General features: G+C 53.7%; 4 protein-coding genes, 1 long non-coding RNA gene and 1 other non-coding gene across 8 annotated transcripts in view; 4 read left to right on the plus strand and 2 right to left on the minus strand.

The window, feature by feature from the left end:
* Positions 1-2494: 2494 nt before the first annotated feature.
* Positions 2495-65451, plus strand: PDPK1 (3-phosphoinositide dependent protein kinase 1). Its single transcript, XM_043916005.1, has 14 exons — positions 2495-2655; positions 28297-28560; positions 31587-31629; positions 31872-32009; positions 36608-36752; positions 37484-37581; positions 46670-46745; positions 50171-50239; positions 50469-50565; positions 51466-51639; positions 53131-53348; positions 58520-58577; positions 59414-59566; positions 59974-65451. The coding sequence occupies exons 1-14, from the start codon at positions 2632-2634 to the stop codon at positions 60088-60090; spliced, it is 1674 nt and encodes a 557-aa protein (XP_043771940.1). The 5' UTR covers positions 2495-2631; the 3' UTR covers positions 60091-65451.
* A 324-nt stretch (positions 65452-65775) lies between these two features.
* KCTD5 (potassium channel tetramerization domain containing 5) lies at positions 65776-86175 on the plus strand. Its single transcript, XM_043916006.1, has 6 exons — positions 65776-66076; positions 75313-75421; positions 75947-76038; positions 77576-77671; positions 79713-79838; positions 84633-86175. Exons 1-6 carry the CDS (start codon positions 65825-65827, stop codon positions 84660-84662), a joined length of 705 nt encoding a protein of 234 aa, XP_043771941.1. The 5' UTR covers positions 65776-65824; the 3' UTR covers positions 84663-86175.
* Positions 86176-89102: 2927 nt separating this feature from the next.
* PRSS27 (serine protease 27) lies at positions 89103-97039 on the minus strand. The gene is made up of 7 exons (XM_043915572.1): positions 96917-97039; positions 95935-96085; positions 92599-92625; positions 91957-92119; positions 90640-90911; positions 89911-90080; positions 89103-89482 (listed from the first exon to the last, which is right to left on the minus strand). Exons 2-7 carry the CDS (start codon positions 96068-96070, stop codon positions 89186-89188), a joined length of 1065 nt encoding a protein of 354 aa, XP_043771507.1. The 5' UTR covers positions 96071-96085; positions 96917-97039; the 3' UTR covers positions 89103-89185.
* A 13520-nt stretch (positions 97040-110559) lies between these two features.
* Positions 110560-110632, plus strand: TRNAG-CCC. The gene has a single exon. It is a non-coding gene; the product is annotated as a tRNA-Gly (tRNA).
* A 2929-nt stretch (positions 110633-113561) lies between these two features.
* Positions 113562-127417, minus strand: LOC122702082. Of its 3 annotated transcripts, none has more exons than XR_006343180.1 (4): positions 127010-127417; positions 122485-122596; positions 120496-120580; positions 113562-114273 (listed from the first exon to the last, which is right to left on the minus strand). It is a non-coding gene; the product is annotated as an uncharacterized LOC122702082 (long non-coding RNA). The 3 variants fall into 3 exon arrangements; XR_006343178.1 differs by having other exon boundaries at positions 113562-115171; XR_006343179.1 differs by having other exon boundaries at positions 120485-120580.
* An 8950-nt stretch (positions 127418-136367) lies between these two features.
* The window catches only part of PRSS22 (serine protease 22), a 4708-nt gene continuing 2862 nt past the window's right edge, over positions 136368-138213 (plus strand). The window contains exons 1-4 of the mRNA XM_043916033.1: positions 136368-136535; positions 137113-137139; positions 137579-137750; positions 138212-138213. The exon at positions 138212-138213 is cut by the window's right edge and continues 276 nt beyond it. Coding sequence (XP_043771968.1) covers positions 136454-136535; positions 137113-137139; positions 137579-137750; positions 138212-138213 — 283 coding nt within the window. The 5' untranslated portion in view covers positions 136368-136453. The remainder of the gene's footprint in view (positions 136536-137112; positions 137140-137578; positions 137751-138211) is intronic.

Here is a 138213-nt window from a genome sequence, read left to right on the forward strand (position 1 = left end):
TTGGCAAAGTAATGTCTCTGCTTTTTAATATGCTGTCCAGGATGGTCATAGTTTTTCTTCCAAGGAGCAAGCGTCTTTTAATTTCATGGCTGCAGTCACCATCTGCAGTGATTTTGGAGCTCCCCAAAATAAAGTCTGACACTGTTTCCATTGTTTCCCCATTTATTTGCCATGAAGTGATGGGACCAGATGCTTCATGTTTAAGATGGTAATAAACATTGAGTCTCTCCAGGTTGTTCTGAGAAGATAAAATGGTTAGAATTCTTTGAGGACAAGGTATTAATAGTTTATGAAGATTGAAGTATGTATAAAATAAGGGTTGTTGAGGCAGCTGAGTCCAGTGACTGAGAGCAGGGTGTCGGTGTAGGTCGGGCTCATTCTGAGTCCTGTGCTCTGTAACCTATTAACTCTATGACCAAGAGTAACCAAGTTACTGAAGCCTTGGCTTCTTGTGTAAAGAATGATCATAGTACCTGTTGTTTATGGGGCAAAATCCGATACACTGCTCTGAATATACAGTAGGTGTTATTGATGTACAATATTGTTGGATGTGGCTTGGTATGGGAGTAAGGGCAGTGTCTACCTTGGACTTGCCTTTGTGTCCCCTGAGGGTTACAGTACCTGGAGTGGGGTAGCAAAGAGCAATTTACAGCAAAAGTTCTGGGAAGGATACTGGTGTTTTGACCCTCATTTCCATCTGCTAAGAATTTATCTTAAGGAAGGAAGGAAGTGTTTGTCCAGGTTGACCTACAGGGCCTTGTTCATGACATAAAAGTCTGGGAACCACTTCAGTATCAGGTGGGAGCTTGATCAATATCATAGATTTGGGGCTTACCAGGTGGATCAGTGGTAAAGAATCCGCCTGCAATACTGGAGACACTGGAGATGTGTGTTCGATCGCTGAGTTGGGAAGATCCCCTGGAGGAGGAAATGACAACCCACTCCAGTATTCTTGCCTTGAGAATCCCATGGACAGAGGACCTTGCGGGTTATAGTCCACGGGGTTACAAAGAGTTGGTCATTACTGACCGGCTGAGCATGGAGGCATAGACTATAGTCTTCCTCTAGTGGAATCATCTTTAGCCCTTACAGTTGAGGAAGACAGATATCCTGAGAGCTGGACAGGATACAGGAGGGTACATTGTTAAGTGAAAAAAGTGAGTGTCAGAACAGCAGGAGCCTTCTGAGGGATGGAGGTTACATTTGCCTTTTTACTGGTTATTTATTATTTAATGTTTGGCCGTGCCACGCAGCTTATGGGATCTTAGTTCTCTGACCTGGAATCGAACCCCAGGCTCGTGGTAGAGAAAGCTTTTAACCACTAGACCACCAGGGAAGTCCCTCCCTATTGGTATTTTAAGGTTTGTAAATAGAGGATTGGATGCCTGGACAAATAGAAGTCATATAGTCTAATTGTCAAAGCACATTCTCTGGCAGGTGAGTGTCAAGATCCTGGGTCTGGTGATACAGAACTCCTCTGGCATGTGAGTATCAAGATCTGGGTCTGGTGATACAGAACTCAGGGAAAGCTACAGAGTTATGCTATGCCTCAGCTTCCTCATCTGAGGAAGGCAACAGTAGCTGGATGCTTGTTCTAAGTAAATGAGATTAGACATGAACAGTCCTTACTGAGAGTAAGCACTGCTGCTCAATGATTAATTCTGGCCAGTGAGATTAGGGATTCACTTATCTTACTGTTACTTCTCTTTATTGTCTAAATAGTTTTTTTTTTTTAAGTGAAGATATATTTCTTCTGGAAACAGAAAAAAAGATATTTTAAAATATGCAAACCTTCAGGTAACAGAGTGATTCTAATTTTGTTTGAAATAACATCTTAGAACAACAACGTGAATGTACTTAACGCCACTGAACTCTAAACTGGTTAAGGTCTTAAATTTTACCATAGTTAGAACAATAATACCACCGTCATCATCAACAATAACAACTACAAAAAAGTTTATAAGCAGAGGAGGAAGTCCTGAAGGAGCCCCTGGGACTCTCAGCAGGGATGAGATGCGATGGTTTTCTGCCTTAATAGCTGTGGCTTTAGAGCCTCGTTTTGCTTCCGTGAACACTTCTCAATTTTGCAACTAGTGAAGTTGCTTCTTTCGGTGTTTACTCAGAGCCCCGCTTCCGAGTCCGCGCCGTGCGGCTGGAGCCCAGCCGCCGCGCCTGGGGCGTGACCTTGGCCGCCGCGTCCCTGCCCGGGCGAGCCTCAGTTTCCCGGTCCCGGAGCGAGGATGACAGCTCGCCGGGTACCGCGCGCAGCCCCGCCCCGCGGGCCGCGGATTGGCTCTCGTGGGGTCGCCCTCCCGCTCCGGGGCGGGGCCGGGCCGCTCCCGCCTGCCAGGCCCCAACCCGGAAATGCGGCTCGGGGGCGCCGGCCGGGCTGGCCCGGACCGTGGCGGAGCGACGGCGAGAGAGACCAATGGGCGCAGGCGGCTGCGGCGGCCCGGCGGAAGTCCCGCCCGGCGTCGCGCGGGGGCGGGGCGGCGCCGGGGGCGGCGGGCCGCGGGGCGGGCGCAGGATGAGGGCGGCCATTGCTGGGGCTCCGCCGCGGGGAGGAGGACGCTGAGGAGGCGCCGAGCCGCGCAGCGCTGCGGGGGAGGCGCCCGTGCCGACGCGGGGCCCATGGCCAGGACCACCAGCCAGCTGGTGAGTGCGCGGCTGCTGCCCGGGCGCGCCGGCCCGTCACCCCGCTGAGCGTGGCGGTCTCCCGGGCCCGGCAAGGCGGGGCGGTCCCGGGGGCCCGGCGGCGCCTCCTCACCTGCGGTGAGCGGCCGGGCCGGGGACCGCGGGTGCCGTCGGGGCGTCGCTCGGCCGCCCCGCGAACCCCGGCCTCGGCTGAGGCGGGCGCTGGCCCGGCGCGGGCACTGACAGGCGCGCGCAGGGCGGGGGAGGCCGGGGAGGTGTCACCGGCCCGCCGCGGTGGAAGTGCTTGGAAAGTTTGTTTTCGGCGCGGCGCGGCCTGTAGCCGAGCCTCCGGCGTTACCTTTCGGACTGTCTGCGGAGAAACAGCTCTAGGCCTTCACCTGGGACCGGTCCCTGTGCTTCCGCTCGCCGCCGAAGTGAGATGTGCGAGTTCTTGCCCGGAGCACCTGATGCTCGGGCCCCTCCGAATTCCCGGTTGGGATGAAGTCCGATGCACTCGGGTGCGCTCCTTTCCCGGCCCCGCGGGGCGGCGTGTGGGTGCTTTGCGTGCCTTGGGGCTCTGCTCCGGCACCGGAGTGATGGGATACTTCGGGGAGGCCAGGCTTGAACCGACCGCCGCGGGCTGGTGAGCGTGACCGGGCGGAGAGATTTTAGGGGGAAGGAAACGAAAAAGCGCTTGTTGGGTTAAATGTGTTGGTGAATGTATCGCTAGTGTTTCTATGTTTTCTGTGGGTTGCTTAAAGTACTCCAGTCTATGTTTGCCCTCTCTTAAGTTCGGGAGTTTTGGGAAGACGGTTTAAGGATTTATACCTTGTATGCAATTGTGAAGTGGGTGCTGGATGAAGGTCTAGACTGCTTACAAAATCGGGTTCGAAAGGCGAATCCCTCCAATAGAGGAAGACCCAAGAAATTGACTCAACCCCTTGTTTTTCTTATTTTTTGCAGTAGTGGCTGTTAATATTTTTGATTGGTCATGGACCCTTTAAAAACTCAGGGCTTCTCTGAATTTTGTAATTAACTTCGGGAGGTTCTTGAACCTTCTGCCGGTGGTCCGTGGACTCGAGAATTCTGCTTTGTAGAGATCGGTGATAATCTGAAGTGGGAGAGGAGGAAGACCTGGGCAGGTGAGACAAACGGTGAAAGGCGAGGGGATGTTTTTGGCTTTTGCGACACGTATGGCCGTGCCCTGGGGGGCCTGGAATACGCGCAAAAAACACAAACTAGGATGCTTGGCGGCCCTCAGTGGCGGCTGGGGCTGACAGATTGTGGAAGTTTGTGAGACGAACTTTCACACAGAGATGCTGTGGCAATGCAAGGTGTGCGCTCTGTCGGCCTCCAGGGGAAGAGGAAAAGAGCATATCATGTCATGGTCTTGGTAGTTCCACATGACCGACACTTGACATCTGGAGGTTTCTGTGCAGAAGGCAGCTTTTTTGTACAAAAACGCTGAAATCCAGTGAGAAGAAATGAGTTCCAAAAGTAAGAATGGACGTTCCCATTAGGAAGTGAGAGGAGCTAGGCTTTCGTGTTTTCGTCAGCTAGATTTTCCCCACATGTCTGGAAGAACATGCCGTGTTTCCCATCAGTAATGGCAGAGATGCCCCCAATAGTGGGTTTTTTGTCTGAGGACAGATGGATTTGCTCTGTTCAAGTGAGTTTGAACCTGGATTTTTATGGTGGCACTTTATGAGAAGCCCCTGATCTGATTATTTTCCCCTTTCTTTACATATCTTAAACCAGCGGAGCAGCAGAATGAGTGGGGAGGTCTGGAAACGGTCCAGCCCGGTTTGATACTAAGTGGTCCGGAAGCTGGGGGAACCGGGTGTCCAGCTCTTACTTTAAGGCGGGCCCTTTGCCAGATAGTCGTCCGCGTGCTGCTGGGCTTCCACAGTGTTCCGAGGTCAGCATTGCTCCCGTTTTACAGGTGCGAAAGCTTCGGTTTCCACAGTGTGGAGAGGTTGAGTACCCATCCCATGGAATGCAGTTTGAGCCCACGTCTGACTGATGGCAGAGGCCTGGGTGCCACCCTGCCTGCCCTCCTGGGAGTGGTGCCCTGAGGGAGGGTCGCAGCCTGCTGCCTGCGGAAGTCCTCAGTGCCCCTGCCTAGGGCATCTTTCTGGGGGCCGTGCGTGTCCTCAGACTGCCACGCACGAGGCGGGAGGGACGTCCTCTCATAGACCAACAGAACACTTAGTTATTTCTCAGGACAGATGGCTGAACTCTGTGACCCCTGGAGCCCGTTTCAGCCTCATGCTGTCAGAAAGCCGCTGTTTGGAAAGAGGCTCTGGTCCCTCCTTATTTGAGGGCTGGTTTTCTGAATGGTGAGCTTGGGAATCCTCCCTTGGTGAGAAACTGCAGTGATGTTGTTAAAGGTGAAACTGCCTGCTGGGGAGAGTGGTCCCCTGCACACGTCAGGGTGGCTTTTGCAGGGTGGCTGTGTGCGTGGGAGGGCGGTGGGGAAGGCTGACAGCTTGGGAAGAAGTGGGCTCCGATTCTCACACGCCCTTGTGCATAGCTTCTCCTCGTGTGGCGTGTGCAGAGCGGTGCACTCCCACCCCGCAGCGCTTACCGAGTCGAGTCCAGAGTTGGCAGGTGGGGGCCCCGTACTCACGTACTCATGAAGGGTGGACATGTAGGTTTGCCCTCCTCCTCTGACGTGTGTTTGATAAGGACTGCAGCGGCAGCTTGGAGCAGTACGGGCACTGAAGAGAGGCCTTGGGCTGCTCCTCAAGGCAGGATCCGGCCTCTGGGCTACCTGTAGCAGTGGTGTGGGGAGGAGGAAGAGGCAGCTCTTGGATGGGCCCTCTTTTCAGCCTGTGCTCTCCCCCACTGACCCAACTAATGGTGGGTTTGGGTGCATGGAGGGCAAGTGTGTTACAAATTGGGAACTGGTGCAGAAGGGAGGGGGCGAACAAGGTCGGTGCCTTCCCGGTGGTGGTGTGAGGCGAGCCTCCACGGGCCCTACACTTTGCCCCTTCTTGAGGAGGAGCTTCTGTGGATGTGGACTTTGATGGGGTCCCACGTGATGCTTCACTTCTGTGACTACAGAGTGAGGAGCCACTGCTGAGGAGCGCTTGATGCAGAAATGACTCCCTCAGCAGGTGTGGGGGTTGGGGCCGGCGTGTGCGTGCCCTTGTGATGACAGCTGGCCGTAGGGTGCGGAGCACAGTTGTTTTGATGGCAGGTTCAAAGGGCAGATCACCAGGGAGGAAGTGCTGGTGTGGAAACTGTAGATTGGGACATGTATCGTTAAGGCCTTTTCAGTAATGCATTCTTCTCTAACTGCGTTGCATTCTTGTTCCCTGTGATACCAGACCCTTTAGAAAATTGTTTGAATATTGAGAAGCAGTTGTGTATCCAGTCTATATACCTGTCGACAGGCAGGGTGCATTTTTCTCAAGAGCAGTGGGGAACGTCTTCTGGTGACGATGGCTTAAAAAGAGAGAGGTCTGTTGGGTTCATGATGGTTTGTGGGGTCTGTTTTCTGTGCTTGGCGCTGGTTGTGTTTATACAGTTGCACAAAGTCTGGTCCTATTCTCTTGGTCTAGGAAACTTTAATAATTTAAACTGACATTTTTACTCCAAGAAATCCCAAGTTGTTTTGAATGTGTTGAGAGAGAGTTCACTGTAAAGGATTTACAATTGTGGGCTTCAGATCCCTTACCAGAGCAGCTGGTTCAGGTGTCTGTCTACATAGTTGGATTACACGTGGCCTCCCAGAAGCGAGGACTGACCGCACTGCAAGCTCTGTGTGTGAAGAGGTGGCGCAGACCTGACCTTTGCAGCCGGTTCCTGGGGGCACAGCCATGTGGAGTGTGGCCGAGGGCCTGATGAAGGGGGCGCAGAGCTCCTGGCGGCCCAGTGACCTCCTCTGTCCTGCAGATGGGCTTGTGTGCCCACTGTGCCAGCCACTTGCCGCCTTCAGAATATTTAAAGGTGTGGTTTGAAGGTATGTCTGGAGGTCCGTGTCTTCTGCCTGTTTGTGGAGCTGGTGGCAGGTCTGCCCACGCTGAGAGGGCTGATGAGAGGCTGTGTGTGTGTGTGTATCTCTCGGCAGTATTTCAGTCAGAATTCATCCGGCTAAAAGCTTATTTAACAATGAATTCATTGTTGAAGTCTCATTCTTCAACCTGTTCTTTTTTGGAATTAATTTTAGCGCAGCAGGAGTTGTATCTCAAAGTGACAGCCGAATATTGGATGCTGTCAAGAAAGGTGGGTAAGATTCGCCCGGAGGCTTGGAGCCTCATTGAGGTTCTCCTTAAGTGCCATGGAAAGCTGTGGGGAGAGGGCTTGGAGTTAACTTTTCTGTCCCCCCCACCCGCCGGATGCTGAGAGGCTGGGAGGGCCAGGCTGCAGGGGACCCGGAAAACTACCATGTGCAGGGGGAGACCTTGTCTGAGCGCCTGTGCCTGAGCGCGGAGGTCACGCCGGTGGACGCCCTCCTGCGGTGCTGTGCTGCCACGCCGCGTTCTCGTCCTGTTCTCTCGCCTGGTGGTGCTGGAAACGCGGACACACTCTCTCCTTCGTTTTCCCTTTCCTGGTGAGGAGGTGCGGGGCTGCTGGGGTGGTCCCCGAATTCTGATGCTCCTGTGCCTTCCCTCGCCTCTCCCGGCTCATCACTTAGCTCTCCTCCATGCCGGTCCCTCAGACGCCCCCGCTGTGTGGCTCTCTCTCTGGCCTGCCCAGCCCAGGACAGGTTCAGGATCTCCGACCGCCAGGCTCTTGTCTCCAGGCCCTTCCTCTTGGCCTGAAGAGACCCCCTCAGGAGAAACACCCCCTCCCCGCCCCGGCTCTGAAGCCTTTTCTAGCCAGTCAGCTTCCTTGTGCCCCTTCCTGCCCTCCGTCTGCATCAGCTTTGACTACCTGTGCAGTGTTCTGGTTCTCTGGAACGGGTGTGTATAGCCCTTGTTAAACGTGTCTCCCTGAACTTGGAGTCTCTAGATGGTTTCTGTTACTCTTTCTCACACTTTTCTCTTCATGGTTTTCATCCCTGTCATGGTTGTCACAAGCCTGTCTGTCTGACCTTTGCTGTTTATTGACAAAGACATCTCTGAATCCTGCATGTATGTTCTGACTCCCTGTGTTCAGAGCTGAGTGTGTTTGAGGGGCGGAGGGTCTCACCGTAGGCTGTTTGTTGCTTAACATGAAAGCTTTCCAAACTAGAAGTCAGATGGTTAGAAGCATAGTCCCACGTTCCATTTCTTCATTGTTTAAGGTAATGTAATTCAGAAAGGGAATATATTTATGTATTATACTTCGTTCTTTATACATACTGTACCACCTACCTGAGCCTTGGAAAGGTTGTATTTCAAAGCCATTGGTTCTGTTTTATCCCACAGCCCCGCCTGAGAAGTTTTCTGATCAAATGTTGGGTGAAATCTGGGTGAGTGAGGAGTCAGGGTCAAGCGTGCAGTGCTCTGGGCTGAGGCTCGCCACATTGGCACTGCTGCCCTGCTCTGGACCACTGTCCTCACGGTCAGACCCTGAGTGTCTAGCCTGGAGAAGTGCCAGCGTTGGCGAGGTGGGCCCTGACTGCAGGTCAGGGTGTCCCTAGCGGATTCTGGGACCAGACGCCAAACTGCTTTCCCCTTGTGCTGGAAGCAGCCAGCCTGCGCTGCGGTGCCTTTGGCACCTCTCTGCCGCTTCGGGGCAGGTTGGAGGGGGCGTTTCCCAGCCCTGGGCTCTGCTCTGTTCCCAGGGGTGCCCTGGCCCAAGAGGAACACGTGCTCCGTGGGTGCATGCGGCCCTGGGTGTGGGTGGCTCCACCCTCCTGAGACAGCTGTGTGCTGGTGGTCCTGAGGGACGCAGGCACTCCGTGTCCAAGCAGCCCGCTGCCTTGGGGTTTCCTGCTGGGCACCTGTGCGCGGCCGTGCGGTGAGTGAGTGAGTGAGTGAGCCGGCAGCCTGGGAGGAGGGTGGCGGTGGCCTGGCACTTGAGACCCCAGCGTGTGCCTGCTCTCGCTGCGTGCAGAGCGTCTCCTTTGGGAAGTAATGGGAACAGCCTAGTCTCTGGGAAAACTGCCCGGATACTGGCTCTGCTCAGGCACGTTCTCAGGAAGGTCTGATCCTTAGTGGCTGGGGCCGGGGGAAGCAGGTAAGTTACAAGCTCAGCAGCTGGATCATTGCTGTTTCCAGGGTCTTGTCATTAGTGACCTTGAGCCCTTAGCTGTTCCGTTTTCCTCTCAGAGTGGCCTGTGACTTAACCTGGACTGGAGGCTGTTCCTTCATTGCAGGGTCTCAGGCGCTCAGCCTGCGTTGCCTTCTTTTCCCATGTTAACCCATTTTTTCTCCTTGCAGCTTGGCATTTTTCTTTCAGGGTTTTTTCAGAATTACAGTCTACTGATTGTATGTACATAGCTGGTTATTATCAGATGTACAGTTTTAAAAATTGAATCTAAGTATAGATTTTATTTGTGAACCTATTTATTCTCATTCCTAAAAAAACAGAACTCATGTCATCTAAATGCGTTTTTCTTTTTTTCTTTTTTTTTTTTAATAAGATCTTAGAAAACTCTCGCCTGGAAGTGGCTGGCCCTGAGCTTTATGTCTCTGGGGTGGAAGTGGGTGGGGAGGGCTGGTCGTGGGTTAGAAGAGGTGTCAACAGAACAGGTCTCCGTGCTCATGCCCTGAAGGAATCCTCGGGGAAGAGGCCGCGTCTGCAGCTCATTGGGTGGGGGGCAGCTCACCGCTCTCTGAGCCCCACCAGCCATGGCCCTGCTTCAGGGAAGGAGGGAAGTGGCCAGCAGCACCACCATTGCAGGTGGTGCCCAAGGGGAGGGCAGTGCCCTGCCAGGAGGGGGTGGCCGGCCCTTGTGGGGCTGCTGCCGTGAGAAACCCAGAAGAACCGGGCCCCAGGGTGCACGGGGTGTGCTGAGCCGGGGCCGGTCCTGCCCGGCAGATGTCGGACAGGCGCGAGGGCTGGCTGAGGGCGGAGCCGTCCGAGGAGGGGGCGCCCCTTTGTTGCCGGGAAGACAGGTGGGCTGTGCCTGCTGTGCGTCCAGTCCTGGATGTCTTTCCGACAGTGCATGCTGAAGAAGGTGGTGGTATTTGGAAATTTATACTGCGCTTATTCAGAGTCAGGGTTTTTCCCTTCCTGTCAAGTGTATTATTTTCTTTGAGTAGCCATATATTTCTCAAATTAGTGTTCAGCATTGACTCTGAGTCAAGTTTTTTTTGGCTACACCCTGCAGCATACAGGATTTTAGTTCCCCAAACAGGGATCATACCTGCGCCCCCTGCAGTGGAAACGCAGAGTCCCCACTATTGGACCACCAGGGAAGTCCCCTGAATCAAGTTTTTAATGACACAGATGTTTTCAGATCCTTTCAGTTTGCTTGACCAACCTACACAGCATATTAAAAAGCAGAAACATTACTTTGTCAACAAAGGTCCGTCTAGTCAAAACTATGGTTTTTCCAGTAGTCATATATAGATGTGAGAGTTGGACTATAAAGAAAGCTGAGTGCCGAAGAATTGATGATTTTGAACTGTGGTGTTCGAGAAGACTCTTGAGAGTCCCTTGGACTGCAAGGAGATCCAACCAGTCCATCCTTAAAGAAATCAGTCCGAATATTTATTGGAAGGACTGATGTTGACGCTGAAACTCCAATAGTTTGGGCACCTGATGCGAAGAGCTGACTCATTTGAAAAGACCCTGATGCTGGGAAAGATTGAGGGCAGGAGGAGAAGGGGACGACAGAGGATGAGATGGTTGGATGGCGTCACCGACTCAATGGACATGAGTTTGAGTAAACTCCAGGAGTTGGTGATGGACAGGGAGGCCTGGCGTGCTGCGGTCTATGGGGCTGCAAAGAGTCAGACACAACTGAGCAATTGAACTGAACTGATCAAAATAACCTTCAAAACAAACTTACTTTTAAAATAAACTTGATTTTTGGAATAAGTTTAGGTGTATAGAAAAGTTGCAAACACAATGTGGAGTTCCTGTAATACCCATCATCCCACTTTCCCGGATGTTAGCATGTACACAGCCCGGCCACATCTGTCAAAACTGAGCTCTAACCCTGCCAACACACTGTGACTATGCGGCAGACCTGCTGGGCTTTCCTCAGTTTCCCCCACCGTCCTCTTTCTGTCCCAGGACCCCACCCAGGGTACCACATTGCGTCTGGCTGTCACGTCTCCAGGGTCCTCTCTGCTCTATGATGGCCTCTCAGTCTTGTCTTATTTGTCATGCACCTGATGCTTTTGAAGAGGACCGCTCAGGTATTTCATGGACTGTCTTGCAATTTGAATTTGTGTGATATCTTTTGGTGATGAAACTGGGGTTCTGAGCTAAGGAAGAATTCCAAGGACGTCAGGTACGCCTGGTATGACCTGTCACGTGTCACTGGCAAGGTGATAAGTGGTTCTGAGTGATTGGAGTCAGGCCTGTGGCCCTGCTCTGCTCTGCGGTCCTTGCTGATGGTGTGTCCCAGGATGACCACAGTATTTCACTTGGGGAGGGACATTCCTGCTCACCCAGTCAGATCTTCTGGTTTCCAGATGAAGACAGTTGGGACTTGGAGGGCTTCTGACATGTATCGGGTTAGGACTGGCAGGGGGTCCGGGTGCTTTGCCTGCTCTGGCCTCTTTCTGTGGGCTGGGCACTCCCAGGACTCTGCCAGGACAGAGCTGTTTCCGGGTGCTGAGTGAACCCAAACCCACTGACAGAAACGGTTCCTCCTGGGGGAGGCCCGTGTCCTGCGGGAGTGTCTGAAGGTTGCCGTGTGTGATCTAATTAGTGCTCTGGTCCTGTGTGCTCAGTCTCTCTGTGCCTTCTTTGCAGATAAGAAGCTAGTCCTGTATTACCTGGGCTTCATGAAAGTAGGTGGTCAGCTGCGATATGTTCTTCTTTGGCTCTTTTCTTGCCCATGAAGCTAGAGTGTTATTATTGTCTGAAGATCTTGAGTCAAGATTGACTTGTGGGCTGTTAACTCTGAGACTCTTAGATTGAACCAAGAACAGAGCTTGGAGTTTCTTCAGCAGATCTCTGAAGATAGGTATTTTCAGGAAAATCATGAGTTGGTTTTGTTTTCTCACCCATCTATGGATTTCCCCTCCAACCTCTTCTCTACATGACCACAGCGAAAACAAGACTGTTACAAAGGTAAGAATTGGTAGAAGGAATGATGAGGAAAGCACTTTGAAGAAAATGAGGGAGCCGGCTCCTGGCCGCCCGCAGGGAGGCCTGAGGGTATTGCAGGCCGTCCCCAGGACTCCGGGGGGCTGGACGCTGTCTAGGTGTTGGAAGTGGGCTAAGAGAAGGTGGGACAGAGACTGGCCGGCTTGCCTGCCCTTCCTTCCTTCCTCCTCCTGTCTTTGTTTCTGGTAACTGAACTCTCAGTTGGTGATCAGTGGAGGTGTGGATGAATGTCATGCTAGACAGAGTCGGTCTTTCTCTGCATGCTGATGCTGTGAAGCTTTGCTGTGGGAGTTGGCTGTTCACAGTGGGACAAAGTCTCTCTGTCTCAGTTGGTCATTATTGTTCCCAATAAGACGCTCTTTATTCAGAATTTGTAGATAAAGGCCCTGGAAAGGAAAGCAACTGTTAGAGGAGCCTTTTCAGGTATCAGGAGAGGCAGTCTCAGTTAGAAACAAGCTGAGTGAGTTGACACTGCTGGAAGGGCGTTCCTGCCGGATGATGTTTATATATATGGCCAGTGGCATTCTGGGGGTTGGTTGGGTTTTATTTTCTATTTCAAAGAGAGAGAAGCTTTAGAGGATTAAAAAACAAGTCTGAACACATTAATCTGGCTTTTTTTTTTTCAACAGGATAATCTGTTAGGGCTCTTAGAACAGTTACCAGTGTCAGTGTGGTTGTCTGTTTATAACGGAGGATAAACAGTACCAGGGCCTTTTGGGGATGTCCCCACAGCCCCTCTGCTGCTCTCAAGGACCCCGCACCTTGCCGAGGGAGGCGCACGAGCCGTGGGCCGGCGTGGACAGTGCAGTCCCCACTGAGGTTGAAGGACACAGGAGAGGGCAGAGCTCGTGGGCCAGGTCAGCCAGGGGAAGGTGGCGGGGCTGCCGGAGCGGTCAGAGGCGTGGGCAGTGCCTAGGGTCCCAGCCCAGCAGAGGGGAAGGGGGCTGAAGGAGGGGGCTTGGGAGGGCTGGGACCCTGGAGGACAGTCTCATCTCACTGACAGTGCCCCTGTGCTCTAGATTTCATTTTAGCGTTTGATCTTTTACTCTTGGAGGCCGAGCGAGGTTTCCTCTAAGGAACTGGGTTGGGAGCTAGAAAGCAGGAAAGAGGAGCCCCAGGCCTGGCTCTTCTGGGCAGGAGGGGAGACAGCTCTGTGCTGCTGGCCTCACCATGTATATCACTTAACTTTCAAGATGCTCTGCTTTGGACCAAGTTAGGTATCACTTAGTTTCCCAAACTAGATTGTGGAAAAACGTTAGCTGAATGGGTTTAATTCCCAAGAGAAGATTCATTTGTAAGTGGTATAAGTGTGACTTGAGTTTAGAAGCTCAGTTTTGCTGCTTAGTTGTCAAGTTTAATATATCATATTATTTTAACAAAACAGAAGGCAAGAGCTTGTTGATATTATTGTTTATTGATTACTAATAGATTTTAGTGAGTAAAGCTTTTATACACATTCTTTCTAGATTTCATTCACGTCATTTGGCTGTGAGACAGAATCTTAAGTACCTGGATGGGCTTCCCTGGTGGCTCAGATGGTAAAGAATCTGCCTGCAATGCAGGAGACCTGAGTTTGATCCCGGGGTTGAGAAGATCCCCTGGAGAAGGGAATGGCTATCCACTCCAGTATTCTTGCCTGGAGAACTTCCTGCGCAGAGGAACCTGGCGGGCTGAAGTCCATGGGGTCACAAAGAGTCGGACACTACTAACACACACACAGTTACCTTTGAAGTGCTGCCGTTTTTCTGATACAGCTCTGGGATGACAGACTTCGAAAAGCAAAAGTAGGATTTCCATGCTGGGCCCCCACGGGTGGTTAATGATTTCTTCCTCACATAAAAGGTATCTAAAAGATACCAACATTCATCCGCACATTAGCAAATGCTTTTATACATCACGTGTCTTTTCTGAATGAATGAACTGATGGACCTGGAAGGAAGTTCAGGCAGTCTGTGGGCCCCATGTGGTATCACCTGTGTCTGTTGACCTCGTGGCCCCTGTGGTTGGTGTGCCATTGACAGGGTCCCTTGGAGGTCCCCACTACCTCGAGTCCCTGCATCTGCTGACCCTCCTTGGGTGGATTCCATCCCTTGCAACTGTCCAGGTTTATAGTTACAGGGAACTGACTGGAAGATCTGTCTTTCCTTCACTCAGAGGTCATCACTGTTTCCTTTCTGTATTTTTGTTTACTTATTTTAGGCAGCTCCGTGTCTTTATCACTGGGTGCAGGCTTTCTCTAGTTGTGGAGAGCAGGCTACTGTCTAGTTGTGGTGCTCAGACTTCTTGTTGCAGTGGCTTCTCTTGTTGTGGAGCCCGGGCCCTAGGTACGGGGGCTTCCGTAGTTGCAGGTGCCGGGCTCTAGAGCACCGGCTTGGCAGTTGTGGCACATGGGCTTAGGTGCCCTGCGGCGTGTGGGATCTCCCCAGACCAGGGATCAAACCGGTGTCTCCTGCATTGCAAGGCGGATTCTTAACCACTGGACCACCAGGGAAGCCCCTCCTTCATGTATTTTTTTAAAAATCAATTGGGACTCTTACTGTATATCTGAGACAGTTTTGTCTCCTATTTTCATTGAGTGTTTTGCATGAACTGCTTGCAGTGGCTGTGTGATGCTCCCCTCTGTCGGTGAACCGTGAGCAGCCATTGTTCTTTTGGTGGACATTTACATAGGCTGTTTCCAGCTGTTTGGAGTAATTTCTTAATAAATGCTTTCATAGTATAAATCTTAGTATGAATTTGTTGCAGCTAAATTCAGTGTGACAGAAGTTGTCAGAAGGACTTGAGCCCAAGGCGAGTTGTGGAGTGGTCACTGACTGCTTCCCGGATGGCCCTGCGTGCTTGTTCCCGGCTCACACTGAGCATCAGCTCCCCCCGTCACCGCCCCCCAGCTGGGCAGGGCCGAGGCAGTGTGCATCTGGCTTCACTGCTGGGCTTGGGACCCAGACGAGGGCCTGGTCTGTGCCTTAGTCTCTCAGTCTGTAAAGAGGGGTGCCCGTGGTCCTCATGCCCAGAAGTTGTTTTGAGAACTGTGATGCCATGTGTGAAATGCTCAGAGGTGTGTGTTATTAAACAGTAAGTGCTTAATAAAAGTTATTAGAAGTAGAGAAGAATGGCAGTTCATTAATTTCCCTTTAAGTAATGTTATTTAAAGTTGTGTTTATAATGGGCGCATATAGAGAATTTGAAACAAACTGGCCCGTGCCTCCACCCTCCTGTAAACACAGCGTTTTGTTGAGCTCTTAGAAGCCCCCTAAGTGGTCCTGCTGATTATAATCTCCCTTCACCTGCCCAGAAGTCACCCGCATCCTGATGCTCACCTTAATCAAGTTCATGGCTTGTAAAGTGTACCTGTATGCAGTTTCAGAGTATGGCAGGGAAGTGGGAAGGGCAAAGAGATCCTGTATTTCAGTGTTTTGTGGTATATACAAAGTTAACGTTGGAGGTGCCCGTTTAGCACAATTCAGGGACAGCGTTTGCTGAGTCTTATGGTCTATTAGACTTTACTGGTGGCTCAGGTGGTAAAGCAGCCTGCCATGCAGGAGACCTGAGTTCAAATCCTGGGTTGGGAAGATCCCCTGGAGAAGGGAATGGCTGCCCACTCCAGTATTCTGGCCTGGAGAATCCATGGACAGAGGAGCCTGGTGGGCTGCAATCCATGGGTTGCTCTGTTAAGCCTGAGGACTGGACTTCATTCAGGCAGCTGGTAGCCATGACCTTGTGTTCCTTCTCCTGCCTCTGGCTGGGTGAGAAGGTCCAAGGGGCTGGAGAAGGGAGGAGGGGGATGGATTAAGTGGCCACCCTTGGAGATCACCCACACGCTTCCCCCTTGGCTCGCTTCCCCCTTGGCTCGTGTCCTGTCTCCACCCTGGACTGCAAGGAGATCAAACCAGCCTATCTTAATGGAAATCAGTCCTGAATATTCATTGGAAGGACTGATGTTGAAGCTGAAACTCCAATACTTTGGCCACCTGATGCGAAGAACTGACTCATTGGAAAAGACCCTGATGCTGGGAAAGATTGAAGGCGGGAGGAGAAGGGGGCGACAGGATGAGACGGTTAGATGGCATCACCGACTTGATGGACATGAGATTGAGTAGACTCCGGGAGTTGGTGATAGACAGGGGGGCCTGGCGTGCTACAGTCCATAGGGTCGCAGAGTTGGACACAACTGAGCGGCTGAACTGAACTGAACTCTCTCTACCCTGCACCATGGAACAGCAGAATGTCTTACTCAGGTGTTCATTGAGATCCAGTCAGCCATCCACCCGGAGTTCCTCGGGGTCGTTCCCTGCTGGTCAGGAGTGGTGGCATTTTGCTGTGTCACGCTGCACACGCTCATTGGTGACCGAGGTGTCCTGTGGGCCAGCTCCCAGTCTGCCTGTTCTTGGAGGCTCCCGTGGGTGGAGTGGGCGGCCGCCAGTGTTCTCGGCGCGCGCAGATGGGCACCCAGGCCCCGCAGTCCAGCCTCAGCAGTGGCCGTGTCTTGTCTGCCCTGTGGACACAAGACATGCCCTTCCCAGAGTGCCTTTGAGCTCCTGTCTGTCGTGGGCACCCAGCAGCCCTCAAGGAGCGGGTTAGTGTTCTTGACCTCTCTTTACAGAGCAGTGAACCGTGGCTCAGAGAGTGGGGCTCAGCCCTGGTTACCCCTGATCTCAGCGAGCTCGCCGGGGGTCCTCGGCTTGGCTCCTTCCCTCTGGCTCCTTGTGGTGGGGTCTGGGCGGGGCTGGGGGGTTGTGGTTGCTGTGTCCGCCTCTGCCAGGTTCTCTGCGCTGGGCCCAGCTTTGTGGGATTTCTTGAGCTGCGAGGAGGTTCTTACCAGAGTGTTCTTTGCCAGTGAGCACTCCTGACTGGAGAGCAGGGTCCCTTTGGGGCCGAGCTGCTTGGCTGGGGGGGGCAGTCCACCGCCACCCTCGTGCAGCACCGGGAGGGAGGTGCCCCTCTCTTCGGCGCGTTGGCTGTGCCTGGCAAGGCCTTCTGGAGTGTCGCCTCACGCGGCACCAGGGAGGCCTGTTGAGTTTGGGATCCTTTCTCTCGCTGACTGAAGCCTTAGACAGCAGGACGGTATCCTGACCATAGAAGGCCTGGCTGTGATCCTGATTCCGGAGCTCAGCCATCCTGTATCATCTTGTCTGCCTCGCAGTTAGAGCTGGGCCTCTTCATTCAGTACATTGTTAATTCAGGTTTACTCACAGAAAAGGGAATAGTATTTGGAAAGGGGATGAGCTTCATTTTGGTCTTGGAGGGTTTATTTTATGATCTGATGACCCTTGGTTGAGAAAACTGTGTGTCTTCTGTGTTCTTTAATCATAAAACTGCTAATAGCATGCTCCGTCTGAGTCGGCTTGAGTGCTTTGTGTAGATTAACTCATTAAATCCTCCTGCAAGCCTGGAAGTTCTGGTTCTCCTTATCCCTGCTATTAGGTGAAGAGTCTGAGCCGCAGAGAGGTGACCTAACACGTTCAAGGTCAGATGGCTAGTGAGGAGCGGAGCTGGGGTCTGGCCTGGCAGAGTGCAGCTTTGAACAGTTTGGAGGTAACTTTTCTTCTTGTACCTGTAACTTGTTTGTCTGAGGTAGTGACTATTAATACGTGAGAGGTTTGGGTGGTTTAGTTAGTCATGGTTAAGCGTCTGGGACAGTTTACTGTTGTGATATCATGGAGTTAGTTTCTTCCTCAGCAGGTCTGTAGGTAGAAATTTGGAACTCCTCGGAGCCAAGACACTTTGAAAGCATCTAGTTGCGATTGCTTCAGTATGGGGTGTGGGGTGTGTAAGCCCCTAGGTTTGAGTCCTTGGCTGCGGTGTGGAGTGACAGGCTCCCCCCTCAGGCTGAAAGACTGACTCTCATCACGCCAACCATGAGTCTAGCTTCAGACTTCCGAGCTTGTTCTTCATGTGAAATTCTTGCTTAATGTGCACTTTATCCTTTCTAAAGAGATAAAGATACAGAGATGAGAAAGAAAGATCCAAAGGGATCCGAGGAACTTCAGGCAACCCCGCTCCCCTGCGTCCCCTCCCCTGCCTCCTGGTGCTGACTCAGGTGCTGTTTGCTTTGCTCGTCTTGGTCCCCGGGGCTCAGGTAGGATTGGACACCTGGTCAGCGCTAAGTGAATATCTGTTAGGATGAACAGATAAGTCACTTTCCATTGTAAAGTTTTTTGTGTTTTTTTTTTTTAATAATTTTATTCGTTTTTGGCTGCGCTGGGTCTTCAGTGCCGCTGGGGCTTTTCTCTGGCTGCGGCGAGCGGGGCCTGCTCTCTTGTTGCGGAGCACGGGCTTCTCACTGCGGTGGGCGCTCTCGTTGCGGAGCGTGGCTCTAGCGCGTGCGCACTTCAGCAGGTGTGGCAAGCGGGTGCTGGAGCGCAGACTCAGTAGTTGTGGCACATGGGCTTAGCTGCTCTGCAGCGTGTGGGAGCTCCCCAGGTCAGGATCGACCCTGTGTCTCCTGCATTGGCCGGCGGATTCTTCACCACTGAGCCGCTAGGGAAGCCCCATTGTAAAGTGTGTTAAACTACGTTTCAAAATGGAGGAGGCGAAACCATGAGTCTCTCGTCCTGACACAACTTCTCTGCACGCTTGCCATGGTGCCTGCAGCTGGTGCGTGGTCGCCCGCTCCGCTTCCTCCTCTGCCCGGCGCAGTCCCGTCCTGCTGCCAGGTAATTAAGGTCTGGGGTATGCTTTAAAAACACATGGCTCTGTATTTTAAAAACCAGCTTCCGTTCACCCGGCGGTTGGTCTCCTAAGGATTAGGGAAGTCGTCGCCTGCAACTTGGGAAGAGGTGCCGTGTCTGGTGTAAGAGACTTGATGGAAGCTGGAAAAGAAACCTGTGGGTCATTGTTTTCCTTTCCTCCAAATTCACTTGCATTTTCATCTATTTGTCAATCAAATAGTTGTCACATTTAGCAGTTCTGAATGTGGGATACTGGGTTTGTTTTTCAGTGTTTGTTTGTTTATTTGACTTGCGGGGTGGGGGGGGCGGGTTTAGTTGCGGCGTGTGGGATCTAGTTCTCTGACCAGAGATGGAACCTGGGCCCCTGTACTGGAAGTGTGGAGGCTCAGCCCCTGGACCACCAGGGAAGTCCCTGGATTCTGGATATTTCGATGCTCATATTTTCCTAAACTCCCTTAGTGGTTGATAGTGTCATTAAATTAAACCTTGATGTGTTTTTGTGGATATGAAAATTAATTCATCTCAAATTAATTTTTCCTTTAGAGTTTCTACCTCTTAAGAGGAGACTGCTGAATTCAGTCCTCAAAGAAATTGAAAATCCTATGTTCTTATATACACATCGCTGTAAAAATAAGTGTACAGAAAACGCCCAGTTTATGGACAATGCTTTTCCAAGTTCGTTTGGAAGTCGGTTTTTTGAGACTTGGGCGTGTCTTCTGTTAGGGATGCTCATGTGCTGTCCTGGGCCTGCCCAGAAACGGTGGGCCCTCGGGTGCCACCTGCTAACTCGGTCACGTGACCCGGTGATGGTGCAGGACGCGGTGTGTGGTGGGCGGTGTGCCCGCGTCTCCAGAGACATCACAGGTGCTGGATGTTGGTGGCACCAGCTCTTCAGGCTAAGTTCAGTTGAGAACAGCCGTCCGTCCTTGTCCGCCGTGGAGCAGAGCCACAGGCTCCACTTAGTGCATTTCCAGAAGCCAAAGAGAGGAGCAGAGGGGTCCCGTCCTGTGTGGGTTAGAGGGTGCTGGTTCCGGGAAGTGGGGGAGCGGGGGTGGGGGTTGCAGCCCCTGGCAGGGGCTCCAGCGTTCGCTCAGTGGGAGGTGCTTCACTCAGGGTGCGCCGTGTGTGTCAGGAAGGCCTGCAGTCACGACTTGTGACGCTGCGCTGTCAGGACCCGGTGGAGAGCTGTGCTCTTGAGGACTTGTGACCAGGGCGGAGGAGGCTGGGGGACAGGGTGCTGGAGCTTTAAATTGCACCTGAGACTTACATTTCATAAGCTGTTGAGTAACCAGATGTATTTGTTTACCATAATTTTGGGTCACCAAGTGGGTGGCGGGCCGATGGGGCTGTGTTGGATGGGAGCGGCTCACCCGAGGCCCTGGGCGCCCTAGGCAGTGCTGTCTCTACCGGGCGCAGGGCCTGTGGGCTGGGAGGAGGTCCTCGTGAGCCTGACCCCCGCCCCGGGCCAGAGCTGGAGAGAGTCCTCCAGACCTCAGTGAGGACTCTCAGAGTTCCTTCTCCGTAGCTTAATTATCACCTCGAAATGTTACAAAATCAACCCTTTAGAGTAACAGTGGTAGTACAGATAAACATTTGGACTTTTCACACTGGGCGAGGGCTTTCTTCGTAGGCTTATTCATTTTACAGTTGATGCTTTTAAAATGCTTTAAAAGGTAACATTGCGATCATCATTTTACTGCCGAATTGAAACTGTTCATTGAAACATACCCATACCAGTGAGTTATGACTTCAGGGAGAGAAAGCAGGAGCCCTGAGCTGTCCCTGTGAACAGCGCTCCGTCAGCGCGGCCCTGAGAGGCAGTCTCGCGCTGAGGCATGTCGCTGGGGCGCTTTGTCTGAGGCAGGAAGGAGGTTGCAAAATTCCACGAAGGAGAAAGGCTGGCAGTGACAGGTCCCTGTGTCACCATGCCCGTGGTGCTGGCGCAGAGCGGGAGCTTCTGGGGCACGTCCACAGCGGCCGTGGTCTGGTGGCCGGCATCTGCTGCCCAGGGCTGATGTGTGACCCCACAGTGGGGTTCGCCCGGCATCAGACTCGGGTGCAGGAGGCGCTTGGACCCTACGGGAAACCCCATCTCAGGCTTCCCCCTTGAGGTTTGAGGTGCCCAGAGGGTGCCAGATGTGGCCAGAGGAGGGGGTTTCAGGGATCCTGAGGTCTTGCCTGGCATCCAGAGGTCCTGTCTGGAGGTGGCCCGTCCCGAGGGTCAAGCGGACAACTGTGAGTCTAGAGCCGCTCTGCCCCCGGGCCTTTGCATTCCCCAGTCCTCTCCCTGAAGTTTCCCCGCCTCCTCAGGTCTTTGTCAGAGGTCACCTTCCCAGTGGGGGTGCCTCTGGCCGTTACATTTGTACCCCTCCTGTCTTCCTTCCCTGCTGTATTTTCTCAGGGATTTATCACCATTTGGGACACTGGGTTTTACCTGGCTTTTGTTTTTTGGGGGTCAGCCTGCCTCCACTAGAACATGGGCCTCCTGAGGGCATGGGCTCAGTTCTTTGCTGTATCTCCAGTGCCTAGGGCAGTGCATGGTGCAGAGTAGGTGCTCAGTGAATGTTTGTTAATGAAGTAGATAAAACTGTTTAAAAAAATATCATTTATTCAACTGCTCCAGGTATTAGTTGTGGATCTTTGTTGCAGCATGCAGGATCTTTAGTTTTGGCATACCGATTCTTAGTTGCAGCATGTGGAATCTAGTTCCCTGACCCGGGATCGATCCCGGGCCCCCTGCATAGGGAGTACTCTGTCTTAGCCACTGGCTCACCAGGGAAGTCCCTGAAACTGTGTGGTCTTGAGGACACTGCATTTACCTTAAGTCCCTGAAGCGCCTGTGAAGTGCTAGTGGTGGCCCTGCTGTTTCTCATAAAGCCTGTGGGGGAGAAAAGCAGGTGTGTGTGTGTGTCTGTGTATTACATCATCTATTATTGCCATTTCAGAATGACTGGGTTTTCTTTCTGACTCATAAAGGCCGCTGAATCTGAATTTTGAGTCTCAAACATTAGAGGAAAGTGAAACTCTACCTGTGTGACGCGTGGTTAGTTACTTTTGCATCTTGCTTTGTGTGTGTGTCTCCCTGCAAGCCGTCACAGCACCCCTGAGCCACTGTCAGCCTCCTGGGACCTGCGTCAGCGCTCCCCCTCCTCCCTGCTCCCTCTAGCTTGCTCCCCCAGCCCCTCACTGCCACCCCCCGGCCCCCCAAATGCTTCCACCTGTGCCCAGCTGCCCGCACATTCTCCTCGATGAGTTCTGGGTGTGAACCCTGGTCTGTCACTCCGTCTCCCTTAGGATGTGGCTTCCTAGAGGTAAGGACCACGTCTGCTTGGGCCTGTGCTAGCAGTGGCCATGTTTGTTGAGTCTTTGGGTTAATAATGTGGTTCATCTACCTCCTTTAAGAAACAGTGATGAGCAGAACGAGTGCGTATATTTTTATGAAATAACAGGTGGTGTTGGAGAAGAGGGTGTCCTCATGGAAGTCACTGAGGCGCGGTCGGCCGGCTGCGATCGCCGTCTCCGAGCTCCGCCATGCTGGCGCGGGCCTGCTGTTCGGGGGTGAGGGCACAGAGGTTCGGGGGCGGTGGCAGGCTTCTGGTGTTTGAGGCCGGGACGGTGCTTCTGTCCGGGCGAGGCGGCTGGTGTGTGTACAGACCCGGCATCCTGTTCCCGCCCCGCAGCCTGGCCCCGGGGTCACCTTTCCGCCCGCCGGCAGCTCCAGCGCACACGGTTTCTCTGCTCCGACTCCAGTCAAGCCTTCTGCTTCAGTGCCCACCAGACTGAAGTGGGCGCAGCTTAGCTCTGGCTCCAGAACCTTCTGCAGCTGTCCAGAGCATGCCTACAGTTGCAGCCAGCTTCCAATGACAGAAGAGTTACTAGTTTATGTTAGTTTATGTGGTGTGTGTCCTTCAAGAGTGGCCTGTCAGCTCCTGCCTTCAAACCTCTCATTGAAGTTGTGCTATGGGGCTGGGAGCTTGCCAGAGTTCAGTGCTTGTGAGAATAAGCGTCAGCCTCAAGGGCCTTGATGTTTACTGGTGGGAAAACCCTGGGCTCCAGCCTTTGTCTCGTGACCAGCTTGTGGGGGATACAGTTGGCCGGAGCGTCTTCCAAGGCACTCACTGTGGACCGGTGTTGAGGAGGACCTGAGCGGATTTCTCCAGCACGACCATCTGCTCCTTTCCTTGTCGTTGCCCGGCCAGGGGCGCTCCGTGTCACAGGTCTGGAGGCAGGTCCAGCTCTATCGAGATGGCTTGATCTTCAGCACGCCTCGTGATTTCTGTGTGTCCACCAGAAGTGCTGCCGCCTGGAGGGAGGCTGCGTGTGGGGTCTGTGTCGCTGAGGTCAGGAGCAGACCTCTGTGTTCTGTGCTCTCCTTCAAGAACCTGTTCTGGAGAAACTGCTCTGATGGAGAGGAAGCACTCAGAAGCATGTCCGTGTCAGCTAGAGTCTCATTAGACACACCTGTCTTTGTCTTTGGAGGCTGCCTCCGTGGGCTGGACGCATGTTCATTTCGCATCCAGGAGGCTGCAGCTGAAGAGTGCGACCCTTGACAGGTGTTCCTGAAGCCGGCAGAAGCCGTGTTTACCGTGTGAGCCTCCCCGGGCTGCCTGACGCCAGGGCCGCCTGTCCTTGCTCTAGCTGGTTCGAGGGTGGTCATCCCGCCAGGTATTGTCCCCGTGCGTGCAGATGCCCGGGGCCCGCCACCGCACCCCGCCTCCAGCGCCTCACCTTGGGGCTGTCCCTCACCTGGGCTGAGACCCCACGTGCAACCCACATGGGCACCGTTGCTGGAATAGTCACTGGGTCCAGAAGCATGTCTGTAAAATTACCTTTTTCAGGTCCATGAATCTACTCATCACGTTTTGTTATCTAAAAACTTCATGTTTGAGATTTTACTCAGTAGTTCATGTGTCAGTTTTGAATCAAAAGCAGCATTTGCCACTGTCCAGTGCATTTCCCGTTGTCTCCTGGAGCCTTGCTTGGTGGGAGGTGGGCGCTGAGGTGAGGTCAGTAACTGGGCGGGACCCGTGGTGCTCCCCCTGCCCCCCTCCCGTTGGGCAGCAGTGACCCCGCTGGGGGTGTGAGCAGCCAGTCTGAAGCAGTGCCTGGGGTGGCGCTGCTGGAGTGCCGGCTCCTTCCTCCCCCATCTCGTGGAGTCCCTTTGGGTCCCACAGCCCTGCTGTGCCTCAGTCCTGGGCCTGGGAGTTTGCACTGGGGATGACCCGCGGGCACAGGGAGCGCTTACGCCTTTGCTGTGTCTGGGAAGCCTGTGAGGTGCTCGGTGCCCTACTGGGCACAGCCTGGGGTCATCAGGCCCCTGGCCTGGATGCTGAGCACAGCCCGGGCCTGTCTTGGTTCCTGATGGACCTCGGCATGGTGACTGTGACCTCCTCCCTACTTCCCACTGCCCTGGAGGACAGAAGGTTCCAGCTGATATCCAGGGGAAGCTACTGAATTTGATTACGCTTCTATTAGCTTCCCTGGTGGCTCAGGGGTAAAGAACCTGTCTGCAGTGCAGCAGACACAGGCAACATGGGTTCGATCCGTAGGTCAGGAAGATCCCCTGGAGGAGGGCATGGCAACCCACTCCAGTATACTTGCCTGGAGAATCCCGGGGACAGAGGAGCCTGGCGGACTATAGTCCATGGTGTCACAAAGGGTCACACACGACTGAGCAGCTAAACACTTCTGTTAAAGATTGTATGCTTTGTTTATAGGGACAAACCCTTAAGGTACTGGCTGAACCACAGAGCTGAGTCCAGCCCTCGGGACCTCTCCCGAGATGGAGGGTTTATGAGGTGCGTCAGGCACACTAGACTTCCTGTGAGCCTCAGTGTGTCCACGGAGACGGCAGTTTTCCAGAAGGAACCAGTCGCCTCGGGCTCCCATTCCAGCTAGAGAGCCCGCACTGCTGGTCACGTTTGTGCTGTCGGCCGCATTTAAAAAAGCAGGGTCTCTTAGATAGTCTTTACAAAGCTTGTTAGTCACAGTCTCCTAGTGTTTCATTGATTCTGTGCGTTGAGTTGATTCCTTCATATTTGTGTACCTTGCCTGAAGTGAAAATGAAGCCTGCCCGTCCCAGCTGGGGTGCAGCTCTGGAGCTGGCATGTGGTGTGTCTTCTGGGGTGACCTGCCTGAGCCAGCCTTCCCTGGCCTGGCCTGCCCCACCGGGGACGGCCCAGGCTCCTGCCTTCCTTGCCATCCGCTGCCTCACTTCTCCTCCTCTGTGCTCATCACGTTCGGGTCGCAGGAGGTTCCATCTAGATGTGTTTCTTACTTGCTTGGCTTTTGTGCATCTTAAGATGAGCGTCTGTCTCCATCAGCTTTTCTCTTGTGGTTGAGCTGTCGCACTCTGCACACTGTTGGTTACTGTGCCCGCCGGTCCAGCCTTTTTTGGTGCACTTCCTGTAGGACTCTGGCTTCTTTATAGTTCCCTGCATCTCTCTTCCCTGTATTAATGGAGAGAGAAAATTTTTACCTAGCGTTTCTGAACAAACACAGTTTGAGCAAACTCAGGGAGATGGTGGACAGGGAAGCCCACGTGCTTCATTTCAGGGGGTTGCAAAGAGTCAGACACGACTGAGTGACTGAAAAACAACAATATACATATAAGAAACAACTTTGGCCACACTTCTTTACGTGTTTAAATTAATAAAATTAAGTGTTCAGTTGTCTTCAGCTTGCTTTTGTGTTACCGTGTTGATGTACTTCTTACCACCTACCTGTGTGTGTTGTTGCAGTCTTGATTTTCCCCAGTTTCAGCTTATTCTTAGTGGCTGTACTTAGGTTTGCAGGGACACAGCGTGGCCAGTAACAACCCCTACAGGCCAGCTTCCCTGCCTTTTCCTCCTACACAGACAGCCTCCTTTTCAGACGTAGCAGAGGATCACAGCCCATGTTGACAGCCTTCTTCCTGTTCCAAGATGTGGAGCCAAGTGCTCTCCTGGGTCTTTTAAAGGGCAGGACTGTTAGGAACAAATCTGGGTGCTCTGAGTTCATTCCGTGTTGTTCCACAACAGTCTGGTGATGAGTAGGCCCATGATGTCACTGCTGGAATGCTTTAGGCTCAGACTGGAAAGGCTTTTCTTTTTAATGGTTGTGGGCACAACTTTTGTGTATTTCCGATTTAACTTCGACACTATCTAAAAATCCTTCCTTAATGGCCATCTAAATTTTAACTGTACGTCCGTCCACCTCTCGTGAGTGTTTTTGTGTATCCCACTGGTGAGAGTTCTGTCGTCACTTTGTTGACGGTCACCGTGTCGCTGTCCAGAACCATCTTAGTAGCAGCACGGGTTCATGGTCCCAGCCACCGCTGTACAGGTCGGCTTGTCCTGTGTGGGTTGGCATAGTCCTGCCAGCCTCTGGTGTCTCTGTGTTGTAAGCATACTTCATCGTCCTTCTTATCTAATAATTCATCCTCCCAGCCTCTCGCCATAGTTAAAAATGTGTGCCGCGGTCTCTGGGGCTCTCGCTTGCATTTGAGACACACATTTTCACAACTCTGAGCTACTTGAGTTTTTTTGGTGCCTATTCTTGTGTTAAAAAACAGTCTTGATGGTTTATGGATTCGAATGAGATCTTATATATAAATTTATGTAGTCATTTGTGATACAGCTATTTTTATAACAGCTTATTGAGATATTCATATACTGTATAATCCACCCATTTAAAATGTGTAATTCAGTGGTTTTAGTGTATTTATGAGGTTATATGTCTCCACTTTCCAATTCCAGGACATCCTCATCATTCCACAAAGAAACCCCTGACCATCAGCAGCCACTCTGTTCTCCCCTCCTGCCAGCCGCTGACAACCACCAATTTTCCTTTCTTTGTAGATCTGCCTCATCTGGACATTTCATACAGATGGAATCACACAATATGTGGCTTTTGTGTCAGGCCCTTTTCACATCCCATAGTGTTTGCATGTTCATCTGGTTTGTAGAGTATATCAGTACTTCCTTTTTATGGCTGAGTATTCAGTTTTTTTTATAGCTGCAGTGCATTTTGTTTATTCATTTATCTGTGGATTGTCCTTTCCAACCCTTTTAGTTATCTGTAATGCTGCTGTCAACATGCTTGTACAAGATTTGTGTGGACCTGTGTTTTCATTTCTAGGAGTGGGATTGCTCAGTTGTATGGTACCTGTTTCCTTTTGAGGAACTGTTGTAATGTTTTCTGATGTGGTTGCCCCGTTTGACATCCTACCAGCAGTGTGAGGGTTCCAACTTCTGTGTGTCTCCATCAACACTTGTTATCGCTTTGATCCTGGTATGTGTGAAATGGAATCTCACTGTGGCTTTGACTTGCATTTCTGTAGTAGCTAATGATGGTGAACCTCTTTTCAGGTACTTTTGGCCATTTGTATGGTTTTTTCCTTGGAGAAGTGTTTACTCAGATTTGTTGACAGTTTTTAAATTGTGTTTTGTTTCGTTTTTAATTGAATTGTTTGAGTTCTTTATATAGTCTGAATACAAGTCCGTTATCAGATAGATGATTTGTAAATATTTTCTCCCATTCTTTGGGTGGTTCTTTGCCTTTGAAGCACAGAAGTTTTAAATTTTGATCAAGTCCCTTTGATCTGTTTCTTCTTTTGTTCCTGTGCTTTTGGTTTCATATCTAAGAAACCATTGCCAAGATCATAAAGATTTACTCCTATATTTTCTTCTAAGAGTTTTCTAGTTTTATTTCTTGCGTGTAGATCTTTGATCCATTTGAGTTAAATTTTGATGTGGGAAAGGCAGCCACCTTTGTTTTTCTGCGTGTGGATATCCAGTACCATTGGCAGAAAAAGGCTTTTTCCTCTTGAAGGGTCTTGGCACCCTTGTCAAAGATTGGCCATAGACTTAGGAGTTTATTTCTAGACTGTTCCATTCCCCAGTGTGTGTATCATTATACAGTACCACACTGTCTTGATTACTATAGCTCTGTAATGAATAGCTCTGGAAATCAGGTAGTGTGAGTCCTCCAGTTTTGTTCTTTTTTTTTGAGATTGTTTGGCTATTCTGGATTCCTTGAATTGTCGTAAGAATTTTAGAATCATCTTGTCAGTTCTGCAAGGAAGCCGGCTTCTTTTAATAGGGATTGTAAATTTTAAAAACCTTGTTAGGTTTTTAAATTTATTTAAATAACTAAAAAAACATACATCTCTTTAATTGATTTGGAGGTAACTTGGGTGTGCAGTGAGCATTTTGGCTCTGAATCAGTTACTTTTTCAAGATGTTAAGCATTATTCCACTGCTGTTCTTTCTGAGCGGCTCATTCTTCTCCATCAGCTGTGCCTTGCATGCGCAGCAGCAGCTCTTGGACTCTTCTTTGCGTTCGGTCACGCTCCGTGTTCCGGGACTGCTAGGTGCCCGCCCTGTCCAGCTGTGGGACACAGTCTGAAGCTGCCCTTTCTGTCCAAGCCCTGGTGCCTTCTGTGCATCTCGCCTGGTATCATGTGTGGGTGGGTGAGCAGGGAGGGGTTCTGGGACGGGAGACCCTGAGGTCATAGGGTTTGGACCAGCTTGCTCTGTGACAGGCCACAGAAGGCGTTAAGGCTGGGCCCTGTGGTGGGAAGGCCAGCTGAGCAGGGCTGGGGGCGCCGGGGGCGTACGCGGTGCTGAGGGAGAGGGTGCGGGCGGGGGGTCTGTGGGCACGCAGACGGGACAGGGCGAGGTTTCAGCGGGACGAGACTTCTGAGTAGAGGGCCACAGCCTGGGCTGCACGTCCGAGCGCCGGACGGCCTGCCCTGTGCTTGGTGGGGGCTCAGCGACATCTAGACTTGAGTTCATACGTTCAGAAAAGTGAGCCGCCTTGAACCTTATCTCTTTTTTCCTGTGTCCCCCAGTATGACACGGTTCCCATTCAGTCCAGCGTGGTGTTATGCTCCTGCCCATCCCCATCAATGGTGAGGACCCAGACTGAGTCCAGCACGGCCCCTGGCGTTCCCAGCGGGGGGAGCAGGCAGGGCCCCGCCATGGACGGCACCGCGGCCCAGCCCCGGGCGAGCGCCAGCGCTCTGCAGCACACCGCGCAGCCCCCGCAGCCCCGGAAGAAACGGCCCGAGGACTTCAAGTTCGGGAAGATTCTCGGCGAAGGCTCGTTTTCAACAGTGAGTACACGCCGCTGCCGTTTGTCGGATGAGGGTGTTTTCCTTGGGAGCACTGGCCTTTCTCGGGATGCGGAGCTGGGCGCCGAGATGCTGTGGTGGCGCTCCACCCCAGAAGGGTGTCTCGGGCCCCTTGGGGACTCGTCTCCTGTAGTGAAGGTGACTTGGGGCTGGCTGCCACCAGGCAGATCAGATGGTTAAAATATCTAAGCTGTGATTTTTGTAGGTGAAAGCTTTAAAAGGCATTTCATGATCTTGTTTTTAATTTTCTAAAGAAATTTTATTCTTGTCAGGCATTGGCAACTGACATTTCATATCATTGTGTCCTATTGGCAAGACCCTGGGAGTTTTCCTTAGATTGAACCTCAGTATTGGTGTCAGTGTCCGTTCACAGTTGTTGGGAGACATTCAGTTCAGTTCAGTCACTCAGTCGTGTCCAACGCTTAGCGACCCCATGGACTGCAGCGCGCCAGGCCTCCCCGTCCATCACCAGCTCCCGGATTTACTCAAACTCATGTCCATCGAGCCGGTGATGCCATCCAACCATCTCATCCTCTGTCGTCCCCTTCTCCTCCCACCTTCAATCTTTCCCAGCATCAGGGTCTTTTCAGACGGGAAACATTGAACAACCTTTATTATTTCTGCTGTTTTTAAAATGTATGTAAAAAGTACACACTTGATGTTTGCTCGAGTTGCAACCCACGACCTGCTAGCTTCCAGATCTTTGTGTCCTCAGCTTCATGAACAGAAGCATTATCACAGTACTGTTGAGTCACACTTGCGGTACACTCTTTTTGTTTCCTGAGAGAGTTGACCTGTCTTGTCGTATTTTTCCTCTTCAAGCAAAGATATGAAGGTGCAAAGCTGCTGTTTGCTGAGGAGGAGGCCTTATTAGCTGTGGTGGGGCGGGAGGCTCGCTGCAGGCACAGGGAGGCCAGAACCGCGGTCCCCCGGCTGGCGTGGGGTCTTGTCTCCTGTGCCTTCAGGAGAGACAGGCTCCTGCCGCCCGCCCTGGTCTCCTGACGGCAGCAGAGATCCTGAATAATGAGACTTCCCTGCCTGGCCTTTCTGTGAAGAAACCTTGTATGAAATTTGTTTTCCTTTTCTCTTTTTCCATTTGTGAAATATTTCAAAATACAAAGAACATGACATACTACAGCTCACCCATGTTCCCAATATCATTTTAATTGTTAACCTTTGCTCCATTTACATTTTTAATTTAGATTTTTTTTATTGGCAGTATTTAAGTTATGGAAGAATTGGGTCCTCATGATAAAAACCTTCAACTTTGAGGATCAGCCCCAGTAGCTCTGGTACTCACAGGTTCTTTCAGAAAGAGAAAAACTGTTTTGGAAAGAACCTTGGGTGTTTTGCAGTTACTTGCATGAGTCCAGTAAAAGAAGCAGTGTTCTTTGCTTCTCTCAGCTGTCCCTCACAGGATGTTTATGTTGCCTGGAAAATGAGGACATGTTTGTGACGTCCCCCCAGTGTCCCTGGGTTTCCACCGTGGGTGAAAGTGCGTGCCATCTGTTCTGGATGCAGAGAAGCCCCAGCTGGTCTGGTCTTCCTGATGCCCAGGAAAGCCCGAGAGCCCGCAGGCTCTCTTCTGGCACTGCTGGGAGTCCTGCAGCCTGGGGTCTCCGATTCCATCTGCTCCCCACAGATTTCTCCCACCACTCTTGCAGCAGATCTCCAGGGCTGGAGTGGAGGAGAAGAGGCGGCTCCCAGGATGGATCCTGGGCGGGGCCCTCCCTGGGGTGGAGCTGGTGCTGGCGAGGGGAAGCCTGGTCCCCTGCCCACAGCTCCCCGAGGGTGCTCCTGCCGTCCGCTTGGGCTGCGTGGACGGACATAGGAAACCTGCATGGAATGTGTGGAGTTCACACGACAGAAGGATGACCAGTGTCTCCTTCAGATGGGGTTCCATTAAATGTTAGCACTCGAGCCACGCCCTTCCTCTTTTTCTCCTCACCTGGCCAGTGTGTGCTGCTGTCAGCCTGCGTCGGTCCATAACCTCGGGGAGGCCGGCCCTTCACCAGCCCCTCTCCTTACGCTCCAGCACCTGAAGGCAGTCCAGGGTTCCTCTTCCACAGAGATCCTTCCTGTCTTTCCACCTGAGCACACGTAATCCAGCCTTGCTCTTACTGAGTGCAGAGCCCAGGGTCACTTGGGATGAACTGGAGGGATTCTGTGATGGGATAGAACTCACGGCCCTGGAGTAGGCGGGTTTCCGTCTGCTCGTGGGTCCTCGGCCGTTCCCTGCAGCTGTCGCAGGAGAGGAGTTGGCATCGGATGCTGGTGGTGGGGGCCGCCCCCGCTCACTGCCGGGGCGCCATTGGGCACTGGAAGGTTGTTGCTCAGGTTGTGCCCAGGTGTGTGGGGGAAGGTCTCTTCTGTTGTGTGGGGCCCACCGGTGCTCTGTCCTCGGGGTTGGGGGTCAGTTGAGGGTCAGGCGGGGCTGTGCCAGGAGAGGGCACAGCCGGGGGGTGGTGCCGGCACGCTGGAGGTGGCCCTGCCTCCCTTTCCCGCGCCCTCCAGGCAGGTGTGGGATTTATAGCATCTGCGGGGGGCATCAAGTGAAATGGATGGTAACTGTTATTGGTAAAAGCCCAAATTCAGGGCAGCCTTTTGCAGTGAACATGTACCAGGGACATTTCCATAGAGTTATTTTTTGAAGGAATTCCCAATACCCACTTTGTGGAGGTATCTTGCTGCTGCCTCCCACAGTTTGTGATGGTTACGCCAGTGCTAAGGTGTTTGTGAATATATATTTCACCACATCAAGGAATATTGGCAGATGTTGAGGACCCTTCTAGAAACATGTGAGGAATATCTGTTCCTTTACCTGTGAGAACATGTTATCTTAGTCACTGACCGTGTCTGTCTGCACAGGGCCGAGAGTGTGTAAAGAGGAATTTCAGAGGGGGCGGGGTAGTCCTTGTGGTTGGTTGCAGGGTGACTCGTGAGACTCTGTGCCCTAGTTACATTGGTTGTTTTTTCTCTTCTTTTTCCCCCTTTTCTTTCCAAACCAGGTTGTCCTGGCCCGAGAACTGGCAACCTCAAGGGAATATGCTAGTAAGTAACTAACTCCAGCGAGCTAGGCTGCTCAGTGTCTAGGAAGCAGGAACAGCGCCCCGGCCCGCCCTCGCAGGGCTCTGCGCTGGTCTCGGGGGACAGGACACTATTGGTCTTAGAGATCACAAAGCTGGTGGGTGTGTTTTGTGAAACACTTTTAATTTGTTATCTGATACTTTATGTATTGTGTCTTTAGTGTTTTCTCACCATTTCCAATTGCAGTAACTTGCTTCTCTCTTAAGTTAAAATTCTAGAGAAACGCCACATTATCAAAGAGAACAAAGTCCCGTATGTAACCAGAGAGCGAGACGTGATGTCGCGGCTGGATCATCCCTTCTTTGTTAAACTTTACTTCACGTTTCAGGATGATGAAAAGCTGTGTATCCTTTGAACAGTCAAAGCCTCTGAAATGCCATGCCAGCAATCGCTTATTGTTTTGGAACCATGACTCTGGTTTTGTTTTCAGAAGTAGCCCCTTCCCTGGAAAGGAAAGGGTAGCAAGCATATTCTAGATACAGATGAATTCACATCACTTGCTTTGGGACCCCTGGGACTGCAGACTGTCACTGAAGTCGAACATTGCTTCAAGGGAGATCATCACAGCCACTTGTGAGGTTTTCTGTTGGTAAGCTTCATAGTTCAAGAACTGTTTCAATGCTGATGTTGCTAGACCTTTATTGAAAGGCATCTCCCCCCACTCCTTTTAACCAGTGTCCGTGCAGTATCTATCAGGTGTTGCATCCTGTGTGCAGAGCAGGGACGTGAGTGAGACGGGTCATGGGCATCCAGGGAGCCTGGGAGGTGGGCACCACTCTGCCCTCCCTGGCCTGGGGCTCTGGGGTTTGGTTGGAAGGGGCATCTTTCCCAGGCTCAGCTGCCAGGTGGGACATTCAGGGAGCGACCCCCAGAAACCCAGAACCTTTCTCCCTGCCTCTGGGGCTGTCCTCCCCGAGCCAGGTCCTCTCCAGCCCTCCGTCCTTCCCTCCCCGCCCCTCCATCCAGGGCTGTGCTCCCTGCTTCTCCAGCTGCTTCTCTGGCAGGGATGACACACCCTGCCGATTCTTCACTTTATTTCAGGGTGCCCCCTGAACCTGTTCCCTGATGTGTCCTCTAATCCCTGAGCACTGTCATTTTTCTTGCTCCTTTGCTTGGGGTTGGGGGCCCTGTCTATGCTGTCAGCTTGTCGAGCCGGCCCGTGCTCCCTGCTCCCAGCCCCTCTCCTGCAGCTGTTCTTCCAAACCTAGCCTTTCCTGGCCCCTGGCTGCCCGGAGACGCTGTCTGAGCCCCAGCAGCAGCTCGATGCGGGAGGTCACTCAGGTTTAAACCTTGTTCAGGCTTAAACCTCAGTCTGTGCATCTGCTCTCTTTCTTCTGCCCTTGGGTCGCCAGAGCCCCTTCTCCACCCTCCTCCCCACCTTGGGGTGGGCCTGCCCCAAACCCCCTCCCCTCCTGCCCTCCTCTCTCCACTCTCCACCTTCTGGGTTAAAACTTGTCTTGATCCTGTTTCCCCTTTCACACCACTTTCTGGCTCCTTCAGCCATCAGTTGAATGTTCTTTTGTTCATTGAGAAGGCCTTGTTGAGTGCCGGGGTGGGAACACGCTGGTGTGTCAGGTGAGGGCTCTGCCTTGGGGGGCTTGCATTTCCCTGCGGAGTTAGATCTACACGGATGATTCCTGGCTGTGTGTAGGAATCAGGCCAGTGGGAGTGTTGGAGCTGCGGTTTTGGTGGTCGGAGGAGAGGATGTCAGCCAGAGCCCTGGACAGAGCAGGGGCAGGTGTGGGTTGGTTGGGGGGGCACCGGGCCCAAGAGACTGGAGTCCCAGCAAGAGTTCTGGGTTTTCTTCTGAGTGTGGTGCGGAGCCCAGCAGGGTCTGGAGCAGCCGCCTCATTCTCTCGCCTGGGCTGCTGCTGGGAGGAGGCTCTTGGGAGGGGGCTGGGAGGCCGGGGCCTCGGAACCTATGCACGTTGCTCCCGCACCTGACACGCGTGCTGGTGCCTGCCGCTTGAGACCCTGAGGTCAGGTTGGTGTGTAGACTGGGGGGCTTGAGGGCTGGAGCGGACCCAGCAGGACAGAGCTCCAGAGAGTGGAGATGGCAGATCCCAGGGCCACGGCCAGCTGGTTCCGGTGAGGGTGCTGGCCACCCGGCCGGACAGTGCCAGGTAGGGCAGTACTTGGACGCAAGCCTGAATTGTGGATCAGCCCCCAGGGAGGTGTGAAGAGTGCAGTCTGGGTGGGGCGCGAGTCTCGAGAGGGGCGAGCAGGTCCAGCTGGTTTTCCTGGTGTGCTCTCAAGGGGACCGGTGAAGGGGTCCAGCGACCACGGCCTGCGGGGCGGGGAGTCCTGCGGGCTTGTTTGCGGTGTCACAGCGGGTGCACCTCCGCCTGGCCTTAGCATCACCCGCCCCGCCTGCGTGCTGCCCGGGGCCTCCTGAGGACGGCGGAGCACCCCTCAGCCTGCTCTGGGTCTCACCTCTGAGGCCGCCTTGACCCCTCACTCCTCATGCTCCTTTCTGAGCCTGGGGGGCTCTCCAGGCCAGTTTTCTGGAGTCCCAGGTCTGGGCTTCCAGCAGGGCCCTTGGAGAATGCGTCTTGTTGGCTGGGAGGCTCCGGCAGGTTGCGCACTGACGTCGTCTTCTCCCAAGGTCGCAAGCAGTGGGAGCAGGCCCTCAGAGACTGGATGAGGGAGCTTGCTGTCTGATTTCAGATGGGACTGGCCAGAGTAATGCAGGCAAAGGGGACTCTAGGTCTGTCCAGCAATATCTGTTGCTCTTGACCTTTTAAGACCCCTTTGAAAGCCTGTGGAGATTGCAAGGGCTCACTTACCTCTGACAGGAGCGAGACCTGGGGGACTTGTACCTTACTCAAAATCTTTTGTGGCGCACAGTGTGTTGAAAGAGAAAGCAAAGGAGACACTCTGCCTGAAGCAGAGCCCCAGCGTGCATGGCATCCTCCCTGTAGCCGTGATGTGCCTGCTGGGGTGAACGGTGCCTCCTGCAACTGCAGGGTATCCCCCCCGCCCCCGGGACAGACGCAGCAGGGCCTGGAGACACCCCTGCCACAGCCTGAGAGCAGGCAGGTCGGTCCTCGAGGGGACTCCTGGGTTCTGACAGCCTTTTTGCCTTCTGGAGGTTCAGCTTGACTGACTCAGTCCCTGCTCCCAGGAGAGGCTGAGCTCAGGGCAGCCCGCCCTCCCTCCCTGGGTGCGGGGCAGGGCTGGGCGCTAGAGCCAGACGGCCAGGGTGCCTTTCCTCCAGCAGGGGTGAAGTGGAGGGACTTCAGGACTGTTGCCGGACCAGCCTGCGTTTTTCCTCCGCCGCCCCCTGCCCGCGCTTGGTGTCCTCTTCCAGCTTGGGGACAGGAATGGTGCACTAGACCTCAGGAAGCTGCGCTCCAGGCTGTGTGACCTTGAGTCAGTTGCTTAACTTCTCTGGGCTGGGTTCGCCTGCAAAGTGCAGGCATTGGGCCCAGCAGGCTCTCCAGCTCTGCCACATGCCTGTGCTCCTCATCCCAGGAATTCCCCTGTTGCTGGTGAGGGAGCAGCCTTGTCTCCTGCCATGAGGCCTTCGCTGTGCTGGGGAGGAGGAGTGGAGCAGTGAGCTTTGAGAGTATTCCTGGGGAATGAGGAATGTGTGTGGGCAGAGAGAACACGGACTTGGAGCCGTGTTCCTCAGCATCTGTCGTGTTCAGAATCGTCGGTCACTAGCTCCCCGGCTGGGCAGAGAACTCAGAGTGTCCTTCACACAGGAAACAGGAACTCAGTGGGCAGATAAGGGGCAAAACCTGTGAAGCCGGAAGAGGCCCCGTGGCCGTGGCCGAGCCTCTCACGGGGGCCGCTGGTCTCTGGGAGACCGTGCTCCCGAGTGGGGGAGGCACTGTGGCCAGTCCGGGGCTGGTGGGACCTCCACTCAGAGTTGGCTGGGCTGGAGTCTGCAGGCCACTGGCGAGGCTGGCCGTGGGTGCTGGCCTTTGCCGAGGAGGGGTCGGAGCGAGGCGAGGAGGGAGGGGGCCCTGACCGAGGCCCTTTGCTTTCCCTGGAAGTAAGGTTGGTTTTCCGCTTCGGCTGCCTGTTGGACGTTGTTCTAGTTGGAAAGGCTTGGGTGGCCACGGAGGGGGCTCGGTCAGAAACAGCTTTGAGCAGCTTCGGTTGCTGGTCTCTTCCCTCCTGGCCTTGTCCTTCCTGCACCGCAGTGTCAGGCACCTTCCTCCGTGGGTGATGCAGGGCCTTGGTGAACAGAAACCAGATGGAACACCTTGACCACAGGCCACCCCCAGCCCCCCGGAGCCATTGCTCAGGGTGGGCGAGGCCTTGGGTCACCCTGCCCCTGGTGGCCTGTAGCTTCCATTAAGAGGTACCGTGTTACGTGCTTCCAGGAGGAAGCAGTTCTATGGGATCCGTCACTTGTTTCAGCCTTTAGTCCGCTTTGAAAAAGCGAGAAGAGAAGCAAAACAGCGCACTGCGGTGTCCGAGGGAAGGGAAGAGGACTGGGCTCCTCGAGTCCCCTGGGGGGCCAATAGAGTCCGAGTTAGCGAGACAGCGTTTTTCCCACGGAACTTCTCACTTCACACATGCCGGGAGCCTTCTTTTGAGGAACCTTTCCATGACTTGGCTCCGCACAGCCTGAGATGCGAGGCTGGCGCAGGCTGTGAGGGTGGAAGCTCTGCCCACATCTCCAGCGGCTCCCTTCACGGAGCCCACAGGGGTCTTCTGGGGATGGGCGTCTGGAAGGGGCACTTGGCCAAGAGGCCAGTGTTTCTGTGCTGTTGGTGAGAACCCCCGGGGGCCTGTCCTGGAGCCAGGCCAGGGGATCCCTCCAGACCCAGCTCCGCAGGTCTGTGGGGGACCTGGCTGGGGGCCGGGCAGCTATCTCTGGCCACAGGTACCTTCAGTTTTCATTAATTTAAAAAAATTGCTACTGGGGTGCTAAGATTAGTTTAAAAGAATGACTTTTTGCTGTCTTCCTTAACCATGCAATGTTTAGATTTTGGCCTTAGTTATGCCAAAAATGGAGAACTACTTAAATACATTCGGAAAATCGGTTCGTTCGATGAGACGTGCACCCGATTTTACACGGCCGAGATGGTGTCTGCCCTGGAGTACTTGCACGGCAAGGGTGTCATTCACAGGTACCGAGCCGGGCTGCCGGCTGCTCCCCGCGCCCGCGGCCGGCTCCGGGCTCTCTCCTCGGGGTGGGCCACCTCCCCGTGGGAACCCAGAAGCGGGCCCCTCTCCCTGACGCTGAGACCGCGGACCTGACATCCCAGGTGAAACTGGCCAGATGTCTCTTTCGCCAGGCTAGTGATTCTCTTAGCCGTCTTGGCTGCTGCTTTTACTTTGTCAGATTCTGTATGTACTTACTTCTGGTCTCATTTTCCAGTAGTCAAATTGAAAGTATTCATTTGAGCTTTTTTTTTCCCTTACAGATTTTTTTTTTTTTGGTGGTAGTGGTAGTAAAATACACATAACATAAAAATTTATCATTTAATCTCCCCCCTCCCCTCCCCGTTTTATTGAGAAGTAGTTGACATCCCAAGTTTAAGGTGTGCGTTGTGATGGTTTGATTCACATTTATTGTGTAAAGATACCACAGAAAGTTTAAAGGCTCTTTATAAACATGAGAGATTATACTTCGGTTAAAAGTTTATTAAAATGATGCAGTTATGAAATGATTGATTTGAATGTCCTCACTGGATGCAGTTGATATTGTTCAGTGCTAACTTTAGACTTGCATTCTTGGTCGTTAGTCTATAAAGATGATAGGTATTAACCAGTTCATTTTGTTTATAGCTACATTTGGAGTATGTAATGTTACTGTTTCAAATATTTCATCTCAAGTGTGAAAAATCTGCTTTCACAGGGACCTGAAACCAGAAAATATTTTGTTAAATGAAGACATGCACATCCAGATCACAGATTTTGGAACAGCGAAAGTATTATCCCCAGAGAGTAAACAAGGTGTGTGTTTCATTTCCTACAGACCCCGCTCCTGCTTCCGGTCAAAAACCTCTTAGAAACCGGTGGAGTGCCCTGTGCTCATCATAGTGACAGTTGTTTGTAGTACCTGTGTTATCGTAAAGGAGGTGCTTGCCTGTTCATCAGGGAAGCCCCTGCCTCCGGGCGGCTCTAGCAGAGGGCCTGGTTGGTGAAGGCCTGGTCTAGTGGGGGCCGGGAGGAGGCTTCCCCAGCACCCGTGGTTGGTCCTCCTGTCCTTGAGTGCTGCTGGGTCCCCAGGCGCTTTCTGCAGCTTGTCACAGGGCCTCAGACGCCTGCGGTGCCTCAGCCTCCCAGTCATCTTCCTGGGAGGTGCTGGGTGCTTCATTTGTTCTGGTCTCCCGTACAGGGGCGTGGGCTCAGTGCGTTCAGCTCCTGTTGGCACTGTGGGTTCTCCAGGGCAGGGGAAAACACATTCACGATGCCCACTGTCTGCCTGTCTCCTGTGTGCAAATGCCAGGGGTGGTGGCCCCAGCATGCCGATCACACATTCTGTAAGGTCACAGAGTGAGTGGGGGCTGGCTTTCCCTGCTGGTCCAGTGCGAGTTCATCACTGCAGATCCTCCTAACCACTGCCCCTCTCTGCTGTTTCCTAGCTGGGTTATGTGCCGTGACAGTCGCTGACAGCCTGCCTGGGGTAGAGGAGAGCCTGGATGTCTTAGCTAGCCAGGGGCATTTCGGCCAGGGTGGGGGGGTGCAGGTGTCTTTCAGCCCTGCAGGTGTGTGTTGACTGGAAATGATAAACTTCAAAGTATACAGAATGGCAGTTGAACTCTGAAAACTGTGTTCAGGTGTTGGGGTAGAGAGAGAGAACATAAAGTTCTGTGTAGTGAGGTTGCAGGAAGCTCAAGGCTCCTGTGTGAATTAATAAATGACCCTGAAAATGAACCTTGGGTGTGGGGCCAGGTGTGACGGTCAGAGCTCCCCTGACCTGAGAAGCTGCTGCAGGGACCCCCACGTAGGGCCTGTGCTTCTGCTGGGGCTCATGGGTACCTGAGACAAGGACCTTGGCGGGGTGGGGACAGACATCCTGGGGTGGATAGAGGGTTTGCTGGTGGAAGGAAGGTTCAGACAGAAGCCTCCACTTTGTTGCCGCTGCTCTTTTTATCTGTAGCTTCTTGGCATCTCTGTTTCTTCCCCTTGTGTCTGTTGAAGAAACCAGGTCGTTTGTCTTGCAGAGCTTCCCAGAGTTTGTTGATGGCACCTCTGTGGAGTCCTATAGCGTACTCCTTTCCCCTCTTTACTTCTTGAAAGTCGGGAGTTGGATGTGGCTGCTTGATGACATTCAGGCTCAGTCCTTTCACACCTGCGGCTGGTGTGCGTAGCATGTTCTTCATTTGGGAGCATGTAACATCCAGTCATCTCTCCCTCTGTGATGTCAGCAGCCCTTTATAGCTGCAATGGCCTAGATCTATCGGTTCATTAGAGAAGGCAGAGTGATCGTAGCCCAGTTCTTTCATTCTGGAGCTGGAATTCTTTCAAGAGAAACTTCTCCTTTGCCACTATTTGGTTAACCAGTGACATTGATTATAAAGGAAAAGCCGGATAAATGCCCGCTTCTTTCCCCTTTATTTACAGCTTTTGAAAAGTGTGAATTGGTTCACTGTCCTGATGACCAGTTCATCAAAAACATTATTACCCCACCTCACACCGTACACAGAAGTTAACTTGGATAGATCAGAGATCTGAATGTAGGAGCTAAAATGATTACACGCTTGGAAGAAGGCATTGGAATATCCATGACCTTGGGTGACGTAGTGGTTCCTTAGATACAGTACCAAAAGTATAAGCAGCAGAACAAGTTTTAAAACTTTGGTGCTTCAATACATTAAGAAAGTGAAAAAGACAATCCGTGGGGCTGAAGAGGAAAAAAATTTTCAGCTCCTGTATCTGATAAGGGACTTGTACTCAGAATATATGAAGAATTTGTAACAACAACAAAAAAATATTAATGGGTCTGAGTAGACATTTTCTCCAAAGATGATAAACAAATGGCTGATAAACACATGAAAAGATGCTCAATATCACTCATTACTAGAGAAATGCAAATGAAAACTACAATGACATATCACTTCACACCAGTCAGAATGACCTTCATCAAGAAGTCTACAAACAATAAATGCAGAAGAGGGTGTGGAGAAAAGGGAACGCTCTTGCACTGTTGGTGGGAATGTAAACTGAACAGCCACTATGAAAGATGGTATGGAGATTCCTTAAAAAACTAGGAATAAAACCACCATATGACCCAGCAATCCCACTCCTAGGCATATACCCTGAGGAGATCAAAATTGAAAAAGACACATGTACATCCCGTTGTTCATTGCAGCACTATTTAAAATAGCTAGAACATGGAAGCAACCTAGATGTCCATTGACAGATGAATGGATGAAGTTGTGGTACATACTACACAGTGGAATATTACTCAGCCATAAAAAGGAATGCCTTTGAGTCAGTTCTAATGAGGTGGATGAACCTAGAGCCTATTATGTAGAGTGAAGTAAGTCAGAGAAAGATAAATATTGTATTCAAACACATATATGTGGGATCTAGAAAAATGGTACTGAAGAACTTATTTACAGGGCAGCAGTGGAGAAACAGACATAGAGAATAGACTTATGGGCATGGGGAGAGGGGAGGAGAGGGTGATATGTATGGAGAGAATTAATATGGAAACTTACATTACTATATGTAAAATAGATAGCCAATGGGAATTTGCTGAATGACTCAGAAAACTCAAACAGGGGCTCTGTATCAACCTAGAGGGGTGGGATGGGGCGGGAGACGGGAGGGAGGTTCGGAAGGGAGGGGATATGTGTATACCTTTGGCTGATTCATGTCAGGGTTTGACAGAAGACAACAAAATTCTGTAAAGCAGTTATCTTTCAATTTAAAAAAAATTAAAAATAAAAGCATTTAGAAGGGAAAAGAAAAAAATACATAAAAGGAAAGAAATAAGAGCAGAAATCAGTGAAATTGGGAAAGAAAAAAAAAAAACCGTATAGAAATTTAACAGAGCCAAAGTCCAAAGGGAAAGAGGCTGAATGGTCTGGGGATGCCAAATGTGAGGACCATGGTCTGAGAGGGAAGAATGCCCCTCAGTGTTACCAGGTCTTTGTAGAAACACCCAGTCCCTTGGGGGTCTTTTTGACACGGACATTTTGCCTCAGTACAGAGTTGGGAGGCTGGCATTATTTTAACGGCATTTGAAATTTAAAAATGTTGGCATAATCTCATGTTGTGCCTGTCACTTTTCTATGCTTCCATTAGCTCTTTCTGTCATTCAGCACCCTTAAGACCTTCTCTCTTTCTCACCACCATTGGCTTTGCTGGCTCGCAGCAATATACAGTACACACCTATGGAGATTTTACTCAGGACGCAGTACCTGTAGGGCTGGACTTGGGCTTGATACAAGGTCTCCAGGAGAACCATCTCTGGAAGAGAGGGCTCCCTGTTCTTGCTTCAGTTTAATATGTTGAAATTTGCAAATTCCATGCATACGTGTAAGAATGTCAGTTACAATTTAGTCTATAGGAAATGACCATTTGATCAATAAATTTTTGCTTTTAATTTAAAAAAAAGTGGAGAAGGACAACCCATGGGGTTGAAGAGGAAAAAAAAAATTTCAGCTTCTGTATCCGATAAGGGACTTGTACCCACAATATATAAAGAACTCATAACCAAAAAAGAAAAAAAAAAGTTTTTTAATGGGTCTGAATAGATATTTTCTCCAAAGAAGAGAAACAAGGGGCTGATAAACAAATGAAAAGATGCTCAAGATCCTTAGGGAAATGCAACTCAAAACCACAGTGAGACACCACTCCACACCCACTAGGATAGCTGTGGTCGAAAAGACCATAAGAAGTGTTAGCAAGGTTGGGGAGAAATTGAAGCCCTCATATTCTGCAGATGGGGTTGTCAAATGATGCAGCCGCTTTGGAAAAGTCTGGCAGTTCCTTAAAAGGTTAAGCATAGTTATGTTGTGATCGACAGTTCAGCGTCTAGTTAATATGTCCAAGAGAACTGAAAAACATTTATATAAAAGGTTGTACACTGGTGCTCATAACAACTTTGTTTGTAATAACCAAGGAGTGGAAACAGCTCAGGTGTCCATCAGCTGACGGACGGATAGACAAAGTGTGGCTCTCTGTCCAGTGGAGTGTCCCTCAGCCTTGGAAGGGGTGCAGTTCTCAGACAGGCTGCAGCCTTGGTGTGCTTGAGTGACAGCCAGCGGGGGTCAGGGCGGGGCTTGTGTTGCGTGGACAGGTCGGTTTGGGAGTGCTGCTGTCTTAACAGTGTTGTCTTCTGACTGTGGAATGTCTTTCTGTGTATAGCTTCTGTAATTTCAAAAAAGTTTTGTAGTTTTGGGTATTATAATCTTTGTGCTTCTTTCGTTAAATTTATTCCTAAGAATTTTTAATTTTACTTTTGAGGTTATTGTAAATGCAGTTGTTTTCTTAATTTTCAGATTTTTTTATTGAGAGTGTTTAGGAATATGGTTGACCTTTTTGGTGTACTGATCTTACGTCCTGCGGCCTGGATGGATTTGTGTATTACTTGGGATAGTTTCTGAGCAACTTCCTGGGGACCTTTTATGTATAAGATGGTGTCATCTGTCATTAGAGATAGTTTGACTTCCTTTGCAGCCAGGATGCCTTTTGCTTCATGTTCTTTCCTGCTTTGACCCTCGCATTGACTAGCGAGAGCGGGCATCCTTGTCTTGTCACTGATTTTAGGGGGAGAGCGTTCAGTCTTTGATTGTTGATGTTCACCACTGAGTGTGATATTCCTTGTGGGTTTTTCATGGAGTCTTTCTCAGGTTGAGGATGTTCCCTTACTGTTCCTAGTTTGTTTTGTAATTCATCATGAATGAGTATTGAATTTTGTTAGATGCTTTTTCTGCATTTGGTCAAGTTGGTCATGTGGTTTTTGTTCTCTTCATTTCTTTACGGCTGTGCTGGGTCTTTGTTGCTATGCATGGGCTTTCTCTAGTTGTGGCAGGTGGGGGCTATTCTGCGTGGCGGTGTACGAGCTTCTCATTGCATTGGCTTCTCGTTGCAGAGCAGGGGCTCTAGGCATGCGGGCCTCAGTAGTTGGGGCACACGGGCTTGGTTGGTTGCCCCGCAACATGTGAGATTGTCCTGAACCGGGGGTTGAACCTGCATCTCCTGTATTGGCAGGTGGATTCTCAACCACTGGACCACCAAGGACGTCCTTGTCCTTTATTCTAATGATGTGATGTCATAAATTGATTGGCTTTTAACGTGCTGAACCACCCTTGCATTTGCAAGATAAATCCCACTTGGTCATGGTGCACACTCCTTTTTATGTGTTGCTGGATTCAGTTTGCTTGTCTTCTGACCTAGGGCTAATGAGCACATTTTATGGAGTGTTTGCTTTGCCTCACATGTGGGTTCATGGGTAAGACAGTGGCAGTCTGCACTTTTGGCTTTGGAGAGAGTGTGGGTGTCTTCGGACCTCAGCAGCATGTCTGGTCCCTCTACCCCCGCTGGCACCTCGGGGTCCGACTTGCAGACCTGTGGTGGCTAGAGTGGTTCCCACCCCAGGGTACTGGACAGGTGTTTTGAATCGCTTGGAAGGTGGAGATGAGAACCCAGCTCAAACCCTCCTCCTTTGGCCTGACCCTGTGGCCCTGGGGAAGTGGTTCTGGGCCTGGTCTCCAGGGCCTGGGGGAGTTTGCCCTCTGGCTGATCTCTGAACTTCCAGGGGAGGTAACTAGATTATCTCTGTGGTTTGCTCATGTGCTCTCGGGCTCTTACCTGAGTTGCAGATAGAAACCTGCTATTTGTGAAACTGGAGAGGAGAACAGTCCTTGTTTTCACTAACCTTTCAGTGAAATGGAGCGTTTTTTTCAGTTATGAAGGTGGGAGCAGACGTCTGTCAGTAGAAACCACAGATGTTTGCGTGTCCTGTCCCAGTCAGCACAGAGTCCTGGTCTGTTGTTTGTGCTCACCGCCGGATCTTGTTAGCGCATTAAAAAAAAAACACCAGACACTGGTACCTTATGCATTTATTACTTTAATATTTTGATACTTTCGTTATGTATATAGTCTTATATATTTTACTTTATATCTTCAGAACATCATTCTGAGGACAGGAGTTCTTTTCCATACTGTGGAGGAGTGATTCATCTCTAGACTAGTGAAAGAGCTCCTTTCCGGGGGGGTGACTCAGTACACCCCCAGGGTCTTGGAGTCCCTTTAAGAAGGTGGGGCTCCTGGGAAGAGGAAGCAGCAAGGGTGGCAGGAGACAAGCAGACGTAGGCCCAGAAAACTTAGCGCAGTGGCAGCAACAGCAGCACGGTCCGGTGCCATCGCGATTTGCTCTTTAAAGCCCTGCTGTGCAGTGGGGGTGTGTGTCCAGTCCACTTGTTTTGTGCAAAATGTAGCTATTGCAAAGCATCAATGCCTCTGCATACTTGTGAAAGCCTGAATTATTTAATTATGCGTAATGCTTATCTTTTCATATAAAGTGTATTTCTAGAGCTTTTTAATAGTCGCATTAAAAAAAATTAATCGTAGAAGAAATGCAGGATTATTATGAAGAGCAGCAACACTGCCCGGGTGAAGTATCTTGTGCAGGCCCAGCCCCCAAAGGGTTGTGTTTTTGTCCTGCTGTCCATGCTGACTTCATCCTGGAGGATCAGGTGCCAGAAGGGGAACTGCGCGGTCAGAGGGCAAACCTGCCTCTTCTCTGTGGCTTTTGATGTTTGTTGGAAAGTTGCTCCCCAAAGTCACGTCATTTCACATTCCCACCAGTAGCACTGCAAGGTCTTCCTCCTCACATCCTGGTCAGCACTGTGTATTTTCCTTCTCTCTCGTCATTGCTGGTTTGATGGGCTGTCGAGTGTTCACTAACATGTCTGATTCATTGTGAGGTTGAAGGGTTTCACTTGGCTTCGGCTCCTGCTGTGCTGTCTTCCTCTTGCAATCATCTCCGAGCTCTTGGTGTATCCTGGTCCTGGCGGCTGCAGGAGAGTCCCTGGCCTCGGGGACCAGTCACAGGTCACAGGGCCCTAAGAAGCTGGATCCCTCTGCGGGACTGAGCGCCCCTCGGCCCCAGGAGGGCGCTGGGAGGAGGTGTGGGGCCTCTGTTGTGGGCGTGTCTGGGGTGGGGGTGCTGTGGCTTGGGGGTGGGCCAGGAGGAAGAATCCCCAGCTCTCCTTTCTTCCCTGGGGAGGTGCTGGTGGTTCCAGGGCCTGGAGACCAAACCTGGGAACAAAGAGGGAGGAGGCAGCAGGGCGGCTTTGTCTCTGTTCTTTAGCCTCTGCCTTTGGAGGTCATTGGACGCAGGCAGGAGGTCTCCCCCATGGGAAGCCCTGCTGGGTGCCCACCCCAGGGATGGCAGGTGGGGAGCTGAGGGCCACTGTGGCCAGTGGGCAGCAGACCGTTGCATGCAGAAGTGGTGTGGCCATCGGCCCTGGGTGTTTTTGCCTTTCCATTCTGGTATTAGGTTATTTGTACCTGTGCGCGGTGAAGACTCCAGCTGTGGGCAGACATAGCACTGGTCTGGCAGATTTACCACAGGCAGCCGCACCCCATCAGGCTGTTTGAGGCGGGCCCGAGCTGAGGCACCCAGGACAGAGCCTTCAGCCTGTGCGGGGATGCAGCATGGCCCCCGGACTGAAGCTCTGGGTGGAGCAGGTGGTGGGCTTTGAGAAGGAGAGACGAGAAGGCGCTCCCTGCCGTCCTGCCTCCCCGGCTCTAGAGCAGCCCCGCGCCAGGCCGGCTGCCCCTGTGGCGTGCGGGGCCAGAGCTCGAGTCTGAGAGAGCATTGTTGCGGCCCTTGGGCCTGTGGGCTTGGAGAGGTCCTGGTGAGGGGCTGTCTGATGCCCCGGCAGCATGCTTAGGTGCACCCCTGGCTTCTGTCCCGTTGGTGACGGCAGCCGCTTCCCACCCCTCTGTCCAGGAGCCAGTTGTCCACAGCTGAGGCAGGGGGCCAGCAGGCGGGCCCCTCGCCCAGCGCCCGTTCCTGTCCTTGGCGTTGTCTTACTCCAGGTGAGCCTGCAGGGCCAGAGCCCTCTCAGTGGTTGGCATGTAATGTTGCGCCTGGCACACTTCCCAGGTCGGCTCAGGAAAAGGTGAACAGAGAGACCGGTAGTTTCTAGCCCAGGTTATTAAAGATGGTGAAGGAAAAGTCAGCTTGACCTCAGAGGGTCAGGCCAGATGAAAGGGCCTGGTGTGTCTGGAGCCTGTGGAGTTGAGCTGGGCGCTGTTGCCCTGTGGGGACCTGTTGGAGGGACCGGTGCCGTGGGTGTCCCTGGGGACCCACCAGTGGGGTGACAGTACTTGACGGTGGGGCGCTCACGGGAATCCCCAGCCCCGTGTCCTCTGGCTGTGGGCAAGGCCAAGAGCGGCTGTTCACACCCATCACGGGCATGCCTCCGGGGTAGGGGCAGGGGGCGCACGGACCGGCTGTGCCCACGGTGCAGCTCTGTCAGGGCTGCCAGCTGGGGAGGAGCCCCAGGATCTCCTAGGATGATGCGGCGTCTCGCCTCCTCACGGCCGTGATGGGTGGGTCCAGCACCAGACCCTGCAGGGCTGCAGTTGACCTCGGAGAGCCTTGCTCGCACAGTCTAGGACTAGAGGGGACAGAATGTTGGAAGGGGGATGGGCCGCCTGAGTCTTATTCCCCTTCTGGCCCCTCGGCTCCCTCAGCTGTTATTATGAGGAGGGCGTCTCCCTGCGGCGGGGTCCAGTCCTGGCCACACGCTGCGTGTGTGTAAGGCTGGTTTAGGCACCCCGGCTCCAGCAGTGAGCAGATGGGAGTGCACTGGGCAAGGGCCACTCTGGTGTGTGGGCGGGAGAAGGGTGGGTCGGAGGGCTGCCTGGAGTCAGGGCCACCTGGGAGCCTTGGGGCGGGGGTGGGCCCCAGAAGGGGATGTGGGGGTGGGGCCCCAACAAGTCCCACCCTCAGGAGGGTACAGGCGGATGGCTGGTGACCGCGGCGTCCTGAGAGGTGAACGCCGATGGCAGCATCCGCGGTGGAAGCGCTGTCTCAGCATGACCGTCTCCTCTCCCCTCTTCTCATCAGCCAGGGCCAACTCGTTTGTGGGAACAGCCCAGTATGTCTCTCCAGAGCTGCTCACAGAGAAATCGGCCTGTAAGAGGTAACCTGCTTTCCTCTGACCCATGCTTCTCTCTTCTCTAAAGTAGCTGATACTTCTTTCAGGTGAAATCAGTAGTTAAGAGAATGCCTTTCATGGCCTTTACCTAGCCGAGCCTCCTTTGGAAGAAGTTAGCATTTTGCCTTTTAACCAGTATCTTTCCTTTAATAACCTGCTTGTTAACTTTATTGTCACTGCTTATCCTTCCTGGGTGGTGGTTACTTTTATGCTCTGAGATTTGGTCTTGCTCCTGTAGGAACTCTTGACTGTGCAGTGGGGAACAGCGTGGCCAGCAGGTCTGTCTGTCGACCTGAGGCTTCCTGCCGTGGCCGGGAGCCCGGGGGCCTTGGTGCCGCCCTGCTCAGGCCAGCTGCTGAGTGCGCCACGCTCTGCAGAGTGCAGGTGGGCCCGGTCGGCCCTCCAGGAGCCGGGCCCGGCGGTGGCCACAGCTTGGAGGACCCGGACGGAGGCCTCAGTTGTGGAAATGAGAGGTGCGGGGGCTGGGATGCTGTTCCCAGAGGGAGGTCTGGAGCGTGGAGAGGGTTGGCGACAGACAGTGGAGGTAAAGCAGGTGGGCGCTGATGGCCTGGGGCTGGGGGCGTCTGGGAGGCTGTCTGGAGCAGGTGTGAGGCGGGTGAGGACGCAGAGGCGGCGGTAGGAGTGGGCCGTCAGGGTTCGGGGACAAGTTCTGTGGTGAGACCTTTTCGGCTCTTCCTGCCCTGGGCCAGGCCCTCGGCCCGCTGGCGCCATCGGAGCTGACCAGGGCCCAACGGCCAGTGTCTGCGCCTGTGGGCTGCACGGCCGCCTTCTGGCGCGGCGAGCCACTGCCAGAGGCAGCAGAGGTGAGGATGGTTCTGGGCACAGCAGCTGTTTCTGAGCCTGAAGGCTTTTCAGAAACTCTCAGGGAATGGATGGACCCACAGGGCACAGACATGATGGGCAGCAGGACGTTAGGAAAACTTGGCCGTCTTAGCAGTTGCTGGACTCTGTTGTTTGTTTTGTTTACTGAATCAGCAGACTTGGAGCTCTTCCTGTGGTCAGACGCTGTTGTGGGCCAGGGCTTCCCCGTGGGGCAGTTCCGCCCGCCAGGGGACTTCTGGTCTGGACAGTTCTGATGTCACACTTCACAGGGGGAGGCACTGGGTGGAGCCGGGGGTGCTGCCCAGCATCCCACAGTGTGAAGGCCCCAGCGAGGACGGCGGGTCCCGGGCTCTGCTGAGGAGCCCTCCTCCAGGCGCGCTCAGCCAGACTCTCCAGTGTGTCCCTGCTGGCCGGGAACTGGCTTTTCCTCTCGTTGGGGTCACTTTTAGAAAGAGGAAGCTCTCAACGCTGATAGAGGAAGGTCTCCAGGCTCTGCTGAGGGAGAGGAGGGCACAGGGTCGCTTGTCTGTGCGTTTAAACCTCTAGAAGGACACGCAGGGTGTGGACAACTGGCTGTCTGTGGGGCAAGGGCTACACCAGGACCGTGAAGGACATGCCAGTGGGTATCCTTTATGCTTTTGATTCTTAAAGGCATGTGATACTTAAAAATAGTTAAGAATTTTTTTTTCCTGATTGGAAAAATGATACCTTTTCATTATAAAGAATTCATAGAAAATACGAAGACTTAAAAAAAGCAATTAATAGGGAGTTCCCTGGTGGTCTAGTGGTTAGGATTCAGCACTTGCGCTGCTGTGGCCCGGTTTCAGTCCTTGGTTGGGGAACGAGATTCCTTAAGGCGAGCAGTCAAAACAAGAGCAAAGAAAACTCCCTCACCGTCCCCAGCCCACCTGCACTCACAGATTGGTGCGTCCGTCTCTCCAGCTCCTTTTTTCTCTGTGTTGCATATGTGTTTACGCAGTTTTTGTGCAGCTGGAATCACACTGAATGACCAGTTTTGAATCACACTCTCTGCGATTAGCTGATGGACGTCTCCCATGTCCCCCACAGTGCTGGCAGAAATCTCTGAAGAGCTGTGTGGTCTCCTCACCTATGACCTGGGTGTAGTTCATCCAGCTTCGCTGTGGTTCCTCCCTTGTTTCGTCAGGCTGCGCCTCCCAAGGCCGGGCGCCGCACTGCCCCCTGGTCTGCTTTGAATTTCAAGAATAGAGTGACTTGGTTTAACTGAGCATTTAAAAAAATCACTGGTGCATACTGCTTTCCAGAAATGTTCACTGGCTTCCCCTTTTAGTTTTCATCATATTAAAAAACATGAAATGGTAAGACGCTTGTGGAAGGTTAGCCCGTAGCTGGTTCTGCTAGCAGTCTTGCTCCCTGCAGATGACCCGGGACAGCTAGGGAGGCAGCCCCCTGACACGCAAACCCCCCCCCCCCACCCCCCGTTTCTGGACACCTTCACAGCACAAGGCCGATGCTTTTCTGTCGGCGTTTGCTTGTGTAGCTCCCTCTCTTAACTACACCAGACAGCAGAGAATGCCACGTGTTAAGAGCTAGTTATTGAGAATGCACGTTTGTTTTTAACATGCCTTCACCCCACCTGTGTGTTGTGACTCAGATTTCTGATTTGTGGCATTTTTAACTCATATCGAGTCCTTCATCTGCCTGCCGTGCTGGTGATACGGGTCCGAGGACAGAGCCTCCACTGAGGCCCCCAGCTCTGTAACCGGCCCGTTGTCTTGCCCACGACCTATGAGCTCGCCTTCGGAATGCCCGGTGTGGCCTCTTCAGGAGCTGCCTGTGTCCAGCACCCCACGAGCCTCATATGCTTAGGGCTTGCAGGGCGGCAGCTGGCCATGCAGGGCCAGTTGCCTCTTGGTGCTTTCCTAGAGCTGAGCTGGGAATAGAATGCAGAACTTGCAGAGGAAATAAAGTATGCAAAATAGTTCTCAGTGAGGACTGTGATGCCCTGAGGGGAGGGCGTGGGTGGGAGCGGGGCGGCCCCTCCAGGGTTCCTGCAGCTGGTTATGGAAGCTCAGAGCCCCAGGGTGGCTTTCCGAGTGTGTGGTTGAAATGCTCATGAGGGGCGGGCTGTGCACCTGAGTCCAGGCCAGGGAAGAGAAGTGCTCCGTACAGGCCTGACCCGAACAGTGTCTGTGTCCTTGGGGCGATGGTGACTGAGGAGGGACTCTGAGCCTGGCCCTGGAGGAGGGCTTTTCTGCCAGTGGCTACTGCCCTCAGGAGTGACCACTGCTCCCTGGTCAGGCCAGGCCAGGCCTGTGGGGGCGCTGGTTGCCCCCGAGGGAGGCACCTGGCCTGGCCCAGTGGCGCCTGTGGTGTGTGCCGGACCCTCTGGTCCCAGACCAGCAGGGAGGCCCCCTCAAGGGGAGCCCAGAGCAAGCGAGGTTCCCACCGCACACTGACCTGGTTTTAAAGGAGGGGAAGGGGTGAGATGCTGACTCGGGTGGTGTGAACAGACGGAGGGACGTGAGCTCTGCTCACTGCTGAAGTGTTACAAATGTCACTCTTCTGTGTTTTCTCTTCCCATAAAGTTCAGACCTTTGGGCACTTGGATGCATCATATACCAGCTTGTGGCAGGACTGCCTCCCTTCCGAGCCGGGTAAGAGACCCTGCCCGGCTCTGGCCAGCCCTTCACAGCAGCCTGATGGAGGGGAGAGGGCGGTCCTGGTGGGGGGGGGCGGGGCGCGTGTTGTGATGGCTCTTTAGTGACTGCGGTGGCTCTCTGCGGGAGAGGGAGCCGGCTGTGCCCGGAGGGGTGCAGCTCTGTCCTGGGATGGGCTGGGGTCTGTGTGCCCCGACCCAGAATGACGGCTTTTCTTGTTTTACAGAAATGAGTATCTTATATTTCAGAAGATCATTAAGTTGGAGTATGACTTCCCTGAAAAATTCTTTCCTAAGGCAAGAGATCTTGTGGAAAAACTTCTGGTAAATGTTTTGCATTTTCTTCTGGTGAGCTCATCCAGTAGCCACACCCTGAGTCCCTCTCATCTTGTGGTCAGAGGGGCTTTCCCTGGCGGCACCGTGTTTAATGAAGGGCGTTTGAGGGTAGATAATGGTTGTAGGTAGATGCGTGTCTTCAGTCTCTTCCTGTCAGGCCTTTTCAGTTCCCAGGTATCTGAGTTTTGACCTTAGTGAGACAGGAAGTTACTCTAGCACTCGGCGGTTGCTCGCCAGCCACGCAGCACTTCAGGTTGCGGGGCGCTGGGGCTGGCCGTGCTGCGTGGCTGGTGGTGTCAGTCCCGCCCAGAGACGTTGGTGGGTGTCTGCCTTGGAGTCAGGTCCGCGAGGTGTCAGATGTCAGCACAGGGACCGGGTGCCCGGGAAGGGAGTGTCTGTGTGTTCTGGAAACTGCAGTGTCCTTCCTCTGGTGTGTGTTGGCTGCATACCTTCCCTTTGCTTGATCTGGGCGAGAGGGGTCCGTCTGCCCCTGCCCGCCTGGCCCTCCTGCTGTGTCCTCAGTGAGGGAGGCCTGCGTCCTCCATGGGGCTGGGGGCAGTCAGATGCTGAGGTTCCTTGGAGCCCTCTGCATGAACTCTTCATTCTCTTATTGAAGCCAGCGAGTTCCTCTTTTTCTTGTTTTAGGATTTTAAGAGGATACTTGCCACTATCCATGAACTTTTAATGTCGTGATTTATGTCCTGTGTGAGGAGGGGCAGAGACTCCAGAAAAGTGAAAGGATCCCTCAGGGTGACTCCGTTGTCCACAGCCCTCCATGTCCTTCCAAGTTCCAAGAGACCCCAAGAATTGAGAACTGCTCAGAAGAGTTTTTTTGGGTCAGAATTGTGTTTTAACCCCAATGCTGACGTGTCTCGACTGCTGTTTCAGGTTTTAGATGCCACAAAACGATTAGGCTGTGAAGAAATGGAGGGGTATGGCCCTCTGAAAGCCCACCCGTTCTTTGAGTCCATCACGTGGGAGGACTTGCATCAGCAGACGCCCCCGAAACTCACGGCTTACTTGCCGGCCATGTCGGAGGATGACGAGGACTGCTATGGCAACGTGAGCCGCCAGGGGCGTCCCTGGGGGTGGGACAGTGGCTGAGGCAAGAGCCCGTGGAGATCCATGGTGGAGGGCGGTGAATACTGTGGCCTCGAGGGCCCCACTGGGACTGAAGAGGCCCCCGTCTGCCCCGAGCACAGAGTGCCAGGCCCTGGGCCGCGTGCGTCCCTTTCTCCTTTCCTCTAGTTAATTTTTGCTCAAAGGGATTGGACTAGAGCCTGGGCGCCAGTTCTGGTGGGCTTCTGTCTTTGGGTTTTGGCTGGTGTCTGTGTAATTGTGTATCTGAAGACATTCTGGAATGCTCCCTGTATTTCCCAGATCCCTGGGCACTGCTGCTTTGAGCTTTCAGGGGACATAGCATTGAGGATGGACGCTGGTTGCTGTCAGCTCTTAGCGTCCGATGCCAGGCCTGAGGGGTGGGCAGCAGAGGTCCTTGGTCTCCTTGGTTCCTTAACTCTCCTGGGGAAGGTTGTGTTCATGTGCACGTTCAGATGTTTTTATTGTCAGCCACAGTCCATTTTTCTGGTGTGATTTCTGTCATTGTGGCTTGTAACCAGTCATCATATTTAGCACTCCACCTCTGTTGACTGGGGAATTCTAGAGTTTATCTTAAAAGTCACTCACAGCTGAGTTAAAATTACAACAGGCATTGCCTCCTGGAGATCAAGAGCGCCTTTTCATGTCTTCCACACCGTTTAAAGCAGCACATCCCCCTTCTTTTGCCCTAAAATATCCTTTATGCTCAGACTCAAGGAGAGCCAGACGTGGGGCGTCATCTGTGCCCCCCTCTCCGGTCTGCTTCCCTGTCTCACTGGCTCCAGCTGTCCGCGGCCTTTGCACACGCAGAGGACTTCCTCCCTGGCCCTAGTGGCCGACCAGGCCCTTGAGCCCTGATGCTGGCATGGGCAGGGTCCCCAGGGCCTGTGGCAGGGGGTTCCCACAGAGGGCCACACTGCTGGCCGGGCTCCGAGGGAGGAGTTGTCTGTGATCTCAGTGCCCAGGGACCTTGGCTCCACGGGGCGTGTATACACTCCTGCGTGTCGTGTGCAGACCCTCTGTCTGCTGTCTCATCGTGTTTACCAGGGTGAGAGCTCCGGTGTTGCCACCTTAATTCTGACCTGCAGGGCGGCATGGGACCCACGGAGGTCAGCAGGCCCAGGTCCTGGCTCTCCCCTTCCTGTAGGTCAGGACTGAAGATAAGCGCCTCTCTCAAGGGTGAACAGCTTCTGAGGTTGCTGTCAGAAGCGGGGCGCAGGGCAGGCCGGGCCCAGCCTGAGGCTTGGTGGCCAGCTGTGTAGTGAGGAGAAGTCTGAGTGGCCCATACTGGTCAGGGTACTCCGAGCGGGGCCATTGGTCGGCAGCTTGTCTCCCCAGGGCCTCGACCTTCGGGGCGTGGGCCACGGGGTTCCCTCCAGGGCAGGGGGCCAGGACCCTGGGGGCGGAGGGGAGCCAGGGGCCGGGTGCTGCGCTCACTGCCTGTCCTCCCCGCAGTACGACAATCTCCTGAGCCAGTTCGGCTGCATGCAGGTGTCGGCGTCGTCCTCCTCGCACTCCCTGTCGGCCGTGGACGCGGGGCTGCCCCAGCGGGCGGGCAGCAACATCGAGCAGTACATCCACGACCTGGACACGAACTCCTTTGAACTGGACTTGCAGTTTTCTGAAGACGAGAAGAGGTTGTTGTTGGAGAAGCAGGCCAGCGGAAACCCTTGGTAAGGACGCACAGGCGTGAGCAGCACCGCAGGTCCCGCCCTTTGTCCCCGCTGCCGTCAGGGCCCCGTCACGCGCAGCTGCCTTTTGCACATGAGGACCCAACCCTTGAAGCGCCGAACTGGAAGTGGGTGTTTGGTGCGTTGGCTGGGGGCTGTGTGGGGTTGGCCCCCCTGGGGCTCAGCACGCCAGGCACGCAAGCAATGTGGTTGGACTGGGATTGCTGTGATGTGAATAACCAACACCCCCTGGTGGAATGTTTAGGATGTCCCGAGTTTTTGCTGCTCCAGATGACCCTCTGCATGTGGCTTTCCTCATTTGAGTCTTTCATGGTGCGCCCTGAAGTGGCGGGTGGGGGTGTGCCTATTTAAGAAGTTGGTGCTCTGTGTCCACGGCGAACCTCCGTTTCGCGAGGGCCCGCCTGCCCTTGAGCGTCTGGCTGCTCTAGAAATGGGCTGTGTGAGCGGGCGCCTGTATTCTGGTCGGGGCATACCTCTTCCATGTGTGTTGGCCACTTATACTTATTTTTTGAGGTACTTTTGTGTTCTTTGATCCTTTTTGGGGGTACATTTTGCGTCTTTTGAAAATTGGCTTTTCAGTGCCTTGGATATGAAGACTGTCCCTTGTTTATTTTGAGAAAGCATTTTTCTTCAGTTTATTTTTTCATTCTATTTGTGCATCATATTTTTGGGAGGGGAAGTTGCAAATTTTTACAAAGTCAGACCAGTTGGTGTGTTTCTTTTCTGCTTTCCGTCTTGGTCCTGTTGAGAAGAGGTTCTCTGCCTGGACATTGTCTTCAAGCATGTTTATGGTTTCACCTTTCGCACGGGCAGAGAGGAGCCTTTGAGGGGCCAAGAGGTAGACCCTGAGTTCTCTGAATCATGGGAGGGAGGAATCCACTCCAGAGAAGCTGGGCACAGCTGTATCAAACAGACGCTGCTTTCCCTGCTGTGGGGTCTGAGCAACTTGCTGTGTTGTGTCTGTGAACAGTATCGTTGCTGTTTTGGTGCTCGAGAAGTTGCAGCAGCATCTGGAGACCAGTCACTCAGAATTTCAGAGATAAAGGAATGGAATGTTGTGACACGTGACAAGCTCTTTCCAACCCAGAGATCGTGAAGCCCCTGGAGCGCCTGGGCCTGAAGTTAGGTGTGGTGGAGTGCTGAGAGTCCGGAGAGTCTCGGGCCACCGGCCCTGCTGACAGCCGCCGGGGCCGTGAGCATGGTCCGCGACTCACTGGATTGAAGATGTGGCTGCTGACATGGGGAGAGAGTTGGTGTCTCTGCCTCCACGTGGTCCTCTTCCCTTGCAGGTGGACAGAACTCCAGTGGGACTGCACTCACTACTTTGCTGGCGTCTGTCTGGTGCTTGCCCCAGCTTGCCATCAAAGAAAGTGTTCTTTTACATTTTCCCTGTGTGCTTGGCAGGAAGCGCAGTGTGTGAGACAGTCTGTGTTGAGCACCCCTTTTGAATGTCACGATTTGTTCTGGAACAAATGTGTGGCCGTGTAGTGATAGTGCCAGAGTAGTTGTGGGCAGACCCTCCGGCCGCAGGGCCAGGCTGTGCGGGAGGAGCAGGCTCTTACAGCCACCGGTCACAGGCAGAGGAAGACAAGCAGGGAGGACACATCTGGGGAGTGTGCTGTGGAGCGGATGAGAGGCCTGCAGAACGCCTCCTGCTGCCCCTGCCTCCAGGACGAGACTGCTCAGGATGGGCTCTGTGTGCTGAACTTGCTGGGAGCTGGGTGACTGGTCTGCTCCTGGATGCCCATTTCCGCTGGAAGGTCTACCTGCCAGTTGGGGTTATTCACTCAGCTGTTCAACCAGTGTTCTTCTGGGAAATGAATGGAATGAGCCTGTAACTACAGGGAAAACAACTGCTAGTGTTTGTTACCAATGATAAAATCACAACCTTCAAGTGAAAATTAGAATTTGGGGAAGCTTTACCCGTCACTGTGAGCTTGACATCTTCCCAGTGCTTAAAAGACTTTGGAGGAGAAAGGTAGCAATGTTTGTGGGTTGATTTGTTGATATCATAGAATGAAATTGGTCAGGATTCGGAACATCTCCATAACTCAGCGAACCAGTATTTTTCAGATGACCAGTTTTGGGTGCTGTCAGACCATGTCAGGGCGGAGGATCTAATCACAGTGCAAGGTGATGGGTGGGTTCTGATGTCACGGAGTATGAAAACTTCATTCCTGGGGATTTGGCTTCCATGTGGCAGCTAACCTGTAAGAAATGACAGTCGGAGACTTCAGGTGTAGTGTCAAAGAAGATGCCCACAGATACCTGGGAGGCGTTAAAGTGCTCCTCTGAGGTCTTTGTGCGCTTCAGCCTGGACGCCACAGCACAGCAGAGTGAAGGCAGGGATGGACAGGAAAACCCAGCTCCCTGTGGAGCCGGGTGTTAGAGGGGTTTGCAGAACATACAGCAGCGTAATGCGTCTTGTTAATTACCTTTGTTTTGAAAGAAGTTATTTTTAAAATTAAATCATTTATATTAATATGGGGTGGATTTATTTCATCTTTTAATGAGCTAAACGTTTGAAATCTGTTTTAATTTCTTACACATAAGTATCAACGCATCTGACCCAAATGAAGGAGAGCTCTTTAGGGTTTTCGTAAAGTTGAAAGCATAAAGGGGCCTCACGCCCTAAAGGCTTCAGAGAGGGCACTTGGAGTGAGCTGGCCATGGCTGCCTGGCCCTCCCTCCCCTGCCTGGCAGCCTGGTGTGGGGGCCCCGCCGCGGGGCCTGTGGAGCCGCCTCGGGGCCGTGGCTGGCTGACAGTCCTCCTGCAGTGGCCCGGGCTCGCCGGTGACCTTGAGGTGGGCCTTCTTAGGGTCTGGGTGAGGTGGGAGAAGGTGAGGAGGAGGGAGCTGGCTCTGGAGTCAGGAAAGGGGGGTTACCCTGTCACCCCATGTGAAGTGACGTGGGCAGCTGGCACCTGAGCGGTGGAAGCCGGAGGCTGTGGGGCACGGGCTGTGTTAAAGCCGCGGCCACACACCGCCTACGTGCTGAGAGTCAGGTGTGTCTCTGACTTGGGTCTGCACGCTGCCAGAGAGGCGGTGCCAGCGCCGGGCGGGGCCTGGGGCGCGCCCCTCAGGAAGGTGGGGGTTGACTTTCAGAAGTGAAAGATGAAAATGCTTCCTTAGTCCTTACACGTTTCAGGGTGGCCGACAGGTGGGTCAGCCGAGTGAGTGGGCTGCCGAGCTGTGGCTGCTGCCCAGCCCCTCTGCACGCTGCTCCTAGGCTGTCTCACTGCTGCCGCCGCATCCAGCCTGCGCCCAGCTCGGGCTGCTCCTGCCCTGCCCACCGTGGTTCTCCTGTCTCGGGAGAAACCGGGAGGGAGCTTGCGGCCAGAGGCCTTGCGTCAGGAGATGGCCAGCCCTGCGTCTGCAGGTTCACGGACATGACTCTTCCTGCTGTGAGCGTGCGTGCTTCTCTTTGTTATCTTTTCGTCCTGAGGGTAAATTCCTGGGAGCGGGATTCCTGCGGTATTCCTGGGAGTCCCTCCCTCGGTCACAGTACCCCAGTGCACCCCAGAAGAATGCCAGAAGAGTAGGGCTCGGTTTCTTTGTTTAGAGCCATGGAGAATTTGGGGCCATTTCACTTTTTGGGGAGAATTTCCAGTCCGTGTCCTTTGCTCAGCTTTCTCTCGAGGTTTTAACCCTTTTATGCCGCTTTGTGTGCACTCTGGAGCACAGGTGTTGGCTCTCTGTAGGTTGTATTTGCGGAAGGTCTTCAGCCTATTTTCCTGTAACTGTGGTTATTTCTGTAGTTAGAGGTTCCTTTTGTTCCCTTGTATCATGTCTGTTACTCTGTTTGGTGACTTGTTTTCAGCATAGAGAAGGGTCCCTCCCACCGAAGCTTGCCCGCTGTCACCTGCTCTCTGGTCCTCCTCCTGTGTGACCTCTTTATGCCGTCCCTGCTGAGGCCGCGGAGGCTGCTGCTGTTCATGCCTGTCTGGCTTCCCGGGTGACCCGGCCCCTGCTGCCCAGTTAACTGCGGGCCTTGGCAGTGAGGTCCTTGACCAGCCTGGGACGAGACTGTACTCGGGGGACACACGCACACACATGCCTGGGACTAGACTGTACTCGGGGGACACACACAGATACACACACACACACACCTGGGACAAGACTGTACTTAGGACACATACACACACATAACCCCGTTATCAGATCAGATAATCTGATCATCTCAAGTTGTTTTCAAAATCCACATGGTGCCGTGTCAGTTTAACTGGTCTGGGTCCTTTGTCGGGGGCCCTGGTTTAGTGGGCTCTGTGGAGTGGGTGTTTCCTAGTGGGTTCGGTGGGCAGACCTGGAGGCCAGTTAAACTCACAGGAGAACGTGGCCCCCAGCCGGGCTGTTCTCTTCACGCGTGTGCCAGTCCCAGGATGAGTCAGGGAAGTGGGCGGTCTGTTCACTTCTGTGGTAAGATCCTCACTGTGTGAGGTGACAAGTGTCTTATGCCTTTCACTGTTTCTACAGTAGAACCTTTAGATCAAGAATTTCGGTCAGGTCAGACAAAACATAAAGCGGTAACGGCTAGCTTTAACCAAGAAGAGAATCTGCAGACACTAAGGTCCCAGGAGTCAAAGTGGCCGGTGCTTGTTGCTAAGATGTTTTGAGTCAGAGTCTGTGATTGGGAGTTTTTCTTCTAAATTCCTGCCATGTTTGGATGCAAGTACTTTGTTACTATGATAGAAACACCAGATGAGATGTTCTTAAACCAAGTTTCCGACTTGACTCTTTCGGGATTTGTGATTCTAAAGAGCTCAGTAGCTTCTGAGTGCCGTGTCGGGGTCCCAGCTTGGTGTGGTGACGTGAGAACAGCAGTCTCTCTTTCACCCCAGCTTTGCTTCCAGGTGGTGAGCACATGTGTTCTTGCCATCTGCCCATGCCTTCCCCTGTTGAGCAGACGCTGCTGAGGAGAGCCGAGGCTGGGGTCCTGCCAGCGCCTGTGGCCACGGGCCCACGGGCAGGCTCAGTTCTGTGCGGTGTGGGCGCTGAGGCGCATCCGCAGTTTCCTCCCCTCACTGGAGTGTGCTTGGGTCTCTGAAGGGAGAGGCTTCATTGAGGCAGAGTTCGGGGAGTTTGTTCTGAGGGAGGAGTTTGGAGAGTTTCTGACTCTGACATGAGTGTCTGATCCTTGTTTTCTTCTTTTTATAGGCACCAGTTTGTAGAAAATAATTTAATACTAAAAATGGGTCCAGTAGACAAGCGGAAGGTAAGTTAGAGTCCAGAGGCGACTTCCTGAGCGTCCGTGTCTTCCTCCCATTCCTCCTTCTCAGAGATCGTCTCTGCATGTCAGCGCTGAGGACGGCCTCAGCCGCTCGGGGAGGCCTTTTGAGAGCACACGGAGGCTGGGCAGACAGAAATTCGGCCTCTTGTTGCTGACTGGGGAGCCAGGGTTCTGATTTCTGCCCAGTGCTGGGGTTGGTCAGTGAGGTCAAGGTTTCTGTCTGGTTGAGGAGCATCTGTTTAAATCCCAGCAATTTGTTTATTAGTTTATCAGGATTGTTTTTGAAAATGTTACTTTGTCTTATGAATTAATTAAATGGGTTAACGCGTCCAAAAATATCAGACTCTGCGCACATTATCTCTCTGCTGCTGCGGGCCCTTGTCGGTTCAGGCTTCCCCACCCTGGGCTGCTCTGCCCTGAGAGCCTCTGTGAAGGCGGCAGGTGGGGGGTCAGCATTCAGGACTCGGCCTTGGCGTGGAGCAGAGAGCCTGGGAAGCGGCAGGGCCTGGGTGCTGAGGGCAGGCGCTGGGGGCCAGGGTGCGGCCCCGCCCGCGCGGCAGCCAGAGTAGGATGCCCCATCCTGCATGTCGGGTTCTGGCTCACACCAGCAGGCGTGCCGCCACTTCCATCTGACTCAGGGGCCTGGGCCTGGTCGGGGGAGGTGCGCCCGCTCCTGTCCCAGGCCAGTGGGCAGGGGCTGGTGGTGGTCCCCATGCTGGAGCGCCCCGACAGTCCAGCATCCGAGCATCAGGGGAGCGCCCAGCCTCCACTCTCAGCCTTAACGGGCAGTGTCCTTTCTTTCCTGTTGTCGTTTGCACCAGGGTTTATTTGCACGGCGACGACAGTTGCTGCTCACGGAAGGGCCACACTTGTATTATGTGGATCCTGTCAACAAAGTCTTGAAAGGTGAAATTCCATGGTCACAAGAACTCCGACCAGAGGCCAAGAATTTTAAAACCTTCTTTGTGCACACGGTGAGTTTGTCCCCATGGGCTCTCCTTTGCCGGGCACTCAGGCCTCTGTGCTTCCATCCAGAGCGGCCGAATGCTGTGGCCCAACGGGGCAGGTGGAGTGGGGGGTCGTGGTCCCCCTTCCCCATGCGCCAGGGATCCCAGCGTTCACGGCTCAGCTCAGAGTTGGGTCAGGAGACACCCATGCTTGTTCTCAGTCTCGGGGTGACCTCACCCCCAGGGAACTGCAGGTCCTCACCTGCACGTTGACCCTCCGCACAAACATGGAAGGAAAATGCCCACCTGCTCTCGGGCTTCCTGGAGGTGCTTGTGGCCGCGGGAGCCGGCACCTTCTTCGGTTTCTCACTACCGGGTGGGTGCCGGTCGTGCTGGGACCCCTAGGGGAAGAGTCAGCGTGTCTCTCTCTGCAGCCGAACAGGACATATTACCTGATGGACCCCAGCGGGAACGCGCACAAGTGGTGCCGAAAGATCCAGGAGGTGTGGCGGCACAGGTACCAGAGCCACCCGGACGCCGCCGTGCAGTGACGCTGCGGCCCCCCCTCGCCGCGGGGCCATGCCCCACACAGCCTGCCGCCTCCGGACGCTTCCAGACCACCTGCCGGCCATCTCAAGGGGGACGCAGACGGCGGAACCTTGCAGCTTTTTTATTTAAAAGAAAAGAAGAAAAAAAACACCCAACCACACAAAGAACAAAACCAATAACGAAAAGGAATTCAGGGTCGCTTTGCTTGCTCTCTGTGCTGTGTGGAGCTCTCCACGCTCTGCTCGCCGTGGGGACCAGCGCCGTGCACGTCCGCCTGGCTCCCGCCCCGACTCGGGGACAGACTCGCGGCACCAACTCTCCACCACGGGCCCATCACGCCCGTCCTGCTGTGGCCCCTGGGCCCAGGCGTGTCTCTGGGCTCTCCCTGCCCCTGGATCATCGGGGAACCAACTCTTCCCCAGGGAGCCAGGCAGGCCCCTGCTGGGGGGCCTCCAGCTGTGCGGGCGGGGGGTTCTTGGCTTTTGTCCGTTTCCCCTTTCTTCTCGTTCCCGGTGTCTGGCCTGATCCCCACGACCGCGCTTGGCTCCTCTGGTAGCCATGGCTGTGAGATTCCTGCGGTCCTTGCTGTCTGTCTGCAAGCACTCCTGCGTCACGTTGGCCGGGCAGGCTCCGGGCGCTGAGAAATGGAACAGGTTGTCCAGGCGAAGTGCAGAGCCGCTGCTGTCGGAGGGCGCCGGCCAGGCCTTCCAGTGTGACACCCCACGGAGTAGCATCGCCCCGGGGAGCCCCAGGAGACGGGGTCTGTGGCCCCCTCCCTATGTGAGGCTGAGCCAGCGGGGCAGACAGGCCTGGTGGCCTCCTCTCGGAGGAGCGAGCACCAGTGGCCCTTCTGAGAGTCTGGTTGGAAGGTGCAGTGAGTGTGTCCGGGTGAAGTTGGGGCTGCGAGGTGCCCGGCATTGGCACATGGGCTGGTCCTCCATCACACCAAGGCTGCCCCGCGCACCCTTTTCCTGCTAAAGTTGCCCCTTCTCCTAGTCTAGCTCAGAGCATTTTCATGTGTCCACCAGGAACGTCGAAAAGCCCTCTCACGTCGTGAGGCCCTCCGGTCGCCGTCACGTGGGCTTCGCCTGGAGAAGCGTGGCGTCACTCCCCTTGCGCGAGGGCAGGAATAGCACACTTGAACCCGGGCCGCCAGCTCCTCTCCAGTTTCAGGCTATGTCCTCTTGCTCTGTAGGGGCGCACGCTGCTCAGGGGGCCCCTGGGGGCAGCCCTCAGTCCCAGTGGAGGAGCTGGCGCTGTGGCCCTGTCCCCAGGGGAGGGCTGACTGCCATTTCCTCTGGACTTTCACAAAGGCACCGATTTAAACTCCCATGGAAAAGGTCCCCTGACGACTTCTGTGCCCCTACCTCCTGTCTCACCCATCACGTGTGTGATCCACGGTGCACGCGGAGGGAAGGATGTCTTAACCTCTATTGGTGATGTCACAACAGCGGCTGTTAAACTCGGAAGGAGGTTGGGCTGTGGAGAATCGCACTGTGCGGGGGCCAGCAGGGGGGTCTGGAGGGGCGCAGAGATGCAGCCGGGTTCGCCAGCGGGTATGTGCGTGTGCGTGTGTGTGTGTGTGTGTGTGTAGGATACCAAGGCGCAGGGGGTGCCTGCCGGGGGTGGGGGGTGGCCCAGAAATAAGGCACTGACCTGGGCGTGTAGCCGTAGACAGCCCCCTCTCCTCCTTGCTCTGGAAAAGGCTTGCCTGTGTTCACCTGCTTTCCAAAAAGCGAGTCTGTCTTGAGCCTTTCTTTCAGGATCAGGACTTGGGTTTCAGGTGCACACCCTGTTCAAATGTCCCCTCGCCATAGCGCCCGCATCTGTGTGTGCACTTGGAGGGCAGGGAGCCGCTCCCTGCGGCGTCTGTTCTGGGTGTCTGGGTGCGGGGGTGATAGGCAGAGCTGAGTCCTGGCTGTAAAAGCACGCTTGGCTGGGCCGCTCAGGGAGAGACAGTGCTCCCACTGCATTCTTCCCTCCGGAGAGCGCCACTACCTCCTGGGCTCAACCGACAAGCTCCATCTTAACCTCCAGAGCCAGAGACCCAGGGCTTTGGGGTTGAGCTTGCAGCTGGCAGAGTGAAGTGACTGCCCTGGCCTGAGCCAGTGACAGCTGAGCCCTTCTTTGTCGGCCACCTTTCTCTACTCACTCACAAGCCTCTTCCCTTGTTTTTTCTTTTAAAGGCCCTTACATATTCTCTTCTTACCCTGTGCTTCCTCATGTAATCTTTAGTTTTATCCACCTCGTCCTTTGAGCCCTCATCCTGGCAGGCAGGTGCCTTACGTTCTAAGATGTGGATGTGGGTGGATGTCAGCCTCTGTACACACGCAGACATGCCTGGAAACATATACATAAACGTGGGCTGATCCAGGCTGAGAAAGAGAACGCCCTAGTGTTCAACAGCTCAGGAGCCCGGAGTCGTACGAGAAGGGCAGGGCTGGGGGGGGTGGCCGGAGCCGGAGCCAGTGCCTGTTGGACAGCGCCACTCCCTCACTGCTCGGCCCCTCGCCACAGAGCAGGGGCAGGAGGGGTCTGCCGGCTGGCAACGCCTGGCCTCCCTCCTGGGGCGTGAGGAAGCCAGGTGTGACCTGACCAGGGCAGTGGGCAGCCCTACCCCGAGAGGGCACCACGGGCCTGCCATCCTGAACCTTGCGTCTCAGGGGGCTGGTTAGACTTGCTTTGGGAAAGATGACTCTTGGGGTCAGGCCGGAGCTGGCGGGAGCTGCACCTGCTGCAGCCCCCTTGGGGGGCAGGCTGTGGCACCTGTGCTGCAGGCCCGAAGGAACTGCAGGAGGCCTGTGGCACGGCCCCCCGAGGACGGGGTGCCAGCACGGGGCTCCGGGGCATGTGTTTGCTTAAAACATCTGTGCTCTGAAAACAGCGCGAGGCTCAGCACCCAGGAACGACCGCTGCGTGCGTCTGTATACAGGCCCAGCCTGCCGCCTCGCTGCCCCACCTGCACACGTGTGTTCGCTCTTGTAACTGACCTGGGAACATGACAACGCACACCATTTTGCATCCAGCTTTTCCCACTTGGTAGTTTTTGTTAATGTGTCATGTTTGAACAGTGATTGAAAAATCTTATTTTTAATGATTGTAGAGTTTAATATTGGTTAATAATTTTTATCATAATTTATCTGACCATTTCACTGCTATAAAACATTTAGGTGGCTTCTGGTTTTTCACCATTTAAATAATGCTGTGATTAATATCCTCATAAATCTTTGATTTTGGACTCTGAATCTCCCTCGCCCCAACCCTGCCCAGATTCCTAGAAGTGGTGTTTTGGGGGCAAAGAGTTTGTTCATTTTAAAGGTAGTGCAGTGTCTCTTCTCCTCTGTCTTGGTCTGATGAGGAGATGCTCAGAGTTCCAGTACAGAACTTCCTTAGTTGTGTTCTGCAGATTCTGAACAAATCAATTTTTGGTAAGCTGTGTGTTCCCAAGAATGTTTGAGTAAGATTGCTCTCCCCCCCCCGCCCCCCCCCCCCCCCGCCCCCTTAATCCTAAAGTGATGTCATTACTGCAGGCCATTTGTGACATATTTTTCCAAAAGCCAGTTTCCTTATTTTCATTGAGAAAACCTGGTTATGCTTGCATGTTACCTTCCCTCCCCTGCTGCTATGGCTTTCAAGTGCTTGGTGACACTTCCAGAATCTTGTACTTTGTGTCCACAATGGTACTGAATTTGCATCTGCACAGTCAGCAGAGATAAAGTGTTGAACTGACCTTGCCACATACTTAGTGGATAATTTGTAATGAAGTTTGTAGACTCAGAAAGTACACTGGGCCATTTGGAATCAGCAAAAGAGCAAAGGCTCTACTTGAAACCATGTAGACAATTGGATTTTAGGGAAGTGTGCTTGCCCTCATGTTCTTCAGATCACAGGACTTAGGTCTTAGCAGTTCATTAGAGCATGCTGGCCAGGTTTTTTCATTGTAGAATGTGATTGTCCTGGCTGACAAGGATTTAAGGATTTCTCCTCCCCTCTCCTTGCCCACCAGTGTTTCAGGTTGCCTAGTTGTCTTTAAGTCCAGACCACCCAAATTTGGCTTCATCCTTAATTTCTGCACTTTAGATTGGGGTCTGTCAATTCTGAGGTGAGACACGCATGAGAGACTTTTCTGGGTGCCATGCTCAGTGCCACTGGACATTGTCAGAGGTTGTGGCCAGATTGTGCAGAATTAGATCTCCTCCCTTCCCTCTGATCACCTCCTTCTGGTTGGTCCATAGACCAGAGCAGAGGCTGAGCAGCTGTGAGATCATGGTGAAGGTACTGTTCTTGGAGATGGCACCATATGCGTTTCCCCATGTTGTTTCCTTTCATACCCAAACCTAGCATGAACTGATGGTGACTCGAGTGGGTGTGGCCCTTGCCTCTTAGGCAGACTACATGGCAAGTGCCTTAACTCGGCAGGAGTCACTCCCAGAGCCTCTGAGGGGTGCAGGCTGCTGGCCCAAGACTGCAGGGTTGTGAACTAGGCTGCCTGTGGAGATCTGGCCTGGGGAGGAAGCTGTTCAGCAGAGGGCAGTTTTATCTGAGCTCAGACAGCATGGTGGGCAAGCCTCCAAGGATACCTGAATTTCCCCCAGACCCATTTCTTCACTATGAAGAAATACCAAACTATGTACAGAGAACTTTTTACAAAAGGCAAACTTTTTTAGCTGTGTAATACACCCTAGTCTAAACCATCTGGCTGAATAACTATGAATAGGTGTTCATTTTGCTGATGAAAAGCCTCTATCGTGATGTTTGATTGGACATCGACAAAATCAAATTTTTGCAATATTTAGAGCTGCTGTAGCTGTTCCTTAACAACACAAAATAGGATGAATCAGTAGTATGTTAGCTGTCTTTCAGGTTGGTGGCAGTCAGTTATAACGTGTAATATTCTCTACCTGGTCTGTAGCTGTAACTGTGATGTACAGGCAAAGCAAAAATTAAAAAAAGAACTTATGAAAACAAATAATGCAATGATACTAGGATATACACTTTTGTATTTTTATTCTTATATAAGGTTATTTGCTGGCTATTGTTGGCCTCTAGTTCAGTCTGTGTTATTTAAAATCTAATATATGAATTATTTGGATTGAATTCATGTTCGGGGCCACGTTGTTGTATGTATGGATGTACAGCCTTGAATGTGAATAATTATTGTAAACTATATTTTACAACTTTTTTTTCTGGCTTTATTATATAAATTTTCTATTTGGTCGATGATTTAATCATATCATAATTTAATGAATCTGTTTATTCTTTTTTTTTTTTTTCCAAATATTTGTGCTTTAGATGTAGTTACCGGATGATGAATTTTCCACGTATGCTCGGTAGTCTTGTAATAAAAAAGCATGTAGAGTGTAGACGCTCGCTGACGTAGCTCTTCCTTTGGCCGGGGCGCGGGTTGGGCGTGGTCGGGCGACCAGGACTCGAGCCTGGGAACCGGGCGTCCAGGCATGGCACGCGCCCGGCGGAGGCTGGCGAACCCCTCTCGAGCCCGACACCCGGCTCCACCGCGGCTCGCCCACGTCGGCGTCACCGGACCACGCCGCGCCGGGCTCCGGCCGGAAGAGGGTACTGCCGGCCGCTTTTCCGGACCGGAACTTCCGCCTCTCGCGTGACGCCGGGGTGGGCGCTTTACGAAGGCGGACCCGTGGGCGGGACAGAGCTCGGAGGACCGTATTAAAGACCGGACGCTTCCGGTGGCGAGGAGCTCTGGCGGGGCTTGCTGGGATCATGGCGGAGAATCACTGCGAGCTGTTGCCGCCGGCCCCGGGCGGCCTCGGGGCGGGGCTGGGAGGCGGCCTGTGCCGGCGCTGCAGCGCGGGGCTCGGCGCCTTGGCCCAGCGTCCCGGCAGCGTGTCCAAGTGGGTCCGGCTCAACGTCGGTGGCACCTACTTCCTCACCACTCGGCAGACGCTGTGCCGGGATCCGAAATCCTTCCTGTACCGTTTGTGCCAGGCCGACCCCGACCTGGACTCGGACAAGGTGAGGGCCGCGCGGGCCAGTCAGGAGGGTTCGGGTCGTCTTGGTCAGCGGCCCGCCGCACGCCCCCTGCCCCACGCTGAGGAGATTCGCCTCGGCTCAGAGCCCCGCGTTCTCCGTCACCAGCTTGACCCAGGTTCGCGACTCCTTTTCTCGGGCTGGGGAAGGAGAGGATGGCGCCCTGGCGCCCACCACCCTCAAGGATCCCCGGCCCGTCCGTCTCGGGGTGTCTCTCTGTCTCGCCCTCTCTGGTCTTCTGTGGAGGAGGTTTTCCAGACCCCAGAGTACTGTGGATCTACTTTCTTTCCTCCCTAGATTCTTTGGCCCCTGGTGCGGACACCTCTTCTCCGTCCCGTGTACTTACTGGCCCTGAAATCTGAGAGCCCCGGTGTTCTCGTCTTCTCACGTTCCAGAGGCTTGGCTTTACGTTGCTGTGGGGGTTTACATCGGTGGCCTCTCTTTCCCAGTGACTTGCATTTAGAGAGTTGGCGCTCTATTGCTTTCGGCCGCAACACGCACCCACTGAGCACTCTGAGAAAGTGCCGTCCATAGAGTGCTTTTTCAAAAGGAAGGTTGCTCACATTAAGGGATGGCTTAGGCGTATTAAGGAAGGGCTAGGTAGGAAATTTTGTTCAGTTTTCTTTCTGATTAACCTAGTTTTCTTAGTGCTCGCTCCAAAGGATAGGAATCTCTCGGTTGGTTTGCCGATTGTCTTTCATCAGATTAAATGCTCCTACAGTTGTGCAGAAACTGTTGTGATGACTACACTTATAAGATTTGTGTGCCTGAAGGAGACTGCCTCGAGCTGAACAGCGTTGCCACTCAGAAAAGGCCCTTGGAAGAACAGTTTTTACCTATATTTTCCCTCGTTCACAAGTCTTATTCTAACTTTCCTGTGTCTTTCACTTGAGCCTACATAATTGCACTTGGCTTGGAGCCTTGCCAGCCCAGCATTTGCCAGGCATAGGCTTCTCAGAGAGATTCAGATCTGCTTCAGGATGCAAAGCCTGACCGAGACCATCCTCTGTGTGGCATGACCTTATGATCAGGAAAGGAAAGCTCGAGTTACCACAAAACCACCAGTCATGGGTAGAAATCAGAGTTTGGGCTGCCAACTCCCCGGTTCCCACCGCCCCACACACACCCTCCCCCGCAGCTGCCCAGCTGTTTCCATTGCGCATTTGACCAAGCTCTCTGCTCTCAGAGAATTGACCTCCCAGAAAATGACAGTCATCTCCAGGATAGAAATAGGCTTTTGTTAGCTGTGATTTTCCTTTTATAGTGTGGGTGTATGTTTTACTGTTTAAGCAGTGGGCCTTAGTGGTCATTCACTTGCATTTCTACTTGAGCCTTTCTCTTTTGTATACTGAGTCCATTTTTACATTGCTCTTGTCCATTGGGTTGTTTTGAGGCAGTGCTGTCTATTCAGCACTGAGGCAGTTGATTCAGGGCTGGTTAACTATAGTTTGCCTGTTAAGTCAGTTTATCCCTTCATTTTAATATCTCAAGACTACTTAAAAAATTATACTTTACTGTATAGTAGTTTTTTGCAGGGGGTAATTTATCAGAGTATAAATTATATCTGTGTTACAGCTGCTGTTTTTCATCTGTTTGTAAAGTTGGAATTCAGAACATGAAGGTAGTGCAGCAGATATGGTTTCTGTCTCATAAAAGAGTTGATAGTAACTATGAGTTAGTTTTAGCCACAGATGTGAACTTGCCAGAAAGTGTAATGCTAATTCCCTTTAGTCATGATAGTAGAATGTTCTACTTCAAATGAGAAAATGTATAAGGTACTCATTCTCCTCAGTCTCCCCCCGCCCCCCCCCCCCGACTTTGGTTCTGTTGAAAGAATGTCCCAGAGATTCACTCCTGGGTAACAAAATCTTGAGTAAGGAAGTCTTGAGGTTGAGGGTGGAGGGAAAGGGGCGCGTTTGAAAGAGTGGGATGCTAGCAGTTATGTGATGGAAGAGAAAACAGGATGTTGATTCACGTGTAAAAATCTCCAAGCCCTGACCTCATAGTTAAGATTGATGGACGCACACCTCAAAGATATGCACAGGGCTGGACGCACCTAGTGGACGATTTCCTGCTGGGCATATTTCTCGTGTTTATTGAGCACTTGGGCTCTCAGAGTGGTGCTTGGGTCATGTTTGGGTGGGGAGACTTAATGGGGAGGAGTTCCCAGACGTCGACGGCTGGAATCTTTCGGGAGCCTGATGGGTTTGGAGTTTGCTGGGAGAGTGCCTAGAGCTTGCTATTAAACACAGAATGTCTGGCAGGAGCTCTGTTGGGAAGGCCAGTGGGAAAGGTGGTGTCAGGATATTTCTCTGGAGGAGTGCTTCGTTCAGCAGTGGACAGCCAGGTTGTTAGGGGCGCTGGGAGCCAGGCTGTCGCTGGGCCCCACTGCTCACTGGGCCCTCTCGTCTGCTGTTCTGACCCGGGCGCCTGGCAGCCGTGACGTTCTCTCTGCAGTTAGCCCCAGTGTGAGTTCTCACTTCCTCCTGGTGCTTCCCCAGCAGGGCTGGGGCTGCGCCCTTCATTTCGGCCTCTGTTCATCTACCGTCCTGGGCCATTTTTCTCTGCCCTCTTCCATCAGGGATGGGCCAGGTGTAGCACCTCTTCCCAGAAGTGCTGTGTAAATACCCGGCATGTGATTCACTTGGGCTGTCTCTCTATTCCACAGTTCCTGGCCCGGTGGCATGTTGAAAACAGGTTTGAGTTTGTTCAGAGTTAAGTTCATCCCTGCTTCTGTGGGGAGATGCTTTAGGAATTAACGGGAAACAGGAAATACTACTTGGTGGTTGGAAACCACTCAGATTAAGTAGGATTTGCAGGGGAGGGGGTTCATTCTGTGCCGCTGAGCCAGGTCTGGAGAAAACTGCGTTTCTCATCAGCCTTTGCCCTTCAGCAGGGCCCTTGTCCTAGTTTCGGGGCTGCAGGTGCGGGGGCATCAGGTGGGTCTCTGAGGGGTGGGTGGGCCATCAAGGTGTTTCTGATGACATGCTGTATCTCACACAGGTCTTGGCCTGTGCTGACCCCCAGGTGTTGGCTAGAGTTTCAGGATTAGAACGATAGTGAAAGGAGTTTCACAGACAGGGCTAAGTGACGGGGGTGTGGGTGGAAGGACTATCTTTTAAGCCGCTTGGCAGGAGAAGTGGGGATTACTTAGAGTGAAACGGCAGATTATGTTCTGTGTGACTAAGTCAGAGGCGAAGGCTGTGAGCATCGTAGCCCCACCGAGAGGGCTGGGGTCTGGTGTGAGGCAGGAGTGGGGGTCCCCAGGGGCTGTGCATTTCATCTCACACTTTGCTTGAGTTCCAAGCGCGTCCTCAGCCCTGGCCCCAGGCCTGGCTCAGGCCCCTGGCGGGGGTTGTCCCAGTGCAGGGGGGCTCACTCGCTGAGGATGCTGTGGTCATCTCTTCACAAGGCCCCTCAGCCCTGACCAGCCCGTGCGTCAGAGCAGGGGCGTCCTGAGAAAGGGCTCGCTTCTGGGGGAGAGCTGCTGCGGGCCAGCGGACTCGGCCGCCCGCCGTCCGTGGGAGGCCGGGAGGAAGTGGTCGTCTGCTGTAGAGCAGTTCCTCTTTCTGCCGACAGCTTGGGCGGCCTTCACTCACTCTTGGCCGGCGGGCCAGTGACTGGCCTCGGTTTCCAGCAGCAGTCAGAAAGCTGTGGTCCACATGCCTGTTTTGCAGACAGAGTTGTACGAGAACATAGAGATGCCGGCTCCCGGGGCTTGGCTGTGGCCACATTCCCCTGGGATGGCCATGCTCGGCTTCTTTCCGGAGGTGCCTGAGGACCGCAGTCACTGGGCTGACCATCTTTAAACGCACTGACTCTGCCTGGTACCCAGAGCACAGTCTGCGTGGCCAGGGAGCCCGCAGGCCGCCTCGAGCACGGGGCGCTCCCCAGGCCTTCCTTGGGCAGCTCTCCCCAGCCTGCAGAGCGCCCAGCACATTGTGGTCTAGAGTTGGTGGGCTGCGGGGGTTGGGGTGCAGGACGTTTTTCCTGGTGGCCAAGTTAGATTCACGCCTGACTTTGACTCCACCCATAACCCAACCTGCCCTGATGTGGGGCAGTTCCCGGACCTCTCTGAGCCAGAGTCCCAGGGGAGTTTGAGGACCAGGGACTCGGGCGTCAGCTCCCCTGCCGAGTGCCCCACGCTGCATCAGCTCAGGAGATAGAGATGGCACTCCCCGGGCTTCATTTACCTCCGTACATTGTTTTTAGAGAGAATGCCCCAAGAATGCTGTTTTCTTGCTCGGAACTTGTTGTTTGTTCCCGTTTGTCACTTACACATACTCACTCAGGCGTGCACACCTCATGCCGCTGGCAGGGAGTCCTGGCTGCTGAGCCAGCCCCGTGGTGGGGGGTGGACACTGGGCCCTGCAGACCCCCCTGGAGGCCTCCCAAGCTGCCAGTTCTCAGGACAGGCCCTGGGGGTCCGTTCCCAGCGTGGCATTGGGGCTGTTCCACGGGGGAGGGGCACGGTTTCCTTGCTCACAAGGACCATGATGCCCTCGAACCTGCAGGGCTCAGGTCCTCCCGTGTGCCTCTGGGGTGGGCTCCTGGCCTCAGGGAGGCTGTGTACCCTGCATCTCTTATCGCTGTCCGGGGTCCATTCCGGGGGGCTCCGGTGTCCTCAGGCTGGGCGTCCAGGTTCCTGGCCGGCTTTGCAAGTCAGACTTAGCTGGGGCTGGCTCTGAAGCCCCTCTGCTGCTGAACAGACCAAGGCGGGCTTCTCAAAGCAGTAAGGGAGAGGCAGGCAGGCCTTGGTGAGCACAGAGTTGGGTGAGGGCGCAGAGGAGCTGTGTGCCTGCCCTTCGGCCCGGCAGAAAGGGAGGGTGAACTCTGCACTCGCTCCGCCAGCAGGGCCGGGCTCAGAGAAGAGAGGCCGCCGGGAGCCAGCAGGGCGGTGCCGTGGGGGCTTTGGGAGCAGCGGGTGCGGCGTGAGCCTGCGGTGGGCGTCCTGGCTGCAGGGTCCTGCCTGCCCGCTGTAACTGGCATCCAGGCGACCGGAGTCTCCGGGCCTGAGGGGCCCCACCTCCAGGCTGGCAGAGCTGCTGGGGAGCTTTGTGCCAGGGGCCCTGGGCCCTGTCTGCGGGTGCTTCTGTCCCGGGCTTCCTGCCTGTTTCCACCTCAGGGTAACCTCCTGGCTGCTCGCGCGCACGCTCGCTCTCTCTCACCTCCCTCTCCTCTCTCCCTCTCCCCTTACCAAGATAAGTAGCATGGCATCTGTAGGGGATTTCTGTGCAGGTGTTCTGTAACTGGACTGTCTGTAGGCAGGGAAGTACCTGAGAGGTCTGGACAGGTGGCTGCCCCCTTGCCTTTGACAGAGGTGTTTGTGGCTGGTGGGTCTCCCCATGGCATCCTGCTCACGACTGCCCCGCACCCTGGGTGCCCGGCCCCTATCTCTGCACCCAGTTGATATGGTGTCAGCTCCGAGCGGGCCCAGGTCCTGTGAGCCATCTCTGCTTGTTCAGGGAGCTTGGTGTGATTCCCCACACACCCCCCACCCTCTGGTGGATTGGGAGCACGTTGGTTCTAAGAGAAGAACCAGGAGCCTCGTGTGGGGGTCCTGTCCACACACCCTGTGTGGTTTGCTTCCGAGTGAGCTTCATTGGAGTCGTGGGTGTCACCCTAGATTCTGTTCCTAAGCCACATGCTAGGACTGCGAGGCAGCCAGGGGTCGGGGCCCCAAGAGCCCAGGGCCTTGCTTCCCCTTTGTTCCCTGCCTGTGCCGTGGGGGTGCCCCGCCAAGGTGCGCACAGCGGCGTGGGGTCAGGGCCACCGGCTCTCCCACACTCGTCAGCGTGGCCGCTGCCCGCGTGGGCCTCTACTCTCTGGCTTCTGTTTCCGCATTTGGAACTGGTGATGTCTCAGGCCTCTTCTAGGTCAGGGATTTGCCAAACGGTAGAAAACAAAAGAGAAAAGAGGGCAGAGGTGAAGGTTTTAAGTGACACAGAATCCCTTAAATGGATAATTTCAGAGTGAAACGTCTTTCTAATTATGTTGATCGCAGATGTTTGTGCACAGATAACTGCGCACTTCTGCGTTTAGATTTCAGATGGGTAATTTTGACAGCCCAGCTTGTGTTTAGCTGGGGACACTCAACCCCCTTAACTTGTAGCCTCCGGTGGCCGTGCGTTTCTCTTCCGACAACCGCGATCATGTTCTGTTTCCTGGTGTGTTTGCTACAGTTGGGAAGGTGGGTGAGAGGAGCCGGGTACAGTGAGATGGTAACAGGATTCGTCTCTGTTTATAGTCTCACCTGAGGGCCCAACTTCTCCACCCTTGTTCCCTAAGACCCTTTTCCTTTTTACGGCCCTTTGCGTGGGCGGCTTCCTGCTGTGACCCACGGTGCTTGCTGGGCAGGGCGTTCAAGCCTGCCTGGACTGTGCGGGCCCAGCACAGGCAGGCAGGCGCGCTGCCTCCTAACCAGCACCAGGGGCTGGAGGGGGCGGGGGTGGCACGCAGGATCTCCCATCGGGATTCCCCTCCCTGCCTCCCTACTCTGACTGCAGGTCAGGGGTCCCCTGGGTGCCTGTGGCGTAGGCTTCTCCAGAGGAGGGACGCGGGCAGGGCGCTCCTGGCCATGGCCAGGGCGTTGCCTCTGTGGGCCAAGGCCCAGGTTCACTGTTCACTGGAGCCCAAGGCTCAGCCCAGGGCAGGGAGCGAGCAGACAGTGAGAGACGCCTGGTGGGCATGGTCTCTGTTAAATATTCATGACCAAGTTCAGCAGTTCTCTCTTCTGAGCCTTTAGGGTGGGTGTATATTTAAAAGCCAGCACTGCGAAAGTGGGTCAAATGCTAACTCAGTGAGAAGAGGGGATAGTCAATAAAAAAAGGGTTTGTTGAGCAAGCCATCTTAATTCTGGCTCTTTTACAAAAAAATAAAAACCTCAAGTCTCGCCACTATATGAATGTGACACAGCCTTGTTAGGTAAACTGAGGGCAGGAAAGAGATCCTCAAGTCTTCCTGCCTGTTGTTCGTCTGGCCAGGCCAGGCGCACGTCACAAGCTTATCCTCCCGACTAGACAGCACGGAGACCGCCCTCCCTGTCCTGTGGCTCAAGTGAGCCTGAGGCTGCTGAATCTGGGACGTAGGGGTCTTCTCTTTTTCTGTGCTCTGTGTTTTTCTTTATTTCTGCCTTAGGCTGGATGCCCCGGGGCTGCTGGCACACAAACAGCGTGAGGGCCCAGGGCCCTGGCGCCCCCCAGGTGCAGCCCAGTGCCCAGGGCATGGCTGCCCTCACCGGCGCAGACACACTCCAGCAGCGTGGGCTCCAGCGTGGGCGCGGTTTCTGCAGAGCTCCTGCCTGTGTGCCTTAAGTGAGCGTGTGCGGTCTTCTGGGTGGAGGCCCAAGATGAAGCCCAGTGGAATTTGGGAGGCCCATGCGCCTTGTAGAATGAGCACCCCCCCCCCCCCCAGCTGCTCAGCCTGTCCTGACTCTGGAGTCTCGACCTTGTTTCTTAAGGAAGCCCTTCCGGTCAGAACAGGTGCTCGCAGAGAGACTGGGCCTGAGAGCTGTGTGGGGTCCGCGAGGAGGCCGCCGAGAAGCCTCCTCAGGTCCGCCCTGAAGAGGTGGGCCCGTCGCTGCCAGAAGGTGGCCTCTTCCCTGCAGCGTCTCAGGGTGCCCGGCGCCTGCACTTCCAGGGCCAGGTGGGGGTTCCCTCCCCAGAGGGGGTGCAGGGCCGTGCAGCTGGGGCTGGCGTGGCGGCTGCTGAACTGAGTGTCCCGCCCTCAGCTGGCGATACTGCAGGGGAGATGCGTGGAGTGTCAGGGGCCCCCCTGAAGCCCACTCCAACTGGCCCCGTCCCCTGGAGGCCAACTCAGGCAGTGGGTCCTGGGACCCCGGGGAGCTGGCGCGTGTGCCCTGAGGATGGGTGGGTTCCCAGCTCTGGGCGGCCATGCTCTGGTACGGAGGCAGTTGAGATAGAAAATGGTAGAAATACACGGAAGACATATGTGCTCGTGTCCCCTGGTCCATCCCAGAGTTCGCCTTTCCTCCTCGTGGACTCAACAGAAAACCCCTGAGGCCTCCAGGTTTACTCCATGAGATTCTGGGATCTGATGCTCACGAGGGAGAAGGGAGCGCTCACCCAGCACGTCGCCTCACGGTTGAGAGTGGCTCTGTTACCCGCAGGCTCACCTCGTCCAGGAGGTCGGGGGTCCTACTGCACCCCCTCCTAGGACCTGCCTTATCCCGGCAGGCGCCTTCTGGACAGGGAGGCCGGGCCGACGCTTCCTGACTTACGAGCCACCTTGTCTCAGCGGAGCCCTGGGGCCCTTGGTCCAGGTGCCGAGGGAAGGGGGCTCCTGTGTGGGGAGGAGCTGCTCAGTCCCCCACCCTGCCGGCAGCCCAGGCCAGGTCGCACTCAGCAGACCAGAGAGCCATGCAGCCCAGGACACAGTGTCCTGAAAGAGGCGGGCCGTGGCCTTCCCTGGACCCCAGACGCCGTGGCCCTTGTCCTCCGCACAGACCTTGCTCTGCCTGCGCATCGAGGGTTGCCACAGGCCTCCACGCTGGCACCCCCATGTGTGGGGACCACAGCCTCCCCTCTGCCAGGGCGTGTGTGCCCACCTCCCTCGGCCACGCCTGCGATGGCCACTGAGCTGACACTGAGGACCCCCCGCAGGCAGTGAGGGATCAGAAAGACCCTGGCCCCGCGGGGGGAGCAGGGCCCACCAGGTGCAGAGGGGTGCCTTCTGAAGACAGGCCCAGGGAACTGCCTCCTGTCGGGGAGGCGTCCTCGGTGGTCAGTCACAGGGAAGCTCTGTTCCCTGAGCCTGGGACCCCACCCCCAGCCCTGTCCAGGGAGGAACCCCGAAATGAGCAGGGCAGCCCGGGTCTCTGAGGCCTTCAGACACCGACCCGGCATCAGCCGCTGTCCCGGGGAGAGTGTGGGGTCACTACGGGGTGGGCCTGACTGAGTGAAAGGTGAACCTGCCTCAGGAGTCCTGGGAGCTGAGCAGAGAGGCCTTGTGCACAGCCCCCTGCCCCTGAGTGGGGGTCACCTTGCCGCCACAGAGTTGAGACTCTGCTTCACCTGCAGTGGTGGCGGGTCAGGGCCAGCAGCCAAGGGTGGCTGAGGCAGGTGACGCTGCTTATGGGTCCCTTGAAGTACCACAAGCACTGATGTGCCGGTTGTGGGTGAGACCTCTCTGGCTGTGGCCTGGCAGCCAGCTGCAGAAACCACCCTGTTGTCTGGGCTCAGCTGGTCTCTTGCTTTCTGCAGGACGAAACAGGTGCCTACTTAATCGACAGAGACCCCACCTATTTCGGGCCTGTGCTGAACTACCTGAGACACGGGAAGCTGGTCATAAACAAAGACCTGGCCGAGGAAGGTGAGTCGGAGGGGGAGGGGCAGGCGGTGGGGGCCCTCCAGCCCCGGGAGTGGAGCCCCGCTCCTTCCCCAGCTCACTCCCTGTCCTTCGGGGAGGGCAACTCTGGCCCGGGGTTCACTGCTCTCCGGGGGTCCTGGCTGACACAGCCTGGGGGCCACATACCTCCTGGGGTCCCCGGGGTCAGCCACCCTGGGTCTGCTCCCCTCCGGGGCAGCCTGGTCACCCGCTCTGCGTTCTGCCTGCGTCTGGAGATGCCGGCCATGCTCCGGCTCCCAGCATGGAGCCGGGTGTCCTGAGAGCCCAGGGCTCGGCCCCGTTTTGCTTGTTGAGCTGCGCCCACTCCCTCCTTCATTCTGGCCCGTCTTGCTCCTGCGACCAACCTGTCTGCATCTTTTTCTGCAGCATCTATTAAGTGCATACACATGTGTTTTGTGTGTTTTATTTGTGCATGGGCCTTGGGTTCACTGTGGGTCAGAGACACAGCATTTATTTGATCTGGTGGAAATCAGTTTTTTTTTATCCTAGGGGTATTGGAGGAAGCAGAATTTTACAATATCACCTCACTAATAAAACTTGTCAAGGACAAAATTAGAGAGCGAGACAGCAAAACATCACAGGTGAGATGGGCGACTGGCACCAGAACCTTCCAAGCCCTGCTTGGCGACGAGGCTCGCTCCCTTCTCCCAGCTGACCAGTTCCTCTGGAGCTGTCCCGGGGCCCTGCCTTGCCCTCCAGGCACCTCTCGCAGTGCCTGCCAGCTGGCGCCCTGGCCAGCAAGGAGGGGTGGAGGAAGAGCGAGAGGCCTCCGTGGGCCTGTGTGTGTAGCCATCATCTCGGGGCGGACGTTGCAGGCAGAGCTCCGCAAGTGCGAAGGTCCTGTGGTGGCCAAGTCCTTGGCCCATTTGGAAGGCTGGCGGGGAGCCTGGGGGTGCTGGCGGTGGGCTGGCGCTGACGGGGACGGGGGTGTAGGCAGAGCAAGCTTGGCTCTGATCGGGAAGGAAGGGCTCAGTGGACAGCTCTTGATGCTGACCCCGTCCTAAGGGTATGGAGTCCGCGTGGGATCTGTTTGCATTGTGGCCACAGTCAGCAGTGCCAAAGCCGGTGTGGGCACTCCGCTGCCTGTTGGGCTGGTGCGTTTTGAGGCAGCTGTCTGGCACTGTCCCCGAGGCAGGCTCCTGAGGGTCTCGGCAGTGGTTCTGTCGTGGTGCCAGCTCTGCAGTGGCTGCAGTAAGGCCCCTGCCGGGGGCCGCTGTGCGCGCCCTCCCTGAGAGCCTGTGTTCCTGACTAAGCATCTCTGCCCTCTCACCGCCCTGCCACTGCCTTCCAAGCCGGGCTTCTCCCCGGGGGCCTACAGGCCCGGGACTGGCCCTCTTGGCCTCTCTGAAGAGCTTGCTGACCATCAGCTGCTCCAGGTGGCTGGTCAGGGGCCAGGGGAGGGCAGGTGATGGCGGCCACAGGCTCCTCAGTCATCTCCAGCCAGTGTGCGGCCTCGCTCCCCGCTGCCAGCCCCCTCGGAGACAAAGCCTGTGACTGGGCCGGCCTGGCCCTCTGTGCCCATGGGGATGTGGGAGAGGCCCCCACGGGCAGGGCAGCGCTCCGCACCCTCCATGTGTCCCAGATGAAGGCTCTTGGGCCGTATGGGGACCGGAGCACTGGGGCTGCCACCCTGTCCCTGGGGCAGCCTCAGGGCAGAGCTCTGGCCGTGTGGCCTGGCCCAGGAGCGGAGCTGGGTGGAGTTTGGGGTGGGCGTGGGTGGACGGGAAGGCCCATGGGCTCCTGTCCAGCCGTGTGCTCCGCTGAGCACTGTTTTCCGGGGGTGGGCCCGGGTCGGTCCTGCCTGTCACTGCCGCTGGGTCAGACCTTGGTGAGGCTCCCCAGGGTGCTGGCGGGGCTGCCCCTGTGCATTCGCATCCAGCCACAGGTGCTCTTGGGGTTTCAGGAACATGACTCATTTTATTTTGGAATTTAGAAGTAGAAATATTTTTGGAGGTGGATGGGGAAGCAGGGCGCGGCAGCTGTTCCAGCATGTTTGTTTTGCTTTGTGGATACCTTTGGGGTTCCTGTGGGCGTCACGACCTGGGCTGAGAGGTGGGGGGCCCCGTGGCTGTCCCCGGCGTGGCCCCCACGGGAACGCTCACCCGTGGCTGCTCTCAGGTGCCGGTGAAGCACGTGTACCGTGTCCTGCAGTGTCAGGAGGAGGAGCTCACACAGATGGTCTCCACCATGTCCGACGGCTGGAAGTTTGAGCAGGTAATGGCCTCTGAGCCCACAGGGTGGTGAAGCTTCTGATTACCAAGGCCCTGCCTGGTGCTCAGGGCAGCTGGCCCCGGGGACCAGTAATGAGGCGTCGGGTGGCCTGCGGTTCCTGGAAGCTTGGTCCCCGGTGTGTCCCCCACGCCTCTCACCAGCAGCAGCCTGTTCCAGGCCAGGCTGGATCACCCATGGGCGCGGGGCATGGGGCGCGGGGCTGAGGGCAGCAGGAGTTGGGTCTTAGGGTCCCACTGCCCAGTCTTTGCTCCACAGTTATCTTTCCTAGTCCAGTCACTTCTTTGTGGTACGACTGTTCCCTGGGCTTCTCTGTGGCATCTCTACATGTGTGCGTGTGTTTGTGTGTGTATACGTGTACGTGTGTGTCCTTGAGTATATACATGTGTGTGCTTCTGTGTGTGCGTGTGATTGTGTATGTACTTGTGCGTGTACATATATCTGTGTCCTTGTGTACATACGTGTGTGTCTGTCTACATAGTTTTGTACGTGTGTGTCCTCGTGTATATACATGTGTGCTTGTGTGTGTACATGTGTGTGGTTGTGTGCCATGTGTACGTGTGTGCATGTATGTATGTATGCATGCATGTGTGTATCTGTGCGTGTGTACCTGTGTGTATCTATGTGCACGTGTGTATCTCTGTGTGTATGTGTGTATATCTGTGTACACGTGTGCATGTGTGTGTATCGGTGTGTGTGCATGTGTGTATCTGTGTCTGTGTGTGTGTATCTGTGTGCGTGTGTACCTGTGTATATCTGTGTGCTCGTGTGTATCTTCGTGTGCGCATGCGTGTATATCTGTACGCGTGTGCACGTGTGTGTCAGTGTGTGTGCATGTGTGTATCTCTGTGTGTGTATGTGTGTGTGTCCGTCCTTGTGCATATAGGTGTGTGTGTGTATCTGTGTGTGTGTCCCCCACCCACTGGCCTGTGTCCTCCTCGGCCCCCCAGGCCCTTGGTGCTGCTGTTGGCACCAGGGCCCTTCCTGGGGGGGGTGCTGCCCAGAGGGCTCCTGCCCAGTCCTGCCCGTGACTGAGCAGCGCTGCTGACTCTGGCCTGACCCAGCCGTTCGCTTCCTCAGCGGCGCCCCAGCAGGACCACAGGGAGAAGGGCCGAGAGCAGAGTCTCTTCTGCCCGCCCGCCCACTGCCCCTTCCAGGGCGCTCTTGACAGTCCCGCGGGCACAGTGCCCCCTGTCCCAGGGGCCTGCAGCCCGTTGGGGGCCTCTGCCCGCGGCCAGGGTGTCCTGTGAGTGGGCGGCGCCCAACAAGATCAGTGTCCCTGTCCATGTGTCTCAGGCTGAGACTCTGAGGTTTAACCTCACGACCCCATGACCCCGCTGGCCGTCTGGCTCCTGACAGTGTCCCCTGGAGCAGACTGCCAAGGGGAGAAATTGCAGGGCTCCTCCCGGCATCTCTCCTGGTTAAGGCGACCCCTTTTAGGGGTGTTTGAAATAATCACACTGTCCTTGGCGCTCCTGTGAGTCGTCATGAAAGGGGCTGGCTCGGCCCTCCTTGGCCAGCAGCCCTGGAGCGAGGAAGCCCCAGCCTGGCTTCCCTGCAGGGTCTCGCCCTCGCGTGTGCTCACGCACGTGTGCTCTGGCCCATGCTCACAGGCAGGACAGCACTGTGGGCCCCTCCTGCTCCTGGGCCCGGCTCCAAGGCGTCCCCCAGCGCCCTGCCTGCTCGGTGCCGGCTCCAGCACCACGCTCCCCTCCCTTTCACTGCTCATCCCCTGTGGGCCCAGCCAGGACCCCCGAGAGGAGCTGGACACGAGGCACAGAAGGCCAGTCCCGCATGGCACGCGTGTGTGCGTGTGTGTGTGTGCGCGCACAAGCACGTGTGCATCTGAGCCTGAGCCCAGGTGTTTGGAGACTGTGTTTTCAGCAAGTTCATAAAAAGTCTCTCGACTGAACCCTGTCCCTGGCTTCTCTGGCTGGGTGTCTCTGAAGGCTTCCCTCCCGGTGGGGCTGGTCCTGAGCTGGGGGGTGGCTGTTGACCCACATCCCACTGGCCCTCTCTCCCCCAGCTGGTCAGCATCGGCTCCTCCTACAACTACGGCAGTGAGGACCAGGCCGAGTTCCTGTGTGTGGTCTCCAAGGAGCTGCACAACTCGCCGCACGGCCCCGCCAGCGAGCCCAGCGAGAAGGCCAAGGTGGGTGCGCCGTGCCCTCCGCCCGTGGGGCTGGCTCCCTCCTTCCCGCGTCGCCGCTCACCGTCATCCCTGCGCTGCGGCCTTGTGGGCTTCCCAGCCGCCCGCTCGCCCTGTGCATCTGCTCTGTCGTTCCTCACTCACCCTGGGTGTGTCGGGAACAAAACTCAGGAACGGAGGGTGCAGACGTCCCTGGGCCGTGGGGCATGGGGTCACTGGACACCCAGGCCCCCACCCCTGCCCACAGGCCTGCTCCTGAAAGTGCCCTCCTTGGTGGGGGCTGCCCTTCTGAGTGATGTTTTCCTGGGGACGGGACGTTGAGGCTGGAGGGCAGGGCCTCCATCACCTGTGTGGGGGTAGACGGAGCAGATCTGGTGGGTGTGTGATTCTCTGATTCCACGGAGCGCAGTCTCGACCTGGCACTGGCCCCTCCCTGCGGGCCAGCGGGCACTTCTCCCCAGAGCAGCTCGAGTGAAACAGGCAGGGGGTGGTTGCTACCTTTGCCCGAAGGCAACAGGTTCTAAGGGCACGTCTTCTGGGCTCGTCCCTGGATCAGGACCCCACGTGTGTCTGTCTGTGCAGAGTCCAGCGTCGGCATGGGCAGGACTTCCGAACCTGCAGGCCGAGTGGTGCCTGGACGACCCTGCAGCTGGCTCAGGGGTGCCCAGGGGCTCTGTGGCGGCCAGCCCATGAGGCCAGGCCCGCAGACGGCCCTGGTGGAAGGCTCAGGCGGCTGTCAGAGGTGTTCTGAGGGAGTGTGGGAAAGGTCAGGTCAGGAGTGATGACATTAAACTACGGCTCCCCGGCCGTCCCCACACTCTTGCCCAGGGGACACCCCGTCTACTCCAGGCCTACAACTATTGCCGTGAGCCTTTCAGGGTCTTCCTTGGAGGCACGCCCACAGTCCGTGGTGGCCGTCCCTCTCCTTCAGGGCTGCGGGCGCCTCCTCACCAGGGCTCCACCAGGGTCCGGAGGTGAGGGGCACTGGTGGCTTGCTTGGGGTGGGGCTTCAGGGGCTCGGAGTTGGCCCACCTCCCGAGAGTCCCAGCCTCCAGAGAAGCCTCGTCTCCCTGAGCGTTTGCAGGGCTCCTTTGTAAGTTGTCTGTTTTTAGCAGCTTTTATTTCTGAACTTGAAAAATTCTCATAGCCGAGCTCCCCAGGCAACCACTTGGTTCATCTCCCTCAGGTGGTTTTCAGCCACGGGGGACGCGTCTGTGCCACCGGGCGTGACCCCAGATCCCTTTGCCAGTGGAAGCGCGGCCCTGTTTCTCTCTCCAGAAATACCTGGCCCTGGAGTGTTGTCACCGCAGCGGCTTCTAAATGGGGGTGGTAGCAGAGGGGGCCTCGGAGCTGTGGGGTGTCGTTGGGGGCACCTGCGCACTGTCTGGGGATAGCAGTGCTGTGTGCTCTGAGGGCCCCGTCACGGTGGCCCCTCTCTGGGCCGCGGCCAGGCTGGCCTCCCCCACACTCGAGTCTCCGGGGAAGTGACCCAAAAGAGCGGGGGTGGGGCAGCCGGACGAGGGGCCCAGGCGCCCGGGTCAGGCACGGCCGCGTCACTCAGAGCTCACTGCCCGCCGTTACTCGCACAGGAAGCTTGGCGCGGGTGTGGGGCAGAGGCCAGGAAGTGGGCCCACCTGGAGTTCACGCTCAGAGGTGCCCCTTGGGCCGCGGGGCCCTGCCCCCAGGGACGCACCCCCAGCCTTTGTGTCCAGCCAGTCTGCGGGGCTTGGTCAGGTAGGCGTGATTGATCCGTGGATCAGTGATTGATCACCTATGTGCCTGATCGCAGTCTCCAGCCCCCCGGCCAACTGACCCCACCCCCATCACACGGTCAGACTCTGGTGTGTCTTGGAGGTCATGGCCTCCCAGGAGCTGAGGGTAACGGCCAAGCTCTGGGTCTGGCCCAGTGCTTCACGACGAAGAGAGAAGGAGAACTCTGCAGCTTCAGGGGCCCAGGGACGGCATGGCTCGCTCTGCTGTGGCCAGCATGGCTGCTCCGAGGAGTCTGGCCCGTCTGGGTGGGCTCCCCCTGCCCCCGCCCTGCCTGCACTGAAGGGTGGGCGCCCCCCGCCCCGCCCACACTGACGCGCCCTCTCTTCTTCTCCTCCCTGCCGCCTGCCACGTGCTGAGCCAGAGTGACGACGAGGACACGGGTCCCGGTGACAGTGACTCAGATTAAGTGTAAATGTCACGGTGAGCCTGCCACCCTCGAATCTGACCACGCACCTTTGCGTCCTTGACTCCCACCTCCCCCGCTGCGTCTGTCCCACACCTGTAGTTGACAGAGGCCCTTCCGTGCTCAGTACCAGCGCCGACCTGTCCGGGAGCAGGGCTGTCTGTCCCCCGGAGGATGCCCGCATGGGGGTGGGACCTGGGCCGAGGCCCCTGGGCGCTGTGTGTATCGGCCTGGGGGCGCAACCGGGCCTCGGGCCTGTGCCTCCCAGGGGCACGCAGCTCCAGCCTCACAGTCTCTCCACCCTGTCCCAGCCAGTCCCCGGGCTCAGGGCCGAGGAGTCGCTCTTGTGCCTCAGAGGGGGGCCCTGACACCCTGCTCCCCACACCTCATGAGGCTTGCTGGCAGACAGGGGTCTGTGCCGACCCTCCAGTTGGCTGTTTCCAGAGACCCCGGGGCGCCCCTTGGCCCCGCTGCTCGTCAGGCCCCTGCTGCTGCCTGGCCAGAACCTGGTCATCAGCGAGTGCCAGGCCTGCCCCCTTGCATGGCCAATGGAGGTGGAGCTCTGAGGAGCCAGGCGCAGGCATCTCCCGGAGTCCCCTGAGCCCTGAGGTCTGGTCTGGGGGTGCGGGCCAGGAATGGTTTCTTCGTTGGTGGTGATGGTTTTTCTGGTGGCTGTATGAGTACATATCCTCAGTGTGCCTCTTGACCCAGAAATCGTGCAGTGTCTGCCGCCTGGCCCTTTGAGCAAAGTCTGCAGGGCCTGGTCTGGGCCGGTGCAGCGCGGGCTCCAGCTGTCGTTTTAAACTTTCCAGCGTCCACGTGGACAGAGAAGGGACACGGGGAGTGGGTGCGAAGACCGTCAGCTGTGACGGGCCTGACACTCGTTTCACCGAAGAAGTCAATGAGGGATCTCACGTCCCTCTTCTCAGCCTGGAGTCAGGCGTGCAATTTGCGGGTGGGGCCCCTCTCAGCTTGGAGTGACCGCCCCTTAGGGCTCAGCTCAGCCCCAGCCCGGCAGGAGGTGAGCCACCCTGGGGGTGCGGGAGCGCAGAGGAGCCAACCTCCTGGAGGAGGGTGGGGCTTCTTTCAGCACCAGCCCGGTGATAGCTGTCGTGTGTGCTGGCAGGAGACCCTAACTCCGGGCGGGGCCCACTGGGGGTGCTGCCCTGGACCTGGAGTGGCCCCGGCCCTTGGAGGCCGTGCTGCGTGCCGGGCTCGGCCTGCTCTGTGCTTGTGGCGGCTGAGGTGAAAGCCCGTCCTGGTAGACGGGCCGTGCCCACCACAGCTCCTGAGCCGGGTCTCCGCCCTCATGTGCAGACAGTGCTGGGGCTCTGGCTGCAGCGGGCCGCTCCCTCCTGCGCGGTCCCTCACTCTCAGCCTGCCTTGACCTTTCCATGTCTCAGTCCTGTGAGCTCAGATGCCCGCTGCCCTGCTGGCCTCCACGGAGTGGGCAGCTCGCGGCCCCCCAGACTCCAGCTTTTCGGGCTGACTGACTGCCACCGGGCTAGGGCGACTCCAAGTTGGGGGCTTGCCCCGTCCAGCCTGAGGAGGGGCCGTCTGCCCATGGCCCCCCCAGCCCGGCGGAAGGTGCACCTCCTGGGCGGCCGGTGGTGGGCAGGGGCGGGAGGGCAGCCTGGAGGCCCGGAGCTGTCGGACGCCACGGCAGGCAGGGGCTGTTGGAGTTGGCCGGAGAGCTTGAACTTCTGTCACTGGAACATGCCCGCGGGGTGTGATAGCTGGACGCCTGGCTCCGGGCGGCTGTGCTGGTGGGGAGCTGCTGGCCTCGAGACAGCAGTCTGTCGGTGCCCACAGGGCCTCACCTGACCGGCCTCCATGTGAGCTCGCCCTGCCAGGCACGGCCCGAGCGCAGGGGGTCCAGGGCTCAGCACTGTTCCTCAAGGCCGTATCTCTCTCAGCTCTGAAACGCAAGTGGAAGATGCCCCCAGGAGGCCTCTTTCACTGCCAGTGAGGTCGCAGGGAAGGTCATCTTACCGCTTTGGCCTGGGCTGGGTCAGCCTGTCTGGACAGTGGCCTTCCTGTCCTGGTACTAGGGGTCAGAAGTGTGTCCCAGTCCCGTCTGGTTACAAGGAGGGAGCTGGCCCCCCAGTCTGGGGGTCTGGTTACAGAAGACAAGACTCAGCCAGGCAGTGTATGGACAAGGGGGTGACAGGCAGGCCTGGGGGCCAGGTGGAGGGGTGTGGATCGCAGTGGGGTATGGAAGGAAAAAGAGGCCGGTTGGGCGGGGGCCCTGGTCGCACACCTGTGTCTTCCACCTGGACCAAGCTGGGCTGGAGAGAAAATCAAGGTTTGGGGGCAGTTAACCCCCAGGTGGGTGCTGGCACCCTTGGGAGTGGGGAGCCTCCCGCCCTTGGGAGGCCATTGAGGGAGACGGTGCTGGGATCCTCTGGGCCTCAGTGAGGAGCTGTCCCCCGGGGCCGCACTGGTGAGTCTCAGGCAGCCCTGGAGGCGCCGTGGGGACAGGCCTCTGACTGCCCCGGGCGTGGGCTCACTCGGTGGTTTCCCGCAGCCTCCATGCGTCCATTGCTTCCCGGGTCGCAGCCCACAAAGCTGTCTTTCTGTTCACGGCCTGAGTCCTCACTGTCTGCCTTTGGCATTTTCAGATTTTGCAAGAACGGGGCTCGAGGATGTGAGGAACAGTGTTGAAGCTGAAGAGACGTTTTATCTTTTCCCAAGATGCAATGATCCGCCATGTCGAGGAAGCTTGGCCGTGGAAGAAACGTGCTTTTGACAATTTCTCTAGAGATTTGGGTGTGAATGCTTTTTCTGCCTCTGAGGTGGGTGGTGAGAGACGGGCCCAGCTGTCCGAAGCTGGGCATCGCTGCGCGCAGGCGGCTTCTGCTGCGTGGGCATCTCTGCGGGGACCTCCGCTTGGTTTCCCAAGTGCCGCTCGGGCCCGAGGCAGGGCTCCTGACTGACCCTTATATCACCGAAGATCATTTCAAGGACCGCGTTCTTGGTGCTACATAAACAGTCTGTAACGGAGCCTGGACCTCGCTGGTAGGAGGTGGGCACAGTGCTCCTGGCTCTGGGTGCCCACCGGCCACCCTGGTCCTTGGGGCAGGGAGTCTGCTGTGCCTCCCAGACGTGACAGCTTGGTGGTCTCTCCCGACCTCCGCGTGTTCACTACTTCCTGGGCCTAACCCGGCCCGGCCAACCCAGGCTTCTCCGTTTGTAGTTTCCAGACAAGAGACCGTGGCGTCCTTTCTTTCCCAGTATGGACAGACTGCCAGTGCTTTCACTTCCTAGAGACGCCTGAAAGTGCTGCTGCCTTTTGGGCAGATCTGTTAAGTCATTTAAAGGGAGGTACAAGTTTTGCCTCGTCTGACCCGCCCGGGGGCGCGGGGGCAGCTGGCGCCCGTCAGTGCCTTGGTCTTGCCTGGGCTGGAGGGCGGGGCGGGAGGCCTGTCCACGGGCTCCTGGAGCTGAGACTCCAGGCCACGCTGGAGATCGGGTGTTTACAGCGCACACGGACGTCCCTCTGCCGGCTCGCGCTCTCTCGTGTAACTATGCAGTTCTCTGACATTTCTGGGGCGCTGGGGAGGAGCCTGCACGGCCTGCCCCCGCCTGGCGCTGGAGCTGCTGGATTGGATTCCTTTGAGGACGGCTGTCCGCACGCTTTGAGAGCTGACCTTCCCCAGCGGGTCGGGGGGCCTGGCTGTCAGGAACCTGTGCCCCCATCCCGTCCAGGCGCTGACCTGCCTGGCTCCAGACGCTACCGGAGGCTTCTCGCCTGCCCCTCTTCTTCTTTGCCAATATTACCTGATGAACCAAGTTCTCCAGCACTAGGACTTACCTCCTTTTGTAAGGTCTGTTGTGCGTGGTTCAGCGTTTGGCTTCACACCAACCTTTCCATAGGGCACACTCGGCCCCGAGACCCGCCCTCCCCGCGGAGCCTCGGGGACACCGTGGGGCGCCGCTGATTGCTTCGCGTCGTTTGATTTGTGACCTTGACATAATAGATAGGCTTGTGGTTTGTTCGTTTTTTTTTTAATTTAAAGATATTAAGACTTAATTCACTAAAATTTATTCTAAGGGGATATTTATACTTTTGTACTTTTTTAGGTATCCGTATTTTATCAGCTTACAGTTTAATGCCTAAGTTTCCCCTGAAAATAGCAAATAAAATTGTGTATTTATGACTGAGCAGAACAGCTGTTAGTGTCTTAAAGCACATGGACGACCTGCTACCGCGGAAGCACTGCCTTGAGCTCACAGCAGCTCTGCCGGCTGCCTGGGTCCCTGTCCAGTCCAGGCCCCCGCCCCCACGGCCAGGCCAGCCCCCGTCGCCTCACCCGGCTCTTGTGGAAAAAGTGCCGATGCCTCACTGAGTCAAGCGTGTGCACATCTTTCCCTGGCTGGAAGCACCAGCTTCAGAGACAGTTCCCTGAGTGCCCCCCCACAGCCTCTCCGGCTCCCCCTGGTGGCGGCTCCTCAGGCTTTGGGGAGGTTCCCTGGACAGCAGCCGTCTGCTGGGCTAGGACGTCTGTGACCCTCAGAGGCTGCCCTCTGGCTGCCTGTCGTGTTTCCAGTGGCCGCTCTTCTTGAGTGGGACTCCCTGCCAGAGGGTGGGCATGGGGCTCCAGGCGTGCCCTGGATAGCGGGGCACATGGGGAGGACTTCAGATTCTCCAAGGAGTTTGCTTTCTGCAAGGACTAAACGTGCCTTCTTCCAGCTCCCTAAGGCCAACAGCAAAGTTGGACCTGCCTCCAGGCCCCTCTGCCTGGCAGGCGCTTGGAGACGCCCCAGAGCAGCTAGTCCTGCAGCGCGTGCCCATCTCCTGTCTGAGCCCAGGGCCAAGAGATGGCTGTCCAGTCTGGGGCCTGCGGCCGGGGGCCCCTGTGCTGGGTCCTCAGGATGGGGTGGGGCAGTTGGGGGCACACCGCCACCCACACTTCACAGCTCTGAGCTCACTGTGAACGGCGTCAATAAAGTCTCTTCCCCTCCCGTCTCCTTGAGTGTCTGCCTGGGTCTGGGTGGGGCTGGTGTCTGGGAGCCCAGGACATGGGGGACCTGCCCTGGAGTCGCATGCTGGCCGCCCCGTGGCAGAGGCAGGAGGCTGGTGGGGTGAGGGAGACCCCAGGGCACCCAGAAACCTGGACAGCAGGCAGGGGGAGGCGGAGACGGGGTGGCAGGCCCTCCAAGGGGAGCCTAGTGCTCCTCGATCCCCATGTGGCCCCACCCTGGCCTCTCTCCACAGAGCTTGCAGATGGGCCGCCCCACCCTCCTCTGACCCCACCATGGCAGGACCTGGAGCTCTCTACTCCCCCGGGCAGGGTGGCCTCTCCATGGCGGCAGGACCGAGGTCAGTCCCTGCTCCCAGCCCCTGGGGCCATCCTCAGGACGCCCGCAGCCCTGCCTTCCCCCCGCCCCCCTTCCCCCAATGCCTCGGAGCCCGTCTTTGCTCTGGAGAAGGAGCTCATAGACGGCCCACTCCCCGGGGCCACCGGGCAGTGCTCCCTGCCCGGCAGGAGCACGCCTGGGCAGAGTGGAGCGGACGGGAACGTGGTGTTTGTTCCTGTCTCCGTCCCCAGGGTCGGGCTGCAGCAGGTGCCTGCTAAGTGCTTACTGGTTCGTTCCATAAACAGCCAGGCCCGCATTCCCCTGGCACCAGCCGGGCCAGCTGGGCCCATGCACGCAGTTGCATGTGTGTATGTCTTTGTGCATGGACGTGCACTTGTGTGCGTGTCCACGTGAATGTGAACTGCAGTGTGTGTTTGCGTGGGTGTATGTGTGTTGTGACCAGCATGTGAGCATATGTGTGCGGCATGCAAGGCCCAGGCTCCCAGGTCCACTCATGGTCACTGAGCAGGGCAGGAAGCCGCTGCCTTTCAGGAATTGGCCAACATCAGGGAGCGGACTGGCTGGCTGCAGGCCTGCTGTGGACACATGGGCCAGGTGGAGAAGCCGGGGCGGCCTCCGGGGACAGCCACACCGTCGCGGCTGTGATGGGGTCAGAGCAGGCTGCGGGCCTGAGCTCTGCACCTGCTGGATTCCCGGGCCGGGCCGGGCCGGGGGGTAGTGGGGTGGGCTGGCTGGTGGGACAAGGGGCGGGAGGGGCAGCGGCACTGGGGCAGGGGTGCTGTGGGCAGGGAATCCCCAGGGATCCTCGCAGAAACCATGAACGACTCCAGCAAACATGATCTGAATCCCAAACGTGGAGGAAAGGGGATGGAGGGGGTCCCGGCCTAGGGAGCTGTTGAGGCTTGTCTCCTGGAAGCCTGACCTGCTGACCTCCGTGCCCCTGCTGTGGCCTGGCCTCCCTCTTCTGTGTGACATCATCCGAGCCCGGATGGCACCGTGCGGACTCCAGGAGGGCCCTGCCCACCCCTGCATCCCCAGGTCTGGGGGTGTTCAGCCTGCTGGGCTGTTGGGTCTGTAGGGTCCCCGGGTGCTTCCAGGTGGGTGTGGGGCCTTGCCAGATGAGTTCACCGTCCATGCCGTGACCCGGGAGGCTGGTGAGGGTGCTGCCCAGGGTCACAGGAGACAAACGGGCTCAGAGGGACCAGTGGCTTGTCTAACGTCTCCCAGCTTGTGTGGACCCCGACTCCAGCCCCCCACCCCCCGGAACTTCAGATTCACCTGTGGGGAGGTTGACACGGAGGGAAGGAGGGTGTGGAGGAAAGGAAGCCAGGGTTTGAGGGGCCCTGGGGCGCCGGGAGCAGCTCTTGCCTCTGCATGGCATCCTAGCCTCAGGTGCGTCACCAAGGGACGTTGTTGGGCGATTCGGACAGGCAGTGGGGGTTGCTCCCCGACGCCCTGCAGAGCCCCCCTCCTCCAGAGCTCTGCTGGGCCCCCCTGCCAGTGTCGGTCGCTGTCCCCAGGGCCACCCCTGGGTGCCTGTTGGTGACACACGGTGACAATCAGGTTGGCAAGGATACAGGCGGGGGGGAAGCGGGGAGACCTCCTGTGTGGGGCTGGGTGACGGCCAGCTTCCAGTGTGGAGCCTCGCCCCCACACCCCTCCCGAGCACCAGACCCCCCGCCCTGCCCCCTGAGGGGCCACACCCAGGCAGCCAGCCCTGAGGTTGGGTCTTTATTGGAGAGTCAACATAAATAAAAATAAGCGGGAACTTGAGAGGAGGGGGAACTGGAGAGTTATTTACAAATGTACATCGTGGACCTGGGCAGCTGCTGCCCACCGGCCCAAGCAAGGCTCAGAGCAAGGCAAGCAGGGCTGCGAGGACCAGGAGGACGGCTCGGGCAGCCGGGCAGCATGCAGAGTTCCGAACAAGGGGCTGCAGGTTCCGGGGATCCCGCTTCTGGGCACCACCCGGCCCTGCCCGCTGGAATTGCAGCTCTGGGATGATCCGGTGGATCCAGTCGTGGTGGGAGGTGAGCCGGATGTAGACACCTGGGCGGTTCCTGCGGGCGCAGCCCTCGCCCCAGCTGATCACTCCGGCCTGCAGCCACACCTGGCCCACGAGGCACACCAGGGGGCCCCCGGAATCTCCCTGCGGCCAAAGCAGAGGTACCTGTTTCGGTGTACACGGGCCAGCGAGCCGGGCTCCACAGCTGCATGGCTCACTGCCCGCGCCTGTCTCCCTCCCTTCACTCTTCTCTGCCCAGGACACCCCCGCCCCCGCGGTCCTTCCTCTCCGGCCTGGGGTGCCCATTTCTCTAGCATTGCCACACTACCCACCTTGAATCACCTAGAGAAGTGTCTTGAAAATGCAGCTTCCTGAGTCCCACCGCAGACCCACTGACTAACTCCCCCAGGGGGAACCCAGGAGCCTGCTTTCCCAGCTGGTCGAATGCACAGCTCTGGTCTGGGCCCTGTGGGCCCACCTCCTGGGCCTTGTCCCTTGTCCCATGTGGGCTGGTTTCCGCCTGGGGCCCGGGGACAGGGCCCAGCCTCGGCCCTCTCCACCCCAGTGCCCACCTTGCAGGCGTCCTTCTTGCCCTCAGCGAAGCCCGCACACAGCATGTCATCCTTGATGGTTCTGGGCTGGAAGCCGGACTCCGCATCCTTGCTGTAGAGCAGGTTGCACTTGGGCGTGCCGATGATGGGCACGGCGAGCTTTTGCAGGGTCCGGGGTTTGGGCAGGCTGTCTGCAGAGGGGAGATACAAGGTGTGGATCAGGGGACAGTCTCACCATGGGCCCCAGGCGCTGCTTCTCAAGAGCCGCAGCTCTGTCCCACCTGCTTTTCTCTTGTGTTTCTAGATCTTCTCTTCTGTCTGGAGGCTTTGTGGGACAGAGTTCCTTCTTCCCGCCTGCCACCCACCAGGCCAGGCTTATTCTGTTCCCTGTGGCTCTGCTGCCCCTTTCCCATACCCACTCCACCCATTTGAGTAGAGATCTTGTGGGCCTTCCGGATGGTACCCAGGGTAAAGAATCTGTCTGCAGTGCGGGAGACCAGGGTTTGATCCCTGGGTTGGGAAGATCCCCTGGAGAAGGGAATGGCTACCCACTCCAGTATTCTGGCCTGGAGAACCCCGTGGACAGAGGAGCATGGCGGGCTACAGTCCACGGGGTCACAGAGAGTCGGACACGACCGAGTGACTAACACACGTGCAGCAGTTTCAACAGAAGATGGTTGGTTCAGGGTGGCCCCCAAGCTGCCTTCTCTAGGCGTGTCACCCATTCTCTCCCCTCCCTGCCCCCAGTACCTTGTTCACTGGGGCTGCCCCAGCCGGTGACCCAGCAGTTCATGCCCGTCTCAAAGACGACGGAGGGGTCAGGCACACACACGGGGAGGATGTAGTTGGTGAAGGTCACAGGTGCCTCCAGCTCCACCAGGGCCACGTCGGCGCTCGAGGCCATGCCTTGGTACTGGGGGTTGCTCTCGACCCGCTTCACCCGGGCATACACAGCGTGTGGCCCTGGCCTCGCCAGTTGCAACACCCCCAGCAGGACTTGGTACAGGGGTGTTTCAGAGGTGCTGGTGGGAGAGCAGAGACCCGGCGTGAGGCCGCCCTGGAGGCGTCAGCGGAAGTTAAGTGGAGATGAGAAGTAGGGACTTCCTTCCCGCTCCCCAGGGTGTTGACAGCTCAGTCTACACTTTGTCTTCCAGAGCGCACTCTCCAGGGGGTTGTACTACGGGATGAGGTGGGAAAGGGTGTAAACTCCAAGCAGCTTTTAATTCCTAGCTCCACCCTGGCAGGCCCAGCCACCTCGTGCAAGTCACCCAGCAAGTTCTCTGTGACTCGGTTTCCTTGTCTGTAAAATGGGGACAATAACAGCCCCCACCTGAAAGGCTGTCTGTGGGGGTCAAAGGAGGCAATCACCCACCGGGGCCCAGCCTGAGGCAAGTGGCCTGCTCCTTCTGAGCCTGGATTTCTGAACTCGAGATGTGAGATTTTAGAAAAATTGCAAGAGCTGTGGTGAGGTGAGAGCTGAGATGCCTGGGCAGCCCTGAAGGCCAGGACCAGGTGGGTCATGGCGTGGCCCTTTTGGTTAGGGCCATTGTAGGTGACCTCGGAGTGAGGAGGAGGAAGGGCCTTTCTGTTTCGTCCACCTGTGCCCAGAGCCCCAACCAGGAAGGGAGTGTCTGGATTTGAGGCGTGGGAGGAGACGAGGAAGAGAGGCAGGCAACGGGAGGAGCCTGCGGCCAGCAGCAGGGGAGGCCTGTCTGAGGAAAGCACCTCACTGTGAGCCCCCCGGGGGAATGGACCCCCCCCAGCTGGGCTGGGGGCAGCAAGAGCCCGGAAGCGGGGGCTGCTGCTGGAAGCTGGCCCCGAGGCTGGACCCAAAGGGAGCCCTGGCAGGAAAGGCTCAGATGTCGCAGAAGCAGCCTCTCTCGGGCGGTGGGGGCTCGGCCTGGGCACCCCGCACCGCCGCTGTCCGCGGGCTGGCGCTGTCCGTGGTGCTGAAGCCCGGCGTTTGCGGGCGGCGCGCGGGGAGGGGGTGGTTCCGTCTGCACGATCTGTGCCCCCGGCCCCGCCGGCGGAGGGTGGGGAGCGAAGTGTGGGGCGCGGCCGACTCACTTGGAGAAGCAGTGCGCGGCGGTGAGGACCCACCGGTCCGTGATGAGGCTGCCCCCGCAGAAGTGGCTTCCGTTTCGCTGAATGCTGACCTGCCAGGGCCACTCGCCCTCCAAGGCGTTCTGCCCGCCCACCATCCGGTTCAGCATCCGCGGGCGTCCGCAGGCTGGGGGAACAGAGCCGGGGAGGGGTTGGGGGGCATTCCCTGGAGGCCCATCCCCTCAGCTCTGATTCCCACCCCCAAACCCACACTCAGGCTTTCCTATCTTGTTCACTTCCTGGCTTTCCTGCATCTGACCGGCTCCAGGACCTTAGGCCTAAGTCGGAGGCCTGGGCATTAGTCAGCCTCTGACGCAGGCTGTGGGCCCCTTGCCCCTCACCTGTGACACCTGACCCTCTGGGCGGTGGGGGTTAGTTAACACGGGTAAAGGTCTTACCCCCCCCCCCAGCCTGATAAACGGGCTCCCGGACCTTCCTCTTCCACCCCCCAACTCCTGTCTGGGCTCCCCAGCTTTCCCCACTGTGGGATTCCCGTGCCAGGCCCATTCATTATGGGTCTCACTGGGGAGGGGGGCTCCTGGCCAGTCTCGGAGATCTCAGCCAAGCCCACTCCTGTCCCCCTACCTGAAGGCCTTGAATGCTTACCGTTTAGTGCCTCACCCCCCTGAGTCCCTGAAAATGAGAAAAAGAGGGTGATCAGCCAACTTTGCCCAAGCTGTGGTCTACTCCTCCCCTCCCCAACGACTGGTCAGCGTAGCCTGTCCTCTGCTGCACATGCAGCCTCCCATGGACTCCGCAGGACTGTCCACTGGGGACCTGGCAGGAGAGGCTGGCAGCCTTCAGTTTCCTGCAGGTCCCACCCCTATGGTGTGCACAGGCCGGGCTGTGGGCCAGAGCTCAACTGCAAGGGCAGACAGGCGCCTTGCCACACGAGGACCAGTCAGAGGGGAGGAGACCCCGCCAGGGCCTGACTCCCATCTGGGGCAAGAGGGCTCCTTCCGGACGCCACCAGGGCTTTCCCTCCACACCCCACACTTGTCCTCGTCTGGAAGCTCTGCGGAGGATCTGGCCTTCGGCCCCAGGGCTGTGGGACCTCCCCCACCCACCCTCTCCACCAGCCTGGGGTTGGGATAAGGGGCCAGACAGAGTGAGCGAGGCTCCACGTCCGACCGCCCACCCAGCTGCTTGGGTCTCGCTCGTCTCAGGGGAGTAGAGAGGCCAGCCGGTGGTCGTGGGTCAGCCCTCCCAAGATCCCAGATTCCCAGGTGCCAGCCCCTCTCTCAGATGTTCCAGTTAGCTCACAGGAGGCCCCATGACCCCTGCCGGGCCTGGCACCCCTGCCTGTGTGAGGGATGGTGGGGAGGGCAGGGGACACTCTTGGAAGTGGACCCCTCTCCCCAGGACCCACTATCCCCTAGTCTCTGGACAAGGCACAGGGCCCACCTCTTGGCCTCGATAGGCCCTTCCACTCCAGCTCGGAGACCCCAGTCAGGCCGACAGTCTTGACCAGCGCCAGCGCAGCTCCAGGCAACCCACCCCGTAAAGAGAGCCCTGCTTGTGGATCTGATCACTGGGATGGATCTGATCAGAGCTTGGGGAGTCAGGACAGCCTCTCCCCACCTCACACTCCCCCGACACCCCAGCCCCTCTCAGTAACCAGTCCCAGGTGGCGGAGGGCCCAGGCAGGAAATGGCCATGCTGAGCCACACCCCTCTGTGACCCTAGGGGTTTTGACAGGACCCTACTCTTCCAGCTGAGGGGTGCACTCCCCAGTGCTGGGGGGCGGAAAAATGAAGCAGTTGCGAGGGGGTGCTGAGCATGGGCCAAGAGGAGCGGGCAGGCACAGGCAGGACTGGCCACTCTTCCAGGTAGAGGTGCCAATAGACGCGTGGGGGGTGAGAGCAGTCAGCCCAGGCCAGCAGGACGTCTGCCCAGACACTGATTGTGTCAACAAGGGGCCCTTTAAAAATGCACACGCACCCCAGGCAGGCATTCCCTCCAGCCCCTTGTCTTAGTATAATCTGATTTAGTCAGACTGATAACCCTGGACCCTGCGCTCTTGCTTCTGCTTGCATGAAGCTGAAACACCCTGGCCGGCTTTCCCCTACCCGGGGGACTTTCCCAGAGCCTTGTCCAGATTCTCCCCACAGCCATCCCCACTCCTGTACGGGTATGTGGCTGCACTGTCCACGCCCAGGATCGAGGGCACTCGCACCCTGCCTGGCAGGCTGTCCTGCGGAGGCTCTGCAGCCTTCTGCACCTCGGCTTCCTGCTTGGACTGAGCCCCCGGCCTCTGAGGCTTTCCTGCTGGCTCAGACAGTAAAGAATCCATCTGTGATGAAGAAGATCCAGGTTCGACCTCTAGGTCGGGAATTCCCCTGGAAAAGGAAATGGCTATACACTCCAGTATTCTTGCCTGGAGAACCCCATGGACAGAGGAGCCTGGTGGTCTACAGTCCCTGGGGTCACAAAGAGTCAGACCCAACTAAGCGACTTTGACTTCACTTTTCATGCCTCAGAATGTTTGTCCACAGCACCCCTTTCCTCCTGGGTCTAAATCCAGATTCTAGAGAGTGCTAATCCAGATCCTAATCCAGAGTGCTAAACCTAACTGAAATTCCTCCCCCTCCTCCAGGCAGCCCTCCTTGATTGTACTATCTGGGCAGCCTGGCTCCCTTTTCTGAGCTTTCTGTCTTCCCACTTGGCCCCACCTTGCCCTGGGGGTGGAATTCTCATCTCATCTCACCTGAGCTCAGGAGCTCTGTGGAAGCAGGGCCCACATCCTGGGAGCCTGAGCCCAGGGAATGTGTAAGAGGGACAGTGGGGGCAGGACTGCCTGGGGAAGAGGGATGTGGAGACCCAGGCTGGGCAGGCTGGGCGTCCTGTTGGGGCTGGGTAAGCCAGCAGGGTGTCAGGCCCCTCATCTGGATCTGGGGCCCTTCTGCTCCTGTATCTGGTGGCTCATGGAGGCAGGAGAGACCCGAGGCTTTAGGAGGGAACAGCCAGAGATGAGAGGCCAGGATGGTGCTCAGGAGTTCAGGCCTCTGGTGTCAGCTTTGGAGAGGCAAGTGCAGGCCGCTGTTTGCACTTTGGCAATGACCTCGATTACTCCACCCACCAGGAGCAATCACAGGGTTACACACCCTGGCAGAGACGAGCTCCCTCAAAGAACGCTGTTATCCTGGTGCCAGGGGAGGAAGGCAGGGCAGTGAGGCCTGGGGGGCCCTGCGGAGCCCAAGGAGTCTGGGGCCTCCCCACCGAGGTGCCTCCCCACTGGTGGGAAGCCTGGAGCCCCAGGCAGGGCTGCGGCCCAGGCTGACAGCCCGGCCCTGCGAGGTGACTTGAGGACACGGAAGTGAGGCGGCGGCTGGGCGGGCCAGGCAGGCCCAGGAATGCAGGAGAGTTTCTCCAGCGGAGAGCAGCCTGCCTGGCTGGGAGGGGCCTGGCAGGTGGGGCCCCTGGCTGACACCTGCTCACCCTCACTGGGGCCTCTCTCATCTGCACCCCTGCCCCACACCCCGCTGATCCCCCCAGCCTCCCGTGGCTCCCTGGCTCAGGCCGGGCTCGGCCACCCCTCCTGGCCCCGCGGACGTTGGCCCTGGGCTGGAGGCCAGCAGTCTTGAGTTCAGATCCTGCACCCAGGCAGCCCTGTGTTTGTGCCTTGGAGACGGGAGAGGCAGAGATGAGAGGAAGTGGGGTGCCAAGCCCAGAGCTTGGCCCTGCTCGCCCAAGGCAGTGGGAGCGGGGGTGGGGGTGGATCCTGCCCGAGTCACCACCTCGGGGCCCTCACAGGCCTGCACCCATGCTGCCTTCCCCACTTCACTCCCCCAGGTGGGATGTCTGGAACCTTCCTCCTGCAGGAGGAAGAGGAGGCCCTTGCTGCAGCCCCCAGCCTGGCCAGGGAGTGGGGACTGGGCTACAGCTGCCGGCAGGACGGACCTGCAGGACCCGTAGGACTCTCCTGCTACCTTTAGGACTCACCGGACCGCAGCAGCAGCAGGAGCAGGGCCACAGCTGGCAGCTGCCTCATGGTCTCGGCCTGGCTGGAGTGCCCGCCGGGCAGGGGACAGTGGTGGCAGGAGCTCCGAGTGCTCAAGCACGAAGCTCGGGGCTCCATGAAGTGGGTTATATGCTGCAGATGAGTGTCAGCTTGGCTATGCCGCTGGACCTGTCAGCCCGGCCAGCCCAGTTCCTCTCGACAGGAAGGAGGCACCCCAGAACTCTGGTTCCTCCATGACCTGGCCCTGAACCCCAAGGGGACAGACCCCTCACCCCAAGGGTTTGAGGCCAGGGTGTATAGGCCCCATTTAGGCAGCTTGTGGCATGGAGTTCCACACCCCCCTACCGTGGCTGACCACACCCCCCAGCTGACCACAGGCCCCACATAAACTGACTGCAGTCCGCCCATAAGACCCTCCCTTTTCATCCATTCATTCATTTGTTCATTCATTCATATTGAGCATCTACTTCCCAGGTGACGCTAGTGGTAAAGAACCTGTCTTCCAAAGCAGGAGACACAGAGCTGCCGATTTGATTCTTGGGTCAGGAAGATCCCTGGAGAAGGAAATGGCAACCTGCTCCAGTATTCTTGCGTGGAAAATTCCATGGACAGAGGAGCCTGGCGGGCTACGGTCCATAGGGTCACAAAGACTTGGGCATGACTGAGCGCACGAGTGTGTGTGCACACGCGCACACACACATACCCACACAGTCCATGGGGTCACAAAGGGTCAGGCATGACTGAGCCCAGGAGTGCGCGCGTGCGTGCACACACACACACACACACACACACACACGCACACACACACACAAAGGGTCAGGCATGACTGAGCCCAGGAGGGTGCGCGCGCGCGCGCACACACACACACACACATGCTATGTCCCACATCAGTGAATGAAAGAGTCCAGGACTGGGTTTTACACTTTGGGGGGGATGGGCACGAAAAAGGTCCCCTGTGCTTACGGAACAAAGTGGGCCAGGGAAGGAGTCCGGAGGGGGTTCCCCAACCGACCCCAGCGCCCTGGCCGGCCCTCTGTCCAGGGACTGGATCCCAGCAGTTCCAGGACTCGTTCCAAGGAGGCCACGACCGCCTACCCCAGCCGGGGGCGGTGGGGGGGCTTCCCGGAACCGAGGGCCGGGTGGGCGGGGCGGAAGGTGGTTCTGGGAAGGCCGGGCCGGGTGACCGTACCGGGTCCCTGCCCTGGGCGTGGCCGGCCGGGTCGAGACGTGCGGCCGCCGCGGAAGCGGCTCCGGGAGGGTTATCTGGGGCACGGGGCTGACGTCAGAGGCTCAGGTCTGGGCTCGGCTTGGGGCCGGGGCCGGGGACCAGGTCCGACGGACCCCCCCACCCCAGGCTTGGGGTGGGGAGCTGTGGAGCACAGGCAGAGCCCGGCCTCAGCCTCCCGGCCTGAGCAGGGGGTGCGGCGCGCCCCGGGAGGCGCCCCGGGAGGCGCGGGGGCCGAGGTCGGCCGCCCCCTCCCCGCTCCCCCGCCCCCCAGCCCTGGAGCGCCGGGTCCACGCAGTCCTGCCCTCGGATGGGGATGGCCGGGCGGCCGGGCAGAGCCAGGCCTGGTGGGGGCTCCCTCCGCTCCTCGCTCCTCGCTGCCCCCTTCCTCCCCGTCCTGCCCCTGCCCGCCTCGTGCTCCCCTCCCCTCCCTTCTCTTCTCCAGCAGCCCTGCGAGGGGAAGGGGCCGTCACCGCAGTTCGGGCCTGCCACACACGCCCCCTCTCTCCCCCCTCCTCCGCGGTCCCCTCGGCGCTGTGTCCCGGGCCCTGTGCGGAACCGGGCTCCCTGGGGAGGGGCGGAGTATGGAAGCTGGGCCCAGGCTCACTGGGGCTCACTGCACAGGCGTTCTGTGCGCACGCTGGGGGCCCAGCCCTGTCCCGGGCCGGGGAACGTCCAGGTGAACGGTGTGGAGGACCCTGCCAGACAGAATGAAGCTGAAAATGACTAATCGCAAACTTGGGAAAGTTTCAGAAGGTCAGGACAGCGACATTTCTCCAGCACCTGACGGTCGATTCCCTGGATCTCAGGGGACTCTCAGACTCTTCTGGGCCAACACTGCCTCTCCGGCATCCTTCTTCATTTTTTTTTTTTTTTTTTAAGCCAATTCTAAGAAGGCTGTGCCTTGAAATCAAGCAAGCAACAAAAGTCAGGAGTGATCAGACAGCCGGGATGCAGGGAAAGCTGGGCTCCCAGCGACTCCAGTGCCTAGAGAAGCGGCTCGTGTCCCACTGGGCGCCTGTGGGCCTGGGGTGGGGGCTGCAGGGTGAGCAGGAAGCCAGGCCTCTTCCTCATTCCCTCCACCAAACAAGGGAGGGGAATTGGAATCCAGGAGGATTCAGAGACTTGAATATGTTTTATCAATTCCGCCCTAAAAAAAAAAAGTGGCTATCTATCGACTCTGGCAGGGAGCATGTTTTCTAATGTTAGAAGTCACAGTAAGGGCTTCCCGAAGGGTCCAGTGGTTAACGTTCAGAGCTTGCGGTGCAGGGGGCATGGGTTTGATAATGGTTACCCACTCCAGTATTCTTGCCTGAAGAATAAGTCCATGGACAGAGGAGACAGACAAGCTACAGTCCTTGGGGTCACAGAGAGTCAGACACAACTGAGACACTAACACTTTCACTGGGAACTAATATCCCACGTGCCGTGTGGCAGAAAAAAAGAAGTCCCAGTAGACAACATAATAGAGATGTGGCCATAAACTAAAGAAGTACAAACAAAATTGGCTTCAAAATAAAAAATCAGGGGCTTCCCTGGCAGTCTAGTGGTTAAGATTCTGTGCTCACAGTGCAGAGGGTAAGTGTTTGATCCCTGTCTGGGGAACAGTGAACTCACAGGCCACATGATACAGCCTAAAAAAACCCAGTTTTTAAAATTAAAAAAAAAATTAAAAAGCAAACAATAAGAAAAATATTTGCAGGAAATGTGGCCAAATACTGACAACATTATTGTCCAGAGCACTTAAGAAATTGATCAGGCAAACCCTGGACCCCTGAAGACGAAATGAATGAAGGACACAGACAAGTCTTGGAAGAGGAAACCAATTTGGCTAATAGACTTGCTGAGAAATATTCAGCCTCAGTAATTAAAGAAATGCAAATCAAAGCCACAGCAAGGAGATGTGTGGAGTTATATCAACCTTGGTGGAATGCTGTTAGTCGAGGCTGTGGGGCAATGTGCCAGCTGGTGGGCACGTAACTGGCCCAGCCCGTTTGTAAATCAGTTTGTTAGTGTTTGCTTCAACTTTTTAAAATAGTTATTCCCTTTGACTCAATGAACTCATCACTGAAAGTCTATTCTAAGAAGAAAGTCTTAAATACAGAAAAAGCATGAAGATGTCAGTGGTCAGCATACTTAATAATTTCAAAAACAAAACAAAACCTTGTTTGGACATTGGTAACTAAAACAGCCTCTCAATATAATTTAAAAAAATTATGCTTTCACGGAGAATGGGTAAGTGTAGAAAATGCTCATGATATAAGGGGAAATTTTAAAAGAATGGGTATAAAGATTTTTAGGAAGTATAATAACTGAAAATTTAAAATTTAAAACAACAGCAGCAACCTCCAAAAGAAAAGTTTGCAGAATGTTCAGCAGTGACCATCTAGGAGGGATTCTATAGTCAGTTGGATTTCTTTCCAAAAGAGATGACAGGAAGCCAACTGACTCTCATGAAGCACAACAGGTGTTCTTGGGACCTCTGCTTCTGGTTCATGGCCCAGTGCATGGGACCTTCCTGTGATGCTCCAGTGAAGGGACAAGCTTTGGGTCCCGGTGGACAGATGGCCTTCCTTCTAGCCCCCAGGTGGTGACTTGGTTCTCCAGTCTCCAAGATGACTCCTGGAGCCAGGCACACTGCAGTCTCTTCCTCCAGGGATGCCAGTGAAGAAGGCTGGAGCCCGCCTCTGTCCCATCCAATGTGAACACTCCCAGGGAAGTGTTCTCAACTGTCTCATAAGTTGCCCAGGCTGGTGACACTGCTACTATGTGGCCGCAGCACAGTTTGTTAGCAGAAAGGAGAAGGGAAGGAAACAGGTCAGCAAGAAGCAATAGCCACCACACTGACTCCAGTGTGAGAGTGAAATGAAAACATTTGGAAACATGGAAAGTCTCAGGAAATTTTATCCCCCAGGCACAATTCTTGGGAAGCCACTGTGGGGGTGGGGGTAGGGAGATGTTCTCTGACTAAAGAAGAATTAAACCAAAAAAGTAGGAAATGTGGGCTGTAGAAAACAGAGGTCAAACTCAGAAGAGGGAGAAGGGAATCTGTGGGATGCTGGTGAAGGGAGATTCCAGAATGGTAACTGTGCCCCAAGCAGAGAGGGTGGCCTTCATTCACGAACACCGTGACAGAAGAGACAGGAATGCTGATGTCACAGTGTCCTCATCGTGCCCTCTGCCATTGCGCTATCTTTTCAGTCGGATGAAACATCTGGAGAATGTAAGCCAAGAGGAAGACGTGAGACACAGGACAGGAAACCCCAACCAGGAGAAAGACCAATGGAACCCCAGGATGGGAAAGGGAACTCCCAGGACGACAGAGCTGCCCAGAGAGCAAGTATCCTGGAAAAAGGAAAATGGGTGCATCAAGGTGGGATTAAAAAGGAGAAGGGGAAAAAAAAAAAAAAGAAATGATATATGTTCCTTAATGAGATTGTTCTGGTGGAGAGTCATAAAGTGTGGGTAGGTAGAAAGGAAATCAACAACAACAAAGGCGATTATTAACTTAAGGGGAAAAAATTAAGAAAGGAAACAAACAGTACACTATAAGACTTGGCCATACCCCCTAAAGTCTCATCCCATTATGGTATCAGCCAGCCTTGAGGTCCAGGGTCTTATCAACTAAACTAGATTTACATGCAGTCGAGGCTTCTTGGGCATAATTCCTCTTGATCTGAAGAACTGTGAACTAAAGAGGTCACCCTGCCCACCCAACATTCAGGGGTGAGGAAGGGACAGGATAACCACGAGATAACCCACTCACAGCAAGGACTGGTCCATAGCATATCTGAAATCTCGCTACGCAACGTGCTGCCCCCTCCTGCTCAGGAGCGGGTGTGCATATTGTCCAGCGTCCTGGAGAGAAGTTCTTCATGACTCAACTCTGCACTCTGGGCTGTTGGCTTTGGCCTCTGAATCATCTGTGCTTTCCCATAAGACACGGTTCATGTCTATAACTGAATAATTTTCTCTGCCAACCGGCCTCTTGTCTGTAGAAAGTTGGGAATCTAAAGAACTGTCCCTTTCAGTTCAAGTTTGTAGAATTTGCTGACTTCTCAGCATAAATAATGGAGGCCAGAAGACAATGGAACATCTTTAAAGTGCTGAAATTGGCACGTCCCTGGTGGTCTAGTGGTTAAGATTCTGCCTTCCAATGCAGAGGATGCAAGTTTGATCCCTGATCTGGGAACTAAGATACCACAAGCAAAGAGGTGCAGCCAAAAATAAACAAATAATAAACAAATAAGGGGACTTCCCTGGTGGCAGTGACTAAGAATTCACCTGCCAATGCAGGGGACATGGGTTTGATCCCTGGTCCAGGAAGTTTCCACATGCTGCAGAGTGGAAACAGGTTGTGCTGTACACCACAACCACTGAGTCTGTGCGTCAGAACTGCTGAAGTCCTCTCACCTAGAGCCTGTGCTCTGCAACAAGGGAAACCACCGAGACTAGGAGCCCAGGTACTGCAATGACGAGCAGCCCCTGCTTGCTGTAGCTGGAGAATGTCTGTGTGAAGCAACGAGCACCCAACACAGCCATTAATTAATTAAACAAGTGAGGGTCCCTGTAATTTACTCCTGACTCCTACCCAGATAAAACAGTCCATCCATTTTCAGAAGCCACTTGATGACTGGTGGTTGACCAGTCTGATCCTTGACATTTACCCCCCAAAAGAGGCCTGGGTTGACTAAACAACTGAATGCAATATATGTTCTTACAATACTTGTGATAGTTTTCAGATCATTCTGCCCTTCCCCAGTGTTTGATATTCAGGGACTCAAATATTGCCACAAAACCATTTTTCTGAACTGGCACCAACTAACCACTCCACGTCAAAATAGCCTCTGTCAAGCGTGGTGCCGTAGGAGCCTGCTTTGAAGGGGTTGTGGAGAAATTTGGGCTTTCCAGGTGGCTCAGTGGTAAAGAATCTGCCTGTCAAGGCAGGGGATGCAGGAGACATGGGTTTGATCCCTGGGTTAGGAAGATTCCCTGGAGTAGGAAATGGCCATCTACTCCAGTATTCTTGCCTGAAAAATTCCATGGACAGAGGAGCTTGGAGGGCTGCCATCCATGAGGTCACAAAAGAGTTGGACAATGACTGAGCTGGGCACACATGGATGTGGAGAAATTCTGACGAGGGAAATGGTGCACACCTGGACGAGGCACGAGGCACTAATGAAGGACAAAGGCAGGTGTCACACAGGTGTGTCTCATCACCTGGGCTCTGCCACACACCTCTCAAGGTTTCCCCAGAGTCAAGAAATAACTGAAACTGTCTTCTCTGATACCCCAAGGAAACCTACTCAGGACAGAGTGGGTAGACTTTTGCTCTACTAACTAACTGACCTCTCAAAGTACGCAAAACAGATTAATCTCTGCCAGACCATCTGGTTTGTTTTTCCCTTCTTTCTCTTTGATGGTATTTATTTATTGACTCACTCCACTTTATGGAAGTATAATTAACAAATAAAATCTGTACATATTTAACGTGTACAATGTGATGATTTGATATATGTATACATTGTGAAATGGTTACCACATTCAAGCTAATTAACACATCCATCACCTGTTACCATTGTGTGTGTGTGGGGGGGGGTGTGGGGTGTGGTAAGAATGTGCATGCTTGCTCAGTCACTCTGTCGTGTCCAACTCTTTGCGACCCCATAGACTGTAGCCCGCCAGGCTCCTCTGTCTATGGAATTTTCCAGGCAAGAACACTGGAGTGGATTACCATTTCCTTCTCCCGGGGATTTTCCTGACCCAGAGATCAAACCCACATCTCCGGCGTCATAGGCAAATTCTTTACCACTGTGTCGCCTGTGGTAAGAACAGTTAATATTTAATCTCTTAGCACATTTTGAGTATACAATACAGTATCATTAACTGTAGTTACCATGCTGCACATTCCGTCCCCAGAACTTACTCATCATTTCTCAGATTTTTTTTTACATTCATTTTTGGCTGCACTGAGTCTTCGTTGCTCTGCTGGGGCTTGCTCTAGTTGCGGCAAGCAGGGGCTACTCTTGGTTGCTTTGCGCAGGCTCCTCGTTGCGGTGGCTTCTCTTGTTTCGGGCACGGCCTCTAGGTGTGTGGGCTTGGTAGTTGTGGCTCATGGGCTCTGGAGCACAGACCCAGTGGTTGTTGTGTACGGGCTTAGCTGCTCTGTAGCAGGGGGTATCTTCCCGGACCAGGGATCAAACCCAGGTCCCCTGCATTGGCAGGTGGACCCTTAACCACTCAGTCACCAGGGAAGTCTGAACTTATCAGTCTTATAACCAGAAATTTGTACCCTTTGACCAGCATCTCCTCATTTCCCCCACTGCCCAGCCCCTGTCAACCACCACTGTACTCTCTGCTTCTCTGAGTTCGGCTTTTTAGATTCCATGTAGAAGTCAGGTCATACAGTTTTTGTGTTTCTGTGTCTGGCTTATTTCACTTAGCATAATGTCCTCCAGGTTCATCCACATTGTCCCAAATGGCAGGATTCCCACCCCCCTCTTTTTTCTTTTAATTACAAACAATATATATTTTTTGGCTGTGCTGTGAGGCATGTGGGATCTTAATTCCCAAACTGGGGATTGAACCAATGCCCCTTGCATTGGGAGCAGAGTCTTAACCACTGGGCAACTAGGGAAATCCAAGATTTCCATCTTTTTATGGCTTAGTAATATTCCACTGTATATTTACACCACATTTTCTTTATCCATTCATCCATTGATGGACACTTGGGTTGTTTCCATACTACTGTGAATACTGTTGCAATTATCATGGGAGTGCAAATATCTTTGAAATACTGATTTTATTTCCTTTGGATATCTACCTAGAAGTTGAATTGCTGAAACATAAGTTAATAGTATTTTTATGATAAACCGCCATACTGTTTTCTGTAATGTCTATATCAATTTATATTCCCACCCACAATGAACAAGGGTTCACTTTTCTCCATACCCTACCCAACGCCTGTTAGCTGTTGTCTTTTAATGTTAATATTAGCCATCCTCAGGGATTTTGGGCTTTCACTGCCGTAGGCCTGGGTTTGATACCTGGTCAGGGAACTAAGATTCCATAAGTCATATGTATTAGCCATTCTAACAGGTGTGAGGTGATATCTCAGTGTGTTTTTTTTCTTTTTTATTGTGATTTTTATTTGAATTTTCTTAATGATTAGGAACGTCAAGTATCTTTTCATATACCTATTGGAAATCATGTGTCTTCTTTGGAAAACTAGTGACTCAGGTCCTTTGCCCATTTCTTTATTTATTCTTACTCTTGATATTTATTAGTTTATTTGGCTGTGTTTTGTCAGTTGTGGCACTTGGGACCTTTAGATGCAGCATGCAAACTCTTAGTTATGGCGTGTGGGATCTAGTTCCCTGACCAGGGAACAAACCCAGGCCCCCTGTCTTGGGAGCGCAGAGTCTTAACCACTGGACCAACAAGGAAGTCCCTAATTATTTTTTAAAAATATCTTCAGGGGACTGACTTTGAATCCAGACACCCAGCTAAATGATGAAGTTGCATAAAGTTTCCAAAATGGAGTGTGTGTGTCTATGAGAGAGAGAGACAGACAGACAGACAGAGACAGAGAAAACAAGTGTGTTTGAAAAGAGCTTCTGACAGGCAGCATGGGCCAGGTGTGGAGTCAGGAACCTTCAGCCACACTGGGAGTCAGTATTCCTTCTGGCTGGATCACAGAAGGAGGTAGGAGATGTGGCTGGAACCGCGTGTCGCTGCAGACACGGCAATCAGGACAGGAGAATACAGGGAACACCCCCCCAGCCACTCGGTCAGGACTGGCTCTGTGCCCCCATGCTGACCACTGCGGCTTAGCCTTGGCCGTGGGAACACCATGTTTCCAGACCCATCTCCCTCCCCTCAGCACTCCTCTTCCAGCCCAATCTCCAAGGCCCTCTACAGACCCAGGCCTTTGCCTGAGCGGTTCTCTCAGCCTGGGACCCGCCCCTCTTCTTTTGACAGCTACAAGCCCCACTTGTCCGGGCTGGGTCACATCTTCCTTGCCTCTTCCAGAAAGAATGAGTCAATTGCTTGTTGGCCTTTTGGCTAAGATCAAGTGCAGGAAGAGTGAGTCACCCGTTGGCACCTGGACCTGCTTTTTTCAATGCACTTATCACACTCGTAGTATTTGTCAGTTTACTATCTCCTGAACTCCCCGGGGCCATGGATTGTGATTTACACTGTTTTTCACAGCCAGGCCCCTACACAGGGCCTGAGTGCTGAATCAAGTCTTGAATGAACAGGCCGGTTTCCTTGATTCCGTTCCTTCCTCTCTTCAACCTGTCCTGCACACAGGCCCAATTCTCACCCCAAAGTAAAATTTGAATTATATCACCCCCAACTCAAAATCCTTCCCTGCCTGAACTTCACCAGGGAAACTACTTGAATTGTTGGCATTCAAGGCCTTGCACACTATGCAGTGAGCACTGTTAGGTCACTTGGAAAAAGGTCAGTTGAGAGGCACAGTCAAGGTTGGACAAGTTGATCTTAAGAAAATGGAGAGACAGCCCAGTTTAGCAGGTAATTTCCTCTCTCTCTCCCTTCCTCACTCACTGAGCACCCGTGGTCAGGACCTGTGCTGGGCCTTCAAGAGGAAAGCAATTATGTTGCTATGCTGCCCACCCCACCACACACAGCCCCCCCCCCTCCAGATGTGGGGCTTGTTCTCTGTCCACCCTACCCTTGTCTGACCAAAGCGGTGTGCTGGTGAATGTTTGACCCCCATGGGAAGTGGGGGTGGGGTGGGGACTGATTTCTAGAGTTTGCCAATTTCGGTGTAAATATTCTCTTTATGGGTGATGTCAGACTACCAAGGTGGTCACTGAAGGTGGAGTCAGATGTAAATGTATAGAAGCACATCACTGGTATTTCCACCATATGGATATAAGAGATACAAAAACCTCAAGAACATAGATAATAGTAAAATAAATAGAAGTGATTACTTTTATTTGCTACTTTTGTCAATATAATTTAATTGTAAATTTATATAATGCAATTTTTTTAATGTACTGGGTCTTTGTTGCCATGTGAGGGCTTCCCTCCTAGTGGAGCACAGGCTCTAGAGTGCTTGGGCTCAGTAGTCGCAGCGACCAGGCTTAATTGCCACCCGGCATGTGGGATCTAAGTTCCCCGACCAGTGATAGAAACTGCAACCCCTTCCCCTGCCTTGGAAGGTGGATCCTCAACCACTAAACTGGTCCACAGCAGGGAAATCCCTATAATGTAATTTTTAACAATGAGTTTTAAAAGATAAAAGACTGTATTGCACATCCATCTTGCAAAACTCAACATAGTCTCTCCTCCCATTTTTGATTTATATTGTTGTTCAGTTGCTCAGTTGCGTCCGACTCTTTATGACCCTGTGGACTGCAGCATGCCATGCTTCCCTGTCCTTCATTACCTCCCAGAGTTTGCTCAAATTCATGTCCATTGAGTCAATGATGTCATCCAATCATCTCATCCTCTGTGGCCCCCTTCTCCTCCCGCCCTCAATTTTTCTCAATATCAGGGTCTTTTCCAATGAGTCAGCTGTTCGCATCAGGGGGCCAAAGTACTGGAGCTTCCGCTTCAGCATCAGTCCTTACAATGAATATTCAGGGTTGATTTCCTTTAGGATGGACTGGTTGGATCTCCTTGCTGGCCAAGGGTTAGGTGTATATTTTACTTCCTCCACTAGGCGGGGAAACAAAAGCGGGAGGAAGAATGCGGCTCCGTGGGAAGCAGAAAGCCGGGCTGGAGTCCCCCAAACGGCCACCGGAGGGCGCCAGACACAATCTGATCGGCAGCTCAGGCCAGAGGCCCTTGGGGTCCGCGGCCTCTGGGGGCTCCTGGATCATGGAGGCGCTTTTCCTTGTATTTCGGGCTCGTCCAGGACCGGCGCCGCTAGCAGGGGTCTCGAAGCGCGGAGGGCTCGCCCCTCACCGCGGGCCCTAGTCTGAGAAACCAGAATTCTCGACCCACCACCCAGTCACGCGGACACCCACCTTAAGCCCCTACCCGGCAGCCTTTGCAGCCGGAAGTCGACTGTCCTCCGCCTTCCCGGCATCCCCCGTGCTTCCGCCGGCTGAGTGTCCAGAGTAAGCCTGGGTCATTAGCTGGCTGGAGTGAATTAATCTCTAGGCAATTAGTTTACATTGTCCTCGGGCTGGATTAGTGCGGAGGGACGAGGGACAGGAGTTTCCTCCTGAGTCACCTTGTGGCCGCAGAGCCCGGGAAATCAGGGACGGAGCTTCCCAGGCTTCCCGTGCAGGTGCGGACGAGGGCCATGCCTCGCCCGGCGGAAAGGCCTGCGTTCTCCTCCCAGCTGTTTGTCAACAGTCTCCGTGGCCTTGGGCGAGGCGTTTGACCCGGCTGGGCTCGGGTTACTGCGGCAGACGCTGTGGGTTGACTCCCAGGCACCTGTGCCCCTTTGTCCCTGTTGGCAGGTAGCGCCCACCCCTCAGGGTTTCCCAGGTGGCGCTAGTGGTAAAGAGCCCGCCTGCCAATGCAGGAGATGTAAGAGACGCAGGTTCAATCCCTGGGTGGAGAAGATCCTCTGGAGGGGGGCATGGCAACCCACTCCAGGGTTCTTGCCTGGAGAGCCCCTTAGATCAGAGGAGCCTGGTGGGCTACAGTCCATGGGGTCGCCAAGAGTCGGACACAACTGAAGCAACTCAGCACGCCCACCCCTCCAGGGGGGTTTACTGCGGCGCTTTGCGCCAGCTGTGTCGGTCCTGTTCCCCTTATCAAATACTGGTTCCTTGAAAATACCATCAAAACAGCCTGTCGCTAAGGCAAAACTGCGTTTGTTGCTTCCCTTTTTCAGGGAGCAGCATCTTGAAAGACTCCTTCCTGGAGAGGGCAAAGTTGAGATAGGTTTCAGAGTCTGGCTTAATTTAAGGTGGACCTTAATGAGGATCGGTAGGGATCATGTTACATAGTTTAGGGCTGTTGGTCATGGTAGTTGAGGGTTTATAGTCTCAGCAAGGGAGTCTTGGATCTTCGCCAGTTATTTGATACTACCTGTTTTCAAAAATCGTGTGGTTTTTGATGGATTTTTCTGAGGTCAAGGTGTAAAATTATTTGCACATTTTCTCTTCCTGGTCAGGTGTTTCCGGGAGTAGTAAACTGGTAGTAACACAGTCATGCTATTTTGCTTCAACCAGGGTGAGTCACAGCCCTCTTCTGCTTGCACCCTGAGGGATCCTGTGTGTGGTTTTCTTGTGTGTGAAATGGGGATTGTGTTGCAGTGGGAGGGGGCGAAGACCAACAAGGTTTCACCCTGTAGTAGCCTTTCACGGTAGGACTTAAAAAATGTCTGCGTCCTGAAAAAGAGTTCTTACTCTCAAATGTGAAAACAGAGCTGCCAAATTGAAAAGAATAGGTGTGTATTAAATGTCTCCAAGAAGTCACTATGTTTATTTGCCAACTGCAACTCAGAGCGTGTAGTTAAGGGGTCATTATATTCACTGGGCAAAAGGAGGTGTGTGTTCACCTGTTGATGGCACGTAGTGGAGGCTTCAGGTTTATGGATTATCAAGGTCTTAAAATGGCCACGGGGCATTTCACTCTTGGCCTTCTTTCTTCCCAGTCTTCTAAGTTGGGGTGAGCTCCTCCCCTTTCTGTGCTCATTTCCTCCTAGGTCCGGTGGGGAGGACAGTGCTCTGAGCAGAGTAAGGAGGCTGAAGTGAGGTCATGTGTTGAGTGTGGCAGCTGGCAGTTGCAACTGAAGTGTGGATGATTCTGGAGCCCTGCGAACTGGGGTCTAGGACCGCTGTGAGAGACGGGGCCCATGGGAAGCACCAGAGAAGGACACAGGGGTTTAATCAGGTTGGGAGAGAAAGCAGGAGAAACGCAGATGACAGTAACTACACTGTCCCAGCTCAGAGAGTCTGTGGCTTGTTCCAGGCAGTTCCTGCAAGGAAGTTCCTGACCACCCCCCTGCCCGCCCCCAGGACAGGTGACAAGTGCAGGGACAACATAAAAAATACTGAACAGCCAGTTCTTTACAGGCAGGAAACAGAACAGGGTGGCTGGAGTCTGAGTCTCTTGGAGGTCCTGTGTCTCAGTGGATATTAACCTTTAATTGTTCTATTGGGGGTGGGCTGGAACAGCCAGGCTAATGCACTTGGGGGCTTGAGGAGGCAGGTATTTGCAGCCTGTAGGTGACATGAAGTTGGGCCCCAACAAGGCATCCTGGCCGGATGTCTGCTTTGCTGGGGGAGGGTGGAGGTGGCAGGTGTGGGGTGGGGGAGGTTGGCAACACAGCTGGGTGCTGGGCAGGCGTGGGTGAGGGCCACATTCTGGTCAGGTGGGTCCTCTCTGGGCACTCCCAGACCCTGGCACCTGGTGAAACCTGGGCTCCTTGGGCTCTGGAGGCATGGAGCAGAGCCCTGGCACAGAACTTCGCCAGGCTTTCTGGTCCTCCCTTCATTTAGACTGGGGGAATTCCTTCCCTCTTCCTGTTTCTAGCATTTCCTGTCTCCTCATCATTCCCAGCAGACCTGAGGGCAAGGTTAGCCTGAGATCAAGTCTTTAGCAATTGGAGAACTCGTTCTTCTTTCCTCCAGGGCAAGAAAGACAGAATCTTTAGACTCTGCCAGGATATGAGGGCAAATATTTGCATTTCACCTTTCTGTGGCAAAGAGAGGAAAGGAAAACAAGTCACTGTACAATTTTAGAATAGAGACTCGTTTGACAATACATGCCAAAACCTGTATATACACTTAACAACCTTTGACCTAGCAATTTCTCTTTTAGGAACGTAACTCCAGAACGTACTCAGAGATGTTCTTCAAAGATTTCTGAATAAGATTGTTTCCTGAAGTGTTCTGTACAACAGTAAAAAGAATGAGTGTCCAGTATTAATAATTATGTTATGAACAAATAGTTTACTGTCATGGGAAGCTACCCAAATAATTACACTTAGAAAACAATATAGTATCATGGTTCCAGTGGAAGGACTGATGTTGAAGCTGAAGCTCCAATACCTTGGCCACCTGATGCAAAGAACTGACTCATTTGAAAAGACCCTGATGCTGGGAAGGATTGAGGGCAGGAGGAGAAGGGGATGACAGAGGATGAGATTGTTGGATGGCATCACCAACTCAATGAACATGAGTTTGAGCAAGCTCCGGGAAATGTTGAAGGACAGGGAAGTTTGGCGTGCTGCAGTCCATGGGGTCACAAAGAGTCAGACACAACTGAGCGATTCAACAACAACATGGTTCCAGTAATATAAAAGGGTAAATATAGAATCTATAGCCTGTTTTATCAGGAAAAAACTTGTGAACTGTTTCATTAAGTAATCAATTGACTCAACAAAAGTGGGCGACACTACATCTCAAGAACTGTGGATATAATAGCTGTTAAAAGTGACCTGACTTCTCTGGTGGTCCAGTGGCTAAGACTCCTGGCTCCCAATGCAGGGGGCCCAGGTTCGATTCCTGGCCAGGGAACTAGATTCCACCTACCAAAACTGAGGAAGAGTTTGTATGCTGCAGCTAAAGATTCCCTGTACTGCAACTAAAAAAGGTCCCACATGATGCAATGAAACTCGAAGATCAAAGTTCTGGAGCCCTGCAACTGGGGCCTGGCACAGCCAGAAGATAAAGAACTGAATAGGAGTGTAATTTTCAAAAAAGGTAAAAGCATGACTTTCAAATAAGTATAAAAGTGGCACGTATCAGAGATTTTAACTCATTCACAAAGAAGGAAACCATCAAGATACTACAACTGATTTAAAAGAGAAACGGAAGAAGAGATATATATACGGGACGTCAGGAATGGTGAAATCCATTTGCTAATCACAGATGCAAGACTGTTTAGGGACTAGGGACTTCCCTGGTGGTCCAGTGGTTAAGATCTTCCTTCCAATGCAGGGGTTAAGGTTTGATGCCTGGCCGGTCACATTGGTGGGGCGTGGCTGGCTTTTCTAGGGGCAGACCTGATTGGCATTGCTGTCAGTTAACTTCTGTCTCCACAGAGCTGTCAGCCAGCCTCATCACAGACACAGGCACACACACGCCCCTACGGGACCAGATGATCCCCGGAGACTTGTACTCACGTTGGGAAGGCTGCTCAGGCCTCTCATCTGCCCATTTGATGTCTTCCACACTTTCCCCGCAGCACAGAGAGGGTGTCACTTAAACTAAGGCCAAAGGAAAAGCGAAGATGTCGGTCGAGACTTTCCGGGCAGACAGCAGCACGTGCCAAGGGTGTCGAGGAAAGAGAGGCCCCATGGGGCCGGCTGTGGGTCAGCAGTGAGGACGGGGAGCACGGAGGATGCTCCAGCACCTGTGGGGAGGGGACGCGGCGCTGGGATCTTCTCAGTGCAGTGGGTACTGCTGGGGCTCTGAACAGGGGGATGCCATGAACTCGTTGGAGTTTTGTTGAATATCTCTGCCGCCGCGGGAGAGGAGCCTGGAAGGGAGCTGGAGGACCTGTGTCAGGGGAGGGAAGAGGAGGCCTGGACTTTCCCGTCAGCCTGTTCTGGGCTGGAGGCACCAGGACGCGCTGGTGGATCGGTGGGACGTCAGAAGTATTGCTGTGGCCGGCTCAGCCTGGTGGCGAGGAATGCCTGAGCTCCACCCTGAGCCACACAATACGGTGAGGCCCCCACAGACGTGTTGTGGCTGGACTGGCCCCTGGGGTTCTTACTGTGATCACAAGACACACCTTAGCAACAAGCCTCAGGAAACTTTGGAAAAAAAAACAGATTTATTACTCACAGGTCCTGGAGGGCACACGGAGCACCCTAGGGCCACACGGTGAGGTTGCGGGTAGAGATGGGGTAGGGGTGCGGACAGGGCACTCTTTATTAGGGTCCAAGGGTGGGGAGGCTGGGGTTCCCAGGGTTCACTCTTTGCTGAACCTAAACTCAAATTCCTTGCTGATCTTAAAACCTAAGAGGGGGAATTTGGGCTCAGGAAGAGAAAAGAGGAGGTCAATCCACTGGTCAGTTATCTGGGTCACCCAGGGTTTTCTCAAAGGGGATCCTCATGGTTGGGGCCCCAGGCTCCGTAGCTGGTGGTCAGCTCAGAGCTGTGTCTCACAGCTGGCAATGTGTTCACTCGAGATGGTTGCCTTTGAAATAGATCCTCCAGCAGACAAAAGCTTAATGTCAGAAGCTAACACTGCAAATATATATGCGCTGGTCTCTGCCCTGCCTCAGCCCTGTTCCTGGTGCCCTTAGAATTCCCGGGTGATAGTATCTTTTGTTCTGTTAAGAGGATTCTTGGTGGTCTCTCTGGCTCCTGGATGGGGGCTGATCACCAGAAAGACCAAGCCGTGATTAGAAGCTTGAAACCTTCATCTTCTGGGGAGAGGATTAATAATGGACCGTGCCCACGTGATGAGCCTCCATAGAAATCCCTGAAGTACAGGGTTTGCCAGGTCAGGAACACATCCGTGTGTGGGGATGGCACAACCCAGCTCCATGGGGACAGAAGCTCCTGCACTTGGGACCCTCCGGACCTCTTCATCTGACTGCGCCTCTGTGTCCCTCATCGTAGGATACACTGGTCACGTAAATAAGTGTTTCCCTGGGTTCCGTGAGTCATTATAGCAAATGAGCAAACCTGGGCTCATTTGAATGGGCTTTCTGGGAACTCCTGATTCGTAGCTGTGTCAGATGGGAGTGTGGGTGGCCTGGGGACACACCGCTTAGATCGGCATCTGAGGTGGGGAAAGTCTTAGGGGACCGAGCCTGTAACCTGTGGGGTCTGCACAAACTCCAGTTAGTGTCAGCGTTGAGTGAAATCGTACGACACCCAGTTGGTGTCCACAGAGAATTGCCTGGTGTGGAAAACACCACACACCTGGTGTCAGAAATACTCTGTGGGGCTTCGCTGGTGGTCCAGTGGTTAAGAATCCATTTGCCAATGCAGGGGACGCGGGTTAGATCCCCAGTCTGGGAAGAACCCACATACCTTGGGGCAGCTAAGCCCACGCCCCACAACTACCGAGGCTGTGGTCTAGAGCCTGGAACCACACCTGCTGAAGCCCAAGATCTCTGGAGCCTGTCCGCAAATAAGCCTGCGCACGGCCACCAGAGCAGTGCCTGCTTGCTGCAACTAGAGGAAGTCACGCGGCAATGAAGACCCTGCACAGCCGGAAATAAACAAGTAAACCTTTAAAAAAAACACGTGTACAGAGAATGAGTTTTTTCCTTTCCAACTGGTAACAGGCGGGGAGGAAAAGGCTGAATCAAGAATGACTCGAATGTGCTTGCGCATCTGGGAGAACTGCCATTTTCTGAGATGGGGCGCCGGGGAAGCCCAGGTCCCAGGGACGCAAGATCCCCTAGTCTGAGATGCTGGCTGGGAGTCCAGGTCCGCAGCCCCCAAGCCTGGGTCTTGGAGGCACAACTCAGGGGTGTGGGTGGGGATCTCTCTCTCCCCAGGCCCCCGTGCAGAGGGGTGCCCCAGTCCCAGCTGCCGGCCGACTCCCCTAGAGCCTTCTGTCCTCCTGGCAGGAGAGCCGGGAGAGCCTCTGCACCCTGACTTACCAGGAGCCATTCGTGAGCAGTAATTAGCACCGTCGATTATTTCCCTGGAGGGTTGATGGGGGAGGAGGAACGTGGTTGGCCGCGGGTCTGCACCCTGTGGGGGATGCTGGAGCTGGTTTCTCCACGCCTCTGCTCTGGCCGCCGGAAGTGGCTGCTCAGTAGGTATCCGAAGGCAGACCTGCAGAGCCCAGCTCTGTGTCCGGAGAACTGGGGCTTCTCATTCTACACCTGCCCCCAGGTATCATTCATCCTGTACAGTCAGTCACTTCCTCTCCAGGAGCCCTTGGCCATGACCTCTGACCTTACAACCCCTAGGACTGAGAGTAGCTGATGAGTCACCAGGAGTGCTGGATGCGGCCCAGGCCGGCAGTGGACACCCAGCGAGGCAGCTGGACCAGAGCACCCGCCCCCTCCGTCCTTCCCAGCTCAACTCTTCCCATCGGCTCGTCTGGGCTCAGCCCTTCCCAGCCTGGAGCTTCTGTCTCTGCCTCCTGGTGCAGAGGAAGCGCAGCCCTTCCAGACGGACTTCTCGGTGTTGCAGTGAGAGTCGTTCTAGCTGGTCCCGGGGAGAAGAGGGAGCTCTGCGCTTGACTGGGGACGAAAGGAGACATTGCCAGTGATGTGGGAGGGCTGGCCACCATCCCCCCTGGAGGCTCCCAAACAAGCTGCTGGGAGGTTTTTCCGGGAGAACAACAGAAGTCAGCGGGGAAAATGGGCTCTAAGAATTCTGGTGTGCAGCCAACTTTTCTGAAGGAGGGGGAGATTGTGAACAGAACCCAGGAGAATGCTCTAAGCCGTGGAAAGAAAATTCTGGAGGAAGCTGACACAGAGGAAGAGACGGGCCACTAAGGAATGGAGGGACAGGTGTAAGTGCAGTTTAAAAAGAAGTGCAGAAGCTCTCGGTGGACCACATGAACAAATAATACTCTGTATTCCAGGAAGACGTTAGCAGAGTAAAGTTACGTGGAGTCACACCATTAACATCCGGACCCTGGAGGACCAGAATCCTAAGAGTCAGTGTCGGGGTGCGGGAGCCCTGCATTTAGAAAGTATGGGATTGAGGATGGGACCAGGGAGCGGGGACCCCTAAGATTACAGAAAGGAAGGCTGGGCAAGGAGGGAGAGGCTCAGCTTCCATTTTAAGGAAATGTCAAGAGGACAGGCAATGCTGGTGTGAGATGGAGAAAATTTTCTTTCCAAGAATTCTAGGTGGGGGTAGGGTGGACCACATAGCTAAGGGTCAGAGAGCCTGAAGATGGGGAGAGGACTTGGTGTACGCCCATATGATGCTAGGCTTCTTGTGGAAACCAAACTCGGGTCAGGACGGCAGTGAGCAGACCGAGAAGGCCTTGAGGAACTTGGGAAGAGGAAATGTGAGGTCTGGGGCCACAGGAGCCATGGGAAGGTTCTGAGCAGGGCCAGGAGCCCCAGATGGGGCTGGAGTTAAGTCACACCCCAGTCTCCAAGAAGCAGGGAGCCCCGAGTGACACTGAAAAGGAAAAAGTAAAATTTTACTTAACTTCCTGCTCCTTCTGCCTCTGTAACAGCTTGCTCCTTGCAAAGTCTGGATCATGTAGGTCTCAGAAAATGGGGAATCACAATATTAAGAATTGGAGCTTATTTCACTCACCCTTGTCCCACTCTTTGCAATTGCCCAGCTCCTGGAAACCCACAAACCTGCATAATCATGTCTGTCCATGTATAGAAACGCTGTAACCCCTTTGTCCAGGGTTCAGAGCTTAGAGTGTTAACTCCTTGGGGCCCGCCGGCATAACAAACCTGATTCTTCAACTGAGTGTGGGATTTGGTTTCTCAAGTACTGGTTTCTTCAACATTTCTGGAGGCCCCAGGGAGATTCCAACCACGCTGGCCCCTTGAGCCGCCAGACTGGTGGCTCGGCCAGGCTGGAGCGAAGGAACCCCGAGACGAGTGAGGAGGCGCGCCACCTGATGGTATTCTGGGTTCTCTTTCGGACCCGTGTTCTGACTCTCTGGATGACCGAGCCCCAGCTGGACTCATTGGAGGGATGGACCATCTCACCAGGAGTGGCCACAGGGTCAGGTAAGGCCCGGGCCAGGCCCCAGTCAGGTCCTACCCCAACAGGTAGAAGAGGAGGCTGATCACCTCCTTGGGCTCCCAGGAAGGGAGCACCAGATAGGGAGACCTGGGGACTCAGGAGAAGGGAGGCATTGTGACAGCCTCTGAATGATTGTGAGTGCGTGATTGCTGATTGAATGGAGTGAGAGAAATTTTTCTTTTGGAAACTACAAAACCAATTCTTTTTGCATATACAATTAAAAACAACTAGCTTGTTAAAAACAACTGGGAAGAAGCTTAAAATTAACCCTTTCCATGTCCTTGAAATACACAGCCAACTTTGCCTGAGACCTCAGCCTTGGACAAATTAGAATTTCAAGCAAAGAAAAAAAAGGGGTCAAAGAGATATTTTAAATCTCAAGCAGAGAACTGTAAGATCTTTGTCAGTCTGTCTGTCTGGATTTATATATGTCTCAGGGTATGTCTTGTTTTTTTTTTTATAATATTGTTGAAGTTGTAAATGAGTTCGAATTTAATTGGCCTAAAGGAAAGTAATCGCTTATAAATCAAACAATTCTAAATACAAGAAAAATAAAGCTAAATAAATTTCAGATTCACATAAACTTGGAAATATTCAATATTAAATAGTATTAATGTTTGCTAATCTAATAAGGAAGTAGGATATATGTTTTTAATAAAAAGGTATAAAAATAAAATTACATTTTATGAAGGGAAAAGAAAGTAGGTCTGACTTACAGGTGGCTGTTACAAAAAGTGATTAGAAGGTTTGTGGAAAGTGACCCTGAAAAAAAAATTTTTGTGCATGGTTAGGACCAAATTAAAATAAATTTAATTAAGTTTACCTAAATGAGTTTAAAGTAAGCTGGTGCAAAACTTGAATTCGGCCTTCCTCTCTATTAAGAGGACATACTTTCTTCAGATATTGAACTGCTTTTAATAATAGATTTAAGTTTCTTTACCTCTTAATTGATCTGTTCTGTATTTACCTTTAAAATCTTTTGTTACCTTTGGCTAAGTAAATAACTATTATTTCACAGTGACTTATATGATCCTACCTGACGAGAGTTATAAACCCTTTTGATATTTATCGACAAATCTTCCTAAATAACTTGACTTCTAGCTAACTTTGGGATGCTTCAGAGGGCCCCTGAGACATTCCAAAGAGCTATTAAGCCACCTGGGCTCACTGAACAAGTTAAATTACATGGGAAGTGCTGTTGAAGGGGTGATAAATCTTTTTCAGGTTATACTGTATGGTTGATGTTACTAAATAGATACCCTAAAATTGTGTGAAATTCATGTAGATCTGATATGCCCTGAAAAAATATGGTCAATTATAATTCTAGTTATCATATTAAAGAGTACATATCACAACAATGACCAGGTTTCTTTGTCAATTACAATAGAATCATATTTTAAACATGCCTTCTATGGTTTTACTCTCATGCCTTTAGAAGAATACTGCTAGTTCTTCAAGATTTATGGAAAAGACTTTCTAAGATTTAACAGATAAACAAATTTTGTTATTAACAGTAAGTTGGTACCAGACTAGAATTTGGTCTTCTCTCTCTGTTTAGAGAACAAAGTTTTCTTAGAATGCAGCTTTCGATAACAGATTATTAATTTCTTTGCCTTTAAGTGATTTATACTTGTTTTTAAAATCTTTTTGTTACTTTGATAAGATAACTAAACAATATTTAAGATTATGATGTGGGCCTTCCTGGTAGTCAGACGGTAAGGAATCTATCTGCAGTGTGGGAGACCAGGGTTCAATCCCTGGGTTGGGAATATCCCCTGGAGAAGGAAATAGCTACCCACTCCAGTATTCTTGCCTGGAGAATCCCATGGACAGAGGAGCCTGGCGGGCTATAGTTCATGGGGTCACAAAGAGTCAGGCACTTTGTGGCTCAGATGGTAAAGAATCCGCCTGCAATGTGGGAGATCTGGGTTCGATCCCTGGGTTAGGAAGATCCCCTGGAGAAGGGAAAGGCCACCCACTCCAGTATTCTGGCCTGGAGAACTACATGGACAGTATAGTCATGGGGTCGCAAAGAGTCGGACACGACTGAGTCACTTTCACTTTCAGTTTCAAGATTATGATACATGTAGACAAAGCTCATTCTGCTTCTACAAAAAATAACCCCTCATGGTAAGACTTTTGCTATCCTGATGTCCTTAAAACATGGCAATAGTCTGCTCCTAAAACAGGAAATTAAAAATGGATAAACAACAGCTGAAAATCAAAGAGCCAGGGCTATAGGAAAACCAAGATGGCCCCTTGGCTTTTCCCAGCTCCCTGACAGACCTCATTTTTATTTGATGGGTAGGATCACAATAAACTCTGGAAAATTCTGATAGAGATGGGAATACCAGACCACCTGACCTGCCTCTTGAGAAATCTGTATGCAGGTCAGGAAGCAACAGTTAGAACTGGACATGGAACAACAGACTGGTTCCAAATAGGAAAAGGAGTACATCAAGGCTGTATATCGTCACCCTGCTTATTTAACTTATATGCAGAGTACATCATGAGAAACGCTGGGCTGGAGGAAGCGCAAGCTGGAATCAAGATTGCTGGGAGAAATATCAATAGCCTCAGATATGCAGATGACACCACCCTTATGGCAGAAAGTGAAGAAGAACTAAAGAGCGTCTTGATGAAAGTGAAAGAGGAGAGTGAAAATGTTGGCTTAAAGCTCAACATTCAGAAAACAAAGATCGTGGCATCTGGTCCCATCACTTCATGGCAAATAGATGGAGAAACAGTGGAAACAATGGCAGACTTTATTTTTTTGGGCTCCAAAATCACTGCAGATGGAGGAGATTGTAGCCATGAAATTAAAAGACAATTGCTCCTTGGAAGAAAAGTTATGACCAAACTAGACAGCATATTAAAAAGCAGAGACATTACTTTGCCAACAAAGGTCCGTCTAGTCAAGGCTATGGTTTTTCCAGTGGTCATGTATGGATGTGAGAGTTGGACTATAAAGAAAGCTGAGTGCAGAAGAATTGATGCTTTTGAACTGTGGTGTTGGAGAAGACTCTTGAGAGTCCTTTGGACTGCAAGAGATCCAACCAGTTCATCCTAAAGGAAATCAGTCCTGAATATTTACTGGAAAGACTGATATTGAAGCTGAAGCTCCAATACTTTGGCCACCTGATGAGAAGAGCTGACTCATTTGAAAAGACCCTGATGTTGGGAAAGATTGAAGGCACAAGGAGAAGGAGATGACAGAGCATGAGATGGTTGGATGGCATCACCGACTCAATGGACATGAGGTTGAGTAAACTCTGGGAGTTGGTGATGGACAGGGAGGCCTGGTATGCTGCAGCCCGTGGGGTTGCAGAGAGTCGGACACGACTGAGCGACTGAACTGAAAGCCTTCCCTGGCTACAGTGTTAATGCCCTCACAATGAGTTCTCAAAAAAAATTATGTGTCACTGAATATCAAGTTCTAGTTTTGTTAATTAAGGTCTGTGCTTACTAAGACTCACTTCTGAGCTAGTTCCTTGTTATGTTATATTGCTAAAAGGTTTAATTAAGCTTTTAAACAGGACACTCTAAGATTGTTTCTAAAGCTTATCTCAGTAACCAGTCTTTGGATAAAGGTCAGATGCTCCATGATGTACAACCAGGAGATTAACACCTGGGTTATAATCATTTAACTGGGTCAGATGACCTGGGCTACACCGAGCTATACCAATGAAAGTTCGTGACTTAAATTTTTGCTTATGACCTTATTAATAACTGCTAGCTGTATTATTTTCTATGTAGTTTGTTTCAGAAGATTATTTCTTATGTTACCAAATGTGTGACTGAGACTGTGATAAAATGTTGATATGCAGTTCCAGATGAGATCAATAATTGTAATAATGTAACTCTAGATATGGGAAGAAGCAACAAGATGAAATACTTTCCTGGACCAAGAGGCTAGTAAGACAGGTATGGTCCTGAGACCTTTGCTACTTACAAGGCCTGGTCTAGTGACAACACTGAGTAGCCTGTCAATGGAGTCTTTGTTAGACCTGGGAATGAGCCTTCCCAGCACCGTGGGACACAGTGACTGTGAAATGCCCCCATAACATGGTCAAATATGTGGCTATGAAGGGGCCCTGATGACTGGATGTTGGCCCTTACCAGCTGCCTATACAAAGGTGAAATCATGACCACTGCAAGATGCTGACACCCCCTTGAAAGGAGTTCAGGGTGGAGACAAAAAATAAGGTACTCTGTGCTCTGGGAAAAACCCAGAAAAACAAGCCTTCAGATAGTCAGATGTTTTCAGGTAAAGATTTTCATGAGTCCAAATTCTTGCATCTTCTCATACCTCGAGAAACACTAATGTCATGAACCAATGTCTGGACCTGGTTCTCCTGGTTAACCCCACAACAACTTTCCTACTTCTAATAATCTTTGTGCCATATATCTTTAACTTTCTTGTTCAGTTTGTTTCTCCAAGTAGTAGTATGTTGCCCTAAAGGTCCAGGAGTGAGTGATGAGAATGAAAAGAAAATCAAAAAACCAAAATCTGGTTGGGGGATCTGCAGCCTCTATGGGACTGAGGTGCAGAGTCCACTCTGCGTCCAGCTTTTATTCCTGATTGCAGACTACAAAACTCTCTTTGATCTATCTTTCCCAAGACACTACACTGACATAGTCCAGATCTCCTTGTTTTTACCCCAAGCCGTTCCCTTCTGGGAAAGTCTCAGGAACACTCAGCAAGTGTGTAGGCGGCGTTCATACCTGACACTGACCTGGTGTTCCAAGGTCCATGCTTTCATGATCCCAGTCATCCTCCCTTCTGGGTCTGGCCTTGGGGTCTGTAACAAGGCAATTATTCTAAGAAAAACATGAAAAATGTTTTTCATCATTATTGATATATCATCAACACAGTTTCTTGATATATGCTGTTTTTCCAGGTGCTATTTCTATGAAATTTCTCAAGGCTGTGAAAATACATTATTAGAAATTCCCACCACATCTCCCCATTTTTGTTTTTGCAGGAGTAGATACGCTGTCTGAGCAACTTCTTTCTTCATCAGTTCTCAGATCGTTTCTCTCATGTATCTAAGGACTAGACACAAAACAGTTAAAAATATACATCTTGATATTATAGTACCAAGCAATCCTCCTCCTAAAGCTTTAATCCACATCATGGGGTTAAGTTTATGTAAACTTTCCTCAATTTCTTTAAATAAATCAGTTTCTGGGAGTAATTGTAAGTGGACATTCTCCATATTAGAAATAGTAGCCTGTAATTGGGAAATATCTAAGGATAGATTATTATGAACGTGTCCTCTCAAATGTTTAGATAATTGATCTCAAGTATATGCACCTTGATTATATTTATGAGGTGTGATACAAAATGAAGATATATTCCAATCACACTTAAGATGAATTTGTAGTTTTAAATTTTGTATTTCCTCCCCTAGTAGGAGAAATGAATTTTCTAAATCAGTCAATCGTTCGTTAATTTCTTGGTCGATGTGGGTCTGACTTCCCCAGGCAGAACTTGTGTTTTGGTCCCACTACTGTACAAATGTAGTCGTTTGTATAGTCTGATGCAGAGCCAGCCCGGCTACTGCTGTGGTCGTGGCTATAGCAATAATTCCCACAATAGCTGCTATGAGGAGTCCAATAAACCTTTTGGAACGTTGCAGTACTTTCTTTATAACCTTTAAAAGAGTATGTATTTCAGGGGAGCGTTCCCAAGGTCTGGTTTGATTTACTAGATGCCGTATTCCCAATCTCCTTCTTGAGGTAACAAATGAGTGATTAGGATTATAAAGTGAAGAATTTAAGCAAGTATATAATTTGTAATCCTGGCAAGAAAGTTCTTGTACACTTTCATTGATAGAAATTGTTCCTTTTAAGAGCACATAAGGATCTCTCACACAAGTCTGAATACAAAATGTCCAGTTTGTACTGCTATTAAATGTCAATGAATGATCAGTTTTATCGGAATAATGTCCTTCCCAAATTTGGAATTTTCTAAGACTTAAAGCCAATTTCCAAATCTCTCCTTGCCCTCTTCCTTGATCCAGTTGTGGGAAGGGGGGTGACATGCCACTGCCATGCCATATAATTGGATGATCTGAATGAGTGGTAATGTTAATATGGTCAAAGACTTTATGCACCTGCCAACACAGCCTTTTTTTTTCCCCCGGCACAGCCTTTTGTGAGGATTGCAGGACTGATTTTAATGAGCACAGTTAACGACTGCATACCCCTTGGGGGACCAGTCCCATACAATTCCATAGAAACCATTAATCAAAATTACTCCCTCAGTCCTGCGGCAATTATTCTACTGAATACGATCTTGTTTTTCAGTCCGCAGCTTGTGATGCTCGCATAAAGGTCTGTCTGATTTGGTGTCATTATTGGGTTTTGAGTCGTCATAAGCAAAACTCAGACCAGAGAGAAGATGTAGTTGATCCTTAGTATAGCTATGATTTAAAGAATTAGTGGACAGCCTGGCTTGCATAGAAAATTTAAGACATCCTGTAGCTGGTCCTACACAAACTGGCCAGGATTCATACCCATAATTAAACTGAAGGGAGTCCCTTCCTCTTTTTAAACAAGAGGCAGGCGTGTATCTTCAGGTCCTGGTATCCAGGAAGAACCATTAACATAAACGGGGATCATAGAATCTCCCCAATCAATGGGTTTTAGTAATGGGAGGTTAGGTATATATGCCCAATAAGTATAATTGTCTGCTTCTGCCGAAGCAGGGGTATACTCACTGCGATGGTTATCAGGGCAAACATAACCATGATGAGGTTGTCTGGAGTCACTGGTTGTTTCCGCTCAGTTTTACTCTACGAGCTGGAATCCACACAGGTTCTAGACCTTCTCCTGGGGAGATACAAGGAAACTCTCTTTCCCATGTAATTAACTTTCCCGGTGACCAAGAGTTTGTTAGTGGATCTTGCCACCAAATCACAGGCTTAGCTGTCTCTGTGGATGTAGCCTGAAAACGTCACTCAGTTTCTGAAAACGTCATGTAGTTTCCATAGTTTGTGTTGAAATGTTCAAAAATTGAGAGTAGATAAAGTTTTATTCAATATTGGTTATTGTCCTATGGCATTTCCCCCTTTTTGTTTTTGTACTGCATGTTTAAGTGGTTGATTAGCCCTCTCCATTATGGCCTGTCTTTGTGGGTTATAGGGAATGTCAGTAGGATGTTTTATAGATCAAATTTTAAGAAATTGCTGGAATGTTCTACTGGTATAAGCAGGGCCATTATCAGTTTTTATAGTTTTTGGTAGTTTTATAACAGCAAAACAAGCATATAACTGTCTTTGTATATATGTTTTGTAGTCCATATAAATTGAGAGAATGTATCAATAGTCATATGTACATAAGAGAGTTTATCAAAGGAAGATATATGAGTTATATCCATTGTAACTATGGATTTTATATGGAACAGTATACCATTATTATATCAGTGGCTCAGTCACACATTTGATAATGTAAGGGACATTTCTTGAAACAGGCAATATAGAAAACAATATAGTTAGCAGTAATAGTAAAATCATAGTAAGAATTTAAGTCAAGAAGTTTTATTAGGTATAGCCCTAATTTTTAAGTCATCTGACTTAGTTTCTTAAATGACTATAGCTTGTTAATTTCCTGGTTGCAGATTCTGGAGCATCTGATCTTTATTTAAAGACTGGTTACTGAGATAAGTTTTAGAAACAAACATAGAGTGTCCTTTTTAATGAAGGACCTTTTTAATTTAAGTTAATGAATGTCCTTTTTAATTTAACTTAATGAAGCCTCTTAGCAATGTAACATAACCATAAGGAATTATCTAAGAAGTGAGTTTTAGTAAATACAGATCTTAATTAACAAAACTAGAACTTAAGATTCAGAGAAACATTAGATGTCATAGGCCTGACATCAGTTGGGTGGATATTTCTTTTAGAGCTCTCCAGTATACTCTTGAGATTTTTGTATATGTCTGGAGACAGTATGTTTTTTTAAACCTTGATGAAGCTGTTCAGAACCCAGATGTTTCTAATTTCTGGAGGGACAAGCAGAGAGAACAGAAAAATGTTTTAATTTTATCCACAGGTGTAAATCACTAACTTGTTTTAAACCATCAGTGACTTGAGGAGAAGAGCTTTTTTACATCTGAAAACAAAGATTAGAAGCCAGTAATAAGTCAGACAAAAAGTCACGAAAATTGTAGTCATATTTAGCAGTCTGTTCAATCTCATGTAACCAATCCCTTTGTTTCGTGGTCCTTGCCTGATGACCGAGGACATTAGTAAAAACGATAGTCTTCAAGAAATTTGTGAAGTTTTTTGTCAATGTCTGTACGACCTGTCTAGCAAAGTGGGTGTCCCAATCACTGGAGATCGCAGAAAATGTATTTTAACCATTTTTTTTCATTGTGAGATGTTAACCCTACAGCCAGGAAAGGCTTTATCCTATCAAATAAAAGTGAGGTTTGTCAGGGAGCCGGGAAAAGCCAAGCGGCCGTCTTGGACTTCCCATAGCCCCGACTGTTTGGTTTATAGCCATTTTTTATCCATTTTAAATTTTCTGATGAGGGGTTAATTTTGTAGAAGCAGAATGAGCTTTGTCTATGTGTGCCATAGTTTCCATAGATCATTGTGAAATAACACTCATTCATTTTATCAAAGTAACAAAAGATTTTAAAAGCAAGTATGAATCACTTAAAGACAAAGAAATTTACATAGTCTGTTATCAAAAGCCATATTCCAAGAAGACTTTGTTTTTTTTTAAACAGGAAGAGAAAAATCAAATTCCAGATTGGTACTAGCTTATATTCATTGTGAAACAATAGTTATTCACTTAGTCAAAGTAACAATAAAAGATTTCAAAGGCAGTTTAATGCCTTAAGAAACTTGTATCATGCACAAAACTCTCTTCCACTTGTCACAAACCTTTTTTACACTTCTGTATTCATCACTCTGTTTGCCCATTTAGAGAACAGCCACTTGTAAGTTCAGATGTACTTCCTTTTTCCTTAATAGAATGTAATTCCATTCCTTATACCTTTTTATTAAAAATACACATCTTACTTTTTTTAGCAACCATGAACTGTCTTGTATATTAGCATTTTATAGATCGGTGAACATAAATACCAGTTTTAATTTTTAAAAACATTTGCCTTTTTTTTCTTTAAATAGAGAACATCTCAGAATGGCACCAAACATATTTATTAATAGTTCAAAATCTCTTTAGTTTTTCTGTAAGAGGAAGTCAGTGTTCAGTAATTAATGTTTTAAAATCTTATTTTATTTGGAAATGACCTGGCTACTTAATAAACTTATATCATTTAGTTTAGTACAACTCTAGAAATTTAAGTTACCCCAATCCTCAGAGATTATTTTAGATAGATATTTCTAAAATATAATTATTTTTAACTAAAAGTTTTCATCTCATTTATGCATATTTATATATATAGTTACTTTTTTTGTTGACAAATTTAGTTTATCTTAAACCTAGGCACAATAAAAGTATTATACAATGTTGATGACTTAAGACACGTCTTAATTAGATTAGCAAACAAACATTAATGTTAGACATTTAATATTGAATATTTTTCTGTTCACATGAACCTGAATTTAAATAGAGCTCATTTATAAATTAACCTCATATTATCCAAAAACAAAGACACACACTGAGACACGGATGAATTTAGACAGACAGACGGACAGAGATCTAATAGTTTTCCACTGGAAATTTAAAATATCTTTTTGCCCCTTTTTTTTCCTTGGTTTGAGTTCTACCAATTTGTTTATGGCTGGAGTCCCAGAAAGAGGGGGCTGTGTATCCCAAGGACATGATAAGAGTTAACTTCAGGTTTTTTCCCAGGCCTGTTTTTGTTTCCCAGGCAGAATTGGAGCGCCAAAAAGGTATTTTAACAAGTCAGCTTTTTCCTAATTGCACGTGCAGGAAGAACCGGTTTTGTAATTTCAAAAAAGATTTTATTTTAACCAGTTTTCTGCGGAGTCTAAAGAATATCATGGCCATTCAGTGTCAACAATGTCACCTCTCTTTTTTGTAGTCATAGTGTATCATCCATATAATGAATGTTATCTGCATGAGGGAATTACTGTCGCACTGGGTGTAAAGCCTTGGCTACAGAATTTTGACAAATAGTGGGACTGTTAAGCATACCTTGAGGTAATACAGTCCACTGAAATCCTTTATGTGGCTTCTTTATTTACTTTTTTATGTGGCTTCTTTAAATTAATGGAAGGAACTGAAAAGTCAAATCTAGGCTGATCATCAGGGTGTAAAGGAATAGTAAAAAAAAAACAATCTTTGAGATCAAAAACAAACAAATGCCAATTTCTTGGAATCACACTAGGATTAGGTGTATCAGGTTGTAAAGCACCCATTGGAACAATAACAGCATTAGCAGCTCTCAAATCAGTAAGCATTTTCCATTTACCAGGTTTCTTTTCTGATAACGAACACTGGGGAATTCCAAGGGCTGAAGGGCTCAGTCGTCCCTTGCTAAGTCAGTCATTAATTAATGCACGTAAAGCCTCCAATTCTTCTTGTTTTAGAGACCACTGCTCTATCCACACAGGTTAATTAGCTTTTCAATTAAGAGGTGTAGGTATGGGTGGAGGAAGATTAATACGAGCAGCAGCCACTGGTGAAAAAGGGGAGGGGTTTGAAATCTTGAGCTGTCAAAAGATAAATTCTTCCTTGTTGATTTTTGCCCAGTTCTAATCTTGGTATATAACCTTGATTGAACATAATCTGGTGACTGGCCTCTCTATATTGATTTTGAGGTTTTTCAACAGAGTCATTATCACTGTCATCAAAAGAATCAGAAGTCTGAAAACGTTCCAGTGCTGACTTAATTAATGCCCATGTACTCCAGATAGAAATGGGGGCAGAGTTCCTTTTGTATGTTCTTTCTTTAACTCAGCTCCAACCTTTTCCCAGACTTATAAACCTCAGGCTGTTGACGGGAACCAGCAGCAATATTAATCCACTGCTTGTAACAATTCTTGGAGAAGGAAATGGCAACCCACTCCAGTACTCTTGCCTGGAAAATTCCATGGACTGAGGATCCTGGTAGGCTACAGTCCATGGGGTCGCAAAGAGTCGGACACAACTGAGCAACTTCACTTTGTAACAATTCTAATAATCGCCCTTCACTAATAGAAGCTACTCCCTCTTTCAAGAGCTGTCTTAATAAACAAATATATGGGCGATAGTGTTCTGCACTCAACATTTCCCATTTCAACCCTGGTTAAGTGCCTGAGGACTTACCAGCGGGAATTTTCAGAGGCTTCTCAACTGTCCCAGGTTCTGCGGCGCTGTATTTTCACTTTCGCTCGTAGCTGTCTTGCGCTCCAGCCCAACGTTGGGCTCCAGGCAATTGTTGTCCCAAAGGTCCGGGAGTGAGTGACGAGAATGAAAACAACACGAAATCTGGTGCAATGGGTCGGGGGATCTGCAGCCTCTATTGGACTGAGGTGCAGAGTCCACTCTGCGTCCAGCTTTTATTCCTGATTGCAGACTACAAAACTCTCTTTGATCTATCTTTCCCAAGACACTACACTGACACAGTCCAGATCCCCTTGTTTCTACCCCAGGCCGTTCCCTTCTGGGAAAGTCTCAGGAATACTCAGCAAGTGTGTAGGCAGCGTTCATACCTGACGCCGACCCGGTGTTCCAAGGTCCATGCTTTCATGATCCCAGTCTTCCTCCCTTCTGGGTCTGGCCTTGGGGTCTGTAACAAGGCAATTATTCTAAGAAAAACATGAAACATGGCTTTCGTCACTGCTGATATATCATCAACACAGTTACTTGATATATGCTGTTTTTCCAGGTGCTATTTCTATGAAATTTCCCAAGGCTGTGAAAGTACATTATTAGAAATTCCCGCTACAGTAGTCCAAGAATCCCCCCCCGCCGGCTAGCACCCAGACAGGGCTGGAACAAGCTGCCTTACCATCCTGTGCGCTGTCACCTCCCTCCATAAATGCACCCTGGGGGCCTCAGGCTTTCTCCCGTTGAGATCTTACAGGGAGACCACCCCCGAGATAGAAAAGCTCAAGGGAGACCATCAGCAACTAGCTGACCTGGAGATGTCCTGACACCTCCAGGCCCTGGGAACAGTCTTCTGCCGTATCTTCAGCTAAACCTTAGAAAGGACACCCATTCCTTTGGGCAATTGGCTTCATCCCTATCAGCTAGGAGATGAGGTATGGGTTAAAGATTAGGGGAAAAAACCCCACTTCAGCCAGTTTGGACAGGCCCTCACATGGTGGTCCTGGCAACCCCAACTGCTTTACAAATGATGGAGGAACTGAACGTGTAGGCCATTTAGCCATGGATCAATGTAATCAAACTGTAAAAGGTGAGTGGCCCTCTCATCCTCCCACAAACACAATATGGTGCTGCCCCATCAAGGCCTTTTCTTTGTGGGACAGATGCTTACTCATGTCTACTTGTCAATGGATGGGTATCTGCACCTTAGATTTCCTCACTCCCCAGATGAATATTGTCTCTAACAACCAGACTCTCACCGTACCTCTGACAGCACATCCATGATCAAAAAGAGCCATCCAGTTTATATCCCTACTAGTTGGTCTGGGAATCACGGCTGGGATAGGCATGGGAATGGGAAGAATTGCTTCCTCAACCACCTTCTACCATACACTATCCAGGGACTTCACAGACAATATTGAGAGAGTGGCCAAATCTTTAGTGGCCTTACAGGACCAACTGGACTCCCTGGACCTACTGCCAGCTGAAAAGGGAGGACTCTGCCTCTTCGTAAATGAAGATGCTGCTTTTATGTAAACCAGTCAGGAATAGTCAGGGACGTGGCCCAACAGCTAAGGGAACGAATCATGAAATGGAGAGAGGAACTAGCAAATTCCTGGGGTGACTGGAACAACATCTGGAGCTGGGCATTGTGGCTTCTCCCTTTAACCCTCCTCTCTTCATGTTCTTTGCAGTGCTCTTCTTTGGCCCTGTATTCTCAGTGCTATTACCCAGTTCATAACCTCTTGAATTAAATCCATAAAGTTACAAATGGTAATAGCTCAATATAGCCCCCTAAACGACGGGGAGCTCTGAATGTCCTACCAAAGCATGACATGATGCTTTCTACGAGTGACAGAAGCATCAAGAGGGGGGAATGAAGAGGAAAAGTTAAAATTTTACATAACCTTCTGCTCCTTCTGCCTCTGTAACTCAGCTGGCTCCTTGCAAAGTCTGGATCACGTAGGTCTCAGAAAGCGGGGACTCACAATGCTAGAAACTGGAGATTATCTCACTCACCCTTGTCCTGCTCTTTGCAATCGTCCAACCCCTGCAAACCCATTTAATCATGCCCGTTCATGTATAAAAACTCTGTAACCCTTTTGTCCTGGGTCCAGAGCTTGGAGTGTTAACTCCTCAGGGCCCGCCGGTGTAACAAATCTGATTCTCCAACTCTTGAGTGTGGGGCTTGGTTTCTCAAGCACTCGTTTCTGCAACAATACCTGAGCTCCCAGGACCGTTCAGAAGTGTGTTAGAAAGAGGAAGGGAGTCCTGGTTGGGAAGGTGACAAAGTGTCAGCTGGGGTCACAACAAACTGGAAAATTCTTAAAAAGATGGGAATACCAGACCCCCTGACCTGCGTCCTGAGAAATCTGTACGTAGGTCAAGAAGCAACAGTTAGAACTGGACATGGAACAACAGACTGGTTCTAAATCGGGAAAGGAGTATGTCAAGGCTGTATGTTGTCACCCTTTAACTTATACACAGAGTATGTCATGAGAAATGCTGGACTGGATGAAGCACAAGCTGGAATCAAGATTGCTGGGAGAAATATCAATAACCTCAGATATGCAGATGATACCACCCTTATGGCAGAAAGTAAAGAAGAACTAAAGAGCCTCTTGATAAAAGTGAAACAGGAGAGTGAAAAAGTTGGCTTACAGCGCAACATTCAGAAAACTAAGATCATGGCATCTGGTCCCATCACTTCATGGCAAATAGATGGAGAAACAGTGGAAACAGTGGCAGATGTTATTTTTTTGGGCTCCAAAATCACTGCAGATGGTGAGTGCAGCCATGAAATTAAAAGACACTTGCTCCTTGGAAGGAAAGTTATGACCAACCTAGACAGCATATTAAAAAGCAGAGACACTACTTTGCCAACAAAAGTCCGTCTAGTCAATTCTATGGTTTTTCCAGTAGTCATGTATGGATGTAAGAGTTGGACTATAAAGAAAGCTGAGCGCTGAAGAGTTGATGCTTTTGAACTGTGGTGTTGGAGAAGACTCTCGAGAGTCCCTTGGACAAGGAGATCCAACCAGTCCATCCTAAAGGAAATCAGTCCTCAATATTCATTGGAAGGACTGATACTGAAGCTGAAACTCCAATACTTTGGCCACCTGATGAGAAGAACTGACTCATTTGAAAAGACCCTGATGCTGGGAAAGATTGAAGGCAGGAGGAGAAGGGGATGATAGAGGATGAGATGATTGGATGGCATCACCGACGCAATGGACATGAGTTTGAGTAAGCTCCGGGGTTTGGTGATGGACGGGGAAGCCTGGTGTGCTGCAGCCAGTGGGGTCTCAAAGAGTCAGACACAACTGAGTGACTGAACTGAACTGAGCAGTGTCCCTGAGACCAGCCAGGCCATGTTCCTCAAAACCACTAGTGCCCCAGAAAACCTTGCCTGCAGACTGTACGGCCTGACCACTGCTTGGTCAGCACTCAGCCTGGAACAGCCACCAGCCCTTTGCCTGCAGGATCGTAAGAGGCATGGCGGTGCTGACAGGCCCTCTACACAGATGGGTAAACAGAGGCCTGGTTGGAAGAAGCCACCACTGTGTCCCTGGGTCCTTCAGAGTGCTCTGCTTGCCCTGGGAGCTTACTCATCACCCGATGGGGACAGAGCTTCTGTTCTGTCCCAGGCCCTGCCCTCCGAGAGCAGAGATGCCCAAAGTCACAACGGCTTGACCAGCACCACAGTGTGCAGGGGTGGGGGCAGGTCGGGCTGGAATCAGGCCTCTCAGCCCAGCGGGGCCCGGTGTTGCCACCGCTCCTGAGGTTCATGAAAAGGCAGACATTCAGATTTCTTTCTCCATCTTTTAGTTGTAGTGAAATATACAGAAGATTTACCATTTTAACCATGTGCACGTGTATAGCTGATGGCATTACGTACGTTCAGCGTTGGGCAGCCCTCCATCTCCAGAACTCTTTCATCTTCTCAGACTCCCTACCCATCAGACACTAACTCCGATGCCCTCCCCCCACCCCGGGCCACCGCTCTCCACTTTCTATGAATTTAGCTGCTCTGGGGACCTCAGGCCGCTGGAATCATGCAGTGCTTGTCCTCTTGTGTCTGGCCTGTTTGACCCGGCGTGATGCCCTCAAGGCTCATCTGTGCTGCAGTGGGTGTCAGTGCTCCATTCCTTTTTATGTTGAACAGGACACAATGGACCACCTTTTCTCTATCCGTTCATCCACTGGTGGACACTGGGTTTTGTTTCACCTTTTTGGCTGCCGTGGACATGCGTGTGCAAGCAGGGACTCAGGCGCTTGTACACTCGTGTTCACAGCCGCACTGGTTGAAACACAGATTTCTTTGCTTTTTTGGCACACCACACAGCATGGGGAATCCAGTTCCCTGACCAGAGATCGAACCTGTGCCCCTTGCATTGGAAGCGTGGAGTCTTAACCACTGGACTGCCAGGGAAACCCCCAGATTTTTTTTTTTTTTCAGTGTGGATTTGGCCAATTGAAAAAACAAACACAACAGTGCAGGTCTGACTGGGGGGCGGGACTCCACCCTGGTGTGCAACCAAGCTGGTCTCAGAGCTGAGTGGCCACCACCCCACGCCTAGCTCTCCTCCTCAGCTCAGAGACCCAGCCTCTCCTCACGGAATAGTTTGCAACGTCAGAGCCAGGGCCCGACGGCGTGGAATCGAGCCCCAGAGGGGAGAGCAGGTCCCGGGGCTGGCGCTGTCTGCTGGGTTTCTGCCTGCGGGGCTCCTGCCCCCAGGCCAAGGCTCCCCGAGGACGCTGGTGGTCCAGGGGCCTCTGTCCCGAGCACCCTGGCCCTGTGCCCTGAGCCGTGGCCTCTCACCCCGGAACGCTCTTCCCCCCCTCTCCTAGCGTCCGCAGCTCGTCCTCTGGAGCCAGGCTCAGTGACACCTCCCCGGGGAGGCCGGGAGGCCAGGCCAGGCCACCCCCAGTTCCACCCACCCGAGCTGTTGTTCTGTGGCCATGTGGCCTGCGGGGTCTTCGATCCCTGAGCAGGAATTGAACCTGCACTCCCCACACTGGCAGGCTAAGTCTTAACCACTGGACCACCAGGGAAGTCTCACCCGAGCCTCTGAGTTGGTTCCTCCTGCGGCTGGAATGGCTCTGACCTCGGCCCTGTCCTGCCAGCCTCAGCTCAAGGCTGCACTGTCCTGAGCTCCTGACTTAAGATTATGACCCCCCACCCCGCCCCCCACCTCCCATTCCCCCTCCCACCCTCTGCCATCCCCACCCCCTCACCAGAGTGCCTCCCGGCTTTGGTTTTCCCCATAGACTTGAGCAGCTACTAGATTAAACGATTTATTCACTCATGTCGTTTCTTCTCTCTCCCCCGGCATCTCTGCCACAGGGGCAGGATAGCTTCAGGATGGTCACGGCTGTATCGCAGTAGGTGCTCAGTAGACTTCGCTGGATGATGAAGGGATACCCCTGATCATTATCAATCAGATCAAGGGATGTCTGCCCTGCCCGGCCAGTGCCCACAGCTGAGATGCTGGGGTAGGGGTGGGGCGCGAGTCACTTCTTTGGACTGAGCTCTGCTGGCTCTGGCGGCTTGCCCTCAGGTACCTCTGCAGCCCTACCTGCCACCCCCAGCTCCCTGCAAATTCACCAGCGGCCCCGGGACAGCCTGGCAGGGACACGGAGAGGGGGGTGGCAGGGTGGGCAGCCCATCCGTCTCCGGCCCCGGTGAAGAGATGCCCGGCCAGATTGCCTGGCATGCGTCTGCGGTACAGCGGGTTGGGGTGGGGACTCAATGAATATTCTGTTTGAATGAATGCTGGATCAGGCCAAGAGCTCCACTCCTTGGGAACTGGGGAGCCGGTCTGGGGGTCCCTTTTCCAGGACTTGTGCCAGGAATTTTCCACTGGCTTTTCTGGACTTCCTTTTCTCCCCATTCTTCCTGGCCACCCCGTCTCGAGGACAGCAACATCTCTGGGCACATGCCTGCCCCTTGGGTCACCCGGGCAGTGGTGCAGAATGGCAGGAGAAGCTGGCACAGAGAGGAACCGGAGAGGCCGGTTGGCGCGGCTGGTCCCCAGCGGAATTCTCCACACTCAAGGTCTCCCTCACTTGTTTATTCGCTCAACAAGCACCCATTGAGCACCAGTGGGCACCAAGTCGCAGCCCAGGTCCGTGGGGACCCTCCTCACCGCCCCTCCCCTCTGGGAGTCGCAACACAGGGCACCCACCCTCAGGAGGGCCCTCCAGGGCCCACCCCCTCCACCCTCTCCCTCCTACCTCCATCCCAGGCCTCTGTGCCCGTCGGCCCAGGACATTACCTGCTCACCTGCCCCCCACCCCCGGGAGATGTGTGCAGCCTGAGGGTAGGACCTGATGTCAGCCCTGGACCCGGCATACAACAGGTGCCCAGTAAATGCCTGTGGGGTGAGCTGGGGAGGCCTAGCTGCAGGAAGGGAGTGGGCTGGGGGAGCATGAGGGGCGCAGGGTGGACCCAGGACAGAGAGCAGATGGGCGAGGGGCCTGGGGGACACCCTCCCCTCACCCCTCTGGCATTGCAGCTCAGATCCCAGCAGAGGTGCCCCTCACCCAGGCCACCCTGTCTCCCCACAGTCTCCCTGCCCCCAGTCCTGGGACAGAGGTGAATGAGTCAGCCAGGGGCCGTTCATGCTCGGGCGCCCCACCCTGGCCTTGTCTTTGGGAGGAGTGGGGCAGGGGCCTCCACGCAGCAGGAGGGCACCTCTGGACCCAGGTTTGAGCTGCCTCCTGCCCGCCCCACCGAAGCAGGGGCCAGTGAGACACACCAGTGGTCCTCGGTACCGACCATCTCCAGGGAGTCTCACAGGCTCTCGGAAGCCCTAACAGCCAGAGAAGGTGGGCAGGCTCTGGGTGGGGGTGCAGGATGTGTGCTGGCTAAGCCGTGGGGTTGGGAGAAGCCCTGGTGGGCAGTCTGCCTGCTGAGGACCCGCATGGCAGGCCCTCCCAGCTCCCCGACTCACCCACCAGGCGCTTACTCCCTCTCTCTCTCCCCCAACCTCGGGCTTCCCTCCCCCGAGGCCCCCATCCCCAGCCTCTGCAGGGTCAGTTCCAGCCTTCCCTTCAGCCTCCCCCATTTAAAAAGGAAAATTATTTACTCCTGGCTGAGTGGGGTCATCATCGCTGTGCATGGGATTTCTCCAGTTGCAGCGAGGGAGGGCTGCTTTTCCTTGCAGCGTGTTCTCAGGGCTGTGGCTTCTCGTTGCAGAGCATGGGCTCTAGGGCGCAAGGGCACAGTCATTGAGGCTCGTGGACTTAGTCGCTCCAAGGCATGTAGGATCTTCCAGGACCAGGGGTTGAATAGGTTTCCCCTGCATTGGCAGGTGGATTCCTAACCACTGGACAGCCAGGAAGTCCCCAGCCTCCCTTTCAAGGTCCTCCTTTCTGGGCAGCCCTCGCTCGCTGCCCTCATCCCCTGCCAACATCAGGTGCCTCCCCTGGGCTCCCACCCACCCTGCACTTCTGACCCGGGTTGGTCCGTCGACTGGACTGGGCTCCGAAACGGGGTTCCCCTCTGGGTTCCTCCACTCACCAGCTTGGAGACCTTGGGTAAGTCACTAACCTCCCTAAGTGGGCTCAGTTTGCTCACCTGCAGAATGGGAATAATAATAGAGACTTTGCAGATTAAAGGGGGGTGGCTATTGTTGTTCTCATGGCTGCAGCCACCATCCACGGTGATTATAGAGCCCATGAAGAGGAAATCTGTCTCTGCTTCTACCCTTTCCCCTTCTATTTGCCATGAAGTGATGGGGTCAGATGCCATGATATTAGTTTTCTTTAACATTTAGTTTTAAGTTGGCTTTTTCACTCTCTTCCTTCACCCTCATCAATAGGTTCTTTAGTTCCTCTTTGCTTTCTGCCATTAGAGTGGTATCATCTGCATATCTGAGGTTGTTGACGTTTCTCCCGCCTATCTTGATTCCAGCTTGTAACTCATCCAGCCCGGCATTTCTCATGCTCTGCTCAGGGTGGAGGTTAAACAAACAGGGTGACGGCGGACGGCCAGGCGCGCGCCTTCTCAGTCCTGAACCAGTCAGTCGTTCCGTACGGGGTTCTAACTTGCTTCTTGACCTGCATACAGGTTTCTCAGGAGACAGGTGCGATGGTCTGGTATTCCCATCTCTTTAAGAGCTTTCCACAGTCTGTTATGATCCACACAGTCATAGGCTTTAGCAGAGCTGATGAAAGAGGAGTTGCCAAGTCGGGTCTGACTCTTTGCAACCTCATGGACTGCAGCACACCAGACTTCCCTGTCCTTCACTATTTCCTGGAGTTTGTTCAAATTCATGTCCATTGAGTTGGTGATATCATCCAACCATCTCATCCTCTGTCATCCCCTTCTCCTCCTGCCTTCAATATTTCCCAGCGCTGGGGTCTTTTCCAATGAGTCAGTTCTTCACATCAGGTGGCTAAAGTATTGGAGCTTCAGCTTCAGCATCAGTCCTTCCAATGAACAATCAGGGTTGATTTCCTTTAGGATGGACTGGTTTACCTGCTGTTATGTCCATTCACAGTGAAGGCCAGCACAAAGTTTGTGGATCAAATGACGGAACGTCAGAGATACACAGTTCATCTTGGAGAAAGCCCCACTCCTCCTGCTTGGGGTGTGGGTGTCTGGAAGGCAGATTGCAGGGTGGGAGCTCCGGGATCAGGCAGGCAGGCTACTCAGGGAAGCACCTGGATCCAACACCACCCCCGCTCCTTGGGCTCCCCCCTCAAGCACTAGTCAGCAGCCCTCTGACCCCCAGTGAGGAGTGTGGGGGGGTGGTCCTGGGAGACCAGGGGCGGGGTGTGGGGCCTCCCAGCCCTCCGCAGGCAGCCACATCCGTCTCGGCCACCTGGACAGCTGGCTGCCCCGCCCGGGCGTCCCGGACATCCAGGTGAGATGAGTCCTCTGCTGCCCAGTGACAGGGCCCACAGGAGGGTGGACCCGGGACAGGCGGCTCCTGGGGGCCTGATTCACGGGCCTTCGGGAAGTGGGTTAACGGGATCCGGAGCCCCAGGCTGGGCCAGGTCTCCCGCTGAGTCACAGGGCCCGTTAGGGAACCTCTGGCAGCCCCTCGCCAGCCCCCACCTCCCGGAGGCCCCGGGGCCTTCCCAACAGCCCACACCCAGCTTCCGGGCCTGCGGGGTCCAGTGCCTCCCTTCCCCACCCGGCGCCAGAACAACGTCCCTTTCAAGCTTGGGGGGGCCTTCCTCTGCCCCACCCCCCAAGTGAATGTCAAGGCCCAGCCTTGCCCCTGCAGAGCCCCGATGCAGGCCCCAGGTAGAGGGCCCAGCTGGAAGCCCACCCCCCAGACCCCTTAACGGCTTATTTCCTCCCCGAAGCCCCACCCCTCCCTGTGACCTACCGCCACTCACTCGGGGGACTGGTCCGACGGCATTCCGCCTCCCAGGATAAAACCTGGGGCGGCCTGCGGGGGAACCAGGCACTCCCGTCGGCGCGCCATGGCGGTTCCCGCGACTCCCCCCTTGCTGGGGGCACCCTGCCTCCGGGTCCTGGCCTCCCTCTTGATTCTGGCTGCTCCAGGTGAGTCCTGAGGGCCTGCGGGCCCGGACCTTCCCCCCTGTCCACCCTGCTTCCTCTGGTCCTCCTGAGTCCCTCCTCTCCTCTACCCTGCTGTCTCGGCCTCTCTGTTTTGTTGTTTGCCTGCTCTGAGCCTCAGTTTCCCCCGCAGCCGTGAGACTCACAGCAAACACTGCAGGTACACCTGGGCCCGGTCAGCGCTCAGGGCGCTTGGCTCAGCTTCTTTACCCTCTTCCCTTCCACTCCTGTCTCCCCCGTCTCCTTGGTCCACTGCTGGGGAGGGCAGCATCCAGACCTGGGGCCTGTGAGGGGGTTCTCATGCTCACCCACCATGAGACCCATCCCCCAGACCTGGCCCCCGACAGCCCCCAGGGCACAGGCTGGACACGAAGCTACAGGGAGGCCGAGGCCGCCGCTCACACAGGGCCTGAGGTGTCTGCCCGCCCGCCCTGCCCAGGCTCCGGGAAATGCCCCACCCGGCAGCGTGACCCCGAGGCCCGGAAACTCAGCTACTGGGGAGGGTCGCAGGGCACGGGAATGCCCCTCCACCGGCCTGACCCTTTCTTTCTCTTGCCCTCAGCCACCCTAGATGCTGTCAAGACGGCTGGTGAGTCTGAGCTGACCTCAGGGAAGCAGGGGAGGGAGGAAGCCTGAAGGGCAGGGCGGTGTCTGTGTGTCTATCTGTGGGGGGCAGGTCAGGAGTGGGCAGTGGGGGCAAGAGAGGGTTTGAGCTGGAGAAGAAGGCACGCTGGAGAGGAGGCCCAGCGGGTCAAGGTGTAGAGGAGAGGCGGGGTGTGTGTGTGTGTGTGGAGCGGGGGGGTGACTGCGCTGCCCCAGCAGGTGAAAGGACCAGGGGACTAGATCACGGAGTGCCCAGCTCGGGGAGGGCAGAGGATGGAAGGGTCAGGGCGGGCAGGTGGCCGGGCCGGGTTGAAGGGAGAGCGGCGCACAGGCCTCGGTGTTTGAAGCGGGAAAGGGAGCTGGAAGGGGGACGGACGGCGCCCAGAGTGTGACAGACCACCCCCCCACCCCACCCCTGCCGCCAGGGCCGCCAGCCTGCGGGAAGCGCCTGCAGCTGAACCGGATCGTGGGGGGCGAGGACAGCTCGGACGCCGAGTGGCCCTGGGTCGTGAGCATCCAGAAGAACGGCACTCACCACTGCGCGGGCTCCCTGCTCACCAGCCGCTGGGTGCTCACGGCCGCCCACTGCTTCAAGGAGTACGTGCACTCCACCCGCCCCTCCACTCGGGTTCCCGGACCCCAGGCTGCCCACCCAGCCCCGGTTTCCGGGCCTCCGCCCGGTCTTAAGTCCCTCAGGAGAGCTCCGGCTTCCGCCCAGAAGCCCCTTTTGCATGCAGTGAGTGTGTGCCCAGTCTTGTCTGGCTCTTTGTGACCCCATGGACGATAGCCCTCTGGGCTCCAATGTCCATGGGATTTCCCAGACAAGAACAACTGGAGTGGGTAGCCATTCCCTTCTCCAGGGGTTCATCCCAACCCAAGGATCGAACCCCTGTCTCCTGCATTGCAGGCGGGTTCTTTACCACTGAGCCACCAGGGAAGCCCCCGTTTTGCACTCCAGGGGCCTTCATGTGCGTCCCATTCCCCAGAAACCCTTCCCAGGCCCTTCCTGGCCACCCAGCAGCTCCTGGCTGATGCCACCCCTGCCCTCTTCCTTCTAGTA

Source organism: Cervus elaphus, chromosome 10 (genome assembly GCF_910594005.1).
Source record: "Cervus elaphus chromosome 10, mCerEla1.1, whole genome shotgun sequence".
Lineage (NCBI taxonomy): Eukaryota > Metazoa > Chordata > Mammalia > Artiodactyla > Cervidae > Cervus > Cervus elaphus.

Coding starts and splice junctions, on each gene's coding strand:
- PRSS27 (XM_043915572.1), bottom strand. CDS start 96,070: ATGGAGCCCCGAGCTTCGTGCTTGAGCACTCGGAGCTCCTGCCACCAC. Junction 90,912..91,956: donor GCCGCGCACTGCTTCTCCAA/GTGAGTCGGCCG, acceptor CTCTCCCACCAG/CACCTCTGAAACACCCCTGT. Junction 90,081..90,639: donor GGGCAGCCCCAGTGAACAAG/GTACTGGGGGCA, acceptor TCCCCTCTGCAG/ACAGCCTGCCCAAACCCCGG.
- KCTD5 (XM_043916006.1), top strand. CDS start 65,825: ATGGCGGAGAATCACTGCGAGCTGTTGCCGCCGGCCCCGGGCGGCCTC. Junction 75,422..75,946: donor CAAAGACCTGGCCGAGGAAG/GTGAGTCGGAGG, acceptor TTTTTATCCTAG/GGGTATTGGAGGAAGCAGAA. Junction 76,039..77,575: donor GAGACAGCAAAACATCACAG/GTGAGATGGGCG, acceptor GGCTGCTCTCAG/GTGCCGGTGAAGCACGTGTA.
- PDPK1 (XM_043916005.1), top strand. CDS start 2,632: ATGGCCAGGACCACCAGCCAGCTG. Junction 50,240..50,468: donor CTGCCTCCCTTCCGAGCCGG/GTAAGAGACCCT, acceptor CTTGTTTTACAG/AAATGAGTATCTTATATTTC. Junction 51,640..53,130: donor ACGAGGACTGCTATGGCAAC/GTGAGCCGCCAG, acceptor TCCTCCCCGCAG/TACGACAATCTCCTGAGCCA.